The sequence below is a fragment of the Malania oleifera genome, chromosome 13, assembly GCF_029873635.1.
Source record: "Malania oleifera isolate guangnan ecotype guangnan chromosome 13, ASM2987363v1, whole genome shotgun sequence".
Classification (NCBI taxonomy): domain Eukaryota; kingdom Viridiplantae; phylum Streptophyta; class Magnoliopsida; order Santalales; family Ximeniaceae; genus Malania; species Malania oleifera.
This window is the reverse complement of record NC_080429.1, coordinates 23,214,971-23,359,149: the sequence shown is the minus strand read 5'-3', so window position 1 is coordinate 23,359,149 and position 144,179 is coordinate 23,214,971. Positions and strand designations below refer to the sequence as shown.

The 144,179-nt window shown below is 36.0% G+C and overlaps 4 protein-coding genes across 8 annotated transcripts; 1 reads left to right on the top strand and 3 right to left on the bottom strand.

Moving 5' to 3' along the window:
- Positions 1–7,645: 7,645 nt before the first annotated feature.
- On the bottom strand, positions 7,646–25,787 carry LOC131146646 (ceramide kinase). 2 transcript variants are annotated; one of them, XM_058096377.1, is made up of 13 exons: positions 25,455–25,787; positions 23,846–24,001; positions 23,586–23,753; positions 23,399–23,491; positions 23,221–23,313; positions 18,669–18,891; positions 18,548–18,574; positions 18,305–18,389; positions 16,157–16,306; positions 14,189–14,290; positions 13,021–13,404; positions 8,052–8,118; positions 7,646–7,971 (listed from the first exon to the last, which is right to left on the bottom strand). In XM_058096377.1, the coding sequence occupies exons 1-13, from the start codon at positions 25,626–25,628 to the stop codon at positions 7,834–7,836; spliced, it is 1,860 nt and encodes a 619-aa protein (XP_057952360.1). In that variant the 5' UTR covers positions 25,629–25,787; the 3' UTR covers positions 7,646–7,833. The 2 variants fall into 2 exon arrangements, with proteins under 2 accessions (XP_057952360.1, XP_057952361.1); XM_058096378.1 differs by lacking the exon at positions 14,189–14,290 and having other exon boundaries at positions 25,455–25,785.
- Positions 25,788–61,358: 35,571 nt separating this feature from the next.
- LOC131146225 (ribosome biogenesis protein BOP1 homolog) lies at positions 61,359–78,746 on the top strand. Of its 2 annotated transcripts, XR_009134275.1 has the most exons (19): positions 61,359–62,060; positions 62,560–62,625; positions 63,870–63,986; positions 64,097–64,251; positions 67,291–67,408; positions 67,544–67,645; positions 68,758–68,917; positions 69,022–69,130; positions 69,236–69,338; positions 69,480–69,630; positions 69,742–69,874; positions 69,963–70,069; positions 73,885–73,955; positions 74,040–74,100; positions 74,769–74,996; positions 76,459–76,543; positions 77,041–77,219; positions 78,105–78,333; positions 78,462–78,746. XR_009134275.1 is itself a non-coding variant. In XM_058095660.1 (18 exons), exons 1-18 carry the CDS (start codon positions 61,857–61,859, stop codon positions 78,188–78,190), a joined length of 2,235 nt encoding a protein of 744 aa, XP_057951643.1. In that variant the 5' UTR covers positions 61,359–61,856; the 3' UTR covers positions 78,191–78,589. The 2 variants fall into 2 exon arrangements, 1 of the variants encoding a protein (XP_057951643.1); XM_058095660.1 differs by having other exon boundaries at positions 78,105–78,589.
- Positions 78,747–80,293: 1,547 nt separating this feature from the next.
- LOC131146224 (probable isoaspartyl peptidase/L-asparaginase 3) lies at positions 80,294–96,531 on the bottom strand. Of its 3 annotated transcripts, XM_058095657.1 has the most exons (7): positions 96,329–96,531; positions 95,656–95,815; positions 94,738–94,802; positions 94,229–94,621; positions 94,100–94,158; positions 81,548–81,652; positions 80,294–80,796 (listed from the first exon to the last, which is right to left on the bottom strand). In XM_058095657.1, the coding sequence occupies exons 1-7, from the start codon at positions 96,383–96,385 to the stop codon at positions 80,577–80,579; spliced, it is 1,059 nt and encodes a 352-aa protein (XP_057951640.1). In that variant the 5' UTR covers positions 96,386–96,531; the 3' UTR covers positions 80,294–80,576. The 3 variants fall into 3 exon arrangements, with proteins under 3 accessions (XP_057951640.1, XP_057951642.1, XP_057951641.1); XM_058095659.1 differs by lacking the exon at positions 96,329–96,531 and having other exon boundaries at positions 94,229–94,632; positions 95,656–95,724; XM_058095658.1 differs by lacking the exons at positions 80,294–80,796; positions 81,548–81,652 and adding an exon at positions 84,781–85,357 and having other exon boundaries at positions 96,329–96,530.
- A 13,208-nt stretch (positions 96,532–109,739) lies between these two features.
- Positions 109,740–130,106, bottom strand: LOC131146766 (uncharacterized Rho GTPase-activating protein At5g61530). Its single transcript, XM_058096537.1, has 9 exons — positions 129,991–130,106; positions 129,640–129,902; positions 124,526–124,588; positions 124,423–124,441; positions 123,909–124,007; positions 123,702–123,779; positions 123,370–123,614; positions 114,381–114,543; positions 109,740–110,246 (listed from the first exon to the last, which is right to left on the bottom strand). The coding sequence occupies exons 1-9, from the start codon at positions 130,049–130,051 to the stop codon at positions 110,101–110,103; spliced, it is 1,137 nt and encodes a 378-aa protein (XP_057952520.1). The 5' UTR covers positions 130,052–130,106; the 3' UTR covers positions 109,740–110,100.
- Between the last annotated feature and the right edge of the window lie 14,073 nt (positions 130,107–144,179).

The window sequence follows — 144,179 nt, the reverse complement described above, 5'->3', positions numbered from 1 at the left end:
CATAGATTCATCATGTCTGTAATGAGGAACCAACCTGAGTAGACATTCATATATCACTGTCATGTAATCACCCCACATGACTGGGTTGTACGGCCTAAAAGCGGGACTTAACCATGGTTGGCCTACCAAGTTAAGTCAAAATAATTCTCGTCTATAGTACAATTGGCCCACCGCAGCCTGGTCCGAACCCAGGGGCAGTCAACATATCTCCGCTAGCTCAATCAACTTCCAATACCAACACTCTCCCCGAGTAGTGTGGTTGCACTGACTCATTTCCTAACAATGGTACTTTGCTCTCATGTACATTTTAGGTCCATCAGGGTTCTCATTTCTACAATTTCACAGTATTTTCAGTATAAAAACTGTCATTTCTGTTCTTTCATTTCCGATATAATACCGTCATCACATATCTCAATATCAAAAATATCATGTTTGTATAAATCACATTTCTCAGTATCAAAATATCATGTATGTACTTTCAATATTTCCTATAAACCAGTATAAATCACATTTCATCATAAAAAAGTCTCACATGTTTAACATATAGTAACAAAAACCATTTCTCATGCCACACAAATTTTAAGTAATATTTCATAAATTAATAATTACCCAGATAAATATATAATAATCCAAAACTAGTATTTTCAAATGCCTAGTATATCAGGAAATCATGTACAATATTTTCATATTCTCATGCTTTAAATTAATCAGTTAATTTCCAAAATATCTGACATAATTAATTCTCCTTACCTGTTTACCGAGAATATGCCCGTAAAGATCCTAATCCAACGTCTGTGGCGTTCGGAGCACAAAAATCTTGTATTCATATATCTTAGTTTAATCAGCTCAATCCTGGAATAATAACTATTTAACATTCCTACGCCCACACATTCCCAATAACTAATTAAATTTTTAAAAACATCTTCCTTACCTTAGTTTTGGAGTGGTGCCTAAGACCCCCAAACAGTTAATCTGCTCCGGTTAAACTATATAGAAACGTCGCCAAGATCCCGAAATGTCATTTCTCCTTTGATTCGAGTTTAAACTGGGCAAAAAATCAAAGAGAGAAAGAGAGGATACCGCATCCTAGAGAGAGAGTATGAGAGAGGAAAGAAAATTTTAAACACAAATGAACTAAGCCACATATATATATATATATATATATATATATATATATGTATTAGTGGCTGTCAAACGAAACCGTCGACGGTTTAGCTTTTTAACCAAACCATTTTTATCGTTTCACCTTAACCGCTCCTCAGTTACTCAAAATCGTCAACGGTTTTTCCCAAGCTTAGAAAACCATCGACGGTTTGGCCTGTGCCAAACCCACTACCCTCCTTTTCTTTACCATTTTCATTAATTATTATTATTTTCCTTTTTCAGGTCTCTACACTGTCCACCTCACCTGTCCCTTCTCACCTTCTCCCTCTCCCATCCGCTGCAACAACCATCTCCCTCACTCTCTCTTCTCGCCACCTGACACTACCGTCTCCCTCATCACTCTCTTTTCTCACACCTGCCACATTAAAAAAAAGGAACCATATCATTATCAGCTGCTCCTCCACGATTATATAAGGAGCAATGGAGAAGTAGTGCGCACAAAGAGCAGGTCTTATACTGGGTTGAGTTGAGTGAGTTCCAAATCATATTATAATTCTTGTACTGCAATTCTCCCTCAAATAGTAAAGTATTGATATCATCCGTCCGTGGAGTAAATATATCTGAATCATGTAAAATTTAGTCTCTTTTTCATGTTAGGAATTCTGGTGTGGAACCGTCGGCAGCAGCACCTCCCCATGCAGCCTATGTTGACATTGAAGAATGACGGCCACCTGCTCTACAAGCTTTGCTGAAATTGCAAGCCACCGTCTTTGAATTTAGCTCCCCCTTGTGTATATATATATATGTGTGAGAGAGCTGTGATATATCATTGCCATGTGTTGTAGTGAGTTGTGAGAGGTGTGTATGGGTTGCAGAAGAGTGTATGTGCAGCAGTGTTGCTGTGAGTGCAGAGAGGTGGTGCATATGTGAGCTGTGTATGCAGTGCAGCAGTGTAGCTGTGAGAGTGTTGTGCAGTGCAGGGTAAGTTGAGGTGTGATAGAGAGAGAGAGTAGAGTTGAGCAGTGTGGCTCCTCCTCGTTGTATTTATTCTCCAGTTTATAGTGCAATGGTGTGTGCTCCCGTGGACGTAGGTTAGTTTGGACCGAACCACGTAAATTCGGTGTTCCATTGTGGATGTGCTTGAATTTTTCATTGTGTGTGATTGTTGCTCCAAGTTTAATCCCCCCTAACAATTGGTATCAGAGCTTTGGTTGGAGTAAAATCGTCAGATCGAGAAAAATTCCGGATTTTAAGCCTTTGTCCAGTAGCTCAAATTTTGATTTTGAGGCTGCCATCAATCTCTCCTCGCCGAGACGAATCCAACGAAGGTAACCGGAGCTCAAACAGAGCTCGAAACAAGCCGCACACGCCCACACGCGCAACCTGAGTAAATTCTGCCCTGCCATGTGCCTTCACGCGCCCTCACGCTCCGGCACCTGGTCGGGAGAAATCCTCACACGCGCCGGAGAAAGTCCGGCGAGCGTTTCGGAGGTTGAAGATGCTGACGTCAGCGTCCATGTCAGCGCCACATCAGCCAGATCCAGCCACATCAACGCGCCACGCCAACGCCCCGTCAGCACCACGTGGCCCCAAGTAAGCAGGCGAGTCAGTGCCACGTCAGCAGGGGACCGGTGATACGTCATCGCGCACATCAGCGGCCGAGTCAGCCGCCACATCAACCCCGGACCCACGCCACGTCAATGCCACGTCATCAAGTGGGCCCCACGTGCCACGTCAGCAGCGGGTCCCACAATGCCACTTCAGCAGTGGGCCCACGTGCCACGTCAGTAGGGTTGACCAAGTTGATCAGATTTGACCAAAAGTTTGACCGGGCTTTTTGAAGCCATTTCGGGTCCATTTTTCGAGCGACTTAAGCCATTTCTAGGGTTTTCGGCCGTTCCGGATCCAACGATGCTGTTTGATTGAGCCAATTCCATATCTAAATTAGTGAATTGAGATGTCGAACCAGAAGAGCTCTCACATCGAGATGTTTGATAGCACGAACTTCGGTTTCTGGAAAATGCAGGTCGAGGGCTTCTTGTTTGGTAAGGAGTTGCACTTACCACTGATGGAGAAGCTAGAATCCATGAAGGAGAGTGAGTGGGAGTTGCTTGACCGAAAAGCCCTCAGAGCCGTGAGGATGACGTTGGCAAAGTCTGTTGCCTTCAACATCAAACACTTGACAACCACCAAGTCCCTTATGGATGCGCTATCTAACATGTACGAGCAGCCATCAGTCGTAAACAAGGTACATCTCATGAAAAGACTGTTTACCATGAGCATGTCTGCAGGTGAAAGCTTCAGCAGACACTTAAATAATTTCAACGAGTTGTCGGATCAACTCGCCTCGGTCGGGATTACCTTTGACAGTGAGATCCGTGCCCTATTAATTCTCAGTCAGCTGCCTGAGAGTTGGAAAGGTATTGTCACTGCGATCAGTAGCTCTTCAGGAAAATCGAAGCTGAAATACGACGAGATTATCAGCATGATTTTGACAGAGGAGATTAGAATGCAGTCGAACAATGACTCCACTTCAAGTTCAGCTTTGAATGTGGAAAGCCGAGGAAAGGGAAGCGGGCATGGACGATCCAACAATCGTGACAGATCCAGGACCAGGAGGTCCAAATCCAAAGATCCCAGAGGTTTCCAGGGCATAAAGAATGTTGAGTGCTGGAACTGTGGAAAGACTGGACATTTCAGAAACCAATGTAAAGGTTCGAGAAAGGAATCTGAGGCAAAGACAGAAGCAAATATTGCTTCCGAGAATGATGAAATGTTGATTTGCTCTTTGGAGAGCAAACAGGAGTCTTGGGTCTTAGACTCCGGAGCCTCATATCATGCCACATGCTGCAAAGATTGCCTAGAGGAGTACACACTAGGTGATTTCGGTAAGGTGTACCTTGGCAACGATCAACCTTGCGATGTAATCGGCAAGGGAGTTGTGAAGATCAAAATGAACGGGTCAGTATGGAAGCTGAAGGATGTCAGATATATTCCAGACCTGAGAAAGAATTTGATCTCAGTTGGTTAGCTGGCAGATGAGGGATACACGACAAAATTCATTGGCGATGAATGGAAAGTCTCAAAGGGTGTACTAACGACTGCGCGAGGTAAGAAAAGTGGAACACTTTTTCTAACTCCAATGCCTCCATGTCTATTTCAGTTGCTGCAGGAAATGACGACAGCAACATTTGGCACCAACGACTTGGTCACATGAGTGAGAAGGATCTCAGGGTGATGCACTCAAAGGGAAAATTGAATGGTCTACAGTCAGTACAGATTGACATGTGTGAGGATTGCATAGTCAGGAAACAGAAGAGGGTCAGTTTCCAGATAAACACCCGTGCCCCATAGAAGTGTGTCGGGACACAACAGCAGAATGCCGAGAATCCTCATGCGGAGGAACCAGTGGAGCAGATCGTCGCACCACCGTCTCCTACTCCAGCACCGGAGCTTAGGAGATCTACTCAGCCTCATATACCAGACGGAAGGTATATAGATTGCTTACTTCCTACAGATGGAGGAGAGCCTGAATGCTATGATGAAGCATGTCAGGCAGGAGATGCGAGCAAGTGGGAGCTTGCAATGAAGGACGAGATGAAGTCCCTCACCTCCAACAGAACGTGGAAGTTGCCCTAAGGCCTTCACAACAAGTGGGTGTACAGAATTGAAGAGGAGCATGACGGCTCCAGAAGGTACAAGTCTCAGTTGGTAGTCAAAAGCTTTGAGCAGAAGAAAGGGATTGACTACACCGGCATTTTTACACCAGTTGTGAAGATGACAGCCATCAGATTAGTCAGCAGAAATCTAGCAGACAAGAAGGTGGCAACTAGAGAGAAACTGAAGTTGTGCTCAACTTCAGTTAGTCTTCATGCTTGAAGACAAACATGAGCACATCATTCGTCTATACACTGGTTGAGATGCTGCCTCCGTCTCCAAGTGGGAGATTGTTAGGAATTCTGGTGTGGAACCGTCGGCAGCAGCACCTCCCCATGCAGCCTATGTTGACATTGAAGAATGACGGCCACCTGCTCTACAAGCTTTGCTGAAATTGCAAGCCATCGTCTTTGAATTTAGCTCCCCCTTGTGTATATATATATATGAGAGAGCTGTGATATATCATTGCGATGTGTTGTAGTGAGTTGTGAGAGGTGTGTGTGGGTTGCAGAAGAGTGTATGTGCAGCAGTGTTGCTGTGAGTGCAGAGAGGTGGTGCGTATGTGAGCTGTGTATGCAGTGCAGCAGTGTAGCTGTGAGAGTGTTGTGCAGTGCAGGGTAAGTTGAGGTGTGATAGAGAGAGAGAGTAGAGTAGAGTTGAGCAATGTGGCTCCTCCTCGTTGTATTTATTCTCCAGTTTATAGTACAGTGGTGTGTGCTCCCGTGGACGTAGGTCAGTTTGGACCGAACCACGTAAATCCGGTGTTCCATTGTGGATGTGCTTGAATTTTTCATTGTGTGTGATTGTTGCTCCAGGTTTAATCCCCCCAACAATTCATTTATTTTCGATTAATCTCTATTTATTTTATTATTAATTTCTCACCATTTTGTAACACACAATTTTTTTCACAAAGAATTATCAAGATCTCGTGCTCCGTTGCTGAGTTGTCTCTTCGATACATTCTTATCTTATTAATTTGTTCATTCTTTCAGCCTAGTCGTCGCTGCTCACCCTGTTCACCCATCGCAATCTGCACTGGTTGAGCATGTTCTACTACTATAATTTTTGAGTCATGGTTCCAAGCTAATTACCATCCAATGCACGTATCCATGCATAAACTCCTCATCAAGGCATCAATCAAAAGGCTTCCAAAGATCTCGCCCTAACGGGAATGTGGAGTTGCAACAACAAGAAGGGGAAGCTTTCTATGGATGGTAGCACCAGAACTCTCAATCACTTCTAAATCCTCCCCTCTTGCTCCCCCAGGCAATGCCCAATCAAACTTGCAGACAATATTTGCCAACACAATCTCGTTGGTGGCCATTGCAAAGTTCCTGGACGAACCCTCCTCCCTGCTCCAAATGGAATTTTTGTCCCCTAAAATCCACAGAACTGTTCAAGAGCCTCTGTAGCCGGAACTCCAATCGTCCCACAAGGTAGGGTCTCTTCCAATTGCCCAGGCATTGATAATGGTCATGGTCCCAGCTGCAATGTCATAGCCATCTAAGCATGGCAAAACAAATCGAGTAATGGATTAGACGGGTTATCTCATAAAAAAAAAAATCGGAACTCATATTCTACTGAATTAAGTGACGGATTTATGTTAGTTCGGATTGAATAATCCATGAAGAATGGCCTATATTCTGTCATTCCTATCTCAAGTATAATTTTTTTTTACCATATGATGAATAATTATGTTTGTAACATAATAATAACTGAAGTTATTTTTAAAATTATAATTTGATAAATTGTTAAACATTTAATAACAAATCATAAATTATATTTACATTTTTATTTTTAAGGTCATCAATTTAAAGTTTTTGTTTTAATCACGAGAATTGAATATTTGGGCTTGAATTTAAGTAGGGATGTGAAACAGACTCACTATGAGAGTGGAGAGTATCAAGTCTTGGTCAACTGGACTTATAGTGGTTAGGTTGATGCCTAATAAGCATCAACACATAAAATCATCTATGGATTTTGATATTAATTATTAACTGATTGGTAGATATTCATAAGATAAAACTTAATTAATGAGGATGAATAAATTTTTTTTTTTAAATCATATTCTACTTATTTAATGTGTGAATCAATTATTAGCGATTTAAACGGATCTGTTTCTACAGCTTGTCTGTCTCTATTTAATTGATCATATTGGCGTGTGAGGATTTGCCTGCATCTTACTATTTCCCATTTTGAGGCCATCTTCTTCTGGCAGTTTTGGCTTACGGACAGCAGAATTTGGATGCCAAGCAATGGTTCGTGTCATCCCTGCAGCTCACTGAAAGAACCTTGCATGATTGTCATTGACGAAACAAAGATGTAAAGCCAAGCTTCAATAATTTTCTCTAGAAAACCATAAATATCTCGCATAATTTCTTATTGTCAGCTCCTGGAAGATATTTTTCATTAGACTAGCGATTTAGCTCCAAGCCAAAGAAGTCAAACTTCCAAAAATTTAATCTTTACTGAAGTGCTATCGGCATTTAGGCTCAGTCCGTGGAAACAAAATGGAATTTATTATTCTATACCTTTTTCATATACCAGAAACAAATTGGTCTTTTTTTTTTTTTTTTTCTTTTGGCTTGCTGGGCACCTAAAGCAATCTGTTACTCCATTTTATATCTACATGTACCTCAAAACAGGTTCTTAATCCATATCTGTACTAATTCATTCCATTCTAACATACCTGATCAATGTAAAAATGTTATATCTTGGGAAATTCCTCAGATATTCGTTTAGTTAAAAAAACAAAAAAAGTGTTAGAAGGAATGCAGGATTTCTTCAAGAGCAGTTTCTGACAGAGGATTATGACCAACTTTACCCCAGTCACAACCAATGTAAAGAATAACAAAAAAAGGGGGAAAACCAGAGAAAATATCACTTGATTCAGTAATGAATCATTTGACCTCTTCATTGACTTGACAATTACAGACTGTTGTAGATAGGAATATACAAATTTTTTTCACAAGAAGCCAACATGATACTGAGGTTGGTTCGAGTACTCCATTGCTGAGTTGGTTCTTCGATATACATTTTAAGAAGAGAGGGATTTCTGGTAAAGGTCTTTTGCTAAACTTCAGGACCCGATGCAAATAAGCTAACAAGGCCTCGAAATACTTGTGCAGAGAGTTTGTGAGCTTGAAAGATCTCACCATCCAAGTTCCAGACGCTCTCACGGCCAGAAGAAGTAAAAGTGAAAACTGGGGTCTGTACGTAATGCAGGACTAGGTTGAAAGAGCAGAAGTTACCATGCAATAAAAGAGACTAAAAACGCGGGCAAGGCATACCTTATGGTGTTCCACAAAATCAAAATTCAGAGGATTTCCACCCTTCCTTGCAAGCTGGGTAAGGTGCCTGTAGATCAATCATGGAATAAAAAGTGTAAAGAAATTCCTAAAAAGAAAATGCAATGCCAAGTTCTAACACAGAATAATGGGTAACAAACAAGTAGCTCAGTTTTCTTCTCTTTTCCTTTTTTGGGTCTATGGGAGACCCATTGGGCTTAGGCTACACAATGGAAGGTAGCCCTCTCCATCCCATTAGGCCATATCCCTTCCCATCCTCCAAGATTTTAAAGCGAGACTTCCAACATGGATGTCCCAAGCCATTGAGATTTTCCAAGGGTTAATGAATAAGCAGCCTATATCTCTTACACATGACTAGCAAAACAAAGAACAAACCAAGTATTAATTGGTCCAGCAGTCCAGCCATCCAGTCAAAGAATATATATATATATATATATATATATAAGGATGATTGCTCATTTGGTCCTAAGAAAGTTCTCGAATCTAGTGGCATAAAGGCACTTAATCATAACAGCCTTTTTAATATAAACTTACCACTGTTTGGGCCTTGTCGAACATTCAACAATGGTGAGGTTATCATCATAAATTTTCCATACGTCATTTTATAGTACTACCCCAAGAAGTACATATTAAAAGTAATCATGTTGGCGATGTGGCTCATATTCAAAGCGGATCACATGTACCGGAGAAAACTACGTGACGCGAGAGACAAAGGGAGAGAAGCAAGGTGTTTTATTCTGCTCCAAACCATTGACGGTTTCCATCGGCGCAGATAACGTATTTTGAATTCAAGGGCTTGTAGATTGGGCTTATCTGGAGGATTTTCCTCCGAGGGATAACTATAGATGTAGTTTAGGTTTACTAGAACTCTTCTATAGGCATTAGATGATTTCATATAAACATCATTATGTAACTCTAGATGGGATTAAGCTTCAAAGTTGTGAGCTTTGACAGATCATAGTGAAAACGAGGTTGCTACTCCCGTGGACGTAGGCTATTTCCAAAGCACGTAAATCTTGTGCGTTCTAGTTGTGTTTTTTATTCTTCTTATTATCGTTTGATTGCTTTTTGAGTATATTTCATCATCAAGTGATTGCACTAGTGATTGTTGGTGTTCGTGTTTGATTGTGTGCTTCCACTGCGCGTGTTCAAGTTGAACGAAACATAAACAAGTGGTATCAGAACTATTGATTCTACAATAGCTGGGGTCTCTTCGATTACGTTCAATGTGAACAAGTTCAATGGAACTAGTAATTTCAGGCTTTGGCAACGAAAAGTAAAGAACTTGCTAATGTAGTAAGGGATGGTGAAGGCATTATACGGAAAGAAGTCGGACGACATGAACGACATAAGTTGGAAGGAGCTTGAAGAAAAGGCGGTTTCCACGATCAAGTTATGTCTGACCGATGATGTGTTGTATCACGTCATGGATGAGGACTCGCCAGCGGCAGTTTGGCTAAAGCTGGAGCGCCGATACATGTCCAAGTCTATTTTGAACAAGTTGCATCTTAAGCAAAAGCTTTATTGGCTGGGTTCGAACTTGACTTAGCACATTAACACAATTAATCAAATCATTAGTGATGTGGGGCGAGTTGATGTGAAGTTCGAGGAAAAGGACAAACTGTTGCTGCTACTGAATTCCCTACATACGAGAATCTGGTTACGATGCTTAGGGAAAAGAAACCCTAAAATTGGAGGACATCACGAGTGCATTGCTAGGGTTTCATCAAAGGAAGAAGGCCAGTGATGAGGGTTCACATGGTGAAGCGACTCGTGGCAAAGGGTAATCAGGATCGTGGGAGAGGCAAGTTCTGGAGTGGATCGAGTGGTAATAAAACTCAATCCAGGAGGAGGAAGGACTTTCGTTGTTTTAGGTGCGGGAAACTAGGGCACATAAAATCGGAATGTCTAAAGTGGGATAAGGGAAAGGCAAAAGCTCAAGAGGGTTCGTCAAAATCCGTGAATGTAGTTGAAGAAGGGGACTCAAGGAGTAGTGATGGTGAAATGCTTACTGTTTCCTCAGGTTCAGAACGCCTTACAGATTCTTGGATCCTAGACTCGAGATGTTCTTTTCACATGACACCCAACAAAGCCTGATTCACCACTTGCAAATTAGTGAGTCCTTTTCCGTTCTGATGGGAAACAATGTGGTTTGCAAAGTTATCGAAATGGGGGATATCAAGAATTCAGGATCAAGATGCACGATGGTGTGGTAAGGATGTTGTGTGGGGTAAGGCATGTACCTAATTTACGAAAGAATATGATATCATTGGGTGCTTTGAATTGTGACGGGTAAAGTTACAAGTCCAAAGGTAGGACGATGATGGTGTGTGATGGCGTATTGATGGTGATAAAGGGACAGAGGATAGCAGGGAATCTCTATGCACTGCAAGGTAATACAGTTGTAGGTAGAGCTGCAGTTGAGATTTCTGAGATGGGAAATACTGTTTTGTGTAATGTAACCACACACAAAACGGTGGGTATTCTTAACTATGTCGGTACGGATGTTTGGGGACCGGTGAGGGCAGCATCACGGGTTGGACATGGGTATTTCGTGAGGTTATCACAAAAGGTATGGGGGTATCTCATGCGGCACAAGTTGAAGTTGCTTGCCAGGTATAACATGTGGTTGAGGTGGAGTACCAGACCGGGTCAGGTCAGATATTATTGCTGAATACGCTGGCATTCAAGGAGTTTTGTGAGCAGGGCATGGTGTATGCAGGGCTTGCAAGGGACTTCTTGGTGAAGTCAGCGAGTATGGCGTGTTTTTCGATTAATCAATAGTCAAAGGTATCACTAGATGGAAGAGTTGCAGGAGACTGGTTATGCAGTAGATTTTAGAGGTCCAGTTATGCACGTTTCTAGTGAGGTGGAATCTAGGCTTGGTATGATGTCTAGACGATGCATCTTTCTGGTATATAAGAAAGATGAGTTCAAGCTGGGTGATCCAATGGCAAACAGGGTGGCAATTGGTGGAGATATGGTTTAGGTGTTAAAGTCATGAGACGGCGTACTCAGGTAGATGAAGAGAAACGGGCGCCAGAAAGTTGCAGTAGCAGCAATGAGCATATCATGCAAGTGGAGTTAGAAACTTAGGGCAGGAGTGCAGGGAGTTCTAATTCAGGACACTTGCAGTGTCACATGATAAACCGGAGCAGAAAGGAGATTGTGATGCAAGTGGAATTTCAAACTCAAGGCAAAAATGCAGGGAGTTCAAACTCGGGAGACCGGCAAAATCACAATGGGCTTAGAGGCACTATCAGGCCACCGCCCAGGTGTGATATGATGTCTTATGCAATCATTACTACCAGGAAGGATCCTACAACCTTTTAGGAGGTAGTGCACGGCCAGGAGAAGGGTAGGTGGACTGGTGCCATGGTGGAGGAGATAGAGGTACTGTATAAGAATCAAACGTGGGGGTTGGTGGTGCTCCCAAAGGGGGAGAAGGAGATAGGTTTCAAGTGGGCAATAATTATGTTGTTTTGTGTGAATGATATGTGTATTGCTAGGAAGGTTCTGACTGAGGTAAATCAGTCAGGGACTCTGCTAAGAATGGAAGTTGACATGAAGATTTTGAGTGCTGCCAAGAGTATTCTTGGGTTGGACATTCGCAAGAGTAAATTTACAGGGAGATTGGGATTATCTCAGGGTGACTTTGTAGCTATGGGGATATTCGTGTTAACTCAGGGCGGCTGTGTGAGCAAAACACATGGAGATTGTGGTTATCTCAGGGTGATTTGGGGGATCAAGTGTTGGTGAGATTTAGCATGGTTGATGTTAAACCTGTCACCAGTACACCGTTGGCGAATCTAAGCAAACAGTTTACCGCTCAATACTCGAAGACGAACGGTGATATTCGGGTCGTATCAAAGGTTTCCTACGCCAATACAATTTGGTACGTCGGTGGGCAATAGAGGGTTCCATCAATTGTGAGGTTCACGGATGGATGCTACACAGGGGCTTGAAAGATGAGAGGCTTGCAACGGGGTACGTTGTGGGAAGGCCTAATTGTTGGAGTCTGGGGTACAGTCTCAAGGTGCGTTGGTTACAACTGGATCGGAATTCTTGGCAGAGACTAAGGCTTTCAAGGTAGTATTGTGGTTCAGATGATTGTTCAAGGAGCTGGGTGTTCAGCTAGGTGAACTTCCTGTTACCACGATCAAGTTCAAGTGTGGCTTGGACTTGGTTTACGTCTTTAGGTGATAGAGGGGAGGCGGATCCCAATCTACAGACCCAGGTAGAGCAGCGGTTATGCTTTCAAATTTCCAAGATGGTGAATATTCGCCAAGGTGGAGATTGTTGGCGATGTAGCTCATATTCAGAGTGGATCACATGTACCAGAGAAAGCTACGTGACGCGAGGGACAAAGGGAGAGAAGCAAGGTGTTTTCTTCTACTCCAAACCATCTACGATTTGGTCAAACTATTAATGGTTTTCGTCGGCACAGATCACATATTTTGAATTCAGGGGCTTACAGATTGGGCTTATCTAGAGGATTTTCCTCCGGGAGATAACTATAGATGTAGTTTAGGTTTACTAAAACTCTTCTATAGGCATTAGATGATTATATAAACATCATTATGTAACTCTAGATGGGATTAAGCTTCAAATTTGTGAGCTTTGACATTGATAATAGTGAAAACCCAAGTGCTACTCCCGTGGATGTAGACTATTGCCAAACCACGTATATCTTGTGTGTTCTAGTTGTTTTTTTTTATTCTTCTTATCATTGTTTTTCATTATCGAGTGATTGCACTAGTGGTTATTGAGTGTTTGTGTTTGATTGTGTGCTTCCACTGCACGTGTTCAAGTTGAACGAACGTCAACAAATCAGTTGCCTCATCGTGTTCAACCAAAAAGAAGGAAATCTAAAAATTATAAAAGCAGATGCAGCAATAGAAACTGCTCATAAAAGAGAGAGAGAGAGAGAGAGAGAGAGAGAGAGAGTAACCATAAGTAAAGTGCATGAGGGCAGTCTCTAATCAATATGAGATGCAGGAAACCATCTGAAAGATGTGCATCAGCAACCAAACCATCAGGTGCCCTTTCATTTCGGCAAGAAATTATGGCAGCACCAATACTAAGGAAACGACCCTTTGATCTTAACCATCTTGATTCTCCAGCATGTGAGTATGGTGTTATTGCTGAAGATCTTGTAGATGCATGCATTGGCTTTGTGTCACAAATGTTGCAATTAACACGGCAAACAACTCTTTCAGATTTTTTGGACCGGCTCCACAATGCTTGTTTTGTACTGACCAAAGGACCTTTATCAGGAGTTGGATTTGTCTTTTCTGATTTAACTTCTATGTATTGTACTTCTGCCTCATATGATCTGAAAGAAATCACATGGATAAATCATAAAAATGGAACATTCAGCTGGAATTTAAAAATCATAAAACAATAGCTGAGAGTAGAGCATTTAAACAGCAGCAGCCAATTGAATATAAATGACTAAAATTAGGGCAACAAGAACAGCTTTGGAGCTCAAAACACAAATGCCAGCAAAGTTTGGGCCACAGCTGAATATGCTCTCTGTCAAAACAATAAATGAATAAATAAATTCATCAACATAAACTGCATAATAAAACAAAGGAAGCAAGCGTAATTCACTTTAAGGGGGCACTCAACTATTGCAGCAGCATCACATCTTCCTAAACCCTTAGTGTAATTTCATAATGTTAGCAAAAAAAAAAAGCTTGTAACATTTTTGAGCCAAACCAATCCCATAATCCAGGCATGTCCAGTTTCTGTCAGATGATCGCTCTACCAAAAAGCTTAAGCTATTCAGTTGTAGGCCAACAATGCATATCAATCCTGAAACACATCCCCACGCATGCAGCCCAATTCTCTTGCAGAGAGAAACAAATTGTGAATAATACATGTTACACGTGATGAGATAATTTTTAACAGCTATACAATAAATACAAACAAGAAGACTAGAATCCGAGACATCAAGGCAACCATGCTCTAAGAGTTTCTATCTTATCCAAGAAAGGCCATCGCATGGTACTAAGACAAAAGCAACAAGAATCTTGGTCCTTCAAATATAATATCTTTGAGATATAAGACAAAAGCAACAAGAATCTTGGTCCTTCATATTATATCTTGAGATATACCTGTGCCTCAAAAACACCTTTGTTCCAGCATAGTCATAACGTTTGGGGCCCATCCACCGGTATTTTTCACTCTCTGTAATGACATCTCCATAAAATCCATATCTGGGAACATTTTACATATTGATTCAGAAGAAAAGAACATTTCCAAGCAGCACTTCATAAAGTGTAATACGCCTATTGTCAATTGTCACACACAATTGACCACCTATAAAAGGAAAGGCGAATTCTTTAAAATCCAAAGATTTCAGAACTTCATACAAACTGCACAGAGATACTGACAGCAATGTAAATCTGAGTAAGAAGCCCTATATGAGCAACATAGAGACCCGACAATATGAAAAATGTTTTACAACACCGATGAGATCAAATGGAACAGCATGCAAGGCATGAAGGAAAAATGTCCAACAATTAAGCACAGGAACATGGAAAGATTATCGAGTGTAAAAACCAAAATCAACAAAACAAAAAAGGTAATGCGGAATAGGAACTTTTAAGGGATAAGATTATAAAAACACGCTAAGGTAGCTCAGACCAGTATTTTGTGATTTTTTTTTTTTTTTTTTTTTTTTTTTTTGGGGATTGCAGAAGATATATATTAAGAAAGTGAAGAGAGAAAATTATAATCTAGGAGAGGACAAGATATTCTCATGGCAGGGAAAACAAAAATAAATAAAAAGAAAACCAAAATAATATAAAAACAATGGAAAATAGAAACTAACACACACAAATTAACAAAACCCCTCTTTAAACCCTGCCCTTCATAATTGATAGAGCTCTGAAGCCCTGCTAATTCCTGCCGACCTTTTTTCATTTTTCTTTAGATCCAATCCTCCAGGATCAACCATACACAATCCCATTCCATCCAAAAGATTTTGAGCAGCAACATCCTGCTCACTAATCTTCTCTACAGGGGTAGGAAGAATCCCATCTTTACGCTGATTACTCCCTGCAAAATTCTCACCCAAAACCCCCTCTTAAAAAATAGATACATTCACTAAACCTTCAAGTGGAGAAGTGGGCAGATAAGAAATATCTCCCAGTGCATCAGAAAAATGGGAAGCATGATCCAAGTTTTCATGAGTCTCATCCAACTAGGGGTGTAAGAGAGTCAAGCCAACTTGCAAGCTACTTGCACTCAACTCACTCTTTAACAAGTCGAGTTCGAGCTCTATAATACTACTCACAAGCCAAATCAAGCTTTTTAATTTTATTATTCTTGTATTATTTAAGTCATAAAATATAGATTTTGTACATCATTATATTATATGTACATTATATATATTTTATACATGTATTTAATACTAATTAACAATCAAATCAAGCTTAATCAAGTCGAGCTTGAATTTTAAGAACTTGCAGTCAAGTCAAGTTCAAATTTAAAAATTTTTAGATCAATCAAGTTCAAATCGAGTTTTTAGAAATACTTTGTATTTTTATCCAACTTTTCTTAAAGAAAATAGCTTTTTCCTATTTAATTAGAAACGGGATCACAAAATGGATTCAGTTTTAAAACCTGTCACTCTGAACCATAATCATCCCCTGCTCATTCACTAGAACAACAACTTGCTACTAAACCAAATTTTAGTTCTGTATGAAGCAGAACCTAGACCAGCAATGATGATTCTCCCTTGGATCTACAGGAATAACTTAGAGAGTGGATAAACAATTATTAAAGAAAAACATCCATCTACCAGCCCTGTAACAATCAAGAGATCAAACAAGAAAGAATGCCAACACAAACACTGCAAAGCAAAGAAAAATTCATGCTAGCTAGGTCAACATATACAACCACTCATACTGTTAACCCACCTATGGTATTAGAAACCAACTATATACAATTGAAACCCAGCCGAATGTGGCAAGTAAAAAAGGGAAAAGAATAGCAAAAGGAAATCCACCCATGAGATTTAAAGAAATAATCAGGGATAATCTTGTAAAACTACAATAACCATGTTAACAAGAAACTACCCAGCAAAAGAAGCTGCATAGCGTATGCAAGGTTCGTCCTTTGATGTTGATGTCTTCTTCCAACTGACGATTTGAGCTATATCAAGATGCACCTTTTTCCCAAGGACAATTTGCAATGCAGATGTTATTGGATCCCGAGTACCAGTGGTGCTGAAAAAGTAAAAGCCAACAATTTCTTCAAACTTCAACAAGCCACAAAATTATGTCTGCTAAAAATCGAACCTATACCGAAAATTGGCTCTGCCCATTGTTAACGCCTTTTTTTATTGACACAAAATCAAAAATTAAAGAACATCAAGGAGCATGTATACATCGATTGACTTAAACATGATTTGTCTAGAAATTTAACATGACGTGAATATGCACCAAAGAAGAAAAATTCCATATTAACGGAAAACAATCCCCTGAGGTATTTAATTAATTCACTTTATAATTGAGCAAGTATCAGATCATGAGCCTCTGCCACATTCCTATAGTAATCCACGCTGTACTCCACACAAAGCTCAGTTAACTTTATAATTAATCAAATCAGATCATGATCCTCACCAACATTCCTATAGTCATGCATGCAAAGTGCACGTATAAATTAGTATTCTACTTGGATCTCTCTAGAATCTCAAGGGGAAGTAAAATGAATCACTTTTTGCTACAAGACATCTCAAGGGGAAGGAAAATGAATCACTTTTTGCTACCATAGACCAGGAATTGCCCAATTTGTCCAAAATTATCCCTGTAATAAGTAAAAGCACTTAACATTGGGCTTTACTTTTGGTTAGCTTAGCCCTTATTACACACCATTCACGTTTTTATCACCATCTAATATTTTTTATCCATGTAAGCACACTCTTTTCTGATTTTTTTAATAGTCTTTCCTATCAATTTCCACATTTTATTTTTTATTTTTTTTTTTTTTTTTTTTTGGCTAAGGAATCACTTTATACAACTTTATCGTAAATTCAATCAACCATAAAAAATTAGGGGATCTCACCTAAATTTTGGAGCAGTGTGTGGACTAATGTGTGGACTTCTGACTACTTTTTGAAGTTTGATACAGAATATACAGTTCCAACAAGGTGTCAATGATTGTAAATTAGTTTTAGTTTATAATTGAACTTTGAATTAAAGAATTTGCGGCATGCCAAACTGCATGGCTGCATGTTTACATACATCAAGACTCCCACACAACCATGCTAAGTTACTTCCATATTTGGAGAGGCAATTCCAATGACTTGAACTAATGACATTGAGTGTAACACCCTTGCTATTGAGTCACTTAAACAGGAAAACTGAAGGGTATCGTCACTAAACAGGAACGCTAATTGCTTCAAATCCCTTGAATACCCATTAAATAAGTACATGAAAGAGCCTAAAGGGTTGCAAACAATAGCTGCAGCATATTTCGAGAGCTTTAGAAAAATTTAAATATATGTATGTATATAAAGAATGCTTTTGAGCTTGAAACTAAGGTATTGTTTGATTAGGCTAAAAACAGAAAACAGTTACCCTATTTTCAGGAGCTTGGAGTTTGGACCTCGGATTTGGATTTGTGTGGATCTGGATAAAATGCAATACAAAATTGTATTGCGTTTCGTCCAAATCCGCATAAATCCAAATCCGACGCCTGAAATACATGCTTCTGAATACAACCTCAGTGACATTGCATAAATGATTCAGTCTTCAGTGCTTGATTCACTCAAATTCTGCTTATTGATATTGCAGGATTTTTTGGAGTCTTCAGTGTGAATAGTCAAATGAACTGGATAGAAAAACCAAAACCATTTTACTTGTGAATTTTAAAAATTTTATCAAATAGGCAATTAAGGTTGGACTGCATCTCTGTTCAATTTATGTTGCCATGGCTAAGACATAGGGTAAGCTTCAGGCTGCAAACTGTCCATAATAGAGAATCCAAGCAGGAATAGAAGAGAATCCAAACCTCAGTAGCACATGTTTTAAAGCTAATGAAATATAGCAAGGTCAGGGACCGACTGCTACAATGCTAAACAGTCCTACAATTGTTTTGGAGGGACAGGAGTGAAAGGAGAAGGGAGGTTATTCCAGCCATACACAACCCTTTATGATATTAAAAATACATGAACTATATTCACTTGGAATGCCAAAACAATAACCATACCTAGTGAAACTTACCACATCACAATTGCATCAGTTGAGCCAGCAGGAATAATTCCAAATCTAAACCGTTCATTAGGAAGGGGAAACTCGGGATCTTGATCTGACGAATTGTGAAGGCAACAAATCTTAAGTATCAGAAAGCAGCAATTACTTCTTTTTTTTAAGAGTAGGTTTTTTTTTCTTAAGCAAAGGGCCTCTCATGGCAGAAAATTTAGTGCAATCGGCTTAAATCAATGATAATATGAAATCATAACTAACCCTTGTTGCAAGAACCATTGCCTGTTCCTGTAATTCAAGAAATGTCAACGACTCATCAGATTACAAAATGTTCAAATCCAGAGCTTAACTGGAGCAGAAATGTAATTCTCATGGTACATACCGAAATTAGAGAGTGATCCATTATGCCCTGAACTTGGGAGAAGAGGAGAATGATCTTCATTTTGACTAGAAGCCTCAGTAACTGTTTCATTTGGATGATAAACCATGGCACTGTCATCATCCCTAACAGAATGAACAAAATCTGCAGGGGAGGGTGGGTAACAAGATTTATGCCTCGAAGAGAGAAGTCCATTCAGTATCTCATTGAAGAAACCATCGCCACCCTGGAAACACAATAATCAGAAAATATCCAAAAATCATGAATAATCAATTAACAACACTTCAAACCTCACTACATTATTAAAAAGTGGAAATGGTCATGTAAACATCCCCACTGTAAAACCACTTAAAAAGGAATAAAAACTATCTAGGTAATACAGTAGAAACACTTAGTTACAAAAACCTTTCCCCTAGGTGAATTTTCCATACCAAAACCTCAATTCTGCGCTTCTAACACAAAACCTTGACAAAACCTCCCTCCAATTATGACAGATCACTCCCATTGCTGTAAGCCTCAAAACACTTTGGGTAAGTCTATTTGCTCAAGTTCACATAGATTCAACACTCAAAAATGAATAACTATCAGCAGACAAGACTTGATTTTGTTTAAGGCTCACAATCATATACTTGCAAAAGCAAAGTGGGACAAAAAGACACAAAAAACTAAAAAGGCCTAGTGATAGTTCAAAGCATACATCATAAGGTGTGCCCTCACAATTTAGAACCGCAGAAAAAACCATGCAAGTTACATCTGTTCAATCTTCTTCAATTGAGGGGAATTCACTTCAAGCTAAGGAAGTGCCAGCATAAAAGTATAAATTACTTTTTAAGTTGTCCATTTCATGCATAAGTTATACAGGACAAACAAAAGCCCAATCTGTATGAAAATTATTTTAGTAAAGATTTTTAAAATATGAAAGAATGTAAGATCTTATGATCCTACTACGATCCTTTGATCCTACCAATTTGCAATTCTAGGTAGGATCAAGATAGCTTTAGTAAAGTAGGATCATATCCAGATCGCAATTTTAACAACCATGTAACTAATGGTCTCCTGCATGGAACACGCAAGAGATGGATAATCACTTAGGTATTAGAGAAGTTTTAGCTGCTGAAATGATCACCCTTAACAACATTATTCTCCATAAAGTGGCAAGTTGAATGTGCTGCTCTTAAGAATTGAAAAATGAATATACAAAATAAGAGTTTTATCCCATCGAGGTATGAGAAGGTATCAATTTATGTATATTAATTTTTTGGATTCCTTTTTGAGTGGGCAAGGATACAGATATTTCTTTGCATCAGCATCTTATTTATATTCATCAATGCAACGCACAGTTGAGGTGAAATGATGGCAATTGCTCTATACATTATATATATTCTGTTAAATAGAAACCATAAATTTGTAAAGATAAGAAATCTTAAATGAACCGTTTCCCACTATATCATCAACATGAACAGTACAGATGAGTGGATATAGAAACTAAAATTGTTACCAAAAAGGAGGAATGGTTGGGAAACTATTGGCAATCTCTTCCTCAGTATGAAAATCAATGTAAACATAAAAGTTCAAATGTTCATTAAATATAAAAGTGCACTAACCTTGAAATCAAAATCATGATAACTATTTGCTCAAGACCCTTTTGACATTGATGTCAATTTTCACCAAACAAAGTAAATAACATTAAAAACTTAAGGGCCTGTTTGATATCATTTATTTTTTTCTATTTTCATTGTTGCAATGAAGAACAAATTATGATAACATGTTTGTTCATGTAGTTTTTTAGTTTTTGTTGTCAATTATTAATTGTTTTTGAAAAAATTGAAAACCATATTACGATTTTCATGATTTTCTTTTGGCAACTTCTCACGACTCACATAATTTTAATATCCAGAATTTGCTTTTGTGGATTAAATCGTTCATCTTATACATAATTTTTAATTAAAATTAAAATAAAATGATCATGTGAACTTAAAATAATCAAAAAATATATATTCAAAAATTTTCTAAAAATTTGCAAAAAGATTTTTTTAAAATATTTTACAATTTTCAAATGCACAATAAGATTGTTCTTGTAGCACTAAAAAGTGAGCTTTGAAATATAATAATTAATTAAATTAATTACAATATTGTTTATTTTTATTATCATATCTCTAACTTATATTCTTTTATATTTTTGTTATTTGGATCATATTTGTTAAAAAAATGAGCAATTGTTCAATCAAGTTTTTGAATTTGTTCTAGCTTTAGAAATATTGACCAGGTTGCTGATTTTCTGTTTTTATTTTTGTTTTTGGGTTCGTTTTCATAATTTTTGCACAACGCATCCAAAACATTAGGAGTTCATGCATATAATGGAAGATTGAACCTGAAATAGTAGAAATTAAGACAAATAACTAAGAGAATTGTATCAGTGTGGGAATCGCCAAAAGAAACTGTGACATATTGAGTCATTGAGACATCAAGTGTGTCTGCGCGCGTGTGGTGTGCACATGTGTGCACATATGTGTGCATGAGAGAGGGGAAGGAGGGAGGGAGGGAGAGCTATTTGTATGGTGTAAATGATGACGACAACATCATGGGTATGAAAATTTTTATCAATATACTTCCAGTCATGATAAATAAATAAAAGTGGACACTTGCAAAGAAACACCTTTTTCAATGGTTTTTAACAGATACAACTATTAAACACTTATCCCAATTCCTAGCTCTTTGTGATTGGCTTCTTTCAATGAATTAAACAGTGTTATACAATATCTCACCAAGAATTAGAGCATTGTCAATTAAACAATATTTTTTCAAAACTTAATTAAAGTAATAAAAGTAGGCATATTATAACTTCTCAAATACTTTCGATGTTTCAACTCTAAGCATTTCTATTTGCTACTCAACACACATTTACTAGAACATCCATAGACAAAGTTATTGTTTATATAGAAATTATACTTTCAAGCTGGAAGAGGTAAGCAAAATAATATGGTGCTATAACACAACATAGCTCAAGAGGGAATTAGGCAATGGAAAGAGTGGAGGGCAGAAGAGAGAGAGAGAGAGAGAGAGAGAGAGAGCAAAGTACAAGTGCATAACCTCAAGTGTGGATTCGAGTAAGGAGATTGGGTTCTAGCCATGGTTAGGAAATCAAATTCATTTTCCCCTTCAAACTGGGCTTCAGTTCATGGACCAGGTTGACCACAGGCTAGAGTCCTGGCAATGTTGGCTAGGTCTTGTGTCTAGGCTCTAATATAATGTATCTCCGAATTAAATGCACACTCACCATAAGAGTATGCTAGGAGTTCCACATACAATTAGGATCAACTCCCCCCCCCCCCCTTTCTCTCTCTTTCCCCCTCTCACTCTATCTCACATCTGTTCCCACCAACATTACCTAGCTGCCAATTTTGACCTACAAATGGAAACCTTTGAACCATTCAAGTGTCCCTAATGGGGTGACGGAATCCTAGTATATGATAGATTCTAGAATTCAGGGAGCTCCCTAGGCCTCATTCTTGATTCAAGCCACAAACGACAAGCTGTGCTCAAGCACCACCTTCCAACGATGGTCAAAATTAGACTTAGGAACTACACTCAGCAAAACATACACACTTAATAGAATAAGAGCTACAGGGTTCCAACTAAAGGGGATAGATCACAAGATCAGCCCACCAAGAGATGTCTAAAGGGGAGAGATTATAGAATTCATTTTCCCAGTTCACATGGCAATGATCAACTGCTGCCACATGGCACAACACAATAGGCTGGTCACTGGTGTTAATGGGAGTGAGAATCATCTGCAGATTCAAAGCAAAAAACATTTTTTTTTTTGTTGAAAAAATTATCTGTAAATTTAATAGCACTTTTGACAGCATAATTCTTTTCTCTTAAGATCCAACTTCTAAGTGTCTAATTACAAGTGATGTCTAAAGGGGAGAGATTATAGAATTCATTTTCCCAGTTCACATGGCAATGATCAACTGCTGCCACATGGCACAACACAATAGGCTGGTCACTGGAGTTAATGGGAGTGAGAATCATCTGCAGATTCAAAGCAAAAAAAAATATTTTTTTTGTTGAAAAAATTATCCGTAAATTTAATAGCACTTTTGGCAGCATAATTCTTTTCTCTTAAGATCCAACTTCTAAGCGTCTAATTACAAGTGATTTCTAAAGAGGAGAGATTATAGAATTCATTTTCCCAGTTCACATGGCAATGATCAACTGCTGCCATATGGCACAACACAATAGGCTGGTCACTAGCGTTAATGGGAGTGAGAATCATCTGCAGATTCAAAGCAAAAAAAATATTTTTTTTTTTTTGTTGAAAAAATTATCCGTACATTTAATAGCACTTTTGGCAGCATAATTCTTTTCTCTTATGATCCAACTTCTAAGCGTCTAATTACAAAGCATGAAACACCATTCTTCAATATGACAGTAACATATTTCCATCACTGGTTTCACAAATTCTAAATTGTCATCAATTGAATAGCCAAATTTATAAGAACCGAATTTCTGAACAAAAAAAAAACTGTGGCATAGGAATCTCATGACTTACAACAGCAACAACGCCATCATATGAACCAATCTCCCTGTTTTTAATAGATGCCATCACATCAAATGCATGTCCTGCCCTCTGCGTCACTATCACCTAATGAAACAATTGAAAACAACCATTAGAGGAGGAACAAAAATCATGCTGATATAATTATGCACACCAATTGCCAAGAATTTACCTTTGTTTTCACTTTAGCACAAGAAAATATAGGAGCCACAGCTTCCCAGGTTCTACAGCCATTCCCTTTCCCACTCATTGGATGAACAAAAACCTAGTAAATCAGAAATATATTCTGGAAAAAATTTTACTACTTTTTACATCTAGTTAGCAAACAAATAAAATGTTTAAAATGTTATAAAGCTTACCAAAAGACTCTTAGGTCTCCCAGATTCCACATTTAAAGAAGCATTAATTCGGTTCACCCACATCTGACATGTCTCCAAGTCCTTATGACCAAAAGTGTACACAGCCAAAACCCAAAGAGAAGGTTGAGTCTCTGACTTTTGGACACCATGCACGGTAAAGCGATACATCTGCATCAGTTAATGGAACAGAATCTACCAGTAAACATCATTGCCACAACCAAAAAAATGAAGAAGTTCACAAAAAAGAATAAGTTTATAACCTCCGATTCCTGGCCCAAAAGACGGTTTGTGGCATTTTGAAGAAGTGATTCATGAATCAAACCCCAGTTTATGAACTCAATGGCATATACATTAGAGAATTTGATCTGAGTCTCACTTTCTGGAACAAGTTTAATGCCCAGACAAATGGAAGGAGCCTGCCCTCAGCCCACATAAAAAACAATTATAAAAGCATTCAAAAAATGCAATTAAAGCATTTATATCTGCACGGCATTAAAAGTTTTTGAGAAAGAAACTCAAAGCATAAAACTCTGTATATAAATTATGGTTTGCCACAGATTTGGTATACCAACAGTTCCTAGAGACAGTAGCATGGAAGCTTCACTAATTTAGACAAATGTCACTTAAAACAAGGATAGCCAGTATACTAAACAGGAACAAGTATGTTGCCGGCCACTTATGCCAATATGTGGCAAGGGGGGCCGGGTCAGACACGTTATATGGACTGCCGAGAGGTTTCAAGTCTCAGTATCTTCCATCTCTCTCCTTTTTTCCTCCTTTTCTTCCACCTTTTTTCGATTCATTAGAATATGATGCATGGAAAACTATCTATAAAATGTACAGTTGATGCATTTCAACAACCATGTTTAACCTGAATCTACAACTTATGGGCACAAAACTAGTTACTTGCTATCTGTGTCAAGCCTCTTGATACACTATGACTGACGTCCCTCATTGGTTTTCTGTAGTCATTTTCTTTGACACTGAGTTGCAGAAAGGGTAAATATGAGAAGAAATACGAAGAAACTTTTTGGATCATTCTAATTAGACAGTTCTACAATTATTAAAACTATAAGATCCCGATCACAGATGACTGTAAATGGAGATATTTAAGATTTACAGATGATCATTTCCTTTTGTTGTCTTCAGAATGAAGCATTATCTCCATCCATTAGTGTACTGTACCCAACTATGTAAGACTCACAGATCATGGAAGTTTCATGGAAACCTATAGCCTCAACTGAATTTTATGGAATCCAGCCCAAACAAAACAGAGATCAAACTCCATGCCAGGGTTTTTATCGAAGCAACAGAAACTGCGGCCCAATCTTTCATTCATCAACTTGAATTCACAAAAGCTGCTTAAGAAAACCACGTATCAAAAGGAAAACCAACCTACGTATTGCTAACACACACCTAATCTCGTTTTGCAGCATAAATTCATGGATATCAACACCTAGAAGCGACAAAATTGGCTTCAACGAAAAACATCAAGGATCAAAATAGAAAACACAATGAGCAACTAAGAGAATCTGAGGAGGGGAAAGAAAATTTTTTATTCTTTTTCCAGCGATTCAACAGTTGACACAAAATAAGCTTCGAGTCGCCTTAATTGTGTACAAACAACTCGAGAACAATGTGCGCAAATTGAAGAACAAAAATCTCAGAATGACCGAACACCGCGATCACAAAACATGTATATAAAAGAAATTTAAAAACCCATTGCTCAATCAACCGGATAACTCTAATCCTTTTTAAAAACTACCATTTGACGATCATCTATACACGAATGCACTTATGTCTTGAAAACTTCAACCGCTATTTGGTAAAGAACAAATATTAAAATAAAAATCAAAATAAAAACCTTACACTATCTGAGGATTCAGCTAATTTCCAAGATAACCCAGCTGAATTAAGAGTGAGAACGACTTCCCCAACGTGGTCCAAGAAGAGATTCGAACTGAAAATCGATTCTTCGCCATCAAACTGCACACTGGGCAGACATTTTTCTCCTATGATACGAACATTTGCATTTCTATCCATTTCAATTTATATACAATATTCAACAATCGGCAAACAACATCCAAACTTCCTGAGATGAAATCAAAATTGGCATCTTAAAAAAAAATAAGGGAGAACAGGGCGGCGCGGTTTGCGCTTCTAGATTTGGCATATACCCATTTCAAGAATGCGTGTCAACGCTCTTGACGTTGGTCCCAAAGATAGAAAATTCGTATTCGCTTCCGAGTTCGGATCGGGTGAGTCGGATCGTGTGTTCAGAGTGTTCGTACGTCCGAGTTTTAAATAATTTTATGCTACATCCAAAAAATAGATTTTAAGGATTTTTGAATTAGAGAATTTAAACAAAAGTCGACGTAATATAGCAATGGGTCTTACTTGTGTTTATACAAAATTTAAATTTAATGTCTGGAATTTGAATTTTTTATTTGATATTAATTTGTTTTCCATGTTAATAAATTTTAAGTACTTTTATTAATTATTTTCTATTTTATGAATTTGACTATTAATTATTATGAATAGAAATACATGATTTAAAAATCATGCATGACTCTATAAAACTAACTTTGTAATTATTAACTGGTTAACTTTATTTGTCATTCAAGTCTTGAGAAGATGGCTTATAATTATATTAAACATGATAGAAAAATTTATTGATCTGTTTGGTATCATTACTGTTTTCTATTTTCTGTTTCTATTTTTTAACAGTAAAGAAATAGCTTATAAAAATGTGTTTATTTATGCTATCAGTTTTTTGTTTCAGTTGCTAATTTTTTGTTGTTTATTAAAAAAAAATTGAAGACCAAATTTTATAGTTTTCAATTGTTTTGACAACTTGTTGTCAAAAATTTTGATATCAAAAAATAGTTTCTTTGGATTAAATTATTCATTTTACAAATTTTTAAATTAAAATCAAAATTAAATTATCATATGAATTTAAATATAATCAAAAGAAAAATATACATAAATTTCAAAAAATAATAATAAATCCAATTGCAAAATACTTTTACTATTTTTAAATTGTAATGTCTAATAAATTTTTTATTGTAAAGTAAACTTTGAAAGTAAAACAATTAAGTAAAATAATTATAATAGATTTTGCTTTTATTATAGTAGTTTTTTTTAATAAATACTATCTATAATTTTATTATTTTAATCATATTTTTCTAATATTATTTGATTTAAAGATGAAAAATAAACTTTTTAATTTATTTTTTAATTTTTAGTAGTTTTATAAATATTAACCAAACAGGTTGCTAGTTTCTAATTTTTGGTTTTTATTTTTGGTTTTTATTTTGGTTTTTAGTTTTTATTTCTCTAATTTTTGACAGTGATATCAAATGAACCCTAAAATGTTAAACAAAGAAACTTATTTTATTAAATAATAGAGGTGTATATTAAGAAAAATGTTACATCAATTAATTCTTATGGAAAAATAAAAGATAGCTTTAGTCGCTAACTATATTAGATAGATTATGTTAATCTATTTATAAGTTTTTTTAAAATTTATAGTTATCTTTCTTAATATTTTAAAAGATATATTATATGCTCTTATATTGAATGTCGTGTACTATACAATGAACCTTAATTGGTATTATGCTATAGTACTAAGTTTTAAAAATTGATTACCTTCGACTTGTATTTCGAAAATCAGTATTAATTCATTTTAGAACTTTACAAATGAAACAATAAAAAACAAATCACCTGTGCCAAATTTAGCCTGTTGTAGCTGAAGTTAGGAGACATTCAGGAGAGCTGGCGCTGAGGTAGAAACGCGGTGCATTTATCTCCATTTTATCTCTCTATTGTAACTTCTCATTTATGATTGATTATGTTTACTTGAGATTAAATTGTGATTTAAATATCAACCCTATAAATAGAGGGCTGAGGAATATAAGATATGTACAAGTGAGAAGCTCAGAGAGCAAAGAGGAGAAAGAGGAGGAAGAGAGAGAGAGAGAGTGAGAGTGAGAATTGTAATTTTTCGACGAAATAGTGAATATTTGGTGTGTGCTCCGTCGACGTAGGTCGATATTGACCGAACCACGTTAAATTTCTGGTGTCATATCTTTCTGGATGCTCACAGGTTCCTAACAAGTGGTATAAGAGCTCGGTTGGAGCAGAAAAGCCAGATCGGAAATGATCCTGAATCAGAGATCTATCTAGTGGATCAAAACTAAGTTTTGAGCCCATCATCATATTCAGCTCGCCAAGACGAAGAGAACCATGCAGACCCGAGCTCGAACGGAGTCTAGAAGAAGTCTCACTCGACCTCACGCACTTTGCCGAAGCAAGACGCGTCGACACATGCCGGTGACCAGCTCCTCACGCACTGCACGCGATTGCACACTTCTTCCTCGCTCGGACAGCCTCGACCCGACCTGGGGGAACCTGACCCAACCCGAATACAGACTCAGACCAAGTTAACTCAAGAATCGGTCCTCAACTCGGATCCGAACCGTCGCCTCAGCGCCACGTCATCCGAGTGCCACGTCAGTCGATAGACCCCACGGCCGCGTCAGTAGGTGGTGTAACGACCCCCTTACCTTAATATAAAATGAAACATAATAAATAAAGTAGTCAACCTGAACCCGTGGGTAGCAGGGCCACCAGTCATACACAGCGGAACTTAGGCAGTAGTAAATATAAATCACAACCATCAACCAATAATTCATAATACCAAAGTCTACTATAATCCCAAAATAACATACATATATTTTCAATCTCCCACAACATTCCAAATACAACTAGGATCTCATAACAAAATAATTCTGATCTTAGTACAAAATTTTACCCTCCTAGTAGGGTAACTCAACAAACTCAACGGCAGCCATGACTCGTCAGCCTCTCAGGGTCTCCTGAAAAATTAATTAAATTCGGGGGTAAAACACTTCTCAGTAAGGAAAAATAAACTAAATACAGTTATGTGGCAACATGAATATTTAATGCAATTATACATATATAGTACATTTCGTATATCTATAAACATTCATCATAACATACTGGATCATTATATACTTTCGTATTTTCTAATAAATCATATCGTTCATAAAATGTCTATTATATCTAATAATACTGAAAACATACTCACGATGAATAGCTAGCTGATGTCGTGTATTACCCCCCATGATGGGTTGTGCAGCCCAAAGGCGGGACCCAACAATGGCTGGTCGACCACTGTCCAGTCAAAAATGTCTGTAAGTGCGATGAGCCCGCCACACCTGGTCCGAACTGTCAGGTGAACGTCTACACTCTACACTAAAAGTCACATCGACTATCCATCTCCCACCCCCTCGTGGGGTGGTTAGCACCAATATGATCATAGATATCTAATCTATATAGCTACGGTACCGTGCTCCTGAACTGAACTAAACTAATATCCGGGTTCTGATAACATATAATATATGATAATATAATGTTTAACATAAATGGATTGATAGCATTTTCTATAATTTCATAAATACGGCCTCGTGTCAAACATTTCATAAATACGACCTCATGCCGAACATTTCATAAATAAGGCCTTGTGCCGAAATCATACATAAAACACGGCCTCGCGCCTGCTATCAATCACGGTCTTGCACCGAATATCTCATACATATCATTCTGAAAAATAAATCAATTATCATGTATTTTCAACATCATTTTGTACTGTAATATTTCATATTCCTGAAAACACACTTCATTCATAACATAGTCGTATCATAATAGTTCTCACGTAAAGTAATATTCATGCCACACATTTGATGTATAAAACCATACTTTATATTCTAAAATCATAATTTCTGACATCTCATACATAGATATACATTTCAACAAAATATCAGTATTTTCCTCAAATGTGCATTTCCTTCGTAATATACTGATATAATACATGCTTTACTAAAAAATAACTGATGAATAATAATAATTTGCATGAAAAATAATTGCTTTAGTTTATTCCCTTACTTTGCAACTAAAAAGCCCCTATGAATTCCTAGACTCACACCCATAGGATTTCCTGATCAATACCCTGAAAATGAAAACTCCTAGTACTAAACTTCAGTTTTTTCACGTGAATATCATTTCTTATATCTACAATAAGATCAAATTTGGCATAAAAAGTCTTACCTCAACTCAAGGATGATTTTTGACTAACTTCCACCAACAATCCGTTTCGGCAGATTTAGAGAGAACTTCCCTAGGAGCGTCGTGGTGGCCTCAGATCGTCGATTCGGCGAACGATAAAGCCGAAATAGAAGAGAGAGGAGAGAGAAACCGAAGGGGGAGAGAGAGAGTGTGAGGGTTTCTTATTTTCTACGTAAATCTGAGTTTTTTTGCACTATTTATAGGGTCGGATTCATCGACAAGACACGTCACCTCATCGACAAGTCCTGTAGAAAGTTCATCGACGAACCCGCACCTTCGTTGACGAATTTCAGACTTCCCAAAACCCTCTCTTGGTAACTTCTCATCAACGAAACTTGTCTTCGTCGACGAGGCCCTCTTATATCCTCATCGACGAATCCCTTGTGTTCGTCAACGAGGACCTGATAAATTCCCTCAGTTAATACTCCCAAAGTGCAATGTCATCGACGAACGCTCGTCGACGAATTTCAGACTTCCCAAAACCCTCTCTTGGTAACTTCTCATCGACGAAAGCCCTCTTATATCCTCATCGATGAATCCCTTGTATTCATCGATGAGGACCTGATAAATTCCCTCAGTTAATACTCCCAAAGTGCAATGTCGTCGACGAAATCTGCTGCCTCCTTCTGTTTCTATTTCCATTCCCTTCCTCTCTATTTAAATACCATTTTATTATTCGGGTCAGTAGAGGTGTGCCCCACTACCACGTCAGCGCTTGCCATGTCAGCAGGTGGGCCCCACTAACACGTCAGCACTACCACATCAACAGAGTTGACCAAGTTTGACCAGATTTGACCATTACTTTGACTGAGTTTTTCAGAGTCGTTTTGGATCCGTTTTTCGAGCGACTTGAACCATTTTTAAGGTTTTTTATCGTTTCGGATCCAACCGTGCCACCATTTAAGCTAATTCCATATCTATATCAGTGAATTGAGATATCGAATGAAAAGAACTAAAAAATTGAAATGTTCAATGGTAACAATTTCGGTTTTCTGGAAGATGCAGATAGAAGATTATTTGTTTGGGAAGGAATTGCATTTACCATTGAAGGGTAAGCCAGCATCCATGAATGAGGACGAGTGGGAGTTGCTTGATTGAAAAGCCCTCGGAGCCATCAGAATGACGTTGTCAAAGTCTGTGGCGTTCAATATCAAGCATATAACATCCACCAAGTCTCTGATGGATGCACTCTCTAATATGTATGAGCAGCCTTCAACCGCAAATAAGGTACATATCATGAAAAGACTAGCTATGATGAGCATGTCTGCAGGTGAAAGTTTCAGTAGACATTTGAATAATTTCAATGATTTGTCGGATCAACTTGCCTCAGTCAGGATAACTTTTGATAATAAGATTCGGGCCATATTGATTCTCAGTCAGTTGCCTGAAAGTTGGAATGGTGTCGTTACTGCCATCAGTAGCTCTGCAGGAAAATCGAAGCTTGTATACGATAAGGTCGTCAGCATGATTTTGATAGAGGAAATCAGAATGCAGTCGAACCATGGCTCCACTTCGAGTTCAGCCTTAAACATGGAGAGTCGAGGCAGAGGAAACAGGCATGGATGATCAAGCAATCACAGCAAATCTAGGCCCAGACGGTCTAAATCCAAAAATCCCAAAGGTACGTAGGACACAGGTTTCTAGAGCACAAAAGTTATTGAGTGCTGGAATTATGGAAAAATTGGTCATTACAAGAACCAGTGCAGAAGTCAGAAGAAAGAATACGAGACGAGGGCAAAGACAGAAGCAAATATTGCTTCCAAAAATGATGAGATGTTGATCTGCTCTTTGGAGAGCAAGCAGGAGTCTTGGGTCTTAGACTTCAAAGCCTCATTTCATGCCACTTGCTGCAGAGATTGCCTAGAGGAGTACACACAAGGTAATTTTGGTAAGGTGTACCTTGGCAACGATCAACCTTGCGACATAACCGGCAAAGGAGTTGTGAAGATCAATATAAATGGGTCAGTATGGAAGCTGAAGGATATCAAATATATTCCAGACCTGAGAAAGAATTTGATCTCAGTTGGTCAGGTGGCAGATGATGGATACACGACGAAATTCATTGGCGATGAATGGAAAGTTTCAAAGGGTGTACTAACGATTACGCGAGGTAAGAAAAGCGGAACACTTTTTCTAACCTCCAATGCCTCTATGTCTATTTCAGTTGCTGCAAGAAATGATGACAGCAACATTTGGCACCAACGACTTGGTCACATGAGCTAGAAGGGACTCAGGATGATGCACTTAAAAGAAAAATTGAGTGGTCTATAATCAGTGCAAATTGGCATGTGTGAGGATTGTATAGTCGGGAAATAGAAGATGGTTAGTTTCCAGATAAACACCCATGCCCCAAAGAAGAAGAGACTAGAACTAGTCCACTCAGAATGTGTCGGGACACAACAACAGAATGTCGAGAATCCTCATGTGGAGGAACTAGGGGAGCAAATCGTCGCACCACCATCTCCTAATCCAGCTCCAGAGCTTAGGAGATCTACTCGGTCTCATGTACCAAATAGAAGGTATATTGATTACTTACTTCCTACAGATGGAGGAGAGCCCGAAGGTCATGATGAAGCATGTCAGGTGGTAGATACGAGCAAGTGGGAGCTTACGATGAAGGATGAGCTGAAATCCCTCACCTCCAACACAACGTGGAAGTTAACCAAAGGCCTTTACAACAAGTGGGTGTACAGAATCAAAGAGGAGTATGACGACTCCAGAAGGTACAAGCCTCAGTTGGTAGTCGAAGACTTCAAGCAGAAAGAAGGGACTGACCACACTGGCATCTTTACACCAGTTGTAAAGCTAACAGCTATTAGATTAGTCCACATGAATCAAGCATACAAGAAGGTGGTGACTATAGAGAAGCTGAAATTGTGTTCAACTTTAGTTGGTCTTCATGCCTAAAGACATATATTTTAAGCACATCATTTATTCATAATACTGGTTGAGGAGGCGTCTCTATCTCCAAGTGGGAGATTGTTGTAGCTGGAGCCAGGAGAGCTGGAGCTGAGCTAGAAACGCGTGATGAGTTGGAAAGGTGGTGCATTTATCTCTATTTTATATCTCCATTGTAACTTCCCATTTATGATTTTATTATGTTTAATTGCGATTAAATTGTGATTTAAATATCAGCCCTATAAATAGAGGGCTGAGGAATACAAGATATGTACAAGTGAGAAGCTCAGAGAGCAGAGAGGAGAAAAAGGAGGAAGAGAAGGAGAGAGAGAGTGAGAATTGTAATTTTTCGGAGAAATATTGAATATTTGATGTGTGCTCCGTGGACGTAGGTCGATATTAACCAAACCACGTTAAACTTCTGGTGTCACATCTTTCTGGATGCTCACAGGTTCCTAACATAGCCACCATGCAATTATGCATAAAGAATTCATATTACTCAAAAGAGATTGAATAAATGGACTTTAATAATAAAGTCATGTGTGTATGTGATAATATTTGGATCAGATGCAAAGATGCATAAACTCAAATACTCATTTATATTTTAAATACATAAAATTCATTTGAAATATAACCAATAAATTAAAACATATAGGATACATATGTCTACTCTTATGTGTAAAACAGAGTTATCACCAACTCAACACATAATGTGTAAAAATGAGGATTTGTATGGATTTGAATCATCCAATTCGGTGTAAGTGAGTCTTCTGGTTTAGATTAAAAAAAATGAGGATATTAGTTGGGCAGTTGATTGAGTTTGAGCCATCTAAGGATGGGTTTGGTCTAGGTCATCAAATTAAAACCCAAAGTTATTTTTTAAGATAAAACTTTCAATTAACATTTGGTTTTAAAGAATTCAAGTAGGAGCTTCTTCAAACACTCCTTTGAATAAATATTTTCAACTTATAAAAGTATGATCTAGGTTTCACATTGTTCCAAATATTAAAGCAAAATATTGTGTCATGTATTATGCTCTTATAATTATTTTTTTTGCTTAACACTTTTTTTAGTGTGCACTTTTTCTAGTAGTTGTAAGGGAGGCACCTGCAATACACGTGCCTAGCTCTATATATTGGTTGTATATGCCTACTTCAATATCTAATAAAAAGATAGTGAGAAATATCCATATCATATTCAAGAAAATCAATTTAGTTATCTTTTATATAAAAATATTAAGTTAGCTAGAAAGAGAAAAAGAATAACTAAAGCACTCCAACCAACAAATACCCAAGGCAATGCATGAATTCGTATGTAAACATAATTACTTCGATTTGCCTAATAAGTTTTCTTTGTTTCAAATGATAAGCAGCAATCATGAAATAGAAAATAAAGGTATGTGAACACTGCAAATATATTAACACTTAAACTAATAAAGGTCTAAAACAAATGAATATTGTAATTTAAAATTTAAAGAGAAAAGATTGTGTCTGCACATCACGAGCACAATAACATCATTGGCTAACACAAATAACGAGAAGAAATAGTAAGATTAGAATAATACGCGACATATCCAAGATGCTCTAATATATCTTTTTGAAGGTCCAAAGTCTACTATTAACTGCAACAAAAGAAAAAAATATATATCTTTTTATGTTGTTATAACATTCATCATAGTCACTGTCTTAACCATAGTACTGTCCTTCTAGAACTGTGTATCTATCTTCATTATAAACATGATAATTGCAAGTCTCCAAGAAATTCACATATTTTTTATTCCATCATTTTTTAAATATTTTCTATTTTATTAGCTACATTTTTGAGAATCCACCTCCCTTGAAAGATATCACGGAAATTCTTGAACATCTTAGAAACAAATGTGTCGCGACGTTTGCGACACAAACTGGAAAAAAAAAATAAAGTGGTTTTTAAAACATTTTCATGGAAAGTATGGTGTAATGGAGTCGCCACTAACCTTTTAGTGTGATTAGAACACTTGATTACTACTCGGTAAGGGAAGAATCGGTCTGCATTATCAGAGTCGGGTCCAAGAGTTCGGTTACGCGAGAGGAATGTATAAGCACCTCCTACACGGCCATTCTTACGAATGGTACCTAATTAATGGAAAATTATCCCACAAATTAAATTTAATAAGCCTTTAAAATTACTCCCTTTCAAAAATTGTAAAGAAATGCACAAGAAAAATACTATATAAGTATTCCCTCAAAACCAGGGCATACCGCACTCCGAAGAGCTCAATGCCTCCCATTGCAATCATCAGGATGGAAAATCGAGAAAATACTTCACAAAATACACTCCCAAAATATTTAAAATCCATATAAGTTTTCTAAGTATGAGAATACTACTTTGGGAGGTTTTCATGTGGGGATCTAAAATGTAAAAATGGATTTCTCAAGTCTCTAAAACATTTTTCCTAATTTTCTCCATTTTTTGGATTTTTGTAATTTTTTCCGTATTTTTCCCCAAATTTTGAAATAACCAAAAGACAATTAAAAAAAAGCAATGAAAATAAGTCAAAATATTTTTTTTTGGGATTTTTATCATGAGCTTTCTGAAATTTTGTGATTTATCTAAGTGTGAAAACATTTTTGGTTGCAAAAATTTTTTGGACCTTTTCTTGTTTTTTTATGATTTTTTTAACATTCTCCTAAATTAAAATCAAGTACAAAATATGGAAATAAGTAGGCAAACATATCAAAAATATTTTTTTTCATTTTTATGATGATTTTTTTGAATTTTTTTGTACTTTTACAGGTTTTTATAATCTTATTTTGAATTTATTGTGAATTATTATAATAAGAAAATAAAATAAGAAAAGTTTAAATCGGTTCCATGCTGATTCAAAGGACTTGAATCAGTTTGGAGAAGAACTGGTTCGGAAGGGGTCAACCCGTTTAAGGTCCGGTCAAGACCGGTGCGCCACGCAGCATCTTCCGAGTGGCTAGGAACATATGGATGGAGATTAGTGAGCTGGCACAATTAGGGACGTTGATGGGAGATGCCGATCTGATGGTGTTGGGGGAAACACACCCTCGCTTGCGTGTGTGGGGAACAGACAGCCCATGTGTCATTCAATAGATAGGGCAGCGAAGCTCGAGGGGGCGTTTGACACGGGGCACAATGATCGTTGATGTGTGGTGGCAATCCAATGATAGCAACAAGACATGCACGGATTGTTGGGTTGACCAAATCCTAACCGTCCAAAGAGATCTAGATCGTAGGGTGGGCGAAAGGTAGCGCATGAATTGCATACATGGCTCAAATTGAGGGCGTTGGCGACAAACACAGAACAGACATTGATGATTTGTCCGTATGCCGTTTTGATCGTGCGAAGAGGAGAGACACCACGTGCCACAATCCTAGAGTGCCAAAGCTTGGCATATTTAAACTAAAAAAATTTCATTCCTCTCATTTTTCACCCTCTCACCAAAAAAACTCTCTCCTTCTCTCTCTTTCTTGTCCTTGCTTCTTAGTCTTTCCTTCTTGTCTCTGCCCTGTGAAACCCTACACCTCAGAAACCCTAATTCTTCTACGAGCTTCCCCCTTCTCACACTCAACTCTGATTTCTCATCTTTCCATTTCTACAACTCTCTTCATCATCTCTACTCTTGATAAGAATCTTCGATCTGACTTGCAGGTCTCCAAATTTGTCCTCATGACCTTGCTCTATCTCTCTCTCTCCTTAAGCCAAAACCCTAGCTTCTCCTTCTACCCTCCTATCTTGAGGCCTCCCTGAAACCCTATTTTCTTTCCCTTCTCTCTTCCTCTTCTCTAAGATTCCATGAAGAAAACCTAATCTACAAGCTCTCTATCTCCCACAAAGCTTTCTTTCCCTCTTCTCTCCTCCAAAGCTCATACGAACAAAAACCCTAAATCTGTCATCCCTCTCGGTTTCTCTTTGAAGTTCCTAGTTCTTCCATGGTTCGAGCACATGAGATCAAGAAGGAGAGGTTCAAACTTAGACCTAAATAGGTCTAATGAAAGCTAACTATCTTCGAACCTTCTTGCTTTCTTTTTTTCTTTGTGTATATTTTTTATTTATTGGTGAATGATGTGCATGATCTAAATACCAATTGATTTTGATGATGTTGGTTTTGTGATTGTCTATAAAACTCAAGTGATGAGGTGTTCGAGGTCTCTAGCTAGGGTCCCTGGGTTTAGGATTTGGGTCTTAAGGACGAAGACGAGTCGAATCATTTTCACTCGGTGAGTGAGAGTGAGGGTTGACTCACATGAGTCAACCCAGGTTGAGTTGTGGGCTTAGGTAAACCCGAGTGAATCACGTGACCTTAGTCACGTGTGGGTTGAGGGGTGAGTTGGAATTAATTTGGGTTTTGGGTTCAGTTTTTCAAAATAGGCTGGTTTGAAACTCTTTAAAATTGGCCCCGAGGGTTTGGATTTTCAAAACGGGCTTCAGGCTTGCTTTGAAATGGGCCTTAGGTACTTTTAAAAGAAGGTTGGGTTGGGTCCGTGTTAAAGCAACAGGGCTTTGGGTTAGAAGTTAGAGATTGGCTAGGGGTCTTTAAAACAAAGCTGGGCCGATTTTTTTTCAAAACAAGGTGGGCTGAGTGCTTAAGTCTAGAGAGTCTGGACTCAGGTCCGGGTTCAAACTCGTATACGGGAGGTTTGTTTCAAAGACACGAACCCCCGTTTGGGTTCGGGTTTAGGGTAGGGGTAGTTTCTCAAAATGGGTTCGAACCCAAATTCGGATTCGGGTTCAAGCTGGAGACCTGGGTATGATACCTGTTGATTCTAAACTCAGGTTCACATGAGAATCTGAGGCTTAAACATGTGTTCTTGCGTCATCGTGAGCATGCACAATTATAGGTGAATTGCAGGAAACAGGGAAGGGAATGAGTGATTATACCTCTAACTTCTTTCTCCAATGGTCTTCTTTTCCAGCTTATGAGTTTGTCTGGTGTTTGGTACTCTTAATCAGCTTTCTGCTTCTCTACTTCTACTTCTGCTATCAGTTCCTCTACTTCTTTGCTCTCTACAATTTGGTAGAGTTTATTTAACCTCTGAGTTCTTCTCAATTTCTGCTGAATCTTCTTCCTCTAACTCTCTCCTCTCTTAGTTTCTGCAAGATTTTGCTATGCTCTCCAATGGTCCTATTGATTACAGTGCGAGCCTACCTATTTATAGCGAGGCTTTGGGGGGAATTTGTCCCCAAAAGCCCTAACAGAATTCCCCTCCAACCAACCTGGTAGCGAATATTTTTATTCTTTGCACATGTGATTTTCTGTTGATTGCATTTGCATTTTCTTTTTATTTTGTGAATTCCAGTTAACTGGTTTCGTTGCTCTTTGTGCGCAAGTGAACTGGAAGGTCCAGGTGGCAGCTCTGGAATGGAGGGCATGGAATTTTATTTTATTTTTTTTTGTAATTTTCTCTTCTTCTTTTTTTAGCTTGTATTTGTTGTATTGGGTGTACCCCCCTTCCTTTTTATACTGCGACATTTGTTTGTACACTTTTATTTCCCTGTATTTTAACTACAACTTTCCGTATGATTTCTTACTGTGCTTTGCTACCCTCACTTGTAACTGGGACATGTGCCCACTCTCATGTATTTACTTTTAATAAAATGTTACATCATGCTTTTCAAGTCTGACCAAAATCCCAGTGTTAAAATTAGATAGTTTTGTCCAAAAGGAAACCTGGTAATAAAATGTGACCTTAAGACTTAGCAAAATAACAAAGGACCCGTACTTGAAACAAAAGACTCAATAAAATACTCTATTTTAAAATTAAAAGACCCAATTGAAAGACTCGAATTAAAATAAAAAAAAAATTGAAAATTCGTTTTTAACACAAACTAGGACTCAAAACAAATTCAATTTCCAAATGAAAAGAGATAAGGAACTTCATTTAGGAAACCAGGGGAAATCAAATTAGAAGAACTCGGTTTTTAAAATTAAAAGGACTTGATTCTTTCAAAAACCAGGGACTTACTTCACAAAACCTGCCCTAAAAGATATTGACTTTGAAATAACGGGACATTAACTAAAGTTGGAAAAGAAAACTCATTTTAAAATAGAAATTAAAAGGACTCAACATTTTCCTAGACTAACATGACTCAAACTCGCAATTGGAAGACTCTATGACTAGAACTCCAAAACGGGACTCTAATTTTGAAAAGGACTCAATTGAAAATAAATTGGGGCTTCCAATAACTATTGCTTGGATTTAAAGTTAGTTTCATTATATCGGGTCTTCTCAGGGTTGCCTGGTTAAAATTAGGTTGTCTACAATGTATCGACCTGCTATTTATTCAATATTTTTTTTTTAATATAATAAAGTCATCTGTCAGAAATATTGAAAATAACATCCCAAACTCAAAGAGCACTGAGGAAACTCTGTCTATCATACATATCTAAGTAGCGGTACGCAAAACTAAGAACTGCTATATACAATACAATATACCAGAAAACTATATTGTTCTGCAATATATTTACAATACAAAATACCCAATGATGTCTCTATACTCTGAAAACTATCCCAAAATACTGTTATCTCAAAAATACCTACCCTTCCCACAAGGGCAGCTCAAGTCAACCTCTACCCGCGAGCTTGATCTACTCGTCTAGCTGAATCTCCTGAAAAATGGTAAGTCACTGGGATGAGACAACGCTCAATAAGTGGAAATATGCTATTACTAGTGTGTGGCGGCTAAGTTAAATATTTAAAATACTGTAATAATACTATAATCTGAGAAAACTAATAAACTGAACAGAATATATCTATTTCTCATGTAATCTTTAAAATATGACTGTGTATCTGAGTTTGCTATCTAAAGGTACTGTTAGTATAATAATATAAATTGCTGCTGTGTGATATATCTGTACATAGGAACTTCTATTATACCCCGGGGTCTGTATATCATGATATATCCCCTCATGATAGGGTTGTGCGACCCGTAGGCTGGACTTACTCTAGTTGGCCTACCAAGCAAGTCAATCTATATCTGCACATCCACTAATCTGTAATAATCTATGAAGATCCTAGCCCACTGCAATCTTTCCGGGCTGTATCAAACCTTTGTCATCGTCTAACTGGCTACCTCAACCCAGCGTGCTGGGGAGACTGCAATCTCTCCTAGCACGGTTAGACGGAATTCACATGCTATTTGAGTCATGTGGTAGCACGTGTCTGAAACTAGCAACGGTATCGTGCTCTACTGTATATCTCTGTCTATAATATCCGCAGGGGTCTATAACTGTGTAATACTGCATACATATATAAATATATAATAATCTTGCTGCTTTTAACATGATTTCAAAAACAATCATAACACTATATTTCTGAGCTATTTTATTTGAGATATCTGACTAAAATATATATATATATATATATTATCTGTAACGACCTGAATTTTTAAATGAAATTTAAATAATAAAGAGAGAGGGAAATAGAAACAGAAACAGAAGGAGACCGTAGACTTCGTCGACGAACGCGAAATGCATTTGGGGAATAAAATAATTTTTTTTAGAGATTGCTTGAATTCATCAACGAACACAGGGTTTCATCAACGAAGGTTTAAAGGATTTCGTAGACGAACACAGGGTTTCGTCGATGAAGAAATACCGAGAGGGGGTATTTCATTTGCAGCTTCCTCTCTCTCTCATCTTCGGCCCTCTCACTCTCTCTCTTCGATTTTGGCCCCACCAGTCGCTGGATAGAAGATTTGAGGCTACCACGACGCTCCTCGCGAAGTTCTCTGCGAGTTTGCCGGAGCGGATCGTTGGGAAAACGAAGTTGGAAATCATCCCAGAGTTGAGGTAAGACTTTTTAAGCCAAATTAGACTTTGAGGTAGTTATAGAAATTGATGTATGCATGAAAATATTGATGATTAATACTGGGAGTTTTGAGTTTCAGGATATTGAGTAGGAAATCCTACGGGGGTCAGGCTAGGATTTTAGGGGGCTTTCTCAGTAGCCAGGTAAGGGAATAAACTAAAACAGTAATTTTCCATGCAAATTATTATTGATCATGAGTAAATTTATTTTCAGAAAAAGCATATGTTATATTGTGTATTATGAATGAAATGTACGATTGGGAAAATACTGCTATGATGATTAAAATATATATGTATGTATGAGATGATAAGAAAGCATGATTTTAGAATATGAAGTATGATTTTTTTTTTAACAGCATATGTGTGGCATGAACATTATTTTTATGTGAAATGAATCATGATATGAATGATTTTACAAGCAAAGCATATTTTCAGGTATTTTGAAAAGACGAGTTATGCTATACTGAGTTTGACGAATATATGATAAATGAGTTATTTTCAAAATATAAATACCTGAAACGATTTTGGCACGAGACCATATGTATGTTCTCGGCACGAGACCATATTTATGTTATCAGCGTGAGGTCGTGCTTATATTATCGGCGCGAGGCCGTATTTACAATGTTATCGGCCCGAGGTCGTCTTTACTATGATTTTGGCACGAGGCCACATGTATGATTTCGGCATAAGGCTGTATCTATGTTTTCGGCACGAGGCGGTGATGATGTTATGTATGTTCATGTATTATATGTTATTACAACCAGGATGTTAGTTTAGTTCAGTTCAGGGCTCGGTACCATAGCTATATGTGTAGATTAGATATCTATCTCAGATTAATGCTAACCGTCCCACGAAGGGTGGGAGATGGATAGTCGATGTGGCTTTCAGTAGAGTGTGGACGTCCACCTGGCAGTCCGGACCAGGGTGTGGCAGGCTCATTGTACTTACAGACATATTTGATTCGGCAGTGGTTGGCCAGCCATTGTCGAGTCCCGCCTTCGGGCTGCACAACCCATCATGGGGGGTAATACATGACATTAGCTAGCTATTCATCCTGGGTATATTTTCAGTACTACAGTTACAACAAATGTTTTTATGTATGTTATTGCAGTGATAACAGATGCTTATGTATGTTATGATTTATTAACAAATATGAAAGTACATGATTATCCAGTATGATGTTATGATTATTTCTAGAGTTATGAAATGTACTGTATATGTTTAAGCACTTTAAATGTTCATGTTGCCACACAGCTGTATTTAGTTTATTTTCCTTTACTGAGAAGTGTCTCACCCCCAATATTAATATATTTTTCAGGAAACCCAGAGAAACCAACGGGTCAAGGCCGCCGTTGAGTGAGTGGAGCTTCCCTACTAAAAGGGTAAGCGTTGAGTTAGAACTAGGAGATTTTGTTGCATAGTCCTAGAGTTATTTTGACTTTTTGGAGATTGTACATATAAACAGTATATTGATGTTAATAGAAAGCTCTGATATTATGTTTTATGATTGGATGTTTGAGATTTTTATGTTTACTACTACTAGGTTTCCGCTGTGTTTGACAGGTGTCCCCACTACCCACGGGTTCGGGTTGACCATTTGATCTATTATGTGACATTTTATATTTAGAAATTGAGGGACGTTACATTATCTATCTGTATCATCTGTGCTTTCTGTCTGAACTATCTGTAATATCCGTATAAAATATTTGTATATAATATTTGTGTGCTCTATATATAATATTTGTATCCTCTGTATATAATATCTGTGTGCTCTGTATATAATATCTGTATATTCTGTATATCTGCTGTAGCATCTTGATGTTATTACTATATAATCTGTCTGAGTGTTATGGTCTAGAAATCATGTTTTTCTCTGGAAATACTGTAAATCTCATTCATTTCTAATATCTTGAAATATCTAAATATCTGTAATACTGTAAAATCTTTATATATATATATATATATATATATATGGTACTGTAATAAACTCATGCCACACATTTGAATAAACATAGTCTCATGCTCAATTTCTGTAATTCTGCTATAAAAATAATATTCATAATTCTCTAAAAAATAATCTGATATACATGCTTGTAAATACACTTTCATAATCTTTTGTATACATTTTAAAAATTGCTAGCATAACATATTTCGCTTACCTTAAATCTGAAAAACCCCTATAAAATTCTGACTTTATACCCGCAAGATTCCTAACTCAACATCCTGAAAACAATATCCCCCAGAACAAAATATCAGTATTTTCTTACCTACAACATTTCTTATAACTACAAGGAAGACATAATATAAATAAAATACCTTATCCTATATTTGGGATGAATTTCAAATTAACTTTCCCTATGATCTGCTCCGGCAGACTTACATAGAACTTTGCCAGTAGCGTCGTGGCAGCCTCAGATCTTCAATCCGGTGAAAAATGAGGCCAGGACCGAAGAGAGAAGGGGAGGGGGTCGTAAGAGAGAGAGAGAGAGAGAGAGAGAGAGAGAGAGAGAGAGAGAGAGAGAGAGAGAGAGAAGGGTTTGGGCTGAAATTTGATTAAAAATCCGAATTTCAGCTATTTATAAGGTTGGATTCATCGACGAGACATGTCACCTCATTAACGAGTCCTGTAGAAAGTTCGTCGACGAGCCTGCACCCTCGTCGACGAGTTTTAGTCTGCTTTAAACCCTTTATCGGTATCTTCTCGTCGACGTTTTGGGTCTTCGTCGACGAGATCCTGAAGAGCCCTCGTCGACGAAACCCATTTGTTCGTTGACGAGTCCTGTAGAAATTTCTTGGGTTATTACATACAAAGTGAAAGCACATTCTTAATTCCATTACCAAGAATTTGAAGCACTGTACATGTATTAACATTTATTTCTTTTAGTTTACGATTCCAATGTAACATTTCATGTAACGCCCCGAACCCAAGAGTTGGGCTCGGGGTTTTATGTTTTCCATTCTCAAATTTTTAATACCATAAATATCATCCAAGCAGCGAAAATTAATTAAACATCCTCAAATAAAATATCAGAGTTCTATTCTATCACCAATATAAGCATCTCTAAATAGTTTTATCACAATCCAAGGATTCAGAATAAAAACATAAAGTTCCTTATCTTACAACCACTTACAGCTACAAAAACTAACCCTTCCCAAGCTTTCTAAGCCCAATCTCCAGAAGGACCTGAAAAGTTCATAATTCGTCGGGGTAAGACACTTCTTAGTAAGGCAGAATAAGTTATTACCAGTGTATGGCTAACATGAGTTTTTGTGTATATAAAATATAACCATTACTTTAACTCAAAGAAACTACATTTATAAATTATAACTCACGCCTAAATCATCAATCTTACCACAGAAAAATACATACACGTATTGTACGTAATACCACATCACATCCACAATCACAATACATTTAATTCATATATGAGTACTCACACCCACAAAGGTTAATGCACAAATACTTCACTTCCCTTCACTTCATGTGGTTCTTTGGGCATCCCTCCCCATCGTTCCCTCTACATATTGAGCATCCCTTCCCATCGTTCTCAACACGTACTTCACAACAAATAGTTGTTACGCTTTCACAATGACCTATTCATTTTAAATCAGTAAAACGACCTCCTCATTCACTGTCAATGTTTTACCCCCTTTATATAAATGACAATATAATGAACTCTTCATTCCTGCCAACGTTATATTGCGATTTATATCAAGGACAACATAACGAACTAATCAGGCCTGCCAACGTTATACTGTGAAATACACGAATAACCACACAAACAAAGCATCCAAGCATATAAATTTATTTACCACAATACTCACAACCGGTTTATTATGAAGCATTAATCTCATGCCACACAATTTGAATGTCATATCATTCCCTACTAATTTAACCGGAGAACATATATCATTTAATACTCAGTATACTTTAATGAAATCCAGGGTATGATCACCTCTACCATTTTAATTTAACTCAAAATATATAATTTACAGGAAAACGGAGATGATCAACCCTACTCACCTTAGTTTCCCCAAAATACGGGTATAACCACCAAAACCATCAATTTCATACGTATATTACATTTAGAAAATACTATATTATGTTCATGTATCCACATACTCAATTCCAAATGGTTTTATTTCCAAATTAAACTTATATAATATAATCCCCATACCCATACTCAACTTCAATCGGTTGGATTTTGAAAAACAACTTGTATAACGTTTCTAGTATCATAAACTCTAGTTTAATCGGTTAAATTTAATAAAAAAAATAGCATAAATTATTCCCCTTACCTGTTCCTGAAAAATATGTTTAAAATGATCGGAAGATGGAAACCTAGTTTTTCAAAACCGTTGCGGGAACTGATCCGGCAACCCAAGAATGGAGAGAGAGACGATCAGAGAGTGAGAGCAGCTTCGGGTGATCCTGGGAAGAGAGAGAGAGAGAGAGAGAGAGGAAATGAATTTTCTACAAAAAAAAGAGCTTAAACCTATTTATAGGCAAGCTAGCCTGCACAAAACGGTCGATGGTTTTCTTGGGCTTGACGAAACCGTTGACGGTTTGGCTCTATGCTCCTTTTGTATAGCTCTCGGTAGTTTAAACCGTCAACGGTTTTCTAAGATGGTCTTAAACCGCCGACAGTTTGGTGCTGAACCAAACCATCTCCATTCTTTTTCTTATTTTTCCTTCCCTTTTATTTATTTTCCTTTTCTTTTATTTATTTTCCTTTATTTCCTGGGTTCAAGTCTCTACATTTCATCTAGTTATACAACTTATGTGGTTAAAATATACAACAATAATAACTTTCATGTATAGGAGTTGTATAGTGGTGACATTCACAACTTAAATTGTTGCACACATAGGTATACAAATTACGAGCAATTTGATGCACATATTTGCAAATTCTATATATGGCTTTTGGCAATACTCCAATACACATAGAGATTTTCATATGCTTCACTCTTTCATTTGCAATCATCACTTGTGTACAACAAATATTAAATTACATAAAATTGATACATTAGATTTGGGTATGAAATAAAAGGAAACCAATGGTGAAAAGGCTTTATAGATGACACAATTTCAACATTTATGAAAACGATGTTATGATGCTTATGAATGACAAAAAATATATATTTAAGAAAAAGTTTGATGAGAAGCTTAAATAGATGGGATAAGTATGGGGGAACACACACAAACAAGAAAGGAATGATGTATAATAGATATTTATGAAAGAAAGAGAGAGAAAAAAATTCATATAAAAATGTTCAAGATGAAGTTTAAGAATATTTTAAAAATGATAAAAAGTACACTCACATGCAAAGAAGATGCTTCAAATTTATTAAAAGTCAAATGTTGATTACAAAACCCAAGACAAAACAAATTCAACTAAGTAATAGAAAACAAACAAATAATAACATAATAGTTGGCTTTGCAATACAACATTCTAATTTATGTTGGTGTTTGCCCATGAATTTGTTAAGTTGAAATGGAAATGAAAAATTTAATGGTCTTGATGATGATGAGCTGCAGATGAAAATGAGAATCGCGTAGGAGCCAACTTTTATGCGCTAGAGTGATAATATCGCGTGCCAAATTCATCCCATTGAGTCACAATTAATCCCTTCCTTTACTATCATCCTCTGTATCTATATAATGAGAGCATTGTTGTGTGAATATGCAAGCCAGTGAGTGAGTGAGGAGTGTGAGAGTGCTGAAGGTGAGAGAGAGAAAAGTGTGAGAAGAGTTTAGTTGAGTGTGTGTCTCCTTCTCTTATTTTCTCCCAGGTTATAGTAGATTTGGTGTGCTCCGTGGACGTAGTTCAGATTAGACTAAACCACATATATTTGGTGTTCTTATTTTGTACTTGTTTTTCTTGTATGTGTGATTATTGTTTCTAAATCCCTAACAATTGGTATCAGAGCCAGATCAGAGCAAAGTCATCAGATCGGAGCAAAATCACCAGATCATGCCCAGTATCTTAGAATTGAGATTTCAGGCCACCATCGTGTTCCTCTCGTCGATACGAAGCCAATGGTGCAAACCGGAGCCTGAATGGAGGTCTCAAGAAGCCGCACATGCCCATCCACACTCAGAGAAGTGAGCAGCATCGTCTTGCGCTCCCACGTGCCACTAGACTCGCCTCCACATACCCTCACGCACCGGTAATTCCACGGCAGTCACCGTCTCTATAGAACGATGTCAGCAAGACGTCAGTGTAGCCAGGTCAACCATCCACATCAGTGTTGAGTCAGTGCCTCGTCAGCTTTGTCAGAGCCGCGTTAATGCACAGTCAGAAGACACGTGTCATCGCCACGTCAGTAGTGTCACGACAACAACTAGGCCCACGTGCCACGTTAGCACTAGGCCCCACCTGCCATGGCAACACTGGGCCCCACCTACAACATCATCAACTGGGCCCCACCTACCAGTCCACGTCATCTCTGGACCCCACCTACCACGTCAACAGCCAGGTAACAACCTCAGTAACTGTAACGCCCCGAACCTGAAACTAGGGTCCGGGGTGTTATTCAAAATATATCTCTGATATATCTCACCTATGTATGATGTCATAATACCTGACTCTACATCAATTACGCAATGAAAATAACAAGATATCCTCAATAAAATATACCAGAGTTTCTATACCTATATACATCTCAAAACATAACCTAACATCCAATATTCACAACATCCATATACATCTCTGAAAACACAAATATATTACAACCCAAAAACATAATCAGAGTTTATACCCTCTCTCTCTACAAAAATTCTACAACAGCCCCGAGCTCTCTAAGCTCGATCCTGTGGAGGTCCTAAAAAGATGAAATTCAACTATCGGGTGAGACACATCTTAGTAAGGATGGAATTCATTAAAGCAGTGTGTGGCCAACATGAGATTTGTGTACAATATATATACATATTCATTATTTTCAAATAATACCATAATTATAAAACCATTCTTTGCTCCTAATCATACACATGCAAAATATTTTACCAACGAAAGTTCCCAATGATTGGGGTAATTACCCGCCCAAACAAGTAGCACCCCTCTGCTCCGATACTTTAAGCAACCTACAATCACATTTGAAGCATATCAGGGCACTTACCTTACTCAGTAAGCCCTCAGGTGATTAGTTTATCTTATACTCACACATTCATACAAAAGTTTACCGACAAAGTTCCCGAGAGTCGGGAAGATTACCCGCCCATACAAGTAGCTTCCCTCTGCCCTAATACATTATGCAGCCTACAACTGCATCTAATACTTATTAGGGCACTCGCCTTTCTTAGCAAGCTCTCAGGGGAAGAGCATACCCCGTCCCAAATACATGTAATAATACCATATATAATACATTTCTTTCTTTATTCTATATATGTTATTTCCATATCATTCATTACATTCATATTCACATTCCATATTCTTATAATCTATTTTAATTTCATTCTTGTCCATATCATTTCCATTTTCCAATTTCCATATCCGTCATTTCCATATTATCCATGGTTAAAATAACAATTATGCGTTTAGAACTCTCTATATCGAAAGATCGTAGTCATGCTTCCGCCCCATGATGGGTTGTGCAGCTCGAAGGCTGAACTTAACTCTTGTTGGCCTACCAGAGCTAAATCAACCACATTCTACTGTCTGTAGGTACGATTAGGTACGATTAGCTAGTCCCACACTAGTCTAGACTCCAGGAGGACACTACCCTTCCTAGCACAATCGACCATCCCATCTTCACACTCTGTCTAAGACATGTGGGTGCACTTGCTCCACCAAATATATCCGTAATAGTATTGTGCCCATTTTGCAGTTTGCCAATTTCCAATTTACCAAAGTTCTCAAACCATACATTGCCATTTAACAATCTCAAACACATGCATAATAAACCATATCCCATTTTGAATAACAATATATTTCCAGTATTTCCTACATCTTATACATATATCATAGTTCAACACAGAAATTTCCTTTTACTCATGCCACACAATTGAACAACATATAATCATACATGTACTGAAAATATGTCAACCACAATCAACGTTAATACACTAAAAATATTTATTTAATTTCTTACACATTTATCTAGAAAATGTGCCATTTTATCTTTCCTTTTTCACAAATATAACTATTAACACATCCCCAAGCTCATAAATTTACCAGTTAACCAGTTGGCTTTTCAAAACTCACATAAATATCATAAGCATATATACATATTATTTCCATTGTTACCAGTTAATTTCATAAAAAACCTGATTTAATATATTTCCCTTACCTGTTTTCTTGAACTATGCCAACAGGAACCCCAAAATGATGCCCATGGCACTCACCTGAACCCTAGATCAAAAACCTTAGTTTATTCAGATAATCCCCAAATAACCTACTATTTCAGCATTTTCCAAACCTATAAACTTCAAATAAACATTTAAAACCTCAAAAATAAGAATCTTAACCCTTACCTCAACTTTGGAGCGTTTTCCAAAAAGCCCAGTTTAGAAATCTACTCCGCTAGATGTGTAGAGAATCTTCTTTAGAACATTGTAGCAATCTCCATTTGTCGATTCGGGTTGAATCCAAGCTGGATTTGTAGAGAGAAGGTAGAGAGGCATTTTTAGAGAGAGAAAATGAAGGAAAAAACTATTCTCTTCGCAGAGAAGCTTCCTCATCCCTTCTTATATACGCTGCTGCCAGGTGGCTTCGTCGATGAACCACAGATGGGACTTCATCGACGAAAGGAGGCGTTTGTCGATGAAACTTAAAATATGAAATTCACTCACTCGGGATCTCTTCGTCGACAAGGAACTGAACTTCATCGATGATCTCTAAAATAACACTTGTCGACGAAGACAAGAAATTCGTCGACGAGGTCTGCTGTTCTCCCTTCAAAATTTCTTCTTTTTCCCTTATTCTTTATTTATCTATTCCATCTGTTATCTTCCTAATTATTTAATCATTATAATTTTTTCGAGTCTTTATAGTGATGGCATTAGGAATATTCCATTAAGTGGGAATATATTTTGTTAAGTTTAATGGAAAGTTGGCCAATTTTTACGAGAAAGTTTGACCAAGTTTCGGAGTCATTTCAGATTCGTTTTTCGAACGACTTGAACCATTTCTAAGGTTTTTGGCTATTCCAAATCCAATCGTGCTATCCGTTTGAGCTGATTCCATATCTATATTGATGAATCAAGATGTCAAATGAAAAAAGTTTAAAGATCAAGATGTTTAACGACACCAACTTCGGTTCCTGGAAGATACAGATCGATGACTACTTGTTTGGTAAGGAGTTGCACTTACCATTGAAGGGAAAGCCAAATTTCATGACGGAGGACAAGTGGGAGCAGCTTGATCGAAAATCTCTTAGAGCTATCAAGATGATGTTAGCAAAGTCTATTGCCTTCAATATCAGGGACATGACAACCACCAAGTCTCTTATGGATGCACTCTCCAACATGTACCAGCAGCCATCAGCCGCCAATAAGGTACACTTAATGAAGAAGTTATTTACCATGAATATGTCCACAAGTGAAAGTTTTAGTAGACATCTGAACAATTTCAATGAGCTGTCGGATTAACTCCCTTCAGTTGAAATCAAGTTTGACAGTGAGATCCATACCTTACTGATTCTTAGTTAGTTGCCTGAGAGTTGGAAATGTATTGTTACTGCAATCAGTAGCTCCACAAGAAAATCAAAATTGAATTTTGATGAAGTCGTCAGCGTGATTTTGGCGGAATAGATCAAAATGCAGTCAAACAATACTTCCACTTCTAGTTTAGCCTTTAATGTGGAAAGTCGAGGGAGAGATTCATGGAAAGGAAGTGGGCATGGACGATCAAACAATCGCGGTAGATCTAGGACCAGGCGGTCCAAATCCAAAAATCCTAGAGGTTCCTAGGGCACTAAGAATGTTGAGTGCTGAAATTGTAGAAAGATTGGTCATTACAAAAACTAGTGCAAAGGTCCAAGAAAAGAATATGAGGGAAGATAGAAGCAAATGTCGCTTCAAAAGAAGGTGATATGTTGATATACTATTTGGAGAGCAAGAAGGAGTCTTGGGTTTTAAACTTTGGAGCCTCATTTCATGCTACTTGCAGTAAAGATTGCCTAGAAGAGTATATACCAGGTTGTTGGCCTAGTTAGGCTTACAAACTCTTGGTTTTGATGATCATAAAGTAAAGTTATTTAATGACTTTTCAAGTGATATGATTACAGGCAAAGATGATTTGTTCAAATCTCACCTAAAAAGCTTACAAGGATTACAAAATAAGGAAAGTCACATGTGAACACCGAAGATCCATAATGAAAGCTCATAGAAGTTTGAAATATCGAAGAACATCATTGAAAGGACTCGAAGCAAATGTCAAATATGAATTTTTCATTTTGAAACTCATTAGGCAAAGAGACTTAGAGACCTTAGCATAAAACTTGGAACAAGTTTTTCAAAGTTAAACAAATTCATTTTCTAAGATTAATTGAGCAAAGAAGAGAGAACTCAAAAATATGTTGGAATGAGGAAAATCCAGTTGACAGACGACTGGCAAAATTAAAGTATTTTAACTGAAGACAGAAGCCTGACAGATGACTATCAAGGTTTTGACAGACGACTGCTAGTGAAAATTGAGATGTCTGTGAGTGTTCTGCCAGACGATTTTCAACCTTCTGTGTATATTGAAAAATTGATGTGTTCATGGACAGACGACCGTCACCATATGGACAAACGATTGCCACCCTACTAAGTTGTATTAAAACTACATTATTATGGTGACAGACGACTGCCAGTCAAGGGACAAACGACTGCCACCTCTCTGCCTATGAATTTTATAGTTGTAATATATGGACAGACAACTGCCAGGACTTCACAGTTGTCTGGCTCGCGTCAGTTTTCAAATTTCTAACGGATATATTTTTTAAAATTCAAATTATTTGAAGCTTAAATATTTTTAAAACTTGGAAACAACTCTAAGTACACTTGGGGAACAAGCAAATAGTTTTTTCTACCTTTATAAATACCCTCAAGAATCATTGCTTTAAACACCAAGAAATCAATTTAGCTCTCATTCTCTCTCAAAGCCTACTGAAATTTTGAAAGTGTGCTATTGCTCTCATCGGTCACAAAATTCTCTAAAAGCTTTGCTGAGTTTCTCATTGAGTTTGTGCATCAAGTTGTTAATTCTTTCATCCATTGAAAGATACTTATGGTTATAAGTTTCCAAGAGCTTCATTCTGAAATTCATGTTCTGAATTTATTGAAGTGCACAATGTTTCAATTTGTAATAATCAACTATTTAAGGAGTAAGTTCTTGTATGCCTTATTTTGTATCTTTGTAATAGGTTAATTGACGGTTCGAGTGCTGAATCATTGGACCAAACAAGGGGATGTTGTTTGGAGAAGGTAAGCTCTAGCCTTACCCAAGGAGTGTTTGTAACTGGTATTGTTTTGCCTGGTTAAGGAACGATAATAGTGAATCATTTGGTGGTTTTGCCAAAGGCGAGGACGTAGGCTGTGTTGAAGCCAAACCTCGTAAAAAACCCTGTGTTCTTCTTTCTCTACCCTATTCTTTATTTTTCAGTAAAAGATATAATCTATGTGATTGCTTTAAAATTCAATTCTGAATGTTTGGTTGTTAAATAGACCAGAAGGCAATTTGTTTTGAATTGATCAGCATTGATTGCGGAAACCAAAAGGGACTACGTTGGTTGATCATCCTTGACTGATTAATCTGAAAGTTTGTTGTAATTGGTGTATTCCCAAGAGGGGGGGGGGGTGAATTGGAATTTTAAAACTTTTTCACCTAGGTTAATCTATGCAACAACGGTATGTACACAACCTAGGATCAGTCTATACAATTTCCTAACGCGTAGATAAATATACTGTGGAAATTAAGTCAAACGCATCATTCACCCATAACATACACGTGCGGTAAATATAAAATGCAGAAATATAAGCAAACACACGATATGTTATAGGGGTTCGGCCAACTGTGCCTACGTCCCCGCCTCTAGCTCGCAAGCAGAAGGATTTCACTAATAGCTCACTTAAGGGTGGAGCGGCACCATTTACAACCAGGTCAAATTAACACAAGGCTGACCTCAACCTTAACCAGGTCAATTAGCGGGGCTGACCTCAACCTACACGCCTTAACAGGACGACGCACCTAGCTTTCCTAACCGGGTCTAAGCCAATCCAGGACTATTCCAGCGCTAATCTCCCTCTTCAGGCCTGTGCCTGGAAATACAACAGTATTTGAAATACAATGAAACGGTACAATGAAAATGCTTTTAAGTAAAGCAGATGTGTACCCAGATACGCGCAATGACAAACACCACAGTATGATTCAATATGTATGCTCAATGTGGTCTAGATGGTTCAACTCTCAAAGTGTTTTCTATCAGTGTAATGCGTACGTGAGAGTGTCAAACAAATAGTCTTTGTATCACAAGAAATGTTCAAAAGATAAGTTCACACAAAGATGTCTAGTCTCAAGTATTTCAATCAGCAGGATATTTCAAGGATGTGAGTATCAAATGAAATATAAGCTCGGTTTGCAAAAGATGCGTAATCTTTGTCTTCAGCAAATAATATATAAGTGAAAAAATATTGCAACAAAAACCACTATCTCACAAACAAATATCTCTTCAAATATATTTTTCAATACAAAGCACACTAGATATTTGAAAATGATTTTGAATAAATTTTGCAAACAAAATACTATAAGATCTTCTCAGGATATTACAATGAATGTGCAAGCTTAGAAGATCTAACAAGGTCTTCTTAGGATAGACTTATCAACAAAGTCCCCTAAGAATCCTTTGGTTTTGCTCTCTAATAAAATCGTGCCAAGCAAACAAAATAAGGAGAGCAAACCTATTCAAACACACTCAATCCACTTACAAATGATGTAGGCAATGATAGAAGGCAAACTTGAGTGAATGAGGCCCAAAAATGAGTAGAATAGGGTTTTTATTTTTCAGAGAATTCTTCCCTAATCAAAGTGGCTAATCTCTCTTAAGTTTCTCAAATGAACTCATATATATAGGCAAGGGAGAAAATATGACCGTTGGGGACCTATTGGGTATTATTAGAAAATTTTAATGATGTTTAAAGCATTTTAACCCTGTTTAAAAAATATTAACTGCGGTAAAAAATTAGGGCAACCCGAGAGGTCCGGTCGACCAGAAATGGTTCGGTTGACCAGGACTCAAATGGCTCGGTCGACCAGGGGACTTTCGAACTGAAAGGCTCGGTCGACCGGAGAGGGAGATTTCCCAAAATTTCGTGTTTCGGTCGACCAGGGCATTTTGAACAGCTTGGTTCGGTCAACCATACCGCTGGGAATTCTCCCGAGGACCCTTCGGTCGACCAGGTAGTTGGAGTACAAAATTGATCGGTCGACCGGGAGGTCAAAATGTTGACTTCTAGGTGGTTCGGTCGACCGGGGTCAAATGAACTATAGGGTCTCGATCGACCGGGACCTAGGTCAACAGTTGACCCAGGGATGGTTCGGTCGACCAGGCCAAGAATGAATTGTTTTGGCCGATCGACCGAAAGTGCACCAAGTGTGCATTTCGGTCCCGTATTAACACAATAAAGCCCTATTTAAGTGCCTAGCAAATATATGTAAATATGTGTGTGTCCTAGGGTCACTCGGGTCCAAAATAGAGACACCGAAAAAATTCAGTGTCGGTCAACCGAAGGGTACACCCTAGGGTCTTTCTAAGGTCCTTTCTCATTTATGATTTGGTTTGAGCTTACGTAGTAAATCATACATGTGATATGTGTGAGCTTATTACAAACCAAGTACCTACTTACTATTACAGATCAATTAAATATATTACAATATGGAATAAAACTTTGGTCTTCGGGCTTTACTTGACTTTGTGCACATCTTTATTTTAACATTCTTGATTCCTGCACAAAAACTCAAACACTCATTAGATACAATGAGTATTTGTCATAATCAAAATCGGGAGTGACCAATAAGGTCAACAAAGTTTATTTAAAAGCTGAATATTAGGAAGAAGAATAATTGTGATACAAGGCTTATAACAAGTTCAGCAAATTTTCACATTTATACAAAGCTATTGTTTCAAAGATTGAGAGATTGATCTTATTGTGTTGATTGCGATTGTGTTTAAGTTTTGATTGTTGTTACAACTCAAAAGAACAAAGACTAAGGGGAATAAAATTTTTAAAACCCAATTCACCCCCCTCTTGGGAAGCTATTCCAATTTCACAGGTAACTTCGGTAAGGTATACATTGACAATGATCAACCTTACGACATAATCGGCAAGGGAGTTATGAAGATCAAGATGAAGAGGTCCGTATGGAAGTTGAAAGATGTCAGATATATTCCAGACCTAAGCAAGAACTTGATCTCAGTTGAACAACTAGCAGATGAGGGATACACCACAACATTCATTGGTGATGAATGGAAGATTTCAAAGGGTGCACTGTCGATTGCACGAGGTAAGAAAATTGGAACACTTTATGTGACTTTTAATGCATGTATGTCTATTTCAGTTGCTACAGGAAATGACGATAGCAATATTTGGCATCAACGACTCGATCACATAAGTAAGAAGGGACTCAGGGTGATGCACTCAAAGGGAAAGTTGAGTGATCTACGGTCAGTAAAGATTGATATGTGTGAGGATTGTATGCTCGGGAAACAAAAGATGGTCAGTTTCCAGACATACACCAATACCCCAAAGAATGAGAGATTTGAACTAGTCAACTCAGATGTATGGGGACCGATGACCGTCTCACAAGTGAAAGGAATTACTTCGTGACATTTATTGACGATCATTATCGGAAGGCATGAGTTTACTTTCTGAAAAACAAATCTGATGTTTTGATGCTTTCAAGATTTGGAAAGCAATGGTTGAAAATCAAACTAGTTTAAAAATCAAGAAGCTGAGAACTGATAAGGGTGGTGAGGATGAAGACACCAAGTTCAAGAAATTATGCTATGAGCATTGTATCAAGATGGAAAGAACTGTGCCAAGTACGCCTTAGCACAATGGCGTAGCTAAGCGAATGAACCAATCATTAACTGAAAGAGCCAGAAACATGCGTATGCAGTTGGGCTTACCAAAGTAGGTATGGGCAGAAGCAGTCAACACAACTTGATTAACAGGAGTCCATCAGTACTATTGGACCATTATCTACCAGAAGAGGTATGGAGTGGAAAAGAGGTGAGACTTTCACATTTGAAAATTTTTGGTTGTGTAGCATATGCGCATTTTAGTGATCATGTCAGAAACAAGCTTGATCCAAAGTCCCAGAAATGCACTTTCGTTGGTTACGGTGAAGATGAGTATGGGTATCATATTTGGGATGATGAAAACATGAAGGTGATCAGAAGCAGAGATGTGATCTTTAATGAAAAGGTGATGTACAAAGACAGATACACAACAGAACCAATAGAATCTGTAAAACCAGTTTAGAATGAAATAACCTATGTAGATTTGGATGACGTCTTAGAAGGTGTCAAGACACAACACACCGAGAATCCTCAAGAAGAGGAGACACAACAGAAAAACGTCGAGATTCCTCAAGCGGAGGAACTCGTGGAGCAGATTGTCGCACCACTGCCTCCTACTCTATCTCTGGAGCTTAGGAGATCTTCTCAACTGCATGTACCAAATAAAAGGTATATGAATTATTTACTTCTTACAGATGGAGGAGAACTCGAATGCTATGATGAAACATGTTAGGCGGGAGATTCGAGCAATTGGGAGCTTGCAATGAATGACGAAATGAAGTCCCTTAACTCCAACAAAACGTGGGAACTAGCTAAGTTGCCTAAAGGTAAGAAGACTCTTCACAACAAGTGGGTGTACAGGATCAAATAGGAGCATGACGGATGCAAGAGGTATAAAACTCGATTGGTAGTCAAAGGCTTCAATCAGAAGGAAGGAATTGACTACACTGACATCTTTGTACTAATTGTGAACTTAACAATTATTAGATTAGTCTTAAGCATTGTTGCCTCGGAGGGCCTACATCTCGAGTAGTTGGATGCGAAGACGACATTTCTTCATGGTGATCTTGATAAGGAGATTTACATGCAACATCGAGAAGGATTCTTAGTAAAAGGTAAATAGAATTTTGTGTGCAGATTGAATAAGTGCTTGTACGGTCTCAAATAAACTCCTAAGTAATGCTCAGGAAATATTTTTAGAAGTGCAATGCCGACCACTATTGCTATTTCAAGAGGTATCGGTCTAGCTATATCATACTATTATTATATGTCGATGACATATTAGTTGCAAGACCAAATATAGGAGAGATCAGGAAATTGAAGCAGCAAATGTCAGAGGAGTTTGACATGAAGGACTTGGGCTCAGTCAAGCAGATACTTGGGATGCGGATCTCCAGAGATAAGCCACAAGGAACATTGCGATTATCTCAGTAGGAGTATATTAGTCGTATTTTACAAAGATTCAATATGAGTAGTGTCAAAGCAATAAATACATCATTGGCTAGTCACTTTTGTCTCTCCAAGGATTAGGCTCCCTAGACAGATGAAGAGAATAATTTCATGGCTAAGGTACCTTACACCTCAGCCATTGGAAGTCTCATTTACATCATGGTTGGTACTAGACTAGACATTGGTCAAGCAGTGGGAGTTATTACTAGGTTCATGTCAAATCCAGGGAAGAATCACTCGGAAGTAATGAAGTGAATATTGAGATATCTACGTGACACTATTGATAAGTGCCTACGTTTCAGCAAAGGAGACTTGAAAATTCAACGATATGTTGATGCCAATTTTGCTGGTAAAATTGATCATCGCAGAAGCACCACAGGATATGTGTTCATTATTAGCACAACAATAGTTAGTTGGATGTCACAGATATAGAAGATTATTGTCCCATCCATTACAGAATCTGAGTATATAGTAGTGACAGAAGTCAGTAAAGTGATGATTTGGCTTCAAGGTTTATTGATAGAGTTCGAAATAAAGCAGAAGATAAATGTTTTGCACAATGACAGTAAGAGTGCGATACATCTGGCAAAGAATTCTACATTTCATTTAAGAACCAAACACATTGGATTACGTTATCATTTCTTTAGATCTCTATTAGAGGATGGAGTATTGACACTAGAAAAAATCCAAGGTAGCAGGAATCCGACAAATATGTTGACAAAGGCGATGACTACAGAGAAGCTGAAGTTGTGCTCAACTTCAGTTGGTCTTCATACTTGAAGACAGATTTGAGCACATCATTTATGTATATACAGGTTCAGATGGTATCTCCGTCTCCAAGCGGGAGATTGTTAAGCTAAAATGGAAATGAAGATTAAATGGAAATGAAAAATTTAATGGTCTTGATAATGATGAGTTGCAGATGAAAATGAGAGTCACAGAAAGCCAGCTTTCATGCGTTGGAATGATAATACCGCATGCCAAATTTATCCCATTAAATCACAATTAATTCCTTCCTTTACTATCATCCTATGCATCTATATAATGAGAGCATTTGTGTGTGAATATGCAAGCGAGTGAGAGAAGAGTGTGAGAGTACTGAAGGTGAGAGAGAGAAAAGTGTGAGAAGAGTTAAGTTGAGTGTGTGTCTCTTCCTCTTGTTTTCTCCTAAATTATAGTAGATTTGGTGTGTTTCGTGGACGTAAGTCAGATTAGACCGAACCACGTATATCTAGTGTTCTTATTCTGTGCTTGTTTTGCTTGTGTGTGTGATTATTGTTCCTAGATCCCTAACAGAATTAGTAGGCTTAAATTCGTAATAATGCAAAATAAAGCATGTGCTAACAACCCATGATGAATGTCATATATGTTGTCTTTGCCCATTTTCATAAGTAAATTGCACAAATATAATTTCAAAACAAGTTTCATACTTGTCGATAATTGACTTAACTTCCAAATAGAAATAGAAAGCAATAAGAATACAATTTTTTAGAACAAGATAAATTAAAAAAAATGATTTAATAGAAAGAATTGAAAGGACTTTATTGCACAATGAATGCTTAAATTAAAATTGAAAAGATAATTAGTAACAATCCACGTACAATATTAACTATACCGTGCATAAAATGAAATGGCAAAGCATATTTTAATTGTATTATACGAAATAGAAGTTCACCCACCAAAAGGCTCCTATGATTATATGCTACGACATTAATATAAGAACCTCAATGGTATCACTCAATGTTTGTTTTGACAAATTAATTTTTCTTGTTTCACACATTTAGTAAGGAGATAAAGTACTCATATGATCTTTATTTCATAGGAAAAATGATATGATGTGCTATTACATAATTCATAAGTATAAATAATGCGAGTATGGGAGGTGGTAGTTCAACAATTTTTTTTCAATTTCATGAGAAGTCAATTAGGTTTAGGGCAAGACATTGGAAAAAAGTAATGAAGATTCGTTTTGAAAATAAAATATCCATGTGGTTGCTTAAAATTATAAATCGCGCAAGTGGTTAAAACAAAAAAAAGATAGACCTATAAATGAGTGAATTCAAAAAATAATTTCAAAAAAAGTAATATTGGCAAAGATAAGGGGAAGCAACATCCCAAGAAGGAGATTTGGTCATGCCTTGAGAAAATAGATGAAATTGTTGTTAAATAGTGAGCACATGAGTATAATTAGAGAGAGCAACTGGTTAAATTCTATTACATCGATGAATAAAGTAAGTGTAAACCCATGATTAACTCGGAACTAATATTTCTAAGGTGAAGGTGCTATAAGGCATTGGAAAGGAAAGGATAACATGGGATAGAGACCACGATATGTGATTTGATTAATGACACTTGAAGTAAGAAATTAAAAAATTACTAGTTTGATTTTAAGGATTTTGCTCTTGCAATCAAAGTCCCTATAAGAGATGTCATTCCACTGTCTAGTGGGTTGATCAATAACATTTGCTACCTTGGACAGTAGACAACCATGGAGTACTAGGAATCTATGATTTTGACCATAAATTAATAGAGAAGCATATTGTTTCATTTAGGTTGAAAGTGCAAAAAGGGCATGGTAAGTTGAAGGATAAAGAAAATTCAGGTAGTGCTGGTAAGAAAGGGCATGATCTCAAAGGATACAGTGTATGATCCATTTAGTTGGCCTAACTGATGGAATTAAGGCTTAATTGAGTTAAGTCGAGTATGAGTAGTGTGATTACACAAATAGATAATATATTATAAAAATTCATTTATAATTATAAACTACCATATTAGCAATTTAGACAGCAATGGAGTACTAATAAAATAAAATAAAAAACTTTTCACTATATTCATTTTGAAAAAGATGCACCTTACAATTGTCCTCAATTGAATTTCATATTTAGGGTTGCTCCATGATCAACTTATTTGTAATGCTATTGAAAACTTCTCTTAATATAAACAAATAGACAATCATTCATCCGACAATTTAGAGTTTAATATAAAAAAATAGCAATTTATAATTCAACTCAAATTAGGGCATAAAAATAAATAATATAGTGTTCTATAATATTTTATGAATTTTTTCAAAAATTAATGAAAGAAATATAAAAATTTAATATTGTTTATTTGAATTAGACTCCCAAATAAATAAAATTAAAAAAAAAAGAACTATCCTCTAGATTTTATTTATTTGGACTTAAACAACATGTTAAGTGGGTGCAATCCCCTAAAATGCTTTCACTATAAAATTTATTACATATATATCAAAGTGATTTTTTGAATTGAGTTGGGTTTATAGTTCACACTTAGATTTATGTGGATCTGCCCCTACTTGAAATATTTTTCCATTTTATGCAACTTACTTTAACTATTTTATTTCGACTTGTATAATAGATTCGAGATATCGAAATCTATTGATACTATTAATTTATTGACTATTTTTTTTTTTTACAAAAAAAATTATTGACCATTGAATTCAATCTTTTACTCTCACATTACTCCTAACATTATTAAATTTACATTAATCATGTCTCATTCATATTTATCTTAAAATTTCTAAATTTTAAATTTTCCTACAGTTTTACTAATTAAAATCATATCATCTATAAAATAATATATACCATTGATCCATTCTACATATTTCTAATCGCTTTATGCATTGATAATATGAAAAGATTAGGGGCCGTTTGACATTGTTGTCAAAAATTTGAGAAATGAAAATAAAATAAAATAAAAAAATAGAAACTATAAACTAGAAGCCAACAACTTGTTTAGTTAACATCTATAAAACTAATATAAATTAAAAGCTTAAATAAAAATACTCATTTTCATTTTAATCAAACAATATTATAAAAATGTGATTAAAATAATAAAAGTAAGTATAATGCACATTGAAAAAATTACTATAATAAAAATAAAATTTATTATAATTATTTTACTTAATTGTTATACTTTCAAAATTTACTTTACAATAAAAATTTAATTGACATAACAATTGAGAAAAAGTAAGTATTTTTAATTGACTCTATTGATATTTTTTGAAGTTTATGTATATTTTATTTTAATTATATTCAAATTTATATGAAAATATAATTTTGATTTTAATTTAAAATTATATAAAATGTGTAATTTAACAAAAAAATATTTATGAATATTAAAATTTCTCATAACAGGTTCTCAAAGCAACTTAAAATCATAAAACTTGATTTTCAATTTTTTAAGAAACAAATGAAAATCGATAATAAAAATAGAAAATTAATAATATAAATAAATATATTTTTATGATCTATTTCTACACTATTGAAAAATAAAAATAAAAAACAATAATCATATCAAATAGATTACTGAGTAATCTATACTTTAAAAAGGTTAGGGGGTGTATCTGAAATGTATTGGACATTTGTACAACTCGACATGACCGTGAACTTGGGTTGAAAATTTGTTTTGCTATTTTAAAAAATTTTTGGACTTGATTTGAATCGCTTAGACAGACATGTACGAGACTCGTTCTATGTTAAAATGCTACGTTTATGCTTCCTTTGGACTTGATTAGAATAACTTATAACCCTAGCCGGCTAGCCCTCCCAAATCTCCGATTCTCTCAATCTCCCTCAACGTTACAGCCTCAGCCGGTCAGCCCTTAGGAACCTCACCGCCTCACGCACCGGCACGGCCTCAAAGGTGAGTCAGGTGATCGAGAAGCGGCGCTGCGGCAGTCGGAAGCTTCGCTCCCTGCTACGGTGCAGACTAGGATTAGTAGGAGAGGGGAGAGCCTTCCGAAGAACTGAAGAAGCAGCCATCGCAGGCACGCAGCACGAAGGCACGCCCGTCGCCGTCTTCCTGTCGCAGCCTACGCCCGTCGCTCGTCACCGTTGGCCCGTCGCAGCCTCGCCCTCGCAGCTTCGCAGCCTAGCGGACTCCCGACCCCCGTCGAACCTCTCTCCCAGCCTCCCACTGCTCTCATATTTTGTGGTATATTATGACACTGGTAAAGGTTCAGAAAGGGAGGGAGAGAGGGACAATGAAGGTTCCTAAGGAGAAGAAGGTGAAGAAGCAGAAGGATAGAGTTACCGATCAAGTAGACCCACTGAACAACAAAGAGGAGAAGAAGAAGCAGAAGAATAGAGAAGACGCAGTAGAGCACAGAGAAGAAGGACCAAGTGAGTCTGATCTACATGATAAGGTATGAGTGGCCTGTTTGGTTGCTGAGATAACGTTCAAGAAGAAAAGATTTTTTATTTATTTATATTTATTTATGTATTTGTCTAATGCGTTTTGTTGTTTGGTTACCATTGGGTTCACTTGATTTGAAATTTTCTTCTCTAACATGCAAAGATTCAAAACGTTAAGTTATTCTTTTCCCAGCTAATAGAGGGTGGTTTTTGGGATTATAAATGTTTAAAATCGAATTTGTTAAATGTAAAGTTTTTTATTTTTATTTTTTATTTTAATTGATTGAATGTAAAGATTTGAGAGCATGAGAAGACTATTACTAAAGCCTGATTTTCTACAGTATTTTTGAATGACGCATCACTTATGGTTTATGGTTTTAAAAAATCATTATTTTTCTTGCAAATGGGCATCCACACTGTTTATTAACTGTTGTTTCAGTTTTATGGTTTAAGTTATCTACACAATGCATATTGATCTCTTTTTTTTTTTTTTAAAATTTATTTTACTAGAGTTTTTTTGATGGTGATGACCCATTGAGTTCAATATCAGGAGAAAGCTCAAGCTCAGAAAATGAGGTGTGTAGTAGCAATTGTGTTTCCTTTAGCCATTTCTTTTGTTTTGGTACAAGCTTTTCTTTTCTTATCTGCCTTTATAGAAGTAATTGCCTTTTCCTTTCCAGATGCTCTATTTCTGCTATTGAGAAACCTTAGCAAAAGATAATAAAAATGAAAATTTGAAATATGTTTCTTGTTCTTTGTGTTTTGAAAAAGTTTTTTTTTTTTTTAAAAGCTCCAGTACAATATTTTGCATGGTGCAGATTGTAGTTTTCTTAGGTGCCAATCTGTACTGATCACATATGGCATCAATTCAGATTGTTCAACTTCAAAACGGGGGAAGATTTGAAATTGTCAGATCACGCTGTCTTGGCTGGAAGCCTTGTTTGAAGCAACTTACTTCACTCAAATAAAAGATACAACATCATTAACTAATAGCAATTTGAAGTCATTTTGTGTAGACCTGGACAGTAGTTTTCTGTTTTGGTTGTCAAAAGCTGTTGAAAAATTGTTGGTTAGCTGGTAGCTCGGGAAGATTTAAATATGATGATTGAGATGTAATAATTAGATTTGGAAAGTGAATCCAATCATTATTTCTATTTGAAGTCACTTTGAATAGATCTAGATGAGAGTTTTCTGTTCTGGTTGTCAAAAACTGTTGAAGAATTGTTGGTTAGCTGGTCGTTCAGGAAGATTTAAATACGATGACCGAGATGTAATAATCAGTTTTGTGAAGTGAAAATAATCCCAATTTCTTCTCTTTTCTCCATTTTATTCCTCATCTTATTTATCTTCTAATCATTCAATCAGCTGTTTTTTTTCCTGTATCGTAATTAGGATATTAGAACATAAGACAATCAATGAAATGTTAAGTCTTTTAATATTACTTGATTAGCATTTTGCAGCCATTTTCTTGTTTATTAGGACTTATGATCAAATCAAATCAAATTTATGCTTTTCAAAGTGAGATATTTGATTCCAAGTGCTTCTATGATATCACTTTTGTACTTAATCTTATGTGTTGCATGGAAGGGCCAAAAGGGGCATGGCCTTTGTACATAACGTGGATATGAAAATCACACTGCAAAAAAAATTATTTTTCTTACAATTTCTTGTAACCATTAGGGTCACTGAGAACAGAATTTTCCTTTTTCTCTCCTATTTGTCAGGGTGAATTCCCATTCCAAGTTTTTTTTTTTGGGTGTATTTTAAAAATAATTTTATTGCGCTGCTACATTTTAATCCTTCTATAATAACTTTTGCAGGAATTTCTTAACACAGGAGATGAGGATAGCTTGGATTATGATGATGGTCAAGAAGATGGCGACAAAAGTTCTGAATCCCATCAAGCAGTTGAAGAGAGTGATTCTTCTGAAGATGAGGTTTGCTTCAATTTTCATGTATCTTGAGGGTAAAGTATAATTTCTTTTTCAGGGTTCCATCTCTTGATTAGAATCAAGCACCTTGTTTCTTTTTTTGATCTTCTTAATAGGTTGATCCTCGAAACACAATTGGGGATGTTCCTTTAGAGTGGTATAAAGATGAGGAACATGTTGGCTATGATATTGCTGGGAAGAAGATAAAAAAGAAAGTCAAACAAGATAAGTTGGATTCATTCCTAGCCAGTGCTGATGACTCAAAAAATTGGTTAGTCTTGGCTTATTTCAAGTTAAAACATTACAAACGACTAATTTTAATAAACTTAAACAGCAAAAAATGAATGTGTGTGTGTGTGTGTATTTGGAAGTTGGGCCAGCAGTTGGGGGCCATGGAAGTGAAGTTGTTATATTTATTGATATTAGTATCTGTTATTTTCTTTCTTAAAAGTGTGATGCTAGAAGATCTGATTTCCTTAATGTTTCTCTTCATTCAATTCTTTTTTATCTTTTATTTTCTTGGAAATAATAGACAAACACTTCTCCGCTCACATAATTTAAGTTATTTCAAATATTCCATGCATTTTTCTTTGCAATGATATTGCCTACTTTTTATTTTCTTAATACTAATATTGCTCTTGAATGGCCATTAACTGGTGCTGGTCCTGCCAGAATTTTTAGCGTTTTGCATGAAGTGGCTGCACTTAAAAAATCGTTCAAGAGTGAACTTGTAGTGGAATAGGATGCTGAATCATCTGTAATGTTAAACTATGAGCTTAGTATGTGTGCGCTCGCATGCATATATACGTACATGTGTGTGCATATATACATGTATGCCTCTTACTTGGGCTTGCATAAGCAATTGGCTGCCTTTTATCCAGTTCATTTGAGCAGTATGACAGAATATAAGCAGGTCACAAATAAAGTTCATTTTATATGAAAAACTACTTATCTTTGGCACTGTTAACGGCATTCAAGAGATAGATTGAATAGGGGTTCCTGGGTCACTTGACCAATTCTCTTCCCTCTCTCCCTTTTGTCCCTTGTAGTTTGATTGACAGCATGTGTGAATGCACTTTGCAGGAAGCTGTACCAATATGCTTTCCTCTTAGTTTGACCTCTCTCTATTTTACTCTTACTCTCCCTCTGTTCATTGGAGGCCCACACTTGGCCTGGGCTATGCATTGGGTGGTAGCCATCTCCTATCCCCTACCCCTTCCCATCCCTCCCAGGAATTTAGGATTTGAATGTGAAACCTTCAACATGGAAGTCCTAAGCTTTGACCACTGGCATCTCCCATCTCTCTCTCTCACTGAATTTGATTGACGTCGGCTGGAGTTCTCTCTGCCCCTCCAGTCGTCCAAAGCATATAAACTCTCTCTTATCATATTTGTCCCCCTCGTGGTTTGATCAACAACAATGTACGGCTTTCTCTGCCCTTTTGAAGGACTAGGACAGCCCTGCAGCTCTCTGTTGGAAGGGGGCAGGTTGGCATTTGCCTTGGCTTGTAGGATTATTTCCTGGCTGCATATTTGACGGAAATTGGCTGCAATTGTTTAGTCTGTTAGTTGTTCTTTGCTATGCAAAGTTCTTTTGTTTGCTGGTTGTTCCTAAATCCTTACCATTTGCTTTCTGGCTGTTCTTGCATTCATTTTTGAATAATGTAGATCCTATTCTTGACTGAATATCAGTAGAAATAGAACTCTTGAAGAATGTAAACCACAGATCATGTGATTTGAATCTTACTATAGAAAGCCTGTGCTATGTGACAGGACTATTTAAAATGTCAAATTTTAATAATGGAATAAATTAAGAATATTTTATTGAATATTTCAAACAATTATAATATTTCAATAATATGAAAATGTGTTTGAAACATGTATGCTTAGAAATGAATAAGAAAAATGAAGAAAATTAATTCTTCATATTTATAATGATAGTTCAAGTATAGCGCCATACCTTCAATGTAAAAGGGCATGCATACTTATTGTAAGAAACACAAAGAATATGATAAATCACACTTATTTTTATTGGGACATATTAAAACAAACATAACATTTCAACAATATGCAAATGCATTCGAAACACATAGCTGGGGGAAAGAAATACAGTGACCCAAATGAAGCACCACATCATGTGAAAGGACATAAATATTCATGATAAAACAAAAAACTACATAATCACATATTCATAGAAGACCCAAAGAATTTTTTTTTTTTGGGCCATACATCAAGGATTACCCCATAAATACTATCGCAAATCCCCTTTGCTTAAATGTTATGTTTTTTGGTTCATGGTCATACATCTTAAAAACAACAAATAATTGTTCAGCAAGAAATTACAAACACTTTGCGTGCACACAAGGCTTTTACGTGGTTCTTTAAATCTAAAAAAAAGGAAAGGAAAGAAAAATCGCATGCAGATGTGAGAGAGAGATCTGTCTACCTCTATGGACTGTGCTACCCAGGAATGGACCCTTCAGCCCTCCTCTGCAGGGCGCTGCTACATTGTCACCCCACCAGCATCCCTGCTTCCCTCCCTCTTATCTACCATCACCCTTATGACTTCCAGATTTGGAGGAGCACTCTTAACTAGAACCCAACTCTCTCCACTGCTCTAAGCTTGTCACTAAAAACACTGCTGCTAGCCTCGTTGGTCTTATCTATTCTAATCTGAACAAAGGAAAAAAAATAAAAGAGTTTGCGGAGGTGAGCAGAGAGAGTCGGTGAGAGAGAAGGGGCGTGTTTGATAAAAGAAAAGAGTGTGAAGTCTTGCTCGGCAAGGTAAGTCAACTAAGAAAAAAGAAAAAAAAAACCTAGTTAATTGTGCTCACCAAAGCCATGTGCAAGTCAATTCCAGAAAGAGAGAAATAGAACAAGCCAAGAGCCAGCATGTGCACCAGCCCTGCTCGGCTGAATTTTTTTGTGTGACGCGTCGACCTTAGGATCCACCAAACTTAGTTTTAATGTATTATATAGATTTGTCACAGGTCAAAGCAGTATTAATTGAATTCGTATTTAATTATGTTATATAGCGTTTATTTTAAGATTTTAGGAAGTATATTTCTGTTTTTTAGTTGAATTATTTGTCATAGTTCGTAAAATCTTATGATTATACAATTCACATACCATCTGACAATTTTATTTTGTGGTCCTTGTGCCAATACTGGTGAAAAAAGTGAGTTTGACAACCTTGGGCTAAAGACAATGACAATTGCACCTACGTTGTTATTATAATAACAGTTTTTAGTGAAATGGATGGATTTGTATGTTTCTATTTTAATTGGGTTTTTTGACTGCTTTTGTTTTAGGCGCAAGATTTATGATGAGTATAATGACGAGGAAGTAGAGCTGACAAAACACGAGGCCAAACTTGTCCGTAGATTGCTCAAGGGGAAGGCACCGCATGCAGACTTTGATCCATATGCGGTCTGTAGTTCTCCCTTCATTTCTTGTTCATTATATTTTTATATAATTGCTGAGTAAAAAAAAAAATTATAATGAGTAGCTATATTTCTTTCCATGCTTAAGAAAATCTTTATACCTATTATGTTCTGAATGCAGCCTTACATTGATTGGTTCACGTGGGATGATGCTAAACATCCACTCTCAAATGCACCAGAACCAAAGCGGCGTTTCATTCCTTCAAAATGGGAAAGTAAAAAGGTATATTTGTTGCACGTTTCTATGGTTATCTTAGTCTCTGGTTCTCTTGTTAATTTTTGCACATCATTTTATACTATGTGTTGCAATTCCCTCATTAAGGGGAATGTTCTTAACATTTTGATCAGACAGATGAGTCGATATTCAATTAAAGTATTGTTGAATGATGGTTGGATTAAAGTATTTTTGCACATCATTTTATACTATGTGTTGCAATTCCCTCATTAAGGGGAATGTTCCTAACATTTTGATCAGACAGATGAGTCGATATTCAATTAAAGTATTGTTGAATGATGGTTGGATTAAATTAAATTTTTAATTAATTCTTACTAATGTTGCTTGTCACTTGAGTATCTGCAAATCTGTTGTCGGTTGTCACTTGTTTTTGTGTAACTTTTTTTTGGCTAAGCTTGTTTTTGTGTGCTAACATTTATGGCTGGACAGCTTTGAAATTAACTGCATTTCAGTTCTGTATAGAACTATTTGCTGAGTCATTTTATTGCCAGACTTTTTTGGGGAATTGCTATTATCATGTATAAATAACATTTGACCAGATAAAAATTGAGTTGATGGCCAAATTGGGAGCAGTATCTTCCATCAAAATTCAGGGAGTAATTAATGATTATTTGTGTCCATTCCACGATCAGTTATTCACTTATGTGTTTTGAACTTTGTTATTTTACATTTTTCTTATTTGTTAGCATGTATTGTTTGATGTAGATATCAGATATGTTTTACATTTTTCTAAGAAGGGGCTGTCGGTCAACCAATTAATGTGACTTGTGACGTCTAGCAATTATTAGGAAATAGTTGAGTTATAGCTGTGGCTATGAGTGCTACATATGGTCTAATGAGAGGAATGGAAGTTACCAATTTGTCTGTGCTGTTGTAGTTATATTGCAATTAATTTCTAGTGTGCGCGCGTTCATTTTAAGGCTTTTGTGTTGGACATCATCATCTGTATTCCCCCTCCACTTGAGTATGATGTTGCTGCATTGCTTGCTCTCTTACACAGTAAGAGTTCGATTTGTCTTTTAATTCATGGAACTGCTTATGTATTTATGTGAATCTAAGTATCATTTTTTATCATCTGATTTTTTCATATAAATATTCAGGTGGTTAAGTATATCAGGGCTATTCGGAAGGGGCTAATAAAGCTTGACAAACCAAAAGAAGAAGAACGTTTCTATCTCTTGTGGGGGGATGATTCCAGCTCAACAGAGAAGTCCAGGCAGGGATTAGCTTACATTCCTGCACCAAAAGCGACATTGCCAGGTTTATAATTTCATTTCTCTTCTGTTGCTGTGACAGATAATGTCATTTCTGCCTATCTGAAGTGTCTGAAGGTTTGAATTTTGGGACTTAAATTTTGCTTTCAGGCCACGAGGAATCTTATAACCCTTCATTGGAATATATCCCAACACAGGAAGAGATAAATTCTTATCAGCTAATGTACGAGGAAGACCGCCCTAAATTCATCCCCAAAAGGTAATCTAGAATTCAGCTAAGCACTAATTGCCTAGATATCATTGTTTTGCTTCTCCTGTCTTATGTTGGCACATCTAACATCCAGTACAATATGCTTTTGCTTAGATTTACTTCTTTAAGGAGTGTCCCAGCCTATGAAAATGCTGTTAAGGAGTCCTTTGAGCGTTGTTTAGACCTGTACTTGTGCCCTAGAGCCCGGAAGAAACGTGTAAGCAGACCTAATTGCATAAAGATCTATTGGTCCTACATTGCCTTTTGTTTTAGCAGTTTGTAAATTTCTCTCGCTGCACTTCTTCTAGGCTATTGGTAATGTCCAACTTGATTAATATCATGACTTCTAATATTGCAGATCAATATTGATCCTGAATCTTTGAAGCCCAAGCTACCAAGCCGAAAAGATCTTAAGCCTTATCCCCAGACATGCTATATAGAGTATAGAGGCCATAAGGGTGCAGTTATGTCAATTTCTACTGAAGTTTCAGGGCAGTGGATTGCATCTGGTGTGGATGCTATGATCAGATTTTTATTTGCTTCTTTATCATTTTTTTTTTTGCAATTAAAAATAATTTTTTTTGAGATGTGGTTCTTATCATCTCTTGTGATCTGCAAAGGTTCGGTTGATGGAACTGTCCGCATGTGGGATGTTGCAACTGGTAGATGCGTTACAGTTTGGGATGTTGGTGAAGCTGTCCAGCATGTGGCATGGAATCCCCTGCCTGAGCTTCCTATCTTAGCAGTCTCACTGTAAGGCTAATTACCGTTTTTTTCCCCCTCTAGAAATTTGAAGTGTGATGCTGCCCTTGTGTGTAACTTACTGCTGAAAATGTTGCAGGGGGCAGGATGTACTAATCATAAACACTGGATTAGGGAATGATGAACAGAAGAAAAAAATTGAAGAACTACTGCATCTTGAGACATCTACTGCACCGGATGAGTCTGGTCAGTGTGAGATAGATTTCTTTTCAGTTATAATTTTTTTTTTGATAGAAAAAAGATGAATTTATCAGAAAAAGAAGAATGTACAAGGAGAACAAGAAACCCTCTGCAACGGAAGAAAGAAAGAGAAAATAAAAATGAAAACAAAAAGAATAAAACAAAACTCAAAACAATCAGATGGACGATGCTAATCAATCCCACTGGATATCAGAAAACCTTACTTCTTTGAAACAACCAGCAGAAGCACACCAAAGCAAGGCCAATATAAAGAATTTTCTCCCATAACCAAAGATGATTTTTTTTTTTTACATAAATATAAGAGTATTTTGTTCTATCCATAAAGTCCACAGAACTGCAAAAATTGCAGACACAAAGCATGAGCATCCTTCCTTTTACCAAAACCAGCAAAAAAAAAGTGGCCAACAAATCCTTCACTGACTCCCGGCAAACCCAATTTTCTCCCAGAAGACCAAAAAGCTTATTCTATGTGTTCCAAGCAAATGAGCAGTCAAAAACAAATGAGATGCTGTTTCAGAACTATCAAGACAGCTAACATTTATCAGGAGAAAGTGCCTTTAAAGGTCTCCTACTCTGCAACAGGTTGTTGATGTTAATTCTATTAAGAACAACTAACCAAATAAAATCCTTTATCTTTGAGGATACTTTGTCCTTCCAAGTAATTCTATGTAGTGGAAAGGAAATACTAGCATTAATCAACTAGCCACAAAAAGGTTTGCAAGAATGAGCCCTGAAGAGTTTAAAGACGTAGAACATCTATCCACCCCAGCGGACAGCAAGTCCCCCAGAAACATCAACAAGGAAGACATTTCCTGCACCTCTCTATCATTAAGGGGTCATTTTGGCATTGTTGTCAAAAATTATGAAAATGAAAACCAGAAACAAGAACTGAAAAAAACCAGCAACAAAAACTAAAAACCGAAAATTAGTAATGTGTTTGGTTAGTATTTTTAAAACAAAACAAATTAAAACCTTGATTAAACAAATATTCATTTTAGTTTTGAAAAAATTAATAATTAAGAAAATATAATTAAATGAAAAATAGTAAAAATATTTTGTAAATGACTTTTATTATTTTTAATTAATTTTTAAAATTCATGGAAAATTTTATTTTAATTATATTTTGAATTCATAAGATGATTTTATTTTAATTTTTAATTAAAAAGTGTGCATAAAATGAATCATTTAATCCAAAAAAAATTAATTCTAGATATAAAATATTCTGGCAATAGGTTGTCAAAACAATTGAAAACTATAAAGCCTGGTTTTCAGTTTTTTTGCAAACAGCTGAAAATTGACAACCGAAACAGAAAACTGGCAATGTAAATAAATGTGTTTTTTTCTTTTATTTTAGTTTTTTATGATCTAGTTCTTCACTATACAGAAATGGAAGCAGAAAACAGAAAATAACATTGATACCGAACGAACCCTAAGAGTTTTATGGAAATCCCAAGAAAATGAATGACCTTCAAAAATAATAAAGGACATAACCTCATTATGACCTGATAAAGATGATTCAAAAATACAATAAAGCAGGCATCACCCACACAAAAGTCTTTCCAACAATACCCAAGGCAGACTTAGTGTGAGGAACAAAGAGGGGGGTAGACCTGAGAAATACACATCGCCGCAGGTTTTCTGAAGAACATCTAGTTCCTAGATTAGCATTCCAGCAGTTCATATGCATACAAAATTTACATTTAATGACTCCATGCCAGAGAGGATTTCTCTAAGGAATACAGCCTTAACCATTTAGTCAAAAAAACCTTGTTTTTGGACACCAAGTTACCTAGACCCAAACCCCCTCTAGCCTAGACCTGCAGACAGTCTCCCAACTTACAAGATGATTTCTCTTATCCCCAACTCCTGACCAAAGGAAATCTTGCATGATCTTCTCAATCTTTCTGGCTGTCTTCATCGGAATCCTAAAAACAGACAATTAATAAAGAGGTATACTAGGAAGGCTAGCCTGAATAAGAGTATTGTGACCCCCTAAAGAAAATTATGTACCTTTCCACCCATTAAAACACTTAGAAACTCTCTCCACTATTGGATCCCAAAAAAACTGAAGACTTAAGATTACCTCCCAGTGGGAACCTAGATAGACAAGGGCTAACCCAAAAGACCACAACCCGTTAACGAAGCAACTATCTAGACCTACTATATGTTAAATTGATGGCTGCTATACCAGACTTTCTCAAATTAATTTTAAGCCCATAAATCCTCAGATATTTGAACAAAATGTTTAAAAGAGAATCTCTATAATCACGAATGGAAAACATAGCGTCAGAAAACTGAAGATGGGGCACGAAAAGCCCCTCCCTACCCACTTCCAGCTCTTTAACTGTCATCTCCACTACTCTACTCAAAGCATCAATATCCAAAACAAACAAAAAATGTAGATAGTGGATCCCCTTGTCTAACACTCTCAATGCTTTAAACCATGATTTAGGAACCCCTCATCTAAGTCCATTTTTCCCCAAATCCTTTTCTAGCCAACACCTCATCCAAGATATTTCCAACCAATCCTATCACAAGCTTTTTCAAAATCAAATTTAAAAAGAATGCCCTTCTATGAACCCCCCCTCCCAACCCAAAAAAAAAAAAAAAAACAAATGCACTTTGAGCCTTATAAATTAACATCACACTGAGCTTATTAGCTAGTAATTTAGCAGTGATCTTGTATACACTAGTCGCTAAACTAATAGGCCTAAATTCCTCAATCTTAATAGATCTATTCCTCTTAAGCACCAAAGTGATAAAAATGGAATTAATGCTTTCACTAAGAATCTCATTACAATAAAAACCATTAAAGACCCTTAACAAATCCACCCTACCATACCAACAATCTTGAAAAAAAGCCAAATTAAACTCATATGCACCTGGGGCTTTATCCCTCTCTGTCCCAAACACGGTTTCCTTCGCTTCTGCCTCAAAAGATCTTTCCAAATTCCAACCAACTCACATGATCCCCAGAAATGGGATTCCAATCTAAACCCTCAGTCATAGGCCTACAAAAATCCTCCTTTGAACAAAGTTTGGAAAAGAAGTTAGCAATCTCATTGGCAATGAAATTGGAATCAGAAATAAGCTTATCTCCTCCCAAATCCAATTCCTTAATCATGTTATTCTTCATCTTCCCATTAACCATCAATGCATTACAATCACCTTCCTTTGCCCACTTAAATTTAATCTTTTGCCTTCAACTCTTCACTTTGTTAAAAATCAAATCCTCCAACTCATTCTTCAATGAAACCTGTTTAGCCTCCTCACTCTCCAATTGATTAACACCTTCCTCTTTGCTATCTAGAAAATCCAACTTGCCCAAAATGACAGCCTTCTTCATCCTAATATCTCTAAAAACCTCCCTATTCCAAATCTTCAAAGTCTCTTCAGACGTTCAGGCTATCTCATGAACCTAAAACCTTCCCAATCCCTCTACACCTCTCACTGAGAATCCCTCACCATAGAGCGAAAAGATCGTGATCCAGCCACATATTCTCTAACCAGAAGGGAGAGGGAGCCCACTTTTCACCTTAGAAGATATCCAAAAAAACAGGAAACTTGCCAGTTGCCAGACACAGTGAGACAAAAAAATTTAAGATTCGCAAACTCATCCTCCCAATCATTACAAAATAGAAACATATCTAACCAACTAGCAACAATCCTCTCCCCACCCATAGACCTTGAGAGCATTACCCAGGGCAAATCCCTCAAACCACAATCCCTTTTCAATTTTTGTCACTATTTCAAATAATATAATATTGTTTGATCCTTGTGGAATGTCTTCTTTGGCATAGAAAATAGTGTGCCCTTAGTGACATGGGCTCGAGATGACATGCATGGAGGAGTCCGATTAAAGCATTTTAAGGTACTTTTGCTATGGTCTCTTCATTCTCTGTGGCTCAACTTGATATACTACTAAGACATAACTGGGTTCTTTACTGGACTGCAGACCGTGTCTTCTGTTGAATGGCATCGCAAAGGCGATTACTTCTCTACAGTGATGCCAGCTGATATCCTTTTTCTGTCTTGGTTAACCTTCATATGTTCAATTTTTGACTCATATGAGCATTATCTAGCAAGTTTAATTGAAATATTTTAATGTTTCATTGCTTTTAGTTTGCACCTCACTTTTCTCATATATTTTCTTGCATCTGTTTGGGAACATGGAATTATGATCTTGGATTCGAAACTTTGTCGAATTGGGTGAAGCCCTGCGTAAATCTTCTTTGAAATTTTTGTCTAATTTGATGTGGATGCAATTCAAAATTCAAGCCTCAATTCCATGTTCCCAAAGGCCACCCAGTTTTCCGGCTCATGATCTTCGCCCCTCGTTTTTTGTGAAGATTGGCACCACTTGCTATTAACCAATTTTGAGTTTTTATTGGAGTATGCTTTCTCTAAGATTTTAAATTGGATTGTTAATGCTTTTGAATTAGAGCCATGCCTTCCTGAATGGAAAACAAAGTTGTATCCAACATATGATGGCATTGAGGATGCAATGATGACAATTATGTATTCACTTATGTTGAATCAGGATCATAATGGCTTTATTGTGAGACAATGTATTTGGCTCTAAAAATTGAAAGAACATGATGTGGCATGTTTGTGTGTGATTGGTAGCCAAAGTTACAGAATTTTCTTGTTTACTCATCTGCATTTTCTTGACTTTGTTTCTTACGCGAATCAAGAGCAATATTGATACATCAACTCACAAAAAAACTGACCCAAAAAATTCCATTCAAGTTACATGGGCTTCCAGTTTCATCGGTTTTCCATCCATCACGTTCAATTTTCTTTGTTTCGACTAAGAAAATTATTCGCGTTTATGATTTGTTGAAACAAAAGCTTATTAAGAAGCTTGATACTGGACTTCATGAAGTCTCCTCCATTGCCGTCCATCCTGCAGGTATTTTTGTATTTAGTTTCTATTTTTTTTTTCATTATGTGTGATTTTGAAAATACTTTGCATTGATTTTTTTTTTTATTACGTGATCATATTATTCTTCAAGTCTCCTCAATTGCAATCTCACTTACTAATGATTAACAATTTTGGTGAGTGCCAATAAACCCTTTTATAATGCTGATATAAAACCTTACAGTGCTTTTTTGAGTGTAAATGTAATTAATATAGTTTGGATGCAGTCTTTTATTCTAGGACAAAAAATTTCCCTAGTGCCATAGTGAAGATTAGAGTGATAGAGAAATGTTAGCTCCAAATCTAAATAAAAAATTTAAGTTGAAACAAGTGATAAGAGAAAAAGGGGATTTGTATGTACCTAGTCCAGTTATTTCCATGCTGTGCAGCGAGTCAAATGAGACTTCTAGCCATATCTTCATTATAAGGTTGTCAGATGCATGTGGATCAGTTTGTTTTCATTTTTTGGAGAGGATTAGGTGGCTCCGGAATCTATTTTTGATTTTTTAATGGTGAAGTTTTGGGGTTTTGGGAAAAATAAACTGGCAAGCAGTTTTTGGTACTGCAGTTTTTGCAGTGCTGTGGGTGCTCTGGCTTGAAGGAATGCTAGAATTTTCAGAGATAAGAAGACTTCTCCATTTTTGCTTTGGGAGAAACTTGTTCTTTATGCTTTTTTTTGGACACATTCTTTTGGGTTTTTTTGGGGTTCTAATGCTGTCTGATAAGTCACATTGAAAGAGATGGGAAGGTAGCTTTGATGTAACTGTGTTTTACTTTGTTAGTTCTCTGTTTCCTTCTGGGAGTATAAGATAGTTCACTGTAATTATTTCTTTTATTAATAGATTTATTTTGTTAAAAAAAATGATTAGAGAAAAAATGCAGGCAGTGAGTCAGCTTTCCAGCTCCCCCTACCCAGGAATTGCAGCCTAAGACATTTTTTTGATGTTATTCAAGAAAAAATAGAGAATATATGAATTAGGCACCTTCTTCCACTTTGATCTTTTAATTGAGCTCTGATCGTCCCCCTCTTCCCTCTAACAACACACACACACACACACACACACACACACACTCACACTCACTCACGCTCACACATCAGCTTAGAAACAAATTTCTATGCTGCAGAATATGAGAAATTCTGATAAGAGCGATAACTGATAGAAATGAAGAAAGGGATTTCAAAAGCTCATTTCAATTCATAGCTAGCTAGAGCCAATTAGGATGGCTGTGAGGTGTAGTGTCTCATGTGGTGGTTTCAATATTTCAACGAACTGCAACAATCATTACAGTTGTGCATTAGGGGGCTGTAAAAAAGCTTCCTGCATTGTTTTTTGGTGCCTACAAAGTCATTAATGACGGGGTTGATCATTGAGCACTACATTTTAACAGTCATTTCTTAATTTCAGTTTTTTATTTTTCTGTTGAATGTTTAAGAGTTGCAACTTTTATGCAGGTGATAATATAATTATCGGGAGCAAAGAAGGAAAACTCTGCTGGTTTGACATGGACCTGTCATCTAAGCCTTACAGAATTCTCAAGTATGTTTATATTCACCTTGAAATTTTACTTTGGGTTTTCAGGGAATCTTTGAGGGTTCCCGGGAATGCCCGTTGGGATAGCCAGCTTCTGGGATCTCTTTGGGAATCATTAAGTGTGTAAAACATTCCTGTCAATTTTTTTTTTGTGTATATCTGGATTCCCATGGGAATGGTATCCTATTCACAAACATATGATTCCCTGAACCAAATGTCTAGTGAAGATTGAAATATCTGTTAAGTTTCTAAGAATGCTTGAGTATCTCCTGCAGAATTTGAAAAAGAGAAGACAATATTTTTGTGGGTATTCTATGTGTGTACATGCCAAAGTCTTTTCTGTTCTTCCATGAACATTTAAGTGAGAGGACATATAGCTTTAGATGTCATGCAAAGCTAAGAAATTTACTGAAGTTTTTTGTGTGTGGGGGAGTAGCTGCATGTGTTTTTCTTTTATATATTTTTTGCAACCTAACGTGGCATTGTGGTTTTGCAATCTTCAGGTGTCACCCGAAAGACATTACCAATGTGGCTTTCCATCGTTTGTATCCACTATTTGCTTCATGCTCTGATGATTGCACGGCCTATGTTTTTCATGGCATGGTTTATTCGGATCTTAACCAGAACCCCCTCATTGTTCCATTGGAAATCCTTCGAGGGCATGCCAGCACAAATGGGAGAGGTTTGTTGAATTTATACTCTTTGTTTTAATGGTGGCTTGTAGACTTGATGTAAGAGACAATATCTAAAATATAAGGTTATGTTTAGTTCATGGAATGCTCATTCCTAGGGATAGATTAGTAATAATAAGAGAATTTTATAGTTATGTAAAAAAAATATGTTACCACAAAGCAAATAACAATGTGAAACTGTTTATGATTCCATAACAGGACACGGACAAGAAATAACTATTCTCAAATTTCATCATGAAAATGTCTATTCCTTTTTTATTGTATGTTGGATGAATTAATAAGGAATATACAAAGAATAACTATTTCTTCAATTATCAAAATTTTCATTGTATTCCATCTTATTCCAAGAACCAAACGTAGCCTAAATCTCTGCTGTGAGATGGATGAGCTTTGATGAAATAAAATAAATAAAAACAGGTGGCTCTTTTTTCCTTAAAAAGCAGTTTTTGTCAAGCTCAATAGAGTGAATTGAATATGTTGCTGTTATGAACAACTGACCGATCTATGCCACCATCTTTTAATGAATGAAAATTTGAAAAAATATTTAGTTGGATTAGGCTGCTAAGTATTTTGAGTTTGTAATGTATTCTATTTTGAATTACCGCCAATAAGGCATGTTCTGGAGTTCCATGACTAGGCATGGCTGGATTCTGATTTAGACTATAAAAATAGAATTCAGGTGAAATATAGGCCAAAAAATACAAACGAGTCGATACAGTGATACGTTTTATGGGAGCTTGCCAGCTTAATCTCTCTCTAAAGTGATTTACAGCAACTGGAAAGTAGGGTATTTTGTTTGATTTATGTGCTGGAGCAGTGATAATAGATCATGATATTCAAGCTGATGATTGTCAACTACTGGATTTGTATTGCAGGGGTACTGGACTGTAAGTTCCATCCGAGGCAACCTTGGTTATTCACTGCTGGCGCTGACTCGGTTGTCAAGCTGTATTGCCATTAAGAAGAAAAATTAAAGTTGTGTGATGGCAGTTCAGCCATTGATGCGATTTTGGGGTATCTCAATGCGAGAGCGAACTCTGGAAGCTGTATTACTAATAGAAAGCAGTCTAATTGTTAATCATAAAATTTTCCGTGTGGGAGGTGGTGAGTTTTGGCTTTTCACCGTGTCAATTTTTGTTGTATCTATATATATTTTTTCTACTTTTTGGCCTTGCTTATAAAATAGCCCTTTTTTTATTTTATTTTATTTTTTGTTTTTGTTTTCTTTCTAGGTTGAGGGTTGGGGAAGCGAGTTTGACAATTTCATAACGATCAAAAGTTTTGAGGTTGCCTCGGGAGTATGAATCAGAAAGAAGCAAATTAGTTTAATTATATCTATTATTACACTGCTGGCAGGCTGCAATTGCTAGATTTGTTTTTTTCAAGTTCTTGTTTGAGAAAAGGGAAAAAATTGAAAAGTTATTTTTAAAATTATATTTTCTTTATATATTACTGTTAAGAATGAATTTTTGTTTTGACAATTTGAAGACTAGTAACACATAGAATTAATTTCTTAACGTATTAGTTTTATCTCACTTTTTTAGATAACCAAACATGTAAAAAGAGATCAGAGGTTTTGATCTCTCACTGTTGGCTTGTCTATTGCCAGAAGATAATGCAAACCCACCTGCAACACAAAGGAATGACCGTATTTCCTCAAGGGATCTGTGGTTAGGAAGCCCTATATATCAGTAACAATTGTCAACCTAGTGCCCAGGTGTGCCGGGTTTTAAATTACCAGTCTGATAGTGATCAGTCAAACTTGTTATGCAAGCAAGCTGGAGCAAGACAGCTCTTGGTTCTACCGGCCATGACATGCAACCTCTAGACTAAAATTTTAGACGAGCTGCAGCATGTTGCGTCACTGATAAATGAATAAATATCTAAGGTTGCTTTATGACCTCTCCTTGCACTATGCTTGAATCCTAATGTTCTCTATTCACTGCAAAAACTAACGTGCATGAATCAAAACCCTAATTTATGGAGCTGGCTTATGGCTACCATTTGGAAAATAAATCTTGGCATCTTGGACGTGAAAGCTGCACTATAATTGGTGCTGCTTGTTCTTAAAAGTTTTCTAGTACATTATCCTGTCAGTGTTCGGTAGAAAGCTACCCTTCTACCATGTAGTTGATTATAGTTGCAGAATGTAAAGAAGAGATAATAATCTATGATGGTAAACAAGGCTCTGATGGCTGGACAAGTACAGGGTTTTAGCCTGGTAGAAACAGTAGCACTAGCACCCCTTGCTAAGATTGTGTACATGCTGATGGTTGAACCTTTGGTTACGTACTCATAATAGCATTATTGAGATGGCAACACCCCTTTCTGAGATTGTAGTCAGCATCTCCAAATGATTTTGGAGGTTTTCAGCTTAGCAGAGACAAAATTATACCCTGCCATACATGTAGCTGAGGGTAGCTGCAGCTGCATGTTCTAAGGTAGAGCATCCTCTAGAGCATGGAGTGACAAATTTGAGATTTTAAATTCAATAGACAAGCCATCCTGGCACGTCGCATGCCAAGAAAGTCACACTGTCTAAAATATGGTAGTAGATACGCTAACATGGTAGCCATCATTTCTGAAGGTGTAAAATGAATTTTGGCAGCAATGGGCCCAAAAGCTAGCTTGTCACACTTTATTTGAGGCTAGCTGAACCATTTAAAAGGATACCAGCACGCTCTAAGATAGTTGCTGTGAGCTTTGGAAGTGTAAGTTGACAAGTACATGTTTCTAACCTAGACAATGGTAGCACTGTCCTGCCTGGGATAGTAAGCATACTAGAAATGTATTATGTCTTTAGTTGGATTGGAAGGAAATTCCACCTTGCATTAATGCTGTCTAGTTAGGTGCGTCGCAAGAAGCAACGCTCATAGACTTCGCGGTCAATATAAGAGTTAATCAATAGGGCTTAATTCAGTATCTAGACTCCATTAATTTCATCAGTGAATTCAGTATAAGCCTCTAATTAGTCATTCCATCTAAAATCTGTGGTTAACTCATAATGACCTACATAAAAATTAAAGGCAAAATTCATATTTGATTAAGTAAACAAGAAAAAATATTGAACACTGCCTTAAGAAGAATAGGCAACATTAAAACTTCAAGCAGGTTTAATTTGCGATACATGTGCGCACAATAGACTAAATGCAAGAAGAGATCCAAGAGAGTATCTCAAAAAAGTCTGGATAGTTTTCTACTGTGGAAAATTACAACGATTTCGGGTCATTGAACAGTGTAAAAATCAACAAAAATTATACTGCAAGAAAGAAGAGCATTAACGATGAGCAGCAATAAGGAGTCAATGAGTTATTGAAGTGTCCATCTGTGTAATGCGCCGAGTTATTTTAGGGGCGCACAGTGAATACCTCCACATCCTCGTTTTTGGAATGTCTGACTGAGTATTGAAATGTCCATCCATGACAAGCACCGGCATGCACACCATTCTTATTGATGGCAAATATAGCTCCAACAAAATCTGGAAATTTTCTAGCAATCCGCAGTATTGCATCATCAGCAGCACGCTTGGGTTCCATTCCCAACCTCATACTCTCCACAACCTGATAACTACAAATAAAATAAAACTGCTTCTTAAGATCCAAAAACAAGCAAAGAGGAATAGTCGAGCATTTCTTCCCTTCTTGTGCATATTTTATCCAAATGGGAATTGCATTAATCATAAGAGCCATATTCAGAAAGAGTTAAATAAATTAGGAGACAGGGATGCCATTCAGCCTACTTCATCCATCTTTAAAAATCATATTCACAAATTTTCTTGGACCAAAGAGTGGATTGAGGTTTTGTGGTTCAATTGCAATGCCAGATTGGCTTAGTATGATTCTTAGTTCAGCTTTTTTAGCAGACTTAAAGCTCTAAAAGAAGTTCACTAAGATTTGAAACATTCTTAAGAGTACATCCCATCTCAAAGTTTTTAATATCACAGATTCTAGAAGACCGATAACAAACATCCTTACAGTTGTTCTGAGCATGTGGGTCAAGAACCAAGGGAGGTTCAAAATTTTTTATCTAGAAAATGCTTTAAAATATGCGCACATGACGACATAAAAATTTTGGGTTTTTATCAACTACTACAGGAGTGCATTTTGATATCACCATCACCAGTTGCACCACAAGCACCAAATTCATCATGAAAGTTTTTAAGGTCAATAATTCTAAAAGATCTTTAACATTTGACATGAAGTCGTTTTGAGCGAGTGGGCTAGGTATCAAGGGCACGTTTTAAATTTTATATCCCAAGACAACTAGAAAAATATTCTAAAAACTGACAGCTTAATGAGTACAAGTTTTAGTAAACTACCATGGAAGGAAGCGCATCATGATATCACCATCCCCAGTTGCACCACAAGCACCAACGTCATCATCAGCATATGCCGAAGATCCTACAATGGGTCCATCACCAACCCTGCAGTTGAGGAAAATATTCCAATGAATAGTCTTTAAAACAGGAATGCTTGTGAAGTTTACTATTAACTATATATGATTTAGTTCTACAAAGCAGTGCCTTGATCAACAACCTCACAAAATAAATTTAGGGTTTGTTTGGTATCACTCTCAAAAATTAGAGAAACAAAAACTAGAAACGAAAACCAAAAATCAGAAATAAAAACTAAAAACTAGAAACCAACAACTTGTTTATAAAACTAATACAAATTTAAAACTTAATTAAAAAAATTTTCATTTTCATTTTTAAATAAAAATATTATAAAAATATGATTAAAATAATAAAATTACAAATAATACATATTAAAAAATTACTATAATAAAAATAAGTTGATCCTCATTATTTTAATTGTTCTACTTTCAATATTTACTTCACAATAAAAATATTATTGGACATGACAATTGAAAAATAGTAAAAGTATTTTGTAATTAGCTTTATTGTTATTTTTTGAAATATATATATTTCTTTTAATTAGTTTTAAATTTATATGATCATTTAATTTTATTTTAATTTAAAAGTGTATAAAATGAATAATTTAATTCAAAAAAATTATTTCTAGATATTAAATTTTTTAACAACAGGCTGTCAAAACAACTAAAAACCATAAAATTTGATTTTCAATTTTTTGATAAAGAGCTAAAATTTGGCAGCAGAAACAGAAAATTGATAATAAAAACAAACGCGTTTTTATAATCTATTTTTTCACTATTGAAAAACTGAAAACAGAAAACAATAACGATACCAAATAGACCCTTAGTTTTAGGATGTCATCCCCAATAATGTTCTTGCATGCACTGCTATCCGTCTTCTTTCTAATGATTACGATGAAGTCCTACTTTTCTTACTTGGAACCTAAATAAATCTTACCCTGCGTTTGGGAACATGGAATTGGGGCCTAGTGAGTTGTATTTGTGTGGATCTGGACAAAACACAGTACAAAATTACATAAACTCTTTTCTAAATCCACACATCCAATTTCAAGTCCCAAAATCCTTGCTCACTCCCTTAATTCAATTCTGGCAGAATCAATTTCCAATAACATACTTGCTCTCATTGGGAACCTTCAATGATAAGCCAAAATGATGTTCTTTATTTCATCCATAAAATCATTTATTATTTAGAATTCATAAAAAAAATTTACCAACAACTAAAGCAACCAAACGAAGTTCTAGAAAATACATGAAAAGTTTCTGCATGACAATTTGATGAAAAATAAAATAAAATAAAAAACAAAGGCATTTACATCTATTCATACTTCATTCAACAACTTTTTAATCTTTCTAAGCAGAATTAGATTCTTTGTGGCTGGGTTGCAGACATAGGCATGGATGTGGATGTTGGATGCCAATTCCTACACTCTCCATTGTATCCTTGAAGGCTTAAGTACTTTCCCTGTCCCAGTTACAGTCCCACTCCCAAGAAATAGGTGAATTAAATTGCATAGTTTCTATGAAAAGGATGCATTAAATGGTTGAACAAAGAAAGTATGGTGGTTCACCCAGTAACACTTGAGAATGTAGATAACCTAGCGACTTTTTTATGTCACCTGGCAGTTTCTGCCACTTGTGTTAACCTCTTTCATCAGCTTGGCATCAACAATGCTTTTACTGAGAAAATATATTCAGTTGTAGTTCAACCTGTTCAAATTCTGAGATAATTAATGTACAAGAGAAGCAAGCTACACAAGGATCCTGATCCATGAGCACTTTCGTACCTTGACTACACTTAATCAATGCATGTTTATATTTGCTTCTAGTGCCCTACACCTGGTAATTGTTTACATATTATGACTCCTGATTGGGTAAGCTGTCCAGTGGCAAAATAATGCAGGATATAGTACTGTGCACAGATATATTTTGGAAAACAAAGAAACAACAGTTTGTCCTTATCTGACAAGGAGGTGTATAAATCAATGGCTGCTGCCAGCTGCAAGTTACAAATTTTAAAGCAAGCAGCCAAGATATTGAGTTGGATTATCAATTCTTTGTTATCGCAAGGCTGGAGTTCCACTTGGTTGAAAATAAATGCTATAAGGACTGGTAGAAACAAGCCAAGTACTGCTAGTTTTAGAATTCCAGCAGAAAGTTTGAAATGAATACTTCTATAGCCAGTTTTAGAATTGCAGCAGAGAGTTTGAAAGAACGACTAACATGCTGCATATTTTCTTATTGATTCCTTTAACCATGGATGGTATTATACTGTGCATATAAGCATGCCAATGATTTGAATGTAAGCAATTGCACTCCTGCAAAGGTTTATATTTGACAGAAAGAACATGACAAAAGAAAAGTTAATAGAGAATGTTACTGAATTAAATTAAAAAAAAAAATGCAATACCCAATGCACAAAGCTCCTACACCACCTTATAAGGCATGATTTATACAGCCTTACCTTCACAACACGAGATGCTATTTCCATGACTTGAATGTGAGACCTTTAGATTTGAATATAATACCCTAACCATTTGATCAAGGCTTGCCCAATAAATTAAAAAGCTAAGCACTATTATATTTATTTACTAGTCAAATAAAGTAGGTTGAAGATAAATTATTTGGAGAAAGGTGGGTGTTAAGGGAAGGACTGTCACTCCATAGATTAGTTGACCCTCGAAAGGAACCTCGATACCATTCATTACTGGAAAAGAAGTACAACAAGAAATGAATTTCTTTCAATTTTCAACTTTATCCATTACAAATTTATTGCAGGACCCATGTATAATATGAAGTTAATAGCTCACAGTTGCCGACTAATAGTACATATAATAATTTATATTTCTTTCACTATTTCTAATCCATTTGAAGTTCCACAGCTACATCCAAGAAGGTCAATATATTTATTTTGCATCAAATTTGCACCGTAAATTCAAGATTTATCAATGTTTTTTAACTTGCAAAAGAAAAAGAGTAGGAAAGGAAGGCTAGTTTGCCTGTGACCCTCCTGTGTGTGATCATATTCTCTTTTAATTTAGAAATTAAGAAATGAGAAGGTTAATGAGCTTTGGAGATGCCCATTGAGCACCTTAATTTGCCTTCTTGGTCTTCCTTAAGGCAAGGTGGTATACTTCTATGCAAAGAGCTAAACAAGGTGTCCAAAACAAGCTAGCAATTCACTCAATACAGATAAAGAATCAAATCATACCCCAAACATTGACTTTAGCCAAATCAAATAATCCACTAAAATCAGTGCTTTCAGATAAATTCAAATCATAAAAAAAAATAGCTTTGTGTAAAGTTGCCATATGCACCTTGAACAAACCTGCATGCTAACAAAACAATTAACATGGAGGTGAGCTATGTGCTTTTCTGATCAAGCAGAAGTCGGTCACTTCCAGAAACGTGGAAGGTGAGCCATGGGCTTGGAAAGGTATCCTCTCCAGTAAGGAAAGATGGAAGGCTCTTTTCCTCATCCCCTTTGCCATTTTTTGGTCAGTGTGGAGGGAAAGAAACATGAGAGCTTTTGAAGAATCAGCTTTGCCACTTCATTTTGTCAAGGATCATTGGATAACTATTGTAGCTAATTGTTATGGTGGGTTGATTGTAAGGGATATCAACATAATCCTTGATTTTCTTGACATCCGACAGTGAGGGTATGTTCATTGTACTTATTGTTGTACTTTCATTGTATCTGGGCGGCATTCCCTTGATGTCCTTAAATAAACTTTCATTGCTGATATAAAAAAAAAAAACAATTAAAAGAAACCAAGTACATGGCAATCAGTGAAATTAAAAGAAACAAAGTACATGGCAATAGGTTTCATGAAGCATTTGGATGAAACCTCAATTTGCCTACTTATCCCTTTAAAGAATAGGGAATCAAATCCAAAGTAGCTTCTAAGCCTCTTTGAAGAGGAAGTCAACTTATCCATCAAGCACACCTAAGCAAAGTGTATCATGGCCTAACACGTGAGCCAAACACTTCACATCTTGTGAAGGGCTGTGCACACTAGTTATAGTACTCTTGCTTAACTAGTAAGCTGAAAGTATGCCACAGTTCCTCAAAATGAATCAATTCACAACCATTGAATAGAAAGTTAAGTGGCAGTTGTAAACAAGCATGTGGTAAACAGTAAAGCAATGCAATTCATTACTTAAACCTTCGTAAACAACATGTGTTTCGCAAGGATGCTAAACATGTTCATAATAGCTAGTGAATTATACAATAACTGATGAATACTCACCCTCCCCTAAACAGCTCTTTTATGCTATCTTAGCTCTAACACTACAAAATATTAAACATATTGAGTGACACTCCCATTATTGATAAGGCATTATCCCACTCAAAGAATAAAAGCTACATTACTATTTAGCGGATGGTTAGCCACCCCATGTACATAAGACAAGTAGTCACAAGCAAGCATTATGATTTGAACAATCTTAGATCATGACACCTATGAAGGAATATCACAAAAACATAATAGCATTTGAGCATGGGATCAAATTCATAATAGTTCGTAACTCCAATGAAGGAAGACCCCACCAACTAATTCAAACAACCAAACAACCAAACATGCATTAATTCATAACATCCCTAAGCGTTGTGCTAATCATGTTATTCACCCAATATTCATCTCAATTAAACAAATGAACTTCATGTTTAAATCATCATGAAGAATATTCATTAAGGCTTGGTATACAACTTAAGCTTTTAACTGAAGTGGTAATCTAACATGGTATTAAAACCATGGCTACCAAGAGGTCCTAGGTTCCAGTCTTGTTGCCTGTGTTCATTATGAGTTTGTTAAAAAAAAAAATTATTATGTTCTAGTACGGTGTGATTCATTTCATCTCTCCATGTGTAATCGGGCTGCACATGCAGGGGGATGTTTAGGCTTTATATACATCATTGCCCCCAACCTAACGGCTCACAATTTTCAGTGAAGTGGTTGCCAACAGTGAACAATATCAAGATAAATCCTAAGCATGTCCTACCCTTCAAACAATGGAAAGTAAAACCCAAATTTTTAATCCCTAGATGATAAAAAAAGATGAATTCATTTGAATAAAGAGAATATAAAAAGAGGAGAATGAGAAATCCTCGTAAACAAAAAAAAAAAAACAATAGAATGAAACAAATAGGGAAAAAACAGCTGTCAAACTAATAAAGCTAGACCAATCCCGTTTAATATTAGAAAACCTCACTCCATTAAAACAACCAGCAGCAGCATGCTAAAGTGAGGCTAAATGAACTGTCTTCCATAACAGATAGGAGTTCAGCTTTCGCTCTGTAAAAAATTGTGCATTAGAAACCTCACAAAACTGCAAAAATTGCACACCATCACAAAACAGCTGCTTCCTTCCTTCTACCAGAACCATAAAAAAGAGATGACCAGAAAATCCACCACCGACTCCGGATAAACCAAAATTAAATTACTCAATGTAGAACAAAACAACCCTTAGATCCTTAGAGACAATCTTTTTTTATTCCTTGCGATGGTATTTGAGCAGGGCTTTGCTCCTTGAGTCTCCTTAGTTCTTACCTTTGTAGCACTCTTAACTCCCAAGGATCTCAATGAATCATTGATGACACCCTAGGACTATCTACAAATAGGCGCTCTAGGGTTAAGAGTGTTGTCTTTGTGCCCATGTAGGTCATTTCAAGGGTCTCTACAGGATTTCAGGGATGATTAATGGTCCAAAAAATAATGTGTTATATTGTGCGGAGGTACCTTTTTTTTCCCAATAAAAAAGAACAATAGGAAAAGTACAAAAAAGGAAACTGCAGTGCAGTGAACCACACAGCACTACCATGTAATTTTCATTTAGCAGTTTCCCTTGGTTTACACATGATTTTGATTCTGGAAAGTGTATTTTCGTCCAGATTCTTCTTTGTCATATTTTACTTCAAAAACCTCCAATAATCCTAAAAAACTTGGCTAGTTAAATATAAGAAATAAAACAAATTTTGGGAATGTAGACAGCCTGCTAGTTAGCAGATATTTTCTTTAACAATTTGAGAAAAAAAAAAAAAAAACTGAATAATCTTAATTACAAAGTGCTTCTCAAAGAGTTGGCTTTCACTAGCTTGATATTATTGAAATTAAACAAAAAAACAAAATAATGAAGAAAAAAGGAAGAAATTGCTGAACTTAATAAACTGCTGTAAGCTTCTCTGAACAAGGAGAGCTTTTTGTTACTTGAACAGGAAAGAAGAAGAAAAAGAAAGCCGTCTGCTCTATGCTTTTGAAAAACGAAGGTCACTGGTTTGTCAAAAATGGGAGAGAAGAATAGGAAGGAATGAATTACAAAGTAATAAATACCTGCTAGCTGCCTGCAATTTTAAGCTCTCAGCCTGACTGAACAGCTATCTGGCTATTGAACCTCTCCACTGATCTCTAAGCTCTCTGTCAACAGCTCTCAGCTTTTCTCTGCTGAAAAAGAAACAGCCCAGCCTGTTGATCTGTTGATTAGACAACTCAGGGCTTGCTGATTGAGAACTCTCTAAGCTCTCAAAGCTTTCAATTTCAAAGGAAGACACCTTCTAGGAAATGCTCAGTTGCTCTCTCAATGTGGAACAGGCAATACCAGGAGATATTCATTGTTTTGCACTAATTTTGACATATTTGGGACAACTAGGCCTAATTTTGTGAGACAATTGCAGAAGTAAAGTGTTTGGGCAATAAACATACAGATTGAGAGTTTATCTTTAAACCCAAGACAGAAAAAATCCCTATTCTGCTGTAAAAGTAGGACTGGTAGGTTCCCCAGTAGGATTGTGAGCCTATGACCCTGATACTTTTTTTTATTTATTTTTATTTTTTTATTTTTTTATTTTTTATATATATATTTTTTAAAGAAGGGCGGTACCTCCATTTATTTATTGATAACCCCTCCCTTTTGGCGGAGGAATACCGTGGTTACAAGACAATCAATGAGAGATAACAAAAGACAAATGTTAAAAATCTCTCAAAGAACAACACCAACATCCAGCCAAAACCGGGTTACAAGTCCAAACAAAACAAAACAAATTAGGACCTACAAAACAAAATTCACACAACATAACAAACAAAAGAAAAATAGCAAAAAGCATGAGCAAAAACCAAAAGAATATCAGCTAAACATACCTCATATAAGCCATACCCATCTTCTCCAATTTATACAAACCATTGCTAACTTTTGGGAGTTGACTACTATTTGTAAACAAACTATTCCTCCCCATAGCACCTTGTCGAGCCAAGGCATCTGCTACTTTGTTCCCTTCTCTATACGAATGATTTATCGAAAAATCCACTCCTTCCAATAAACCAATAAGCATCTCCCAAAAATCCCACAAATACCACAATGAGCACTTCCTGACTCTAATCCAATTAACTACAATATTCGAATCACATTCAATATCGATACAGGTATGACCCAACTGTTTGCAAATCTTTATTCCTTCCAACACAGCTCTCAATTCAGCTTCATTATTTGAACAAGAACCAAAATATTTTGAAAAACCAAATACAAAAGAACCTGTATGGTCTCTAAGGATGCCACCACCACCCGCCGGCCCTGGGTTCCCCAGGCTGCTCCCATCCAAGTTTAGTTTCAATCTCCCTTGCCTCGGTTTTAACCATCTTACACTTTGCATAGTTTTAATTCTTTTATTCACAATTTGCACTTCCAGATTCTGCAAAACCTGAAAATCAGCATCCTTTAACTGAACCATTTCTGTCATGTTCCTACTCAAAACCCCCACCCAATACTTAATGGAGAGCCACACATCAGTACTACTCTCTAATTTTCTTCCCATTCTAGCCACACATCTCCTTCTCCACAGCCTCCAAACTACTAAATAAGGAATCAAACCCATCAATGAACCCAATTGAGAGAACCTAGAAGCCCTATTAAATCACATTTGGACTCTTTCTTTCCAACTTTGTTGCCTAAGGAAAGGAACACCTACCTCCACCGAAACCTTCCTCCAAACCTCAGAAGCAAGGTCCCCCTTATTTAACACATGCTCCAAATCTTCTGATTGCCTCATCTCACAACAATTACATGCCGAAACCAGAGAAACCCCCACCCTTCTCACCTTTTCATCAACACTTAGGCACTCAAAAGCAGCCTTCCACATACAAATAGAAATTTTCTTCGGTAACCATTTGTTCCAAACCCACTTAGCCCAATCAAATTTTGGAGCTCTTACTCTGATAACATCCCATGCGGATTTTGTATTAAAGCAGCCATCCTTTTCCGGGAGCCATATCAGAATGTCCGAAAAATTTCTAAGATTTCCCACCTTTTCCATCACTTCATTCGCTTTATTATACCCTAGAATCCTCTGCAAATTTTCCACATCCCACGCATTGTTGATAACCAAATCTTTTAATTTGATATGAGATTGTGCATCATTTGGACAATTTGCATACAAAGGTCCCGAATCTAGAAACTTATCATACCACAATTTTACATCTCCTTCTCTAACCTTCCACTTAGATTTACTTAACAGATCAGGCATACCCTGCAGAACTTTCCTCCAAAAGGAAGAATCTGATCCATGCGATATGCAAAGAGCAATATGTCCTCCTTTCACATATTTAGCTTTAAAAAATCTAGCCCATAAAGAATTCTGCGTTAATAAATGCCAACCAAACTTCATGAATAACGACCGTTGCACTTCCGAAATGTCCCTTACTCCAATGCCCCCTTCCTCCACAGGAACACACAATTTCTTCCAAGCCCTCCATTTCATTTTTTCTTTTCCATCCTTAAATCCCCAGAAAAAAGAAGCAAACATACCTTGAATCTTTTTGATCACCAGTTTCGGTACATTTAGAACAGCTAACAGATGCAATGACATACTTGAAAGCACATGCCTCAACAAAACAAGACGACCTCCTTGAGACAATAGTCTACTTTTCCAGCCCTCAACTTTCTTACTGATTTTTTGGATTAAAGGGTCAAAATGACAGCCTTTCAATTTACCATCCACTATTGGCACACCCAAATATGTAAAAGGAAATTTACCCTCAATAAAACCAGTCTCTTGAAGAATTTCTCCTTTCCTCTGGACACCCAACTTGTTTGAGAAAAAAATAGCTGATTTATCTTTATTCACCATTTGGCCAGTCCAGTTTTCATACTCCTTAATCACCTCCATTAATTGACTAACAGATTTTTTTCCAGCATTAGCAAAAACAACAACATCATCTGCGTACATTAAATGCGATATAATAGGTGCACCACACGGGTGTGCAAATGGTAAAATCTGCTTCTCAGACAGCTTTTTTTGAATTAATTTAGAAAGAATTTCTTGCATGATGATGAAAATATATGGCGACAACGGATCCCGTTGCCTCAAACCCCTTTTTGACTTGAAGAAACCTCTATAAGTGCCATGCATCATGACAGAAAACCATGGAGTGGAAATACAATTCTGAATCAACTTACAAAACCAGTTTGGAAAACCAAGAGCCTTAAAAATCTGATCTACCACCTGCCACTCCACTCGATCATACGCTTTGCTCATATCAATCTTTAGCATTATATTACCTCCTCTCACCCGCCTATGTAATAATTTTATCATCTCTTGAGTAAGCGTTATATTTTCAAAAATACTCCTCCCTTTCACAACAGCACCCTGTTCTAAAGAAATTAAATCACTCATCACCAACGAAAGCTTACCAACAAGGATTTTGGAGAAAATTTTAGAGATTACATTACACAGGCTTATCGGCCGAAATTTATCAAAAGACTGAGGATCCTTTACCTTAGGAATAAGCACTATGTAAGAGGAACAAAAATACCGAGGCAACATATCACCTCTGAAGAATTCTTTTACCGCATCCATCACATCATTTTTAATAATCTTCCAACAGGTAATATAAAAAGAAGACCCAAACCCATCAGGTCCCGGGCTAATATTCACAGAAATAGACGAAACAGCTTCATAAACCTCCTCCTCGGTTGGGTCTTCACTTAGCTGACCTATAGACTCCTCAGAAACTACCGACTGGATAATCTCTTCCAGGTTTGACCTTTGCACCGAACTATTTTGCTCTAAGAATTGCTCAAAATACTTCACAGCCTCATCATGAACCATTTGCATATTTTCTAATACCGAACCATCAGGAAGCATCATTGAATTTACACAAGAATTTCGTCTCTTTTGCGTCATCACAGCATGGAAAAACTTTGAATTTTGATCCCCGTCTATCAACCATTTCACCTTTGCTTGTTGCGCCAATCGAACCTCTTCCCTTCTATACCAAACATCCAATTCAGTTTTAGACACAAGGAACTCTTCTTCAATAGATTCCGAGTATTCTGTCTGCAGTAAATTCTCATAATTTTCCACCCTTTCCTCCAACTCTCGAATAAAACTACCAACATGACCGAAGATCTGTTTGTTCCACCCCCTAAGCCTTTGTTTTAGCCTTTTTAATTTACCCGCCAATTTACACAATCCTGAATCTGCCACAATGTGTTCTCTCCAAGATGATTCAACCATTTCCAAAAAATCCCTATGTGACGTCCACATGTTTTGAAACCTAAACGGCGCTGGTCCATACCTTTCCATACTTGCACATAGCTGTAATAAGATAGGTGAATGATCTGAAGTATTTCTTTTCAACAAAGAAGTCTTAGCTTCACCATATTTCATAGAAAAAACATTATTAATCAACACCTTGTCCAATTTCGCCCAACTTCTTCTCAAACCTTGTTGGCCATTACACCATGAAAATTGACTTCCTTCGAATTTGAGGTCCAATAACCCACAACTATTAATACAACCATTGAATTCAGCCATAGACGAACCCAAGCGAGGTCTACCTCCCACCCTTTCCTCATCTGACCGAATTACATTAAAATCTCCCATAACAACCCAAGCCACGTCAACACTCGACATCCCCTGAAGCTGTTCCCATAAATCTCTTCTCTCAATATGATAACATTTAGCATATACAAAAGTAAGAAACAAGGCGTCTCTATCATCTGTTACCAAAACTGTCACACATTGATTTAAGGTACCCACCCAATCCACTTGAACATCATCTTTCCAGAACAACCAAATCTTTCCACCTTCCTCTACATTAGAGCAAAAGTTAGTAAAATTCAAATACATCGCCCACCCTGATACTTGATTCTGATTCTTCATATGATTTTGATCATTTAGGCAAGTATGGATGTAAGATCGTATGGATCCAGATTGTGATTTTTATAACCTTAACTGGGAAGATAATTGGGCTTGTGCTACAATATTGAGGGTAGCCCATTTCCACATCCTAACCTGCTTCCCACTCGTTCCCAATGTTTGAACCTAGGAAGACTTCCTTTGGTTGGAACAGTTAGGCTATTCCCTAGGGGATAGAAAGCTGCCTTAGAGTAATTATGAAGAAAACAAAGCTAAGACAGTTGATTAAATTGATCATTCATGGAAAAGGATATCCTACCATGAGCCATAGAGCCATGATTTACTTCAAAGGAAGGATGAGACTATGAAAAACATCCAACAGACAATCAACTTATACCATGACTCACCAACCCATGCTCGGTTTCAGAATTGGTGTACTATAATACTCCCTAGTAATCATTTTATCCCCCAAAACTAATGATCACTAAAAGCATATTCTAGATCAAATTAATACAAAACCGTAGAACCAATCAGCACTTGTATGTGCCTTCCACTCAGAGACCCAAAACTCACAAGATTATATAGTTCTATGCTCAATGGGTTTTAAGACACTATAAACATTTTAAGTTAATGCAAGTTTCAGTTGGGCTGTATTTTCAAACTGGGGGAAAAAAAAAAAGGAAGGAAAAGGGTTAGAGACATGCCAAAACAAGGAAATCCTTGGCATTTTTGAATATTGTAAGGCTAGGTACTTTTAATCTCTCAAGAAAGAGGGTGAGAAACTAAAACCAAAGGAGGAAAATTATTTTTGTTGTTTCAATAACACAATATATCATACATGTAGCTTAATCTAATTATGGTCAAAATTATTGATTTGGTATGTGAATGGGTATGCAAATGAATCCCCTGCAAAAGGAAAAAAAGCCAAAAAAAAGAAAGAATAAAAGTAAATCTTAACACATTTTTGTATCAATCTCACAACATTCCTATTGAGCATTTTGTAGAAGCAGAAATTTATTTAACTCATTTAATTTTGTGAAGTACAACACAAATATCTTCCCATACACTTAATAAATTATGCAAACATGGTTAAAAGAATAGCAAAGCTAATTTGGAAATGTTATTTTTGAAAATTACCAACGAAATTCTGACCGACAATAAATATATTATGCCAACATAATTAAAAAAATTGAGCAAAGCTAATTGGGAAATCTTAGCTTTGAAAATTACCAACGAAATTCTGATTGACCCCCCACAATAAGATTGCTAATTTTCCATATGATAAAAAAATTTGTCATTGCAAAACAATCATAACATCACATGATGAGAACAGAAGGCTTGATCATACTATACCTGCCAGGGATTTTAAAAGTTGCTCCATTAGTTGATGTACCAACAGCTATGTGCCCCATCTGCACAAGAAGCAGTTTTTGATTGAAGTCAAGTACATTAACAGGAACTTGAAAGTGATCATTGACTTACTTTATCTATGACAGCCATTGAAATAGTGTCATGGTTGTGAAGATCAACATGAGATGATCTTGATTCAATAGTTCTCATCAAAATAGGTTTGGAACATATATCTTCACTGAAACTTAGAGTTTCCTTTGAATGATAAGGGCCACAGCTATCTACAGGAGCAACATTCTTCCAAAAATTAGGTTGACAGTGATTCTCCTTCCATTTAATCCACTTCTCTATAGACTCTGGTGAACTGAGGTTTGTTGGTCCGGGAAGACCCATGGAAATGGCAAAGGCAGAGGCCTGCTCTCCAACAAGCAAAGTGTGTTTGGTATGATCCATCACTAATTTTGCAGCTCTGATACCATCTTTCACATACCTCATGGCAGCAACAGCACCAACCTCCATGGTCACCTATTCATGTCCTTGGCAAAACATAGGACAAGTTGAATGTTCAGTGCATGCAATATAAAATGCACCAACAAGAATGAGAAACCGTTGATTGAAACGAACATAAATCTGGTGGTTACCCCATTCATGACCATAGCATCAATTGTAGTTTCTCCATTCTCATCTGGACTTCCACCAGGTCCAACTGTGAATACCAAAAGTTCCAAAACCATATCAAGACCAATTCAGCAGTCATTAAGGCCATCAACCAGATCAGCAACATCTCATCCAAATAACTACACCATTAGTCATACAATTTCAAGCACAAACCTAAGGCTGTGTATGGAGCTATGAGAACTTACATATAAATCCCCAGTATAAGTTTGAAAAATATGTTGGCTTTGATAAATTCAAGCAATCTAAACCTTCAAAAAATTCTTAATGGGTAGCAGGCATAGCGTGCATTTGTAAATACAGAAGGCCTGACACTCAGCTGAACCATATACTTGCCAAAGTCGCACTAAACACCATCCCCTGCATGCGGGCCATAACATTGTCTACTAGCTTACAAGTACAGTTCTATTGGCAATTCAAAGTCATTCTTCAAGATGCTGCTTCCAATCACATCCAAATCATCTTAGCAACAAATATAGATTTTAATTTCGTTCAAATGACGGTGATATAGATTTTAATTTCGTTCGAATGACGGTGATATTCACGTCAGAAATAATCAACCACTTTAATTTTGTATTGTCAGGTTCAACTCCTGTCTACAGCATGAAAAACAAGCTTTAGCAACCCATGTTCGTCTTGGATCAGACTAAAACAGGAGACATTTGCAAAAATATAATAGCCATTCAACAAACCTCAAGATATTATTCAAAAAAAGATTATAACTGAATATATTGAAAACAAATATCATATGTTAAATCAAAAGGAAGAAAATCATCTGAAATGAAACAAAGGTTATAACAGGCAATATTGCTAGAATGTAACAATAAAAAGTAACTGTATTCCTTAAACACTTCAACTCTGCATACAAGGATCTAGATTCTCACCTGTACCATCACATCTAAGTTCTTCGCAGGCTGAACAACCTGCAACAACTGCATCCATTGCCGATGATCCACTATCAACTGCCCTCCAAGCAGCTCTAACAGCCTCCAAGAAGGGCCAGGTGCTGACAACCAGAGGGTACGGCACCTCATGTCCCAATGCCTTTTGGACAATAAATGGATAATAGATTACAAAATTGACTTCACCCATTTTCACATGAAGAACAAATATCTGTTTGGTTACTGAGAAAGCGTAGGAAAAGAAATAAATAAAACTTTATTATTCATATTTTTCAGTATTTAGGACCCCAGAAAACAAAAACTTTCCGTCAATTATAGTCATAATCCTACTTGACTAAAGCAGTGAACTGACATATTCTCAGTTCCCAGAAAAAGGAACTACACACAGCCTTTGTTTTTTTTTTTTTTAAATAACTATTTTATTCGTACTCTGTGTCTTAGCAGCCCAACAGAGTGAAAAATGGATAAACCCAGATGAACAAATTCAGAGATTAGGCACCCCAGAAACCCAGAATTACAGAATCAGCTCATATATAAATTATGAAGCAGATGATGACGATAGAACAAAAGAAATAAAAGCAACTAAACCTTTAGTAAACAGAAGCCCTAAATGCAAAAAGGTGATGAGAAGAGGATGCGATGCGAAAATTATTACCAGGGAGAATAGAGCGAGAAGGAAGAGGAGGGTGATGGATTGGCATCCAGCGGCCATGGAGGAGAAGGTAAGAGGAGTTGGTTGGGCTGATTGGCAGTGTCAGCTGCGGCTCACAATAACAAAAAGAGAGATGCTTGCGTGCGCCGGCCCCTCCATGTAGGAACCCCAAAGACGAGGCATGCTTTGTTACTCAAATCATTTTCTCAAATTATTAATTTTGTTATAGAATAATACAGGAATAAATAAACGTGGATAATCAAAAAGTAATGAATACAAGTAAAGTAAAATAAAAAAAAATAAGAAATAAAAGTGAGACCGAATTTACGTGATTCGGTTTATACCGACTCAATGGACGGATGAGATCTGAAATCCACGATTTTAAGAGGAATTACAAAATTTACCTGACTTTTGTACAAATATCTCATTTTCTTATCTTACAAAATATCTTATTTTCTCTTTTCTCTCAAACTTCTTTCTTCTCTATTTTTTGCACGCTCAATATTCTGCACTCTGCACTCTTCGTTTTTCCTCCCTTCATCTCAATCAGGTGACCCCCTTTATATAGCCGTGGGAGGAGCAAGTGGGTTTGTTTGATAATAATAATAATGGATTTACATGCATGGGAAACATGAGGGAGATGGGGCAGGTACATGGATGGTGACATCCACCATTCATTTCACAACACTCCCCCTTGGATGTCACCCATATATTGACTTACTAGCTAAGATCTTTAAGATATCTCATTCTGATAAGATGAACCAGTTTCTTTAATGTTATAGTTAGTAAAGTCTTGGTGAATAAATCTGTTAGATTTATCACTTGATTGGATCTATTGTACATCTATATCACCATTCTTCTGGAGTTCATGTGTATAGAAAAATTTTGGAGAGATATGTTTTGTCTTGTCACCCTTTATGTATCCTCCTCTCAGTTGAGCTATACATGCGGCATTGTCTTCATACAAAACTGTTGGAATATTCTTGGTTGATTGAAGGCTACAATTTTCTCGGATATGACAAATCATTGATTTAAGTCACATACATTCTCTACTAGCTTCATGAATAGCTAGTATTTCAGAATGATTGAAGGATGTTGCTGTAATCGTCCGTTTTACTGATTTCTAAGATATAACAGTTTTTCCATAAATAAATACATATCCAGTTTGAGATTTAACATTATGAGGATCGGATAGATATCCAGCATCTGCATATCCTACTAGTTGAAATTTGGTATTAAACGAGTAAAATAGATCCAAATCAGATGTACATCTCAAATAACGTAGAATGTATTTAATTCCATTCCAGTGTCACTGAGTAGAAGCAGAGCTATATCTTGCTAGTAGATTCACAGCAAATGCAATGTCAGGTCTAGTATAATTTGCCAAATACATCAAAGAACAAATAGTATTTAAATATGGTACTTCAGGATCAAGTAATTCCTCCCCCTCATCACAAGGTCGAAATGGATCTTTTTTAACATCAAGTGATTGCACCATCATTTGAGATCCCAGAGGATGAACTTTATTTATATAGAATTGTTTCAATACCTTTTCAGTATATTTAGATTGATGAACAAAAATTCCTCCATTTAAATGTTCAATCTGTAAGCCAAGACAATATTTTGTCTTTCCTAGATCTTTCATCTCGAATTCTGCCATTAAATAATTAGCAGCTTTAGTGAGCTCTTCAGGAGTCCCAATTAAATTCAAATCATCAACATAAACAACAATTATACCAAATCTGGATTCTGATCTTTTAATAAAAACGTATGGACAAATTTGATTATCTATGAATCCTTCTTTCACTAAGTACTCACTTAATCGATTGTACCACATGCGCTCAGATTGCTTTAATCCATATAAGGAACATTGGAGTTTGACTAAATATAAATTACTAGGTTTTGCTTCAGGCAACTCAAAACTTTCACAGATTTTCATATAAATTTCACCATCCAATGATTCATATAGGTATGTTGTTACTACGTCCATAAGACGCATGCTTAGTCGTTTAGTGACTATTAGCCCAATTAGGAATTTGAAAGTGATTCCATCTGTCGCGACCTGCTCATTTTTCACCTTTTTTTTTTTTTTTTTTTATATTATCAGCATCATAAGGTCAATACTACATATCTCACAATCCAACTTAGCAGGTCACCATCCACCTGGACCTGTGGGTACCAAGGATATAACAAGACATACAGCAGAAGCCTACGCAGTAGAAAATATAAAATTATATACATCTCATCATAATGTGCCCAATACATACCAGAGTACTACAACCACTAACTCTCAGTATATACATCCCAAAAATAAATCTAGGGACAATTCCCTCAAAATCTAACTATCCCTACCAAGACTTACCCTTCGCAGAGGGCAGATAAACAACACTAATTTTGCGGGGCTTTTCCCGCTCTCCTATCCGGGGCTCCTGAAAAGTTAATGAAATTTAGGAGTAAGACACCTCTCAGTAAGGGAAATAAACTAATACTAGTGTGTGACAACATAAGTAATTCGTGTTCAACATATATCATATATAACACATTTAGTACTATTTCATCAAATTTGGGAAAACATATATATATATATATATATATATATATATATATGTGATGACCCAAATATATATATATATATATATATATATGATTAAAGTACAATAATAATAAAATAATAAAAATGGTCATTAAGTTAATATCAATACAGAAGTGTTTTCTTGTAGGATCCTTGATTCCATGTTTGATGTCTAAGAAAGACCTTGTCTAAGCGAGTGCTCAGAGACCATTGCGGCTCAGTCGCTCCCTGGAGGTCGGCCTGGTCAAAATGAAATTTCATAGGATAAACAGGATAGACACTGTTTGTACACGTAAAGAAGTATATATACATAAAATAGTGTTTTGACAGACATAATTTGTAGAAATACATAATAAGATAATAATAATATAGGTATCCTATGCGGGCCCACAAGACTGTGTGGGGCCCACATGAGTCCCGAAGCCTTATGGAGGTTTACACGAGTCTCGAAACTGTGTAGGGCTCATAAAATTGTATGAGCATTATTGGACTTACGTACGATCCATTTGGGTCTCGAAGTTGTGTGGGGCCCACATGAGTTTTTTAAATTTAAATTTAATTCTTGTTCAAAAATAAAATAAAATAAAATAAATACTAAAAGTAGTTTAAAATTAATAACAATGATAATAATAATGATAATAATGATTAAGAAAAATAATAAAATAATAAAATAATTAGTTAGGTAATGGATTAATTAATTAGGTAAGTAATTAATTAAAAATTTATTTAGTGGGAATAGTGGCAAGCACTCCCAAATAGCCTCCACTCAACCCATACCTTGCCCATTTTTAATTTTTTTTTTAAAATTATAATTTCACCCATCTCCCCATACTTTCATAAATTTCATTTCTTCCCCAAAATTTTCCTATAAATAGGGAGCTCTCAACCTTCATTTTTCACAACAATTTTCTAAGGAAGAGAAGAAGTAGTGAGCGAAAGAATTTGTGGTGGAGAGAGAATTTTTGAATAAGTTCTCACTCACCCACTCTTTCCGATCTCATTTTTTTTAAAGATAGTTATTGTGTTCGTAGCACGCGGTAAAAGAAGAAGGTAAGTAAATTTGATTATGTTAGTATTTTTATTCAAAATTTATACCCGAATTTATTTGTAAGTAAATTTTGATTATGTTAGTTTTTTTTTATTTTAAATTCATACCCGAGTTTATTTTGTACGTAAATTTTAATTATGTTAATTAGTTCCACAAAATTTCCATGAGTTTATTTTTACACGTATTTAATTATACCAGTTCTATCTTTAATATACTTGTATCTATTTTTTTGGTTAAGAAATGTTCTAATCCCCTCGGGTAAATTTTCAACATTTATTTCTATTCAAAAATAAAATTATATATATTTTTAACACAAAAATTGTGTGGCATGAGTTTATTTTTACTTTACATTTTTTATGAAAATATGAGTAAAGATGAGATTTTCACGTTATTATTTTAAATTACATAAATTATAATAAGATGATTTTAAAACCCCTTATGGCAACGAAAGTTCAAAGTTACAGATACTCGGTACCGCAGCTTAAAGTTTATACGGATCAGAGTGCACCCACACTGTTTACAGAGTGGTTATTTATGTTAGTGGATTTCTCCTGAGTGCACACCTGGTTCCGGACCAGGACTTAATAAGGAAAATCTCATTTAAAGTTTACGTACGTTGATTTAGTTTGGTCGGCCAGCCAGCTAAGTCCAGTTTTCGGACCGCACAACCCAGTCATGGGGGTAAACATGACTTATGGCAAACAGGCCTAAGGGTGGTTTTTATAATATATGTTTATACATATTTAATTACGTGTACAAAGTTACTGATGATTTGAAGGAAAAGTGTAAGTTTACGTGAAAATGATCATTTTGGTACTTAAATGATGATCTAAGGAAAACGTATAAGGAAAAGTATATGTATGTTTATCATTAAATATTTTTACAGTTTTAAAGTTAAAAGTTTAATTTAGCAGTTATAGTATATGATTATAAAAATTTACTGTTGAAATTGATGACAAAAGTTTTATGTAGAAATTTTTAAATCTATATTTATTCTAAAAGCAGTCTTGAAGTTATAGTATTAAATATTATTTTACGAAATTCTTTAAAAGCTCATTTTGGCCACACACTAATAATAATCTTATTTACTTACAGAGCGTCGTCTCACTCCAATCATATTTTTATTTCAGATAACTCTGAAGAGCATGTTGGAAATCAGGCTTAGCAAGCATACGGGTGGGGATAGAAAAATTTAAGATTTATTTGAAATATTAGTATGGTTTCAGATATTTATGTTTGTGTAATTTTTCTTCTTTTGAAATAAATGATTGTAATATGGATAATTAGTGCTCTGGTTTAATAAAAGTTGAGTTTATTTTGCTTCCGCTGTAAATTAGTAGTAAAAAGTTAATATCCCAGGCCCCTCGGGGTCAGGGTGTTACAATATATATCAACATGGCAGAACATACTGCATTTCCATAACATATCTCATCTCATAATAATAATATCATAAAACAATCCTGGTAGGTTAGCTGACTGTTGTCATGTATTACCCCCACATGACTAGGTTGTGTGGCCCGAAGGCGCGACCTGACAATGGTTGACCTACTACTGCCAAGTCTATAGTCTAGTCTGTAGGTCTGATGGGTCTACCCAAACTGGTCCATACACTAGGGGCGATAATAGCATACTTCTCGAACATAACCACATCGATCATCCAATCTCACACCATTCCGTACAGTGGCGTTAACACAGATATCATGATCACGAGGACCATGGACACATAGCAACGGTACCGTGCAAGTGCTAGCCTAGACCAAGCCAACCAAGTTCTGATATCATATACATATATTGAAACCGTGATACATAAATATCTTATATCATTTATTTTCACATCAATCATATCATTCACATATATACGTGTATCATGAAAATATCGGCCCGTATGCCAGTATTACACATTTTATCATAACTCGGCCCGTACGCCAGCTATACATAGCACAGCCCGTACGCTGGCAAACCGTAATCACATAGCACAGCCCATACGCTGGTAAATCACATAGCACGACTCGTACGCCGACAAATCACATAGTACGGCCTGTACGCCGGCAAACATATCCACATATATATACATAAAAACATCTCGGCCCGTACGCTGATTTTCCATCATAAAAATTCATATCATCCACATTCCCAGAAAATAGCATTTCACAACATTTTTACTCATGCCACACAGTAGATTTTCCACATATTCAACATACGATTATTTCCACAATATTAACTTATACATTTTCCATGAATCAAATGATAAATATATATATATATATATATATATATATATAAGCATTTTCTCAAAACAGAAACTAGCTTAGTTTATCCCCTTACCTGATTCCTGGAAAGCCCCTAATAAAACTGCCCCGCACCCGCAGGGTTCCTAACTCAACACCCTGAAAATGAAAAATCTCAGAATTAAAGTTCAGTATTTCTAAGCATTAAATATTTTCCTCAACTGTCAAAAACCCATATATTGAGTAGAAAGTTTTTACCTAAAAGCATTCAAGTTTAACACCTAAGGGGTTTCCTGACCAATATTCCGAAACTGAAAACCCTCAGTATTAAACTTCAGTATTTTCATGCGCACAACATTTCTTATAACTAGCGCAAGACCAAATATAGCTTAAAAAGTCTTACCTCAACTTTGTGATGATTTCCAACTAGCTTTCTCCCACGATCCGCTCCAGCAGATTTGGAGAGAACTCCGCCAGGAGCGTCGTGGTGGCTTCGGATCGTCGATTCGACAACTGGTGGGGCCGAAAACGAATAGAGAAGGGAGAGAGAGTCGTAGAGAGAGAGAGAGAGAGAGAGAGAGAGAGAGAGAGAGAGAGAGAGAGAGAGAGGCTTCTTAAAAATGATATTTTCCCCGGATTTTTCATACTTATAAAACAGAGGATTTCGTCAACGAGGCTGACCTTTGTTGACAAGTCCTTCACAAATTTCGTCGACGAGACCCTGTATTCGTTGACGAAATTCAGGCTGCCTCAGAACCCCTTTTGGTATTTTCTCGTTGACGAAGCCCTGTGTTCATCAACGAAATCTTTAAAGCCTTCGTCGACGAAACCCTGTGTTCGTCAATGAAGTCAACGACCTCCTTCTATTTCCGGTCTCCATTTCCCTCTCTTTATTATTTGAATACCATTTTATTCGGGTCGTTACACCATCCATTATAGGAAAATATGTCTCTTCATAATCAATTCTGGATTTCTACAAAAAACCTTGTGCCACAAGCCTTGCTTTATATCGAGTAATTTCATTATTTTCATTTCGCTTGTGCACAAATACCCATTTGTATCCAACAGGTTTGACATCTTTTGGTGTCTGGACTACAAGTCCAAAAACTTTTCTTTTTAAAAGAGAGTTTATTGCTGATGTGATAGTCTCTTTCCATTTTGACCAATCACTTCTATATCGACATTCATTCACAAATTTTGATTCAAGATCCTCATTACTTCTAGTAATGTCAGTAGCTACTACATATACAAATGTATTATTGACAACAACTTTATTTCTATCCCAAATTTCTCCTGTGTAATGTATTGAGATCTCATTATTATTTTCAAGTACCTGTCCTTTTTCAAGGGATGTCTCTTCAGGAGTTTTCTCTTTAGGAGATTCCTCTTTAGGAGGAGATTTCTCTTCAGGAGAATCTATAATAGGGATTTCATTTTTAGGAGAACTAGGTTTGTGAATGTCGATTGGATTACTTACCTTTGTAACCTCTTCTGGAGCGTTTACAAACTTCAATTTTCTCCTTCTGGGAGTCTTATCTTTTGCACCAACAAGTCTTCCATGTTTAATTGCAATTTGCAGCAGGTATATGTGATTTTAGTATTGCCTTGGTATCTGCAAAAGAATCAGGTAACTGATTTGTAATTCCTTGCAAATGTATAATCTTTTGAACTTCAAGTTTACATTGATTTGTACGAGAATCTAAATGAGATAAACTCATGACATTCCATATAATTTCATGTTGTGCTTCAGGCACTAATTTTGCTCCCCCTAATGTAGGGAATACCGTTTCATCAAAATGACAATCTTGAAACCGCGCTTTAAACAAATTATCCATTAAAGGTTCAAGATATCTAATAATAAAAGGAGAATCAAAACCAACATAAATACCAAGTTTACGTTGAGGATCCATTTTAGGTCTTCAAGGAGGGGCAAGAGGAACATATACTGTACAACCAAAAGTTCTTAAATAAGAAATATCAGGTTGTTGCCTAGAGACTAATTGTATGGGTGAAAATTTATTATAAGCAGTTGGCCTTATACGAACTAAACATGCAGCATGAAGAATAGCATATCCCCAAACAGATATGGGCAATTTGGTTCTCATAATCATAGGCCTAGCAATAAGTTGAAGTCTCTTAATAAAAGATTCGGCTAAACCATTTTGTGTATGGGTATGAGCAACAGGATGTTCAACATTTATTCCAAGTAACATGCAATAGTTATCAAAAGTTTGGGATGTAAACTCACCAGCATTATCCATACGAATTGATTTAATTGGATAATCGGGAAAATGAGCTCGTAATCTAATCAGTTGAGAAAGAAGTCTAGCAAAAGCAACATTTTGAGTAGAAAACAGAGAAACATGTGACCATCTAGTGGATGCATCAATTAAAACTATAAAGTATCTAAATGGTCCAGATGGTGGATGTATTGTTCTGCATAGATCACCATGAATTTTTTGTAAGAAACTGGGTGACTCAAAATTTACTTTCGAAACAGATGGTTTGACAATTAATTCCTTGAGAGCAGGTAGTACGCATGAAATCTCTAGACAAAAGAATCTTCTGATTTTTTAGTGGATGACCATATGAGTTTTCAATGATCCTTCGTATCATTACATCTCTAGGATGTCCAAGACGATCATGCCAAAGTATAAATAACTTTGGGTCATTGGTGCAAGACATTATATGATTCAACTGCTTTAATCTTTGTATAATATAGTCCAGAAGATAAGGTTGGCAACTTTTAAAAAAATTTTTTTTTCCCAGAAATAATGGAAGTAATGTAAAGAAATTCTTTACTACCTTGATTTGTGGTTTCAATATGATACCCATTGAGTCTTAAATCTTTAAAACTTAACAGATTTCTTTTGGATCTGCTATAGTATAAAGTTTCATCGATTTGTAATAAAATACCATTGGGTAACTTTATATTACCTCTTCCGAAGTCTTCAATCAAATTTGTAGACCCAAATATTGTATTAACATTTGTTGATGATATTTTCAAATAATGGAATTATTTTCTATCTAGGAGAATTGTGTGTGTTGTAGCACTGTCAGCTATACAAACTTCTTCCATAGACATCTTAGGCTCGTTCAAAGCTTTAAGATAATTTTTACTACAGCAAATATTTTAAAAAAAACTCATTACTATAATAATAGCAACAATTTATCAAAATACAATATTACTTACTATATATATGTCCTAAAATATTACATCATTATTTTCATCTGGATTTACAAGGAAATCAGCAACATCAAGATACACAGAGTTGGACTATTCAGTATCAAGGTCCATTGGAACAATATTATTGGCAAAATTTGTTTCTATTTCTTTACTCTTTTCCTTTTCTTTTATGGATGTTAATATAAATCTACCAAGTGTCTGGGTGTACGATAGGTACGCGACCAATGATCTTTTCCTCCCCATCTGTAACATTTAGTTTCATAGTGTTTGGGTCACTGATTCTGATCATTCGCCTTCTTCTGGGGGTTTGTTACCTCACGTTGATGTCAATAATTATTTTGACCACGACCGCGACCATACCCACAACCATTCTATGGAACCAATTGGACAGGTTTGGTGATTTCTCATCAAAAGCTTGTTATTTTGTTCAGCGACAAGAAGACATTATATAAGTTCGAAAAATTTAGTGAATTTCCTTTCCCTATATTGTTGCTGCAGGAGCACATTAGTGGGATGGAAAGTAGTAAAAGTTTTTTCTAACATGTCTTCATCAGTAATATTTTATTCGCATAACTTTAGCTTCGAACTAATTTTATGTAAAGCTGAGTTATATTCACTGACAGTTTTAAAGTCTTGCAACCTTAGGTGCAACCGTTCATATCGAGTTTTTGGTAAAATCACTTTTTTTTTTTTATGGTCAAACCTATTCTTTAAATTTCTCCATAGGACGAGTGGGTCTTTAACGGTGAGGCATTCTGTTTTTAATTTTTCTTCTAAATGATGTCGGATAAAGATCATGACTTTAGTGCGATCTTGTTGAGATGCAGTATTTCCATCTAATATTGTATTTCCTAAGTTCATTGCATTCAAATGAATTTCTACATCTAGAATCCATGAGAGATAGTTGTTGCCTCTGATGTTAAGGGGAACAAACTCAACTTTGCTTAGACTCGACATCTGAATAAATTAACAATAATAAAGCGATTTAGAAAAGCGAAACATACTAACTGAAATAATATAGAAATAGTAATATAATATATATATATATATATATATATATATATATATAAATAGACAGTATAAAAATAAAACCAGTCATTGAAGCGGTATTAATAAACAAAAATAAAACCGTCCATTAAGGCGGTATATATATAAATATATCAGTTGGGTAGAACATCGAGCTGATAACGTGTTATAAAATAATATAGGAATAAATAAACATGGATAATTAGAAAGTAATGAACACAAGCAAAGTAAAATAAAAATAAATAATAAATAAAAGTGAGACCGGATTTACGTGGTTCGATTTATACCTACTCCACGGACGAATGAGATCTGAAACCCACTATTTTAAGAGGAATTACAAAATTTACTTGACTTTTGTATAAATATTTCACCTTCTTATCTTACAAAATATCTCACTTTTTCTTTTCTCTCCAACTTCTTTCTTCTCTATTTTTTGCACGCTTAATATTCTGCACTTTGCACTCTGTATTTTGTACTCTGCACTCTTCATTTTTCCTCTCTTCATCTCAATCAGGTGATCCCTTTTATATAGCCGTGGGAGGAGCAAGTTGATTTGTCTGATAATAATAATGGATTCACATGCATGTGAAATATGAGGGAGATGTGGCAGTTACATGGATGGTGACATCCACCATTCATTTCACAACAAATTTAACTAATTTTTCAATTGACTAAAAATGTAAATTGAAACCAATTTCCAAGATGATTAATCTACTTTGATGATATAATATTTTAAAATGTATTCCCATTTAGTTAAAATCTCAATTAAGTTTATTATGCATTTAATGTAAACTAATATTGTTCTAAACATTACATTTAGGACTAATAGTGCTACAAATTGAATTTTCAAAATTTAAGTGCAGCTCTTTATACTAAAGTTTCAAGATTATCAATATAAAATTTACCCAATTAGAAAGAAGATCTTGCCCATCTATATATATAAAAGTAATCTAGTGGGCGTGTTAGTTTTAGAAACTTTGCTGATGATCTTATAGTAAAATTTTTTTGTAAATTTTAGTTCAATTTGCGGAGCTTATTAGTATTAATATTAATGAAAAAAAATTTGAGGACTCCTCAAATTAAACCTAATGGACGAGTTAATTTGAGAAACTTCTTTAATGATTTTAATAAATAAATCTCTCATAAATTTTAGTTCAATTTGTGGAGCAGATTAATATTAATAAAAATGATTCTAACCCTAAATTTTTTGTTATTCTCAATGTAAGGTTTCATACTTAGTAATAAAATAAAAATGATCACTCTTTCTATTTTTTATTAATATGCTCTTTATTTTACTCCACTTTTTTATTAAAAAAAAAAATTGATTTTATCACATTCCTTGTCAAACATCCAACTGCTTTTACAAAAATTAAGTCTTCAGTTTTTTATTTTTGTGTTTTAGATACAAAGTTTGAATCGAATTTTGAATTAACGACTAGATTTTAACTTGAACCAAAAAAGCGAATGTTTTAAAGTTATTTTCCGCATGACATCTAAATAATTAGCATACGAAAAAAAAAATCCAAATTATACCAAAAAATCTGAATTTATACTATTATGAAAAAAAATCACATCAAAAAATTTATGTATCAAATTACATAAAAAAATATTTAGAGAAAATTGCATCAAAACAAAAAAAAAATAAAATAAAAGAAAAAATAGATGAAAACATGTGAATTCATTCAGTTGATCCAACCTTCATTAGAAAAAGATTACAAAAAAAAAAAAAAAATTTAAAGAAAATTGCATCGAAAAAATAAATAAAAGAGAAAATAGATGAAAACATATAGATTTATTCAATAGATCCAACCCGCATTAGAAAAAAAATATTACAAAAAAGAAACATTTACAGAAAATTGCATCGAAACAAAAAAATAAAATAAAATAAAAAAAATGATAACATATAGATTCATTTAGATCGAATCCGCACTATACACATCCAATCAAATTAGAAAAAAAGAATTATTAAAAAAAGTTTGAATAAAAAAAAAAAACTAAAAAATTGATATTAATAAATTGGTTTTAATGAAGGTTATTAACATAAATTCCAATACCCTTGATTTTATTTCATTTTTGGGTACCAAACATATAGTAAAAGTTTAAGAGATTTCTAGCCCAAGCTCCATCTTGTGACCATTTTGTTATACATATGGAGCTCGACTTCTAGTATATGGAGTATTACATGAGCAATATTCTAGATGCAACTTTTGTCTACAACTTCACGGGAAAAGTTGAAGGGCGGTAACCCACTCCCCCAGCGGCGGTCTCGCTAGCGGGTTAATAGGCAGGGATCTAGGATGCAATGCCCCTTGGCCTAACCCCAGAACGAAATATCTTTCTATTGAGAGGAATACTCATGTAATTTTGTGTTTTATGAAGGTTGTCCTATATTATTCTCTTTTGAAAAAAAATTGATCGGAAAGGTTAGGACATCTGATTTGTACTAATTTCAAAATAGTGGAATCAATGACGTAATTTGATTTTGAAGATCTCGTTAATCTTGTGTTTTGTGCATTGTTTTTTTTTTTCCTCTTTCATTTGCTGTTTCTATTAGTAAGTGTACCATTCCACTCATGATTGACTGTGTACTAACTTGGATGTTTTCAAGGAAATTCATTGAGTGCTTAAGATACCTTCCACATGACCCAAAATTGCTCTTTAAATGTTCATTTATACTCCTTTGAATCAAAAATTTTGTTCACCAAAAAGAAAGAAAAGCAAAATAGAAATTCATTCCATTATAACTTTTCTCCATCAAATATCGTTAAAACTAAAAATTTATTTTAATATAATTAAAAATTAAGAAAAATTGACCAAACATGAAATATCAATTCTTTCATACTCTTATTTTTCCCTTTTCCTTCTCCTTCCAAATTCCAAACAGGATCTACTTATTCCCAATAGCCATCAAAGCAGCTTTAGAATTGGAAATAATTTTGGTCATCATTGGAATGGCAATATTTAGATGATAGACTCATGAGATTGGCCCAAAATCATCTTATATATCAATAGAAAGCCAAGGCCATCAATTTAAATTTTCTTAAATTGTAAAAGCAAATTTTGAGATAAAAATAAGTGAATTTCGAACAGTTTTCCTCGCCCAGTTCTGGGCAATCCAAGATTTGAAATCCAAATCCTGAATCCAAACACAAGCTTAGATTTAAAAGATGATTTTGCTCCATAAAAAAAATTATTTCAAAGCGGGTGCTAGAGCTCTTACCCTGCCTGAACACAGTTAGGCCAGCCCTGTTGCCTGTACTTGGGTGCAATTGCTTTCGATTAGTTGTCTTCCACTTTTGCTTGAAAGTAGCTTCAAGGGAGAAAAAGGATATGTTATTCACGTGGCCATCTAGTTCCCAAACACATCCAAAGCCATTCAAATCTTCCCTTGCAAGTAAAACTTGTTTGTTGAAGATTACATGATGCAACATGTGGGGTGGAAGACACCTCTCACAGAAGCAGGCAAGGAATAAGACAGCAGGCAGAATATAAACAAATTTAAATCTAGTCTTTGGACAGCTCCTAAAATTTTCACACCCAGGCTGATAAATCTTTCCCCAAACTTGGTTAGGATGATCACATCCAAGGCGGGGCAATTATCGGTTTGATTGAATTTGCCATTTCATCTTGAAAAAGAATTATTTACAATATTGACTTCAGTTGGTCCCAAACTAAACAGTCATCAGACCATGCAGCATAAAACACTTTCAAAATTCATCTCCATATGGTTTCATTTGCATCTGTGAATATCGCATTGTGATGTTCTATTAGGCACTGAACAACCTCGATGGCACTGAAGTCGATCGGCAAGCCATCATCCAAGGGAATGTGGGTGGATGCATCTGCAGCTTCACCCTCCTCTGTGGGAAAACCCAAAGGAAAATAACTTGTTAATTTATAATTATTCTTCCATTTAGCAATAACCATAAGATTTTTTTTATTTTTCCAATTTTTATGCATGGAAGAAGAGTAGTTTAGAGAGCATAAAATAAATAAGCATGTAAACATAACATAATATTTTTCTATGGCTGATTCTGGCTATTTAGTAAAAATATCTAGAGAGGGAGACAGATATTATAGTGTTTGTTTTGGGGGTAAAAAGAACACTTCTGAACACCTGTTCCGACATTTACAGTGGGAGAGGAAACAACAGAACAGAAAAACCAGGAAGGTTGCTCGGTCTGATCTGTGGGAAGATTGAAGGAGCATTTATTTTTTAAGCAGTTCAAACTTCAAAGGTTTTGAGGCCATCACCAAGCGTGAATGAGAGTGTTGTGAGAGAGTATAATGATGTAAGCATTTTTTTTTTTTCATAAAGGTTATTTTTGTTTTTCAGGTAGCATTCTGCTCATGTTGTTGTATGATGTTTTCACTACTGTATGATGGTTTCATGATATCAGAGCCACCATCTCTTCTCCTGTTTTGTTACAGTAGAAAGCTTTCTTTCATCAGTTTCTCCAAGAATCATATACTGCAGTAGCATCCAGTATTATCTGTGGTTTTCTCCAGTTAGCAGGATCGCTAAAAACTTTCTTTAGCACTGTTAAAGCCTACTTGGGCTATTTCTTGTCTTCCAAGACACTTCATCATCATATTGCAATGCTTGTTTTCCAGATATCTGCATTTATGATCAGATTTCTATCCTGTCCCAGCATGTGTGACCAGATTTCTGGGCTGTCCTTGCCCATGTGATCTTCTAGATTTGTGCAGTTCACTTTGTTCTATTTCTTGCCAGTTTTCTGCGCAATAGCAGAAAGATATTACCTGAGTCTTTTTGTTTACCAGCCAGCCACAATTTCTTCTAGTTTTCCATTCTCCTCCTAGTAAGCGTACCATCTATGGTAACAGAATTGGAATTAGTATTTATGTCGACTCCAGATGACAAAACTTCTAGACCATTAGCACGGGTTTGAATGTGTCAGGTCCCTCCTCACATGGAGGGGACATACCCACATGTGAGCAACAATTGGAAAAAAAAAAAGGAAGCATGTGAACATCATCACACCCACCCCAACCAAACAAAATTTATAGCTGACTTCTCAATGCATACAGAAAGGACTGACAGTAAGATTAGCTGGAATAAAGCAAGATTAGCTAAAGAAGAAGGGGATATTTACATTTAAAAGGAGGAGAGGTGTGCTGGATATTGCAGAGAAGTGAACGCAATACAGAAGAGTGAGTACAAGTGAGTGCGTCCATACTCTTGAAACAGAGAAGTGGGAAGGTAGCAGCCACTATCCATCGTCCGATCAATGGTCAAACGGTTTCCGGTCGGCCTGATTTGTCAGTATATCATAGACAATACTGTGGGCTACTACTTTAATGGTTCCAGTCGTGAAATTCTCTCTGTTTGTGCAGATCTGGTGAGATCCTTCCCGCACCCTTAATAAATAGTGGATTTTGTCTGGATCAGAGGTCCCATGGTTTTTACCCATTTTAGGGTTTTCCACATAAAAATTAGGTGTTTTCTTTAAATTTAGTTACTATCAATTTTTCACAACTATTTACTGTGCATTAAAAAATTTTGTCACTGATATTTATTACCGCCTAATTGGTTAATACTGGTAATTTAATTGTTCCATTTATTGCATAAGGAGGGAAAATTTTTACAGCAGTTTTTCCCAACAGAATGGAGGAAATTACACTTACAAGCAAGTTTTAACAAAAAATCTTTTTCTTGAAAAGAGAAGATGGGGATTATGTTACAGGATTAGAAACTACTCCTTCACACTCAAAAGTTTCAAGACTTGACAAATTAGTGGTGTCTTAAGAGTCTAAGCTTTATAAATTATTTGATGTAAGAAGCAAGAGGTCAACAAATCTACCACCATGTCTATTCTGATACAACTCTCCTCTAGTAACTATCTCTTACACACTTCAATCATGTTTCTTCCCATGTGGTTGTACTGTCTTTGTAGTTGCAAGCTTAGAATTATAACCATGGCAGCTTAACCCACTATCTTCCTACTCTATATTTTCATTACTTACCTTCTTTACTTGACCTTTCCAAGAGAGAATACACTTTGCCATAGCTCTTAGAACGATCCTCTGCATCAGAATTAGAATATAGGATATGTAATCATATCTTTTAACTAACCTATTAAGACTTATGCAATCTTATCTTCAGTACTTAAATAGAGAAAAAGAGATAATCTGACCATAACATATCATTCACTTTTTTGCTTCTCTTTTTTAGCTCTTTTTCATCTACTATAAATCCTTCATCTTCCTTATATGTTCCCTGGTGCAGAAGTGATCATCCTTAGACAACCTCAACTAGAACATATGAACTAAGAAAACAAAGCTCCTGCAAATGATCTCTCTCTTAAATTCTACAAAAACATTAACTCAACTGTCTCAAAAGCGATCAAGCATGCACAACCTGTTCCTACTTACTTTCCATGGCAAAAAAGCCTGACTAGTTATTAAAATAGCCGTAGTAGACACTAGGTTCCTTGAATAACAACATATTCATATTGTCACCATCAAATTTCCCTAAATGCTGGAACCATTTTTAACACTCATTTTCCTAACTCATTTTCCAAGTACAAATAATCAGTGCTCCCCAAGCATGAGTAACCCATGTAGCAACCCTAAATTATCAAATGGTTAAGGAACAACGTTGCCTTTCCGAGAAACATCGACAGAGCAGCGCTTTTACAGATTGATGCTGCTTTTGCGCATCCATATTCCCAGGCACAAAGCCGAGCTGGCTAAACTACTACTTTATTGTTGGATCACCAACTATAAAAGATCCATTTGAATAATTGGTCAATCAGTTACTAGAATCCTTCTTCATCATAGAGACTGATGGCCCTGTGGAGATTACATTCAATAAGGAAGAAACATCTGGCTAATCCATTTTCTCCGCCGAAATCAATATGCTTGAAGAAATGAGACTCAAAGACATTCCCATTCACTCCTTTGAGTGCACAAGGACATCCATGAAAACATGAATGGTAACTGTATCTTTGACGTTGTGATTGTGAAAGCATGTTTGAAAGAAAAATGGAGAAATCTTTGATTCCCATGGGATTCAATTACGACTAATAATAATAATAATAATAATAATATTATTATTATTATTATTATCATTTTTATTATTTAAATAAAAATACTTATTATTCATTATCATAAATATTATTCATTTTAATTTTATTATTTAAATAAGAATAATTATTATTTATTATCATAAACATTATTTATTTTAACTATTCCAATTAAATAATAATTGTTGTTCTTGCATTGTTATTGGTATCATTCATTAATTATCTTTGCTGTTATTATTGTTATTAAAAAAAATATTATCAAAGAACAAAGATTACTACAACTATTATTGGTACATCAAGATTTTAAATATTAATATCAGTTAATGATACTCTAATGATCTTGAAATAAAATTAGATTACCATCTTATGCCAAATGTTATAATCCTATGGTTACAAATGAGCAAATCAGACAAAAATATTCACGTGAGAAAATATTTGTATTCCCACGCATAAGATACTTATGAAAGTGATCCAAGAGGGCATTTGTGATAACCTAAGTCAAATGTACCTGAAACACCCCCTGAAAATATAATAAGGATCCTTGAGCTCAATTTTTTAGTTAAGTAACAACATGAATGCCATTAGAATTTAATGCAGCAAGAAACCATATCCTGAAACAATATTCTGTCCAATTTATTTATTATGGAAAAAATCACTTGGTCTATTTATGAGCTGACATCCCAGATTTTTCTTAGAGCATGACATGCAAAACTAGTTTTTAATTTTCTTCGATTCTTTTCGCTTCTGAAAAATCAATTCATTCTATGCATCGGAAGGACTTTCAATTGTGGATATACTTAAGCAAGCACATAGAATGAATGTACACAGAACTGCTGGAGTATAGGTGTTTAAACCTAATGATCACTCAAAATACATTCAGTGCCTGCCCATATAAACATGTGGTTGCCCATTAACATTTAACAGATATAAGGTTTGATTGCGTACCGTCCAGCATGTCCCAGTCACTATAAGCAGGAGCAGGATCCGTGTTTTTCTTGGAAAGAGTCCTGGGTGGGTGACTCCAGAACTCCTTATAAAATTCGGGTCTCTGCCCCCTCTGCCAAATAATAACAGGGGCCATTTCCATGGCAAGGCTTCGAGCATCCATCTGTGCAGAGGTTAACAACCAGTTAGCATGTGTGGCAAGAGATATGCTGGGGCAGTTTGAGGCAGCTCTGGAGTAGTGCCGCTATTTCAAATTGCTTACAAGTTAGTTGGAAGTCTTTCAATTTAAAATCAGCAGAGGAAGCTTCAACAACAAACTTTCATCCCAAAAGTGGGGTCACAAGACTCACAACCAACTTCCATCTCTATGATTGTAATTTACCAACAAATTACAGCATTCCTGAAGGCAGGGATTTTGGAAGGAATTGTATGCACAAAGATAAAATGCTTTTGAGCAAGTAAAACAAGGTCCAGAAGCAGTACTACTACAAATAAGCAACTGAAGTCGACATCGTTTCGACCATCATGAATTAGTTTTGACTTAACTGCATAAAGTACGCAATACCATAAACTCATTCATACAGAGGCATCAATAATGATGTCAAAAGAACATAAAGCACATGCATCTTGTTTGGTTGCTCCCATGCACAAGCAAAGAGATTCCATGATTAAGATAGAAGTCTTCTCGTATAAAAACAGGCAATCAAATGAAGACAAATCCCATAAATTCACAAAGCAAATATGAGAGTGGTTTTTCTATTTTTATGTGCATCTCAACCTTCTTTCAGGTCAATGACAAATCAACTGCCGCTTTCAAATTGACATACCATCAGGCAGCATCAGCTTATTAAAAAAATTTTGTAATCTCAGAAAAATGAGATCTTTACCACAGCCATCTGACAAGTCACAACTTACCATCAACCTACTCAGCGCCCTTTTAGGACAGCCTCCAATGGAAGTGGTTTCATGGTGCAAATTCAACAGTTAGCCCCATAAATTACATTCATGGAGTTGGAAATTGATTTTGAACCTAAACTTACTTTAGGATGACAGCTGATTGACACGCTTTCTCCAAAGCTGATTTTAGAATTAAGATCACTTCCACACAAAACTATTGCATGCTAGCTTAGAAATAGTTCCACTCTACAATTGCATTTATTTCAAAGCTGCCCCAAAAGGGTTCTTAGCTCTTTAGAAAATTGAGACAAGCAGTTGGGATTGTATTGATGTGCATGCCGAATACTTTATCAAAAACCGTCATCACATACATTAAATAATATCTATACTCGGTGTGAGAAATAGACCACCAGCAGACAACATGATAAAAGGGCCCCAAATGGAAATTAGAACCCAGCCCTTAGCCACTGGCCTCATCACCTGGCCAGAAGGAAAAACATACAACAACATAGCCTAAAGCAATTTAACTGTAACATGTATTTTCATTACCCATCATCCATACCTATCTCCCTGATGTGCCATGAGAGCATTTGGCACTTTCCATAATACCAATTATCACATTTGAACCAGAATCTTGAGATTCCCTCATGGCCTCATAGTACGAATAACACAATTGCACAAGACACTATTAAAATCCCAATCGTCATTTCCAGATGTAGATTTTTTGGATGTGATTCCATTACAAATTTTCAAATAATTCCACTAGGTAAAGTTGATTACAAGACATTACCATTGAAAAAAAAAAAAAGAAAACTCATGACATATGCAACCCATAAAAATGCATACACAAAATACTAAGGAAACAAAAAAAAAAAGGAACAAGAGGAATTATATAACCCTCCGCTAATGAGCAAGCTAAGTCGTAAAGTCAAGGTTGCAATAAATTCATTTGGCTACTCATCTAGCCGTAGTGTTTCAACATATGTTTCTTGGGCTCAAGTGGCATTGAGTTTGGCTGCAAGACATGTGCAAGCGTGTATGTATTTTCCAAAGATTTTTCCTCATTTTTGAATTTTCAACTCAAGTACCTATGCAGGTATGAAGTGTCAAACAAGTGTTCGACATGCATACTTGAGACTCAAGACTCAAGAGTGAAGTGAATATGTCCATGCACCAGAGATTCTAACAGGCCAAAGGACCATAAACCAACACTTGGACAATCAACAAGTAAACATGTCTATAGAGGCACGCAAGCATACACGTATACATGCACACACAAACACATAGCAAGCACACATTTTTTGAAGAAAGAAAAAATGGAGAATACTAAGAGTTGCATGGTAATAATTTTTGCAAAAACAGTTGTGGATCCAAGATTTTGTGAAAAGGAGGTGAGGCTAAACTCAGTAAAAAGGTAACATCCTATGTTTTAAACTTGGCATAATCTTAATTATCAAATGCGCATTAGACCATCAAGAATAAAAAATTTACCATCTGTATTTATGATCTTCTTTAATTTTGTAGAATGATTTTCAGTAATTTAACTAGCATAATAATTCCCATGAAAGGTCATATTAGAAACATTTTGGTTCAGTCATTTGTTTCTCAGGATGCGATACCACTACAATAGTCCAAACATGGCGAAATTCCCTCATAATATGAATAATGCAATTGGAAAGAACACTACTAAAGTCTCACCAGTCACTTCCAAGCCAGAGTTTATAGATGTCATACCACTAAAGGAAACAAAAATAACCTCCCTACATAAGTGCCATCAGACTCGAATCACAAAAATGCATTGCAAGAATACCAAATAAAGAAACAAAAAGGAAAGAAAGGAATTATATATCCCCACACTCACATGCAAGCTAAAGTCATTGAGTTGAGGTGACTCAAGTGCCATCAAATTTGGCTAGACATGTGAGTGTATATATTTTCTAACGACTTTCCCTATGAGTGTTCTTAGTTCATTTGGTCTGGTTTTTGGCCAAAACCAAAAATTAATAATCATTCTTAAAAATTCAAAACCAATCCTGAGTTCATAACCTATCAATTAATGAAAAACACCTAGCTCTCAGTTAACCAATTTGGTTCAGTTTCTCTGGGAATTTTATTTCACTTTCCAAAGATTTTATAACTTTAAATAAAAAATAATACAGAACAAACAGAAGGATGCAGTTTATTGAATTTGTAGATGAAAGGGACGTCCCCTATTTATTCCACAACCAATGTGGGATTTGGGATCTCTACAAAAGGAAGCCAAATGCACTTGGGAGCCTGCAGGAGAGCCACAGGAAAAGCTTCCATTTTCAAACAAAAATGGGTTAACTTTATTGCACATCAGATGTGAGAGGTTGTCCCCTCCCTCATTATGTACACAATCCTTACCTTGCTACATCCATGTAATCAGATATGATGACACTAACAAATTGTTGCTCTATAGTAAAATTAGAAGAATAAGATGATAGTATTAGAGAATAATGAATGAAAATAACAAACAAAAACATTCGGGTCAGAACATTTATAAAACATAGATTTCTTTTTTGATCTGATTCTCCATTCAGAACAAAATTGAAGCTGAAAATGCAAACAAATTTGATAAAATTACAGCAAGAATTCACTATTGGACTCGCATATTCCTTTCCTATGCTGGAAGGCTACAACTAACCAAGTCTATTTTTTTCAACATCCAGGGGTACTGGTCTTCCATTCTTTCCAAATTCTGCTTTGCAGGAGATTGAAAGAAAGTATTGAAAGAAAGTTTGAAGCTTTCCTTTGGCATGACAATGATTCTGCAAGAAAGTTGGGATAAGATCTGTAAACCTCTTGAGGAAGTGGGTCTCAACCTTAAGTCACTGATTGACTGGAGAGAGATCACTGCCCTCAAATTACTTTGGTTTATCTGCTCCTCTAAGGGGGCGTTTCGCGGCATCTTTCAAGATTCCTAGAAATGTCATGTCTATGATATCTCATTTCCACGTTTGTTTAAGCATGGAAATTTGTTGTGGTAGGCATATTCACATTCTTGGGAATGTAAAGATTCCCATGAAACATGGGCATCCTATTCCCACCTTCCCTCATAGGTAAGTTTCATGGGAATCCTATTCCCATGGGTATCCAACCTTTTAAACCAAATTTCCCTTACTATTTCGAATTTTGGACAATAATGCCCCTACAGTATAATCACGCTCTATTGTTAGATTTAAAATAATAAAGTACAATGAAACTAGAAGTAAAACATTTTTATCCTTTGAATTAGCATAAATATTAATTATTCTAATTAGGAAATATATATAAAATGTTAATTAAAGATATTAGTTATAAAGTTTTAATTAAAATTTATTTAATTATTCATTAGGAAATATTTGAAATATTAATTAGAAAATATTAAACCGACAATTAAAAATGTTAATTAACATAAAATTTTGTTAATTTTTTAATTATAAATATTAAAATGTTAATTAAAAATAATAATTAGAAATTTTTTATTATTAAAAGTGTTAATATTTATGTTAATTACCATTTTAATTGACATTTGTAATTTGTTAAATAAAATTAATATTATTATTTCATAAAATTTTAATAGAATTATTAATATTTAGACATATATTGCCCTCAATTATCGGTTAATCGATTATTAAGTGCTAAATATTTTAAATTTAAAATTGTTGAAAATTTTAGGATATTGATTTAAATAAGTACATATTCTTAGTAGGTCTTTATGTTGAAAAAGTATAATTGTTCATATATTCGTTACTCATGTCAAGGGTATAATGGTCATTATCTTAAAATACCTACCAAGATTCCCATGTTGAACCAAACATTGACATAGGAATCTTGTGTACATTCCTAAGAATATAATGCGAACCAAACAAAAATATTCCCATGAGGTAGGCATCCTGTTCCAAGAAATGATATTCCTAGAAATGTCATTCCATGGGAATATTTTTTATGCCACAAACCAAATGACCTCTAAGAATTTTTTGTGGGTTATATGGATTCACTCTTATAAATAAAAAGGCAACAGCATTTGGCATTTGGCCTCTGAACAGAAATTTGATTTCTCGGCTTCATATTGATTTGGGTTTACCTTTGAAAGCTGCTGTTGCTGATTTTTGGGTAAGAGAGAGATGGAACTGACCTCATAAAATCCTAGCGCAGTTAATCAGTTACAATCTCATTTATGCTTCTCTATAAGACCTAATGAAGAAGATTCTGCTACTTAGCTGCCTCATTCTACTGGTGTCGTCACTTCTAAACAGAAAATATAAGAAATACTATAAAAATATAGAACATTTTTTTTAGAGTCAGTGTCATACATAGTCAAATTTTTGTACTAAGAGTTCACAAAATTTAAACCAAACATGAAAAAAAAAAAAAAGAAGTTAAAATTCAAACAAATAGAAGAAAAGCAAAAAAAAAAAAAAATCTATGAAAAAGAAAACAAACAAAAAGGGAAAAGTGAAAAAATAATGAACATATAGAAGAAGAAAAGGGCTTTAGACTATAAAATTGGGAGATATTCAAAGCAAACCAAATCACAAAAAAAGAAAAAAAAAAGAAGAAATATAATCACTAAAAACCAGATATGAAAAAGTTCTTAAACAAAATCAGAAAATACAAAAATATTTTAATTTATAAAATTATTTTTTAAAATAAAAAAATGAAATATCTGAAGTCAAAAATGCTAAATTTGTTTAAAAAAAAAAAAAAACACAAGAAACAAATTTCAAAAATTGAACTTTAGAAAACAAAAAAATAACACAACAACAAAACCAAGCTTTAAGTCCTACTAGGTGGGGTCGGCTATAGGAATCATTTTCCGCCAATTTATGTGATCATGGACAATTTCTTTCAAATAGATTATTAAATCCTTACTCACTATCTCGTTCTAAGTTTTAGGTCTATCCATACTCCTTTTTACTACACCCCACAATAACTAACTCATATTTCCTCACTGGCGCACTATGTAGCCTACGTTGCGAGTGACCATATCATCTGAGTCGTCCCTCTCTTATCTTATCTTCTATAGGAGTTACACCTAACTTACTGCGAATATGTTCATTCCTGAGTTTATCTTTCATTGTTTATACTACTCAGCCACTCATCCATCTAAGCATTCTCATCTCGGCAACTTTTACTTTTTGGATATTCTGTTTCTTTGTCGCCCAACATTCTGATCCATATAACATAGCTAGTCTTATAGTCGTCCTATAAAACTTCCCTTTTAATTTTAAGAGTATTCTACAATCACAAAAAAAAATATTAAAAAAAAGAAGAAGGATAACATTTGGAAAAAGGAAGTCCACAAAGAATATATATATATATATATATTATATATATTTAAAATCAAAGAAAAAAAATGAAAAAAAAAACTACTAAACTCAGGTCAAGAGCATTAAATTCAGAAAATAAAAGCAAAATTTTTATTAAAAAAACAAGGACAAAATCCAGAAAATTTAATATGCGAAAAATTGGAAAACAAAAAATAATAAAATGTAAAGAATAAAATCCAAAAAAGAAAGTAAAAAATCTAGAAAAGTATAAAATTAAAAAAAAAAAATCTATGAAATAGAAACAGAAAATCTCAAAACTCGGAAACCTTAAAATGAGGTACTTTCAAGGAATTTCTTTTCTCAAAAAAATGCATTGGCAGGTCAGGTCAACATGCCTCCTTCCTCCTATAATGTCTTTGACTCATGATGCATTCCAGAACAAGGTTTTGCTCTGCCATCTTTTCCAACTATTCCTTCTAACACCTCCTCAACCTACCCTCCATTCTCACCTCCACACACTCATACCATGCCTCAACCACTCACGCACAATCCTTTTCTCAACTCTCCTATAAATTCAATCCAGTGCCATTGGAAGACACATAAATACAAAGGAGCTGAACTCCATGGCTATGGCCACCACCACCGCCCTCAAATGGATCAAAAATGAAAAAGGAGAAAATATAAGAACTACTGTAAAACTATAAAACATTTTTTAAAGTCATACAGAGTGAAAATTTTGAACTCAAAAGCACATGAAAATTTTTTTAAAAAAAAAAAAATTAAAATTAAAATCAAATTAAAAAATAGACGACAGAAAGAAAATTTAAAATGGGTGAAGTAAACAAATAATAAACACACAAAAGAAGAAAAGGCTTTAGAGAGCCAAAAAATATATATAAAACTTGGAAAAATTTAAAGTAGATAAAAAAATTTGAGAAAATAAATTCATAAAAAACAATAGCAAAAAGATCACAAACAAAAAACAGAAAACATAGGAGTATTTTGAATTATAAAATAACTTAAAAAAGAAAAGAAAAATGGAGTTTCTGAAGTCAAAGTATAAAAAGATTAAACAAAATCCAAATTTAAAACTCAGAAAATAGAAGAAAAGCAAGAAATTGAAAATTCAAAAAAAAATCAGAAAAACAGAAACGTAAATTTAAAAACTAGACAAAAATAAAAATTGAAAAACAAAGTACAAAAACAATAATTAAAAATTCAAATTTTTTTAAAAAATAAAAAATTAAAGTACAAAAAAATATTAAAAAAAGGCTGAAAAAACATAAACTAATAAAATTTGGTGAAAGGCATAAAATTCAAAAAATAAAAGCAAAATATCTAACTCAAGATAAAATCGAGAAAACTAAAAGTAGAAAAAATAAAACAGAAAATAAAAATGGAAATTCCAAAAAAATAAAAGATCACAAAAAGTATAATATTTAAAAAACATGAAATACAAATAGAAATCTAAAAAGGCTAAAACACAGTAGTCTCAGGCAAAAGTTCTTTTCATTTATCAAAATTACGTGGCACAATGAGGGCAAGACGCCTTCTTCCTCATATTATTTCTTGATCCGTGATGCCTTACTAGAACAAGGTACCTGTGATGCCTCGCTAGAACAAGGTATTGCCTTGTCATTTTTTCAATAACCCTTCTTCTAACACCCCTCCACCATCCCTCCACAGTCATCTCCAAATGTTCACACACATGCCTCAACCACACCCAACGTGGCTCATGTGCAGGTAGGTCCCTTTCCCAACTCCCCTGTAAATTTGATCCACCACTATTGAAGAGTGCATAAAGATGAAGGAGCCGAACTCCAAGGTCACCAAGAGAACATCCATCACCATCAGAAAGATCAAAACTAAAAAACAGAAAATATAAGAAATATTATAAAATTGTAGCATGTTTTTAAAGTCATACAAAGCCAAATCTTAAAGGGGAATAAATTAACAAAAATTAAAATTAATCAAATTTTTTAAAAAAATAGAAGAAGAGCAAGAAAATACAAAAATTCCTTTAAAAAATAAAAATAATAGGGCCAAGTGGAAAAAAAAAACACATAAGAAAAGAAGGGCTTTAGACTACCAAAAGTAAAAAATTTTAAACTGAAATAAGAAATTAAGAAAATAAAATTATTAAAAAAAACAGATATCAAAAATATCATAAACAAAAAACAGAAGATATAAAAATATTTTAAATTCTAAATATAATTTTAAAAAACAAACAAAAATGAAATTTCCAAATCAAAATAAAAAACTAAAAAAGAAAAAACAAAATTCAATTGTTAAAATTCAGAAAATAGAAGAAAATCAAGAAAATTCAAAATTCAAAAAGAAAAAAAAACTAACATGGTAACATTCATGCAATGGCCTTGCAGGTGTGCTACTATCTCAATACCTTCCCAAGCATAACCATAGTACTAAACCCGTACTCTGAAAATGCACACTGACCCTACCGTTTAGACCGATTACATCGACTGTTTTGACCTTAAGCTAAAAATAGTAGAATGATTATATGAGCAATCATACCCAAGGATTGGTGGTGACCAATCAAATCTAAGTCATTTCACATACCCCAAAACTACATTCCCATTTATATTTTTATTTATTTATTATTTTTCCATTTGGTGCAGGATATTGCAACTATACAATGTATGCACGGGGAGATTACGTTAAAATTTTAGTTCTAATTTGTACATGGGCAAAACTCTTCTCTAAGATTTTCAAATAGATGAGTTCTGAAATACTGAATCTAATTATCAAATTGGAGACAATAGAATGGAACACCAGCATAGCAAAAGAGTGATGCCTACCTTGTTAAGAACCGACTTCTGGCATACGCGGAGTAGAAGGGCAGTGACAAATTCCAGCGTCATGTAATTTACATTAGGAAGCCTCTTCAGTACATTCCTCATTCCATGTATGCTAGACCGAGCACCTCTTATGTCATTATATAGGTCAAATGAGGCTAGTGGCTCAGGAAGGCAAGCAAGATAACACTTGACCAGAGCTGCAACATCAATTGGATTTACACCCTCTGGCAATGATGCATTCGAATCTATAAACACAAAGAAGGATGGTGAATAATGAGGGAAACAAAACATCACATTGTAGTAAACTAAAAGCTTGAAAACATTTAAGATACCTTGATTGTAAAGAGAAACTAACTGCTGAATAACCTTTTTATCTCCTTCATATTTAAACAGGTATTGTGCATTCAGCCCTAAAAATCAGAACAATAAATAGTTACTTTATCAACAATATCAGAACACTTAACAATGCACTATCAACTTTAAAATGATAACTACAGTAATATAAAACATAACTGTTTTGTTAGTCTTGAGTAGATCACCTGATAATATGAGATAGTCAGCACATTTGCACAAAATATTGGGAATGGGCTTGCTGGATTGTTGCCGCTGTATAGTAACCTCAATTGGAACCCCAAAGACTGAGAATAGAAATGAAATGAGAGAAGTCCCCTTGTGTAAGTCTAGCTAAGAATTTTTGGGCAGACAGCTTAATTCTTTCCACTCAAAGACAAGGAGAATGATTGACATGGATATCAAACAACTACAGATATTCCTGATGACTGTCAAGCAATTTGGTAAGAAACGTAAGACTAAATTAAAATTTTGTAATCCCCAAGCAGTATTAGAACAAATATTTTGGTCCTAAGTAGGGCAATTTTATCTGCTCTTCAGCTTCACAAATAAATTTAACCATCCTCATGGTAATCAACAAACTAATAGGACTATTAAACCAAAGCATATAATATCAACAGCATTATATAACGATCTAAAATAACTAAAAAGGTTTGCAGAACATATATTAGCTAAAGGTGGTCATAGCAATAAGAAGTTTACCATCAGAGCTTGCAACTCCCTGCAAATTGAGAAGCGCACAGCGGTAAGAATTATAAAATTGTCAATTGCATGCATAAATTAAATTTTTTTCAAACACATGCACCTTCTGCCATCTCTCAATATCAGTCAAAATAGTTTTGCTTTTTTGTGCAGTCATCTTTGCCACCTGAAAGAAAATAACGATCGTTAAAACAAAATTATCATTGTTTTAAACAATGCCTCTAGGCAACAGCATGAATGCAGGTTTTTATGATTTATACAGTAAACAGGTGATTTACTTAGACATCACCTGGACAACTATATCACCAGTAGCACCTAAAACAAAAAGATGTCTAGCAAACAAATAACAAAATCCAAACTATCAAGCTGGCTTCTCCTCATTAATGTCATCATTTAATCCATAACTTGCTTCATTAATATCATTGAGATCAACAAGGTTTCATCACATCCTGTCATCATCATCATCATCATCAGTTGCATAGTCTACTAATTTCAATCCCAACTTCAAGATTAATGTTTGGAGCAACCATTGAAAAACGACGCGCTAAATAACTTTATGAGTTCAGAATTTTGTTAATACTAAATAGCAAAATGACTAGAAGTTGTCTATTTCTTGTAAACATATCGGACAAGCACCAAGTCCACGAGTCCAAAATATATAATTTTGCTGTCCTATCAATCCCTACTGCTATCCCAATCCAATCCTGGAAATTTGCGAATCTATGTTGAATTTGGGTCATTTTGCCGAAGTTGGATGATGCGAACCTCAATCGACACGCGTTGAAATCCCAACAATCAATATTGGAATGCTTGCCCAAGAAAGCTAAAATTCAGATTTTTGATTGAAAACCCCAACCCAACGTTTATAAAGAAACGCGAATCGAAGGTATAAATTAGCAAACCTTGACCCACTGATTATAATTAAATCACGAACCGAAGGTATAAAGTAACAAACCTTGACCCAATGATTAAAATTAAATCACAAACCGAAGGTATAAAATTTGAACACCACAAAGAAGAATCCTTGATAAGTTCACAAGTTCTCTAAAGAACCAATAGAAGGAACAAAACCTCACATTTCTATTCAATGTTGTGTCTTCATTACAATGAGTGCATGCTATTTATAAAGCATGGTTGAAGAAAAGACTACAAAATAGGTAAGTAAATCAGCTAATTAATTGGTATGAAACTGGTAAGTTATGATAGGTGGTGGTGGCTCACCCACCATGGTAGGTGGTGGCGGCTCACCTACCATGGTAAGTGGCCATCATTCACCAACCGTGGCCTTCGTTCACACTGCTAGCCGTCATTCACCAACCGTGGCCGTCGTTCACATCATCGAGAAAGACGAGTGGTAGTGTTAATTAATTGCTAAGGAAATCACGCCTAATTAAGCAATCAGCCAATTAATTGGTTGTCTGGAAAGTCAATCGACCAATTAATTGCTAAGGAATTACGCCCAATTAAGCAAGATCAGCTCCATCAAAAACTTGGATTAAGTTTATTACGCCTTCATCTTTCTTTGGGCCAAGCTTGGAGTGTCCCGTTTTTTAATAAGCCCAAATATCTTGAATCAGCCCATTAAGTGCTTCTTTAATCTTCTTGGATCTCGCTCTATTGATAGGTCCAACTAGAACATGCAATAGATCCTTTAATTGTGCTTGTTGATTCTCATCATTCCCCCTCTCTTCAAAATGATTCGTCCTCAAATCCATGTAGTATTAAACCAATACCGACGACAAGAAAATATTATAGAAACAACGAATCAAAGGAAGATGAACAAAAAAAAAAAACTTTGATAAGTACCAAATGATAGTATATGTTGCTTCAATATCACCTTTTTCTTTTCTTTTCTTTTTCCTTTCTTTTCTTTTTTGACGTCTCCCTTTTTTTTCTTTTCTGACGTCTCTCTCTTTTTCTTTTTCTTTTTCTTTTTTTCAACTTGGTACATGTCACAAAACAAGAACAATGAATAATGAACACAAACGGAACAAGATAGGATGATAATAGGAAACAAAAGATAAAAGGATAGTAAACCTAATTTTAGAGCCTAAGCTTTGATACCGAATGATGCGAATCTCAATCGACACGCGTTGAAACCCAACAATCAATATTGGAATGCTTGCCATATGATGCGAACCTCAATCGACACACGTTGAAACCCAACAATCAACATTGAAATTCTTGCCAAATGATGCGAACCTCAATCGACATGCGTTGACACCCAACAATCAATATTGGAAGACTTGTCAAATGATGCGAACCTCAACCAACACGTGTTGAAACACAACAATCAATATTGGAATACTTGCCCAAGAAAGCTAAAATTCATCTTTTTGATAGAAAACCTTGACTCAACTTTTATAAAAGAAACGTGAACCGAAGGGTATAAAGTAGCAAACCTTGACCCACTGATTATAATTAAATCACAAACCGAAAGTATAAAGTAACAAACTTCGACCCAATGATTATAATTAAATCACGAACCGAAGGTATAAAATTTGAACGCCACAAAGAAGAATCCTTGATAAGTTCACAAGTTCTCTAAAGAACCAATAGAAGAAACAAAACCTCACATTTCTATTCAATGTTGTGTCTTCATTACAATGAGTGCATGCTATTTATAAAGCATGGCTGAAGAAAATACTACGAAATAGGTAAGTAAATCAGCTAATTAATTGGTATAAAACTGGTAAGTCATGGTAGGTGGTGGTGGCGGCTCACCTACCATGGTAGGTGGCCGTCATTCACCAACTGTGGTCATCGTTCACATCATTGAGAAAGACGATTGGCAGTGCTAATTAATTTCTAAGGAAATCATGCCCAGTTAAGCAATTAGCCAATTAATTGGTCGTCTGTAAAGTCAATCGGCCAATTAATTGCTAAGAAAATTACGCTCAATTGAGCAAGATTAACTCCATCAAAAATTTAGATTAAGTTTATTACGCCTTCATCTTTCTTTGGGCCAAGCTTAGAGTGCCCCGTTTTTGAATAAGACCAAATATCTTGAATTAACCCATAAGTGCTTCTTTGATCTTCTTAGATCTCGTTCTAGTGATAAGCCCAACTGGAACATGCAATGGATCCTTTAATGGTGCTTGTTGATTATCATCAATCCCCTTCTCTTCAAAATGATTCGTCCTCGAATCCATGTATTATTAAACCAATACCGACAGCAAGAAAATATTATGGAAACAAAGAATCAAAGGAAGATGCCCAAAAAAAAAAATTTAACTTTGATAAGTGCGGTGAATGATAGTATTTGCTGCTTCAATATCACTTTTTTTCTTTTTTCTTTTTGCTTTCTTTTCTTTTTTGATGTCTCCTTTTTTTTTTTTTCTTTTCAACTTGGTACACATCACTAAACAAGAACAATGAATAATGGACACAAACAGAACAAAAGAAACAAAAGATAAAAGAATAGTAAAACTGATTTTAGAGCCTAAGCTCTGATACCAAATGATGCGAACCTCAATCGACTCACATTGAAACCCAACAATCAATATTGGAATGCTTGCCCAAGAAAGCTAAAATTCAGATTTTGGATAGAAAACCTCGACCCAACATTTATAAATGAAACATGAACCAAAGGTATAAAGTAGCAAACCTTGACCCAATGATTATAATTAAATCATGAACCAAAGGTATAAAGTAACAAACCTCGACCCAATGATTATAATTAAATCACGAACCGAAGGTATAAAATTTGAACGTCACAAGGAAGAATCCTTGATAAATTCACAAGTTCTCTAAAGAACCAATAGAAGGAAAAAAAACCACACATTTCTATTCAATGTTCTCCATTACAAATTTACAATGAGTGCATGCTATTTATAGAGCATAACTGAAGAAAAGACTACAAAATAGATAAGTAAATCAGCTAATTAATTGGTATGAAACTGGTGAGTCATGGTAGGTGGTGGTGGCTCACCTACCATGGTATGTGGCTTTCATTCACCAACTGTGGCTGTCGTTCACACTGCTGGCCATCATTCACCAACCGTTACCGTCGTTCACATCATCGGGAAAGACGATTGGCAATGCTAATTAATTGCTAAGGAAATCACACCCAATTAAGCAATCGACCAATTAATTGGTTGTCAGTAAAGTCAATCGGCCAATTAATTGCTAAGGAAATTACGCTCAATTAAGCAAGATCAGCTCCATCAAAAACTTGGATTAAGTTTATTATGCCTTCATCTTTCTTTGGGCCAAGCTTGGAGTGGCCCGTTTTTGAATAAACTCAAATATTTTGAATCAGCCCATTAAGTGCTTCTTTGATCTTTTTGGATCTCACTCTAGTGATAGGTCCAACTGGAACATGCAATGGATACTTTAATTGTGCTTGTTGATTCTCATCATTGGATCATACAATCTTATGATCCAAATTGAAACATACAACTATGGTAGGATTTTGAAAGATATATGGAAAGATTATTGAAGAATTTAGCTCCTACATAAATACAAAAAAAATCAATTTAACAAAGAAACAGAAGATTCTCCAAGATTTTACGAATTTAATCAAAGTTGATTAAGATGTCTTTGTGTTTAAGTGCCAAAACTATATTTTATAAGCAGCAAGTTGAGTGCTTGCATGGCCCATGTGTGTACTTGCAATGTTACGCCCCCACTAATCTCTACATTTGGTAACAAGATTATGGCACCCATAATGAAGAAACCAGTAATGCCTTCAGCTTTAATGTATCATAAAAAATGAAATTTAAATAAAATAAGAAATAGTTTGCATTCTCTTAAATAAGAAACAGTTTGCATTCTCTTAAATAAAATTGTGCATGAGTACCTCGAATAACGAAATCCTAACTTTTCTACTCTAGAAAACTCAAGAATAGAAATCCACATACAACACGAACAAAACATTGTCTACGAATCAGTAAAAATTATCTAAGTAGAAATCCACATACAGTACTATAACTAAACAGTCTATAAATAATTAAAAGTATCCTTTATCATATACACACTTCATTGTTACATAACAAAACTAAGGATGCACCAGGTCAACATCATTTTTTGATATTACTAAAGATTGGTTACAATTGCAAAACACATATGCTTGCAAAAGGAGCTAAAATGGAAAAAAAAAAATCACACATGATACAATCTCAGATGCAACTTTTGGAAAAAAAAAAAAAAAAAGAAACAAAAAACAATCTAGTTAGTAAAATAATAAAGGTCAAACTTTTGTTTGAGAAGAAGTACCTCTTCAACTTTTATCTTCCCCACAACAACCTTGTCCTTCGTCTCCTCAATACCCTTTCTTAGTATTACACCAGTTGAAGCTGCAGCTGAAATAAAACGTTCCTGCACAGCATGTCTAGTTGATGGTTGCTGAAGAAGCGACCATCGACTTTTAACCATTGACCCAACTCGCCCAGCAACATCAGCAACATTAACTTTAGCATCCTTTGCCACCTCCCCCACAAATGTTCCTGCGGATTGCCCAGCTTCTTTAAGCTTCACCCCTGTATTCAAACCTTAATTATACATATAATGACAAATAGAAACAAGTAAAATAAAAAAAAGAGAAGCACAGATTTAATCAGAACATGCCTGAAGATGAGAAGAATCCACTAGCCTTCTCCTGCCACTGAGGCGAGATGACAGATGGCATTGAACCAACACCAAATATGGTAATCGACTTTTATGAAAATATAGTAAAACTTGATTTGAAATAAAGCAAAAAATTATGGATTAGTAAAAGACCCTCCAATTTATTAAAATAGAAGGACCGAAACTTCAACCATCAGCTACGGAAACAAAATTACATAATTTCAATATCCAGCAATTTTAGCTCCTTAGTTTCTAAAGTAGTGAATGATTGATGATTTGCTTTTAAAATCAAGAAAGGCACTTCAGAATTCCCAAATAAACAGGGTAAATCAATATTTCACCCTCTACATCAGCTAAACGATGCAATGCAACAAAAATCCGTTATAAACACATAGAATTCCAAGAAACCTCGAACAAAAATTCAAATCCCTTCGCCTAGTAGCTGAGAAATGAGTAAAGGAAATAAAACAACACATGATTTAAATATTTTTTTGCCTAAAAAAAAAAACCAATCCAACTAAATAAAGTCTCTTCACTTTAACAGGTTCTGAATAATTTGAAATTCAATTAATTTTAACCGTTATCTTCTCTTCCATTTTCTCAGAATCAATCAAAAACCAAGAACGAAAACAAAAACAAAAATAAAATTAATGCCTGAAACTCCAAAACCAACGTTTTTAAATTTAAAAACAAAAGAAACAAGCAAAAGATGCATCAAGAGATAAAATTAATTTTAAAAAATTGCAATTCAAAAGCACTGATCATTTCAAAAACCCATAAATTTCAAAGCAAGGCAAGAATGACAACAAGCAACCCAGAGAAAGAGGGAGAGAGATGTTAACGATTTTTTTTTGCAAATCAAAATCAAGTACAATACAAAAAGTTAATCTAAATCATTCAGCCCTAATTTTCGAAAGGAAGGAAGAAAGTAAGAGCAAACTAGGAAGAGAGAAATAGTGTGAGAGACCATACCGGGTTCGGTCGTCGGAGATTGAAGCTGGTCCAACGAGAAGAGAGAAAGAGAAAGGGACAGAGCAGAGACAAAATGCCCTCCACAGACTTACATGCAAAGGAGAAGACGACGACAGCTTTGAATTTTAAAACAGCAGGGTCAGTCGATACTGTTATCTGGGACGGACTGCTCTTCATGTTCTCTTTTTTTTTTTTTTTTCACTAGCATGGCCTCCTAGTTTGACACGTGGCGGGATCCCAATGGCAGATTCTGTTCGGCACCAGCGCTTGTGGCTCCGAATCACCGTTGTCAGGGACTACACTTTTAATTTGCAAATTCTGACCATTTGTAAGTTTTTCGAGGAAAAAATTGTTATCGTCTTTTATTTAAAATAATTTTAATATAAAAATTACATAAGGTAAAAATCAAATTAAAAAATATATTCGACTCAAGGGAAATATTTTTGTTCTATAAAATAGAAAAAATTACTTTATTCTTTTGTTTCAAATATATAATTAATTTATGTAATAATTGAATATGATAGAAATAAACTTAGACGTTAGTTCTATACTTCAACTCCCTTTGCTCTCGTATAAGAGACAATGTTTGACATCTTCAAGTAATTTTTTCTCCTACTTGATTTTTACAATTTAGTGTCATTTTATTTTAAGAACAAAGGTCATGCAGTCAATTATCAATAAATTTTATGATTATTTCACTCGCTATGTCAATATCATATCAGTGGCAACTTTACATCAACTAAACCTAGGCATATGATTGTTGAGTTTAGGATTATTTGCCTTTTTTTTTTTTTAGCACTTTCAAGTTTTCATATTCTATTATTGATTTTTGATTATACAACATATAATTTCTACCTCCTTTTAGTTATTTGGAGCGGTCAGCAAAAATTCATGAGGTATTTGGAATGGGTGATCCCCTATAAAACACAAGGATGAGCATAATTCGGTTAAAATCAAATTAATCGATTTAACCGAGAAAATTCGATTGGTTTGGTTCGATTAAAAATTTATTCGGTTCAATTCAATTTTCATTTCGTAAAATTTCAGTTTTCAATTTTTGGTTCGATTTTTGGGTTCGGTTAACCAAATTAACCAAATAGTTTAAATTAATAATAAATAATTATATATATATATATATATTATATATTACAATATTTTATATATTATGTATACTAACATATTTATTTATTTTTTGTGTATTATATATATTAAAATTATATATATTATTTATATTTTATATTTATTAAAATATTAAATCGATTAAAATCAGTTAACCGATTTAACCAAAATTCAGTTTCGTCAGTTTTGAGTTCGGTTAAATGTGGAATTTTGGTCAATTCGGTTAATAAGATTTTTTAATTGAAATATTTCAGTTGATTCAGTTAATTAACCGAATTCACCAAACCAACCGAATACTCACCCCTAAGAGAGCATATGTTTTCATTCTTTTACCTTGAGAAACTTTCTCACTTATTATTTTTTTTTTTTTCACGTATTGTATGCTTGTAAATCAAAACAAAAAAGTTTTTCTTATTTATTGCAAATAAATTTTATACGCATTACAAGTAATTATACCCAAGAAAAAGTTGTGTTCTTCTTCAATGCACTTCCTTGGATACTTTTTAAATATTAAGTTAACATATTTCATGTAGCATTAAATTAATTTGTTGTGAATAGTTGTAATAAGAATTGTTGAACACAAAAACAATTTGTCAGCCCAAGAGTGTGTCTAGAGGGGGGGTAAATATACACCTTTTGCGGATAACGTATTTCTCTACAAAAAATAATGAACCTTGGCAATATGCAAGTGATTTATATTATAATTAATGGCAATGTAAATAATGCAAGAAAATAAAGTAGATAAGGAAGAGAAGAGCTTAACACCGAGAATTTTAATGTGGTTCAGCACCCAGCCTATGTCCACACCTTGAAACCAACTCAAGGATTGCCAAATCCACTAATCAATCTCATTTCAAGATGAAGAAGCCTTTACAAATAGAGAACAAATCTCAGCTGCTCACCAAGAGCTGAAACAAGGAGTTCACCAAGAACCTCCTTACAAACGGCTCACCAAGAACCTTCAATCCCACAATGAATCAATAGCAAATGTAGAGATTACAAATGATGCTCCTTCTTGGGCTGATAATACAAATTGAATCCTCACACTACTCTCTTGAGCAAATGATGTATAACAAGAATGAAGAGCAATAGAGCTTTAGCAAGTGTAAAACCTATAATGAATGCACAAATGAGATATTCACAAATAATTCTCCAAAGGTTATATAAATTCATTCTATTAGAGCTTATATTTATAGCCAAGAGCCCCAGATTGTTGTTCTCTATCGTTGGGTGCGAAAGCCCTTTGTTGGGCTCGAGAACTAGCTGTTAACTGCCTGTTATTTTCAGGTGCTCGAGGCTAGTCGTCGATAAGTGCCATCGATTTGTCAACGAGTTGCACTTAGTCGTCGACGAGTCACCTGGGCTGAAAAACATGTTTTGTAACGACCTGAATTTAAAATGAAATTTAAATAATAAAGAAAGGGAAATGGAAACCGAAAATAAAAGGAGGCCATCGACTTCATCGACGACATTGAACTTTGGGAGAGAAAACGAAAAAAGGGATTAGCAGGACTTCGTCGATGAATACAGGGGGTTCGTCAACGAAGGCTTAAGAGAATTCGTCGACGAACACAGGGGCTCGTCGACGAGAAAATACCGAGAGGGGTTCTGAGGTAGCCTAAATTTCGTCGATGAATACAGGGTCTCGTCGACGAAATTTGTGAAGGGCTCGTTGACGAAGAATGGACTCGTCGACGAAATCCTCTGTTTTATATATACGAAAATTTGGATAATTTAAGCTTCTTAAAGAAGCTAACACGCTCTCTCTCCCCCCCCCCCCCTTCAGCTCACTCTCTCTCTTCGTTTTTGGGCTATTTTTACACCGGATCGACAATCCGAAGTCACCATGATGCTCCTAGCGGAGTTCTCTCCAAATCTGATGGAGCGGATCGTGGGAGAAAGTTAGTTGGAAATCATCCCAAAGTTGAGGTAAGTCTTTTTAAGTCATATTTGGTCTTGCGCTAGTTATAAGAAATGTTGTGCGCATGAAAATACTGAACTTTAATTTTGAGACTTTTCATTTTCCGGGTGTTGAGTTAGGAACCCTGCGGGTGTAGGGCAGTTCTATTAGGGGCTTTCCAGGAAATAGGTGAGGGGATAAACTAAGTTAGTTTCTGTTTTTGAGAAAATGCTTATATATATATATATATATATCGTTTGATTTATGGAAAATGTATATGTATATATATATATATGTTTTATATTTGTAAAATATTGTAAAAATGATCGTATGTTGAATATGTGGAAAATCCGTTTGTGTGGCATGAGTATAAAATGTTGTGAAATACTGTTTTCTAAGAATGTGGATGATATGGGTTTTATGATGGAAAAATCAGTATGAGCCGATATATTTTTATATATATGTGATTTGTCGGTGTACGGGCCATACTATGCGGATATGGTTGTCGGCGTACGGGCCGTGCTATGTGGATGAGATTTGCCAGCGTATAGGCTGTGCTATGTGATTTGTCAGCGTACGGGCTGGGCTATGTGATTTGCCGGCGTATGGGCCGAGCTATGTTAAAATGTGTAATATCGGCGTACAAGCCGATGATTTTCATAATACACGTATATATATGCAAATGATATGTTCGATGTGAAAATGAGTGATATGAGATATCTATGTATCACGGTTTTAGTATATATATATGATATCAGAACCTGGTTGGCTTAGTTTAGGCTAACACTTGCACGGTACCATTGCTATGTGTCCATGGTCTTCGTGATTATGATATCTGTGTTAACGCCACTATACGGAGTGGTGTGAGATTGGATGGTCGATGTGGTTATTTTCAAGAAGTGTGTTGTTATTGCCCCTGGTGTACGGACCAGTCTGGGTAGACCCATCGGACCTACAGACTAGACTATTGACTTGGCAGTGGTCAACCAACCATTGTCAGGTCCCGCCTTTGGCCCACATAACCCAGTCATGTGGGGATAATACATAACAACATCCAACTAACCTACCGAGATGGTTTTTATGTTATTATTATTATTATGATATGAGATGAGAAATGTTTATGAAAATGCAGTATGTTCTACCATGTTTTGATATACATATGTTTTCCCATATTTGATAAACAGTACGGAGTATGATATGTATGGTATATGTAGAACACGGTATACTCATGTTGCCACACACTGATATTAGTTTATTTCCCTTACTGAGAGGTGTCTCACCCCTAAATTTTATTAATTTTTCAGGAGCCCCAGATAGGAGAGCGGGAAAAGCCCCGCTGACATAGTGTGGATTATCAGCCCTTTTTGGAAGGGTAAGTTTTTGGTAGGGACAGTTGGGTTTTTGTGGATATTGTCCCTAGATTCCATTTGTGGAACGTACATTCGGAAAGATAGTGATTGTAGTACTCTGGTATGTTGTATTGCACATTAGGATGAGATGTATATGATTTTATATTTTCTGCTGCGTAGGCTTCTGCTGTATGTTCTTATGTATCCCTAGTACCTACGGGTCCAGGTGGATTGTGACCTGCTGAGCTGGAATGTGAGATGTGTGATGTTGATATTATTATATATAAAATAAAAAAAAATGTGAAAATGAGCGGGTTGTGACAACTTGGTATCAGAGCCTAGGTTGCTAGGTTCTATAGACTTTAGAGTGCAGCAGAAACAATACCAGAGTTTATGAAGGGATTTGAGGTTTTGTTCTACAGTCGAGAGGCAGGACTTCCGTGGTAGTTTCTGTGTTTTTTCTGGGGTGATGATTTTAGGAAAATCATAGTAAACTATTGTCGGGTTGTGTTCCTAGAATGTAGGACTGGGGATTAGAAATGAGTTAAAAATGTTGAGATAAGTGGTGAGGATACGTGGGTAAAATATAAGGATAGGATTTCTGAGTTATGTCTATTGTTTACAGGATGGATCCGAAAGGAAATAGTGCCCATGCTAGTGGTAGTGATGGAGTAGGACCATCAGGTGCAGCTGGGACCGACTCTGATGCGGTATTACGTAGCGTGGTTCAGCAGGTTATGGCTGAGATTGCTAGGAGTTCGAGGGAGCAGAGTGGTCCATTTGCAGGCCATGGGTGCACCATAGAGAAATTCACGAAGATAAATCCTCCAGCATTCTCAGGCGGAGTTGATCCTGTTGCCGTTGAGAACTGGATGCAGGAGATTGAGAAAATCTTGTTTGTACTACAATGTACCAAGAAACAGAGGGTCCTCTTTGCCACCTATAGATTGAAAGGAGAGGCTGAGAGGTGGTGGACTGCAGTGAGATTGCTGGAGCAGCAGAGGGTGACTCCGATAGCCATGATATGGGACCGATTTAAATAGCTGTTTTTCGATAGATATTTTCCAGCTACTATCAGGGAGGCTAAGGTAGAAGAGTTCTTGAGTCTGAAATAGGGACAGTTATCCATCTAGAAGTATGCAACACGTTTTATCGAGTTCTTTCGATTCACCCCATACATTGTTCCTAATGAGGTGAAGAAGGCGAGGTAGTTTGAGAGAGGCTTGAGGCGGAGTATATTTAGGCAAGTGGTGGTGTGTGGATCCAGTACTTTACTGAGTTGGTCGATAGAGAAGCTTTGGCAGAGGTTGGTGAGCATCTTGATGTAGAGGAGCAAGGATAGAAGAAGAGATCTGCATCTACTAGATACCAACAGGGTCATAGACCGGGTCAGTGGAGGAGAGGAAACCATGGCAGAGGACGGAAACAAGAGACAGGAGGACGCGAGATGCAGACAGGGCAGGGTCCTCCAGTTTGTCAGACTTGTGGTAGGAGGCACTGGGGTGAGTGTCGAGCTGGTGGTATGGTGTGCTACTGCTATGGTAGATTGGGGCACATAGTGCGAGACTGTCCTACTCCATCAGATGCAGTTCCAGTGTGTTATCGCTGTGGTAAATCGGGGCATATGGTACGAGACTGCCCTACACCACCAGATGCAGTTCTAGCTCCTAGACCATATCAGGGAGGTTATCAAGCACCACGTGGGGGCCAGCAGAGGAATACGGCTCCAGCCAGGGTGTTCACTTTGACGCCGGGCGAGGCTGAGACGGCAGGTGACATGGTGACAGGTATGGTGATTATGCTTTCTTTTAAAGTTATAACATTATTTGATTCAGGAGCTACACACTCGTTTATGTCTTTGGGGTGTGTTAAATTATGTGGAGCTGAAACACAGTCATTAGATGTTGAATTGTTGGTATCTACGCCGACTGGATCAGTAGTGAGGTGTAGTAGGGTACTTCGCGACTGCCTAGTAGAGATTCAAGGGAAAATATTGTTTGCTGATTTGATAGTGTTAGACATGCACGAGTTTGACGTTATATTTGGCATGGATTGGCTAGCGGCTAATTTTGCCAGCATAGATTGCCGTGCACGAGAGGTGATATTCAGATCTTTGGGGAAAGCGAAATTCAAGTTTGTAAGGTCGCGAGTGCAATCCTCGCCTCAGCTAGTTTCAGCTATGTAGGTTAGGAGACTACTGTTGAGTGGTTGTCAGGGGTTTGTGGCTGTTGTGAAAGAGATGTCAGGGAATGAGTTGAAACTTGCTAGTACGCCTATAGTAAAGGAGTTTACCGATGTTTTCCCAAATGAGTTACCAGGCTTGCCACCCGACCGTGAGGTAGATTTCCCTATTGATCTACCTTCCGGTATGGCGCCGATTTCTAAAGTACCTTATCGAATGGCGCCATTAGAATTGGAAAAACTGAAGAATCAGTTGTAGGATCTTCTTGATAAGGACTTCATACGGCCTAGTGCATCTCCGTGGGGAGCTTCTGTTTTATTTGTGAAGAAGAAGGACGGGACTATGAGGATGTGTATAGACTACATGGAGATTAATAAAGTGACCATCAAGAACAAATATCTTCTACCCTGTATTGATGATTTGTTTGACCAGCTCCAGGGTACGCCGGTGTATTCAAAGATTGACCTTAGATCCGGTTACCATCAGGTGAAGGTGAAAGCAGAAAACATCTCGAAGACGGCCTTTAGGACCAGGTATGGGCATTACGAGTTTCTTGTTATGCCGTTTGGTTTGACGAATACTCCTGTGGTATTTATGGACTTGATGAACAGAGTCTTCCACCGATACCTAGACCAGTTTGTTGTTGTGTTTATTGATGATATATTGGTCCATTTGAGGAGTTATGAGGAGCATGAGACACACCTGAGGCAGGTTTTGCAGACACTTCAGGAGAAGAAGTTATACGCCAAATTCAGTAAATGTGAATTTTGGCTTGATAAGGTCGTGTTCTTGGGGCATGTTATATATGGAGATGGTATTTCTGTAGATCCCAGTAAGATTGAGGCGGTGGTGAACTAGGCTAGACCGAGGAATGTCCAGGAGATCCAGAGTTTCTTGGGGCTAGCGAGATATTACCGTCGTTTTGTTGAGGGGTTCTTAGCTTTGTCAGGACCTTTGACACGACCGACGAGGAAGAATGTCAGATTTAAGTGGGATGACAGCTGTGAGCAGAGTTTTTAGGAACTGAAGCAGAGGTTAGTCACAGCGCCAGTGTTAGTCATCCCATCTGGGGGTGAGGGGTATGTCATTTACAGTGATGCATCCTTGAAGGGACTTGGCTGTGTATTGATGCAGCATGGCAAGGTAGTGACGTATGCATCTAGACAGTTGAAAGAATATGAGAAGAACTACCTTACCCATGATCTTGAATGAGCTGCAGTAGTACATGCGTTGAAAATTTGGAGGCATTACCTGTATGGCGAGCAATGTGAGATCTTCTCCGACTACAAGAGCTTAAAGTATTTTTTCACATAGAAGGAACTGAATATGAGATAGAGAAGGTGGTTGGATCTTATAAAGGATTTTGATTGTACCATCAGTTATCACCCAAGGAAAGCAAACGTGGTAGCTGATGCATTGAGCAGGAAATCCAGGGAAACGGTGTTAGTAACTATGGAGATCCAGCATTCGATTATAATGGATTTGGAGAGACTCGGCATAGAGTTGGTGGAGAGTGATCTTCCAGTGTGTATTGCCAACTTGGTAGTATAGCCTACTCTGTAGGAAAGAATTAAAGCTGCCTAGAAGAAGGACCAGAATTAGTAGAGGTGATGGATAGAGTACAGAGTGGTAAGGGGGAGGAGTTCAGTATTGTAGATGACGGAGCTTTGCAATTCCGTTCTAGATTATGCGTTCTTGCAGATACTGAGATCAGGAAGACCATTCTAGAGGAAGCTCACAGATCTTTGTATACAGTTCATCCTGGTAGTACGAAGATGTATAGAGATCTGCGAGAGTCCTACTGGTGGAATGGCATGAAGAGAGAGATCGCCGAGTATGTAGCCTAGTGTTTGACGTGCCAGCAGGTAAAGGCTGAGCACCAGAGGCCGGCAGGACAATTGCAACTGTTATTTATCCCAGAGTGGAAGTGGGATCATATATCCATGGACTTCGTGTCAGGACTTCCAACAGCGTTGCATGGCCAGAATGCCATCTGGGTGATTGTTGATCGATTGACGAAGACCGACCACTTTATTCCTATCAAGATCAGCTACTCCCTCAGCCGTTTAGCGGAGATTTACGTTTAGGAGATAGTTCGTTCTCATGGGGTTTCAGTATAGATTGTGTCGAATAGAGACCCGCGATTTACATCACGATTTTGGAGGAGTTTGTAGGAGGCTATGGGGTCTCAGTTATCGTTTAGCATGGCATTCCATCTGCAGTCAGATAGGCAGACTGAGAGGATGATACAGATACTAGAGGACATGCTCCGTGTGTGCGTACTAGACTTTGGGGGTAGTTGGACTTAGTTCATGCCATTAGTAGAATTTGCGTATAATAACAGTTATCAGTCCGGCATTGGCATGACACCATTTGAGGCTCTATACGGCAAGAGATGTCGTTCTCCTTTGTTTTGGGATGAAGTGGGTGAGCGGCGAGTTGTGGGGCCAGAGCTTGTGCAGCAAGCACGTGATAAGGTTCGACTTATCAGGGATAGGATTAGTGCAGCTCAGAGCTGACAGAAGAGTTATGTCGACCATCGCCGCAGGAAATTAGAGTTTGACGTGGGGGACCATGTGTTTTTGAAGATAGCTTCGATGAAAGGGGTTATGCGATTTGGGAAGAAGGGTAAGCTTAGTCCTAGGTTTATCGGTCCATTTGATATTTTAGATAAAGTGGGACCGGTAGCCTATCGGCTAGCTTTGCCACCTGTGTTGTCCAAGATCCATGACGTATTCCATGTTGTTATGTTGAGGAAATACGTCCCAGATCCTTCTCATATCATCAATTATGATGAGTTGGAGCTTAGTGATTCACTGGGGTATGAGGAGATACCAGTTCAGATTCTGCGTAGGAAAGTACAGGAGCTACGTAACAAAAAGATTCCTTAGGTAAAAGTTTTGTGGAGGAATCATGAGGTAGAAGAGGCTTCTTGGGAGTCCGAGGAGTAGATGAAGTAGAAGTATCCGCATCTATTCCCAGAAGTATGATTCGGTAAAATGTAAGTAGTGAAGTAGTATTTTCTTTTGCAAGTACATGTAATGGTTAATTAGTGTAGTATTTTAGTTCTGGGAGAAGTTTCTTTTGTACATGTAATCTTCCAGGACTCGAAATGTAATCACGGTATTCCTCCACCATAAGTGAGGATATGTAATAAATAAGTAGACCATTTTCCTTATTAAGGGATGACGAGTTATGTGAACAGTAAATTTTGAGGACAAAATTTTTATAACGAGGGGAGGATGTAATGACCCGAATTTAAAATGAAATTTAAATAATGAAGAAAGGGAAATGGAAACCAAAAATAGAAGGAGGCCATCGACTTCGTCGACGACATTGAACTTTGGGAGAGAAAATGGAAAAAGGGATCAGTAGGACTTCGTCGATGAATATAGGGGGTTCGTTGACGAAAGCTTAAGAGAATTCGTCGATGAACATAGGGGCTCGTCGATGAGAGAATACCGAGAGGGGTTCTGAGGCAGCCTGAATCGTCAACTAATACAGGGTCTCGTCGAAGAAATTTTTGAAGGACTCATCGACGAAGAACGGGCTCGTCAACGAAATCCTCTATTTTATACATACGAAAATTCGAATAATTTAAGCTTCTTAAAGAAGCTAACACTCTCTCTCTCTCCCCCCTTCAACTCACACTCTTTCTCTTTCTCTCTCTCTCCATCTCTCTCTCCCTCTCTCTCTCTCTCTCTCTCTCTCTCTCTCTTCGTTTTTGGGCTATTTTTACGCCGGATCGACAATCCGAAGTCACCCGACGCTCCTAGTGGAGTTCTCTCCAAATCCGCTGGAGCGGATCGTGAGAGAAAGCTAGTTGGAAATCATTCCAAAGTTAAGGTAAGGCTTTTTAAGCCATATTTGGTCTTGCGCTAGTTATAAGAAATGTTGTGCGCATGAAAATACTGAACTTTAATTTTGGGACTTTTCATTTTTAGGGTGTTGAGTTAGGAACCCTGCGGGTATGGGGCAGTTCTATTAGGGGCTTTCTAGGAAACAGGTAAGGGGATAAACTAAGCTAGTTTCTGTTTTTGAGAAAATGCTTATATATATATATATATATATATATATGTTTTATATTTGCAAAATACTGTGAAAATGATCGTATGTTGAATATGTGGAAAATCCGTTTGTGTGGCATGAGTATAAAATGTGGTGAAATACTGTTTTCTGGGAATGTGGATGATATGGGTTTTATGATGGAAAAATCAGTGTACGGGCCAATATATTTTTATATATATGTGATTTACCGGCGTACGGGCTGTGCTATGTGGATATGGTTGTCGGCGTACGGGCCATGCTATGTGGATGAGATTTGCCAGCGTACAGGCTGTGCTATGTGATTTGCCAGCATACGGGCTGAGCTATGTGATTTACCGGTGTACGGGTCGAGCTATGTTAAAATGTGTAATACCGGCGTACAGGCCAATGATTTTCTTGATACACGTATATATATGCAAATGATATGTTCGATGTGAAAATGAGTGATATGAGATATCTATGTATCACAGTTTTAGTATATGTATATGATATTAGAACCTGATTTGCTTGGTTTTGGTTAGCACTTGCATGGTACCGTTGCTATGCGTCCATGGTCTTCGTGATCATGATATCTGTGTTAATGCCGCTGTACGGAGTGGTGTAAGATTTGGATGGTTGATGTGGTTATTTTCAAGAAGTGTGCTATTATCACCCCTAGTGTACAGACCAGTCTGCGTAGACCCATCAGACCTACAGACTAGACTATTGACTTGGCAGTGGTCAGCCAACCATTGTCAGGTCCCGCCTTCGAGCCACACAACCCAGTCATGTGGGGATAATACATGACAACAGCTAACTAACCTACCAGAATGGTTTTTATGTTATTATTATTATTATGATATGAGATGAGAAATATTTGTGAAAATGCAGTATGTTTTGTCATGTTTTGATATACATATGTTTTCCCAGATTTGATAAGCAGTACTGAGTATGATATGTATGATATATGTAGAACACAGTATACTCATGTTGCTACACACTAATATTAGTTTATTTCCCTTACTGAGAGGTGTCTCACCCCTAAGTTTCATTAACTTTTCAGGAGCCCCAGATAGGAGAGTGGGAAAAGCCCCGTTGACATAGTGTGGATTATCAGCCCTTTTTGGAAGGATAAGTTTTTGGTAGGGACAATTGGGTTTTTGTGGGAATTTTCCCTAGATTCCATTTTTGGAATGTACATACGAAGAGATAGTGATTGTAGTACTCTAGTATGTTGTATTGCACATTAGGATCAGATGTATATGATTTGATACTTTCTGTTGCGTAGGCTTCTGCTATATGTTTTGATGTATCCTTGGTACCCACGGGTCCAGGTGGATTGTGACCTGCTGAACTAGAATGTGAGATGTGAGATGTGTGATATTGATATTATTATATATAAAATAAAAAAAATATGTGAAAATGAGCAGGTCGTGACATGTTTAGCCACTGGAGTTTTTTGTCGATGACTCAAATACCATTGGTCGACAAGTCATGCCCATTCGTCGATGAGTCTCCTGAGCAGAAGCTCAACTTAGGCTATTGGTTTTATTAGTCGATGAATGCATTCCATTAGTCGACTAATCCCCTGTTTTTCACACTAACAAGCCTCTAAATGAAGTAGCCCATGCTAGGACAAGTGTAAATGAGATATATTTGTTCTAATGATAATTTAAGCTTATCCTAATAAGGTTTTAACTGAGTATAAGATGTCTCGATTAAGAAACCACATTTGAAAGCTCATTTTGACATCTTATGCACTAGTATGACTCGGTTTGCATGTGGAAACTCATTTTGATGTCTTATACTAATATGAACTATATGCTCTTGCATTTGCGTAGCTCTTGCAAGGTATTCTTATTAACATCATAAGCACAAGAGTTACAAGAACTTCCTACCTCACACACAACCCAATACATATACAAATAAGACTGCATATATGCTCCGGTTGGTTGTGCTTTGGGTATTCCTTTTGTAGCCTTTTTGCTTCATTGCTTCATCAAGGTTCATCTAATCCTTATGCTTACTTTGGTATCATCCTATTTACATGTACTGAACTTGAGTGCGTAGATTAGTTAACCTAAGAGTCACTAATGGGTTGTTATCATCAAAACCTACTGGATTGAGATACCTTAGCCACTAAAGCTAACACATCTCATATTTTAATTTTTTTAAAAAATAAAATGTTGGCCCAAGAGTCGAGTCTAGAGGGTGGGTGAATGAACTCTTTTGCATATTTAGGCTTTTCTCTACAAAATATAATTCTTTACAAGATACAAGCAATTATATCACAATAAATAAAATGTAAATCATGCACAAAACGAAAATTAAAGAGTATAAAGAAGAGAAGCTTGACACCGATGTTTAACGTGGTTTGGTCTCTTGCCTACGTGTACGCCTTGAGACACACTCAAGGATTCCACGATCCACTATAAACTCCTTGACTAACGGAGAAATCTTTACAACTGGGAACAAATCCCTTTCGATCATCAAGAGTCGCAAGGTTCACCAAGAATCCTTGCACTTTGGTTTACCAAGAACCTTTAACCACGGTTCACCAAAAACCCTTTGCGATCCGGTTCACCAAGAAACTTTTACAACTTGAAGATGGAATACAAAACAAATGCTCCTTAAATGAGCT

Coding starts and splice junctions, on each gene's coding strand:
- LOC131146646 (XM_058096377.1), bottom strand. CDS start 25,628: ATGGATAGAAATGCAAATGTTCGTATCATAGGAGAAAAATGTCTGCCC. Junction 24,002..25,454: donor TAGCTGAATCCTCAGATAGT/GTAAGGTTTTTA, acceptor GGCTGAGGGCAG/GCTCCTTCCATTTGTCTGGG. Junction 18,575..18,668: donor TGGATCACTCTCTAATTTCG/GTATGTACCATG, acceptor CTTGAATTACAG/GAACAGGCAATGGTTCTTGC.
- LOC131146225 (XM_058095660.1), top strand. CDS start 61,857: ATGACACTGGTAAAGGTTCAGAAAGGGAGGGAGAGAGGGACAATGAAG. Junction 62,626..63,869: donor GCTCAAGCTCAGAAAATGAG/GTGTGTAGTAGC, acceptor TAACTTTTGCAG/GAATTTCTTAACACAGGAGA. Junction 74,101..74,768: donor CTCTACAGTGATGCCAGCTG/ATATCCTTTTTC, acceptor TTTGTTTCTTAC/GCGAATCAAGAGCAATATTG.
- LOC131146224 (XM_058095657.1), bottom strand. CDS start 96,385: ATGGCCGCTGGATGCCAATCCATCACCCTCCTCTTCCTTCTCGCTCTA. Junction 95,816..96,328: donor TTCTCGCTCTATTCTCCCTG/GTAATAATTTTC, acceptor ATTGTCCAAAAG/GCATTGGGACATGAGGTGCC. Junction 80,797..81,547: donor ATGATGCGCTTCCTTCCATG/GTAGTTTACTAA, acceptor TTTTATTTGTAG/TTATCAGGTTGTGGAGAGTA.
- LOC131146766 (XM_058096537.1), bottom strand. CDS start 130,051: ATGCCATCTGTCATCTCGCCTCAGTGGCAGGAGAAGGCTAGTGGATTC. Junction 124,589..129,639: donor GGAAGATAAAAGTTGAAGAG/GTACTTCTTCTC, acceptor ATTTTCTTTCAG/GTGGCAAAGATGACTGCACA. Junction 123,615..123,701: donor AGTTTCTCTTTACAATCAAG/GTATCTTAAATG, acceptor TTGTGTTTATAG/ATTCGAATGCATCATTGCCA.